This window comes from Urocitellus parryii, chromosome 6, assembly GCF_045843805.1.
Source record: "Urocitellus parryii isolate mUroPar1 chromosome 6, mUroPar1.hap1, whole genome shotgun sequence".
Classification (NCBI taxonomy): Eukaryota; Metazoa; Chordata; class Mammalia; order Rodentia; family Sciuridae; genus Urocitellus; species Urocitellus parryii.
In genome coordinates, this window is record NC_135536.1 from 123,967,232 (window position 1) to 124,111,410 (window position 144,179).

The 144,179-nt window shown below is 38.5% G+C and overlaps 1 protein-coding gene across 1 annotated transcript; it reads right to left on the minus strand.

The window, feature by feature from the left end:
• Nucleotides 1-16,887: 16,887 nt before the first annotated feature.
• Nucleotides 16,888-88,551, minus strand: Gabra5 (gamma-aminobutyric acid type A receptor subunit alpha5). Its single transcript, XM_026402603.2, has 9 exons — nucleotides 88,466-88,551; nucleotides 73,634-73,755; nucleotides 70,961-71,028; nucleotides 70,630-70,850; nucleotides 39,687-39,769; nucleotides 28,114-28,257; nucleotides 25,249-25,401; nucleotides 21,587-21,798; nucleotides 16,888-17,190 (listed from the first exon to the last, which is right to left on the minus strand). Exons 1-9 carry the CDS (start codon nucleotides 88,549-88,551, stop codon nucleotides 16,888-16,890), a joined length of 1,392 nt encoding a protein of 463 aa, XP_026258388.2.
• Between the last annotated feature and the right edge of the window lie 55,628 nt (nucleotides 88,552-144,179).

The following is a 144,179-nucleotide window of genomic DNA, read 5'->3' on the forward strand; positions in this document are numbered from 1 at the left end:
GGGAATTCAGGTGTTTTGGTTATTTTTGCATTTTTCATTATATCAATACATGTTTATATGGATATGCTTCTAGTATGCTCCAACTCTAAATCTTAAGCCGAGACAGTCTAAAGTCAAGGGGATGATAAGCATGATTTTACCAGGTATATTCCCCTAGCTCGTACCACAAGTGAGATTTCAAAGGTCATTCTACCATCCTATCAAGCCAGCTGTTCTAGGGAAATGAGGAACATAGCAAATAAATACAGTAAAGTAAATATATAGTAAGTAAGTACAGCAAATTCCATAAAGAAGGGACCCACTGCCATACCTCATCTGTTGTCAAGAGAGCTGCTTGATCAGAGGCAATACTATGTGGAATACTGTGGCATTGGATGAGTTATTCCCTGGTGCAGAGAAAAGTGGCTATGGCAGAAGCATTATGGACAGGGAAGGCAACTTTATAACCAGAGGTTCTACCACAGGAAGAACTGAGTGCTGCCCCTTCCAAGATAGAAAGAGTTCATTGTAATCAACTGGCCACCAAGTAGTTGGCTGATCATCCTGAAATGCCATATCTAGGCCTCAGTGTTGGTCTATGCTACTGGCATGTTGAGAAGTCCGCAGTGTCTATAGTCAGGCTGATGTTAGTAAATGAAAGTTCTTATTGCTGAGCCCCTGTATGACTTCCATGCCTACGACTATGGACACTTTGTTCATGAGCCATGACAGTGGTAGTTGGAGAAACAGGCTGAGTGGTAGCCATAGAATGGGTAGTCTATCTGCCTAATAGTTAATATTCTCCCCTGTTAGACCATCTGCTGGTGAACACCCACAAGGGACGTGTGTGTGTGTGTGTGTGTGTGTGTGTGTGATGTATCTTCACATTCTGTGCACACAGTGAGAGATCCATCTACCACCTTTCCCCCAGATCACCTTTTCAATAATATTCCAATTGTGTTCCCTTGAAGTAACTGACTGTCCAGTCATTTAGGGATCCTCATGCTCTGAGTCAATAGGCAAAAGATGGCAATTGATATAATGACTGAAGTGTTTAATTTTGACTATCAAGGGAAATCTGGGCTATTACACAGTGGAAGTGAGTGAGGGAAAATATATCTGGCAGACATGAGATGCCTTGGGCCTCTCTTAGTGTATTGTGTCCTCCGATTAAAGCCAATGGAAGACTCTAGCAATCCAATTCAGGCTGGATAGCTCATAACCAGTGTCTTTCAGGAACAGGTCTTTGGGTCATCCCATTAGGCAAAGAACCATAAGCAGTTGAAATTCTTGATGAGTCAATACGAAATGATTAGTGGACGAAGGTCCTTAAACATGTCAGCTGCAACCACATGGCCAGAACTGAATAATTATAAATGTTTGCTCTTTATTTTAGTATAAGCATGTTTGTGTATATATACAAGTATTTTTGTTTTCTTCCCTCTACTATCCTCTGATATAAAATGTGCTGATGATAGTCATTTTACATCTCACTCTTTAAGTTACAAGACAGCAAGGTATAAGAACGCATATCACCCCAAATCTGCATTCCCAGAATGGGGGAAATGTTGGCATATTTTTTGTTGTATTTAGGTTAGTTGCATCATGTTAAGTAGAAATATGATTTTGTTATGGTCTTTATTTGGAGACAAAGTATAGTTTAAGGAGATATGTATGGTGTCACATTGACAAGGGGTGAACTATAGTGCCATTTTTATATGTCAATTTGGCTAGGCTACAGTCCGCAATTATTCCATCAAACACTGATCTACATGGTGTCATGAAGGGATTTTTGCAGACATAATTAAGGTCTCTGATCTGGTGACTTTAAATTGGAAAGATTATCCTCAGTAGACCTAATTTAATCAATTGGAACGACTTAAAAGCAAGAATGAGGCGAGAGAGAATGTGTGTTCCAGCCAGCTGCTGATCATCTCTTCCTGATGGCTTCCCTGATGACAGACTTTGGACTTGCTTAGCCAGCCCTCACATTAGGGATGCAATTACATATCTGTATCCATCGTCTATATCCATATGTCTCCTACTGATTCTGCTTCTCTAGTTTTGCTCCCGGTGAATATAAAAGCATGAATTACCACACATATGGAGTGTGATAATTCTAGCAGCAAGTTAGGAGGGTCACAAAACAGACTGTGCTTCCTCGCAGAGACAATACCCAGGAATCAGGAAGAAGAATGGGTTCACGTGAGGAGAGAGCCTACAGATTGGGAGGAAAATCTTGATCACATGCACCTCTGATAAAGCATTAAACTCTAGGATATCTAAAGACCTCAAAAAAACTTAACACCAAAAAAATAAAAAGAGGGGGACCCAACATGGCGGCCGGCGAGGAGGCAGAACTTTCAATACCTCCACAGTAACGGGATCAGAGAGACCCATTAATACACCTACATGCTACCTGCTGAGAAACTTCTAGCAAAATTCCGCTGAAAGGAGACCTGCCGGGAATTAGAAAGTTTATTGGAGGTGTCAGTTTGTCCCAGACGAGTGAATCTTGGCCACACGGCACAGGGGCCCAGTCCTGCCAGCCGCTGCCGAAAGGCCGCTGCTCACCCGGCGGTGAACGTTCGAACGGCCACTGCCTGCCCAGGCCCCTGCTGGCCCGGCTCTGTGAACCGTCCCCAGTGGTTCAGAGCTGCAAATGACTCCCCCCTCCAGGTTCAGCGCTGCAAACAACCTGCCCCCCTCGGGTGAACAGCTCCCGCCCACCAGGATCTGCAAACAGCCCTGCCCGCACGGCGAACGGGCCCCCGCCCGCCTGGCTCTGTGAACGACCCCGCCCAACTGGCGAAAGGTCCTGCCCGCCCGGCTCAGGAGGCGACGTGAAGGGACTCTAACCAAGCCTTTATGAAATAGCGAACTAGGAGCTAAAACCAGAGATTGAGTCAGACCAGAGACAAGCCAGTCAAACCCCTCCCTTCAGAGACTCCAGCAAGGAGCCAGGGGCCCACCATAGCAGAGAGGGGAAGTCACCAGAGTTCGGCCAACGAGATTGCTTCCCAGCAGAATCTACTTTAGCAGGTGTGTGACTCCCACCAACACCAGATACAAACAACCAGGAAACTTCAAAAATCTCTCCGTGGGCGTGACCGTAAGGGCCAAGGGACTCCAGACCCCCAACTCCCCCTACCGCCAGTGACATGGGCGTGACTGTAGGGGCGGAGGGAAGCAGAGAAGACTCCCCACCCCCAACTCCCCCAACCGCCAACAGAGAGGGCGTGACGGTAGGGGCAGAGGGAAACAGAGAGCACTCCTGACCCCCAACTCCTCCTACCGCCAGCGGAGTGGTCGTGATTGTAGGGGCTGAGGGAAGCAGAGGGGATTCTCGACCCCCAACTCACATTACCACCAGTGGCGACACCCAAGGTCTTAGCCGCCAACTTCCCAGGGCGTGCCCACCAAAGGGGTCCGGAAAAATTGAACTATTGACTCCCAGATCACAGCTCCACAGCACTGTGGCTTAGATGAATGATAGAGAGAGTGCTCAGTCTTTTGGGAAATAGGGCAAGCAGTGGGGCTAAAAGCATAACCAGATCCTTGGGGAACCGCCTCTGGTGACCAGGACCTGGCTGACTGGCAGGAGGAAGGGGAGGAGGGGCCAGAGAAATGAAACGGCTCTGGACTAACAGGATTGAGAGACTCCCAGGAGCCACCTTACAGGGATTGCTGTCGACACTCGACACATTGAGGGCAAAACTCAGCTTGGAGGGCACAGCTCTGCCTACGGGAAGAGAAGAAAATGGATCTCTAAGACCTAATTTAATTTCTTATTTTATTTTATTCTATTTTTTCTCTCCCCTTTTCCTTCTTTCTTTCCCCTTTCAAGTTTTATTGTTCTTTCCATTCTCCTCTATTCTATCCATCTCCCTCTCCTTCTTTCTTTTTAAGAGCACCTTCCTTCCCCTTCCCCCAAACTTTCATCCCAAGCATTACGTCCTCCATTAAGTGTAATTGTCTAAATGCAAATAGGTGAATGTTTCGAGGCTGTCTATAGGGCTCCTAAATACCGAGCTACTACCAACACCCTGATCCAATCGACGGTTAGTATCCCCCTTCAGTAGAGCAACCTTCTAAAGTAGCCAAGACATACTAACCCTTATACCTTCATAGCACCTAACCTAAACATAAAGTCCTAAGAACAAACAACAAATCACTACATGCATACAGAACCTGGAAGCCCTTTATAAATTGAATGAATCAGCTTTAAAGTACAATAAAGCCCAACATCTCTAGGCATAATCTCCCACCACAAAGGAGAGACAACAGAGATATACAAAGCCAAAACGAATTTATAGGAGAAAGCAAAAACACAGCAGTCAAACAGAGCTGGAAAGTAACATGAACATCATGAAAAAAAACAAGGGAAAAAAGGAGTACAGACAATGCAGGACAACTTAAGTCTACAGGAGGACCTAGAAGCATCAGAAGCATGGATAGGGAAAGAACTCAAGGCATACCTAACTCAGATGGAAAGGAATATTAGAGAAGACATGAGACAGCAAGTCCAAGCAATAAAAGTATATTTTGAAAATGAATTAAACAAACAAATTCAAATGGCAAAGAACGAGCTTTACCAGGAGATACAGATCTTAAAAACAAATCAAACAGTAATCCTAGAAATGCAGGAAACTATAAACCAAATTAAAAATTCAAATGAGAATATTACAAATAGATTAGATCAAGTAGAAGTCAGAACATCAGATAATGAAGACAAAGTTTATCAACTTGAAAAGAATATACTCAACACAGAAAAGATGCTCAAATCCCAGGAGCAATCTATTCAAGAGATATGGGATGTCATAAAAAAACCAAATTTGAGAGTCATTGGGATAAAAGAAGGCATTGAGATTCAAACCAAAGGAATGGACAACGTATTACATGAAATAATTCTAGAAAACTTCTAGAAAAGATGGAATGGATTGCCAAATCCTGGAAGCCTACAGGACCCCAAACATTCAAAACCATAATAGACCAACTCCAAGACATATAATTATGAAGATGGCCAACATACAGAACAAGGAGAGAATATTAAAAGCTACGAAAGAAAGGAGGCAGATTACATTCAGGGGTAAACCAATTAGGTTAATGACTGATTTTTCACCACAGACTTTGAAAGCCAGAAGATCCTGGAACAACGTATTTCAAACGCTGAAAAATAATGGATTTCATCAACAATACTGTATCCAGCAAAATTAATCTTCAGATTTGACAATGAAATTAAAATCTTTCACGATAAACAAAAACTAAAAGAATTCGCAGCCAGAAAACCAGCACTACAAAGCATTTTGAGCAAAATACTACAAGAAGAGGAATTGAAAAATAGTGCCCAAAACTAACAGCGGGAGGTATCTCAGTAAAGGGGGAGGAAAATAACCAAAAAGTAAAAACCAGCCAAACTAAAATAAATAAATAAATAAACATGACTGGAAGTACAAATCATATTTCAATTGTAACATTAAATGTTAAAGGCCTAAACTCACCAATCAAGAGACATAAGCTAGTAACCTGGATCAAAAAAACGAATACAACAATATGCTGCCTTCAGGAGACTCATATAATAGGAAAAGACATACACAGGCTGAAGGTGAAAGGTTGGGAAAAATCATACCACTCACATGGCCCTCGGAAGCAAGCAGGAGTGGCCATACTCATATCGAATAAAATCAACTTTAAACCTAAGTTAATCAAAAGGGATAAAGAAGGACACTATATACTGTTAAAAGGAACCATCCACCAACAAGACATAACAATTATCAATTTGTATGCACCAAACAATGGTGCTGCAACGTTCATAAAACAAACTCTCCTCAAGTTCAAGAGTCAAATAGACCACAACACAATAATTATGGGTGACTTTAACACACTGCTCTCGCCATTAGACAGATCCTCCAGACAAAAGCAGAATAAAGAAATTAGAGAACTCAATAACACAATCAATAACCTAGACTTAACTGACATATCTAGAATATATCAACCATCATCAAGTGGATACACGTTCTTCTCAGCAGCACATGGATCTTACTCAAAGATAGATCATATATTATGCCATAGGGCAACTCTTAGTAAATATAAAGGTGTGGAGATAATACCATGCACCATATCTGATCATAATGGAATGAAACTGGAAATCAATGATAAAAGAAGGAAGGAAAATCCTGCATCACATGGAAAATAAACAATATGTTACTGAATGATCAATGGGTTACAGAAGACATAAAGGAGGAAATCAAAAAATTCTTAGAGATAAACGATAATACAGACACAACATACTGGAATCTATGGGACACAATGAAAGCAGTTTTAAGAGGGAAATTCATTTCCTGGAATTCATTCCTCAAAAAAAGAAAAAACCAACAAATAAATGAACTCACACTACATCTCAAAACCCTAGAAAAGGAAGAGCAAAACAATAGCAAATATAACAGAAGACAAGAAAAAATTAAAATCAGAGCGGAAATCAAAGAAATTGAAACAAAAAAACCATTGAAAAAATTGTTAAAACTAAAAGTTGGTTCTTTGAAAAAATAAATAAGATCGACAAACCCTTAGCCATGCTAACGAAGAGAAGAAGAGAGAAAACTCAAATTACTAACATACGGGATGAAAAAGGCAATATCACAACAGACACTACAGAAATACAGAAGATAATTAGAAAATATTTTGAAACCCTATATTCTAATAAAATAGAAGACAGTGAAGATATTGATAAATTTCTTAAGTCATATGATCTGCCCAGATTGAGTCAGGAAGACACACACAATTTAAACAGACCAATAACAAAGGAAGAAATTGAAGAAGCCATCAAAAGACTACCAACCAAGAAAAGCCATGGACTGGATGGGTATACAGCAGAGTTTTACAAAACCTTCAAAGAAGAATTAATACCAATACTTTTCAAGCTATTTCAAGAAATAGAAAAAGAAGGAGCTCTTCCAAACTCATTCTATGAGGCCAACATCACCCTGATCCTGAAACCAGACAAAGACAGTGCAAAGAAAGAAAACTACAGACCAATATCTCTAATGAACATAGATGCAAAAATTCTCAATAAAATCCTGGCTAATTGAATACAAAAGCATATCAAAAAAATTGTGCACCATGATCAAGTAGGATTCATCCCTGGGATGCAAGGCTGGTTCAATATACGGAAATCAATAAATGTTATTCACCATATCAAAACACTTAAAGATAAGAACCATATAATCATCTCGATAGATGCAGAAAAAGCATTCAACTAAGTACAGCATCCCTTTATGTTCAAAACACTAGAAAAACTAGGGATAATAGGAACTTACCTCAACATTGTAAAAGCTATATATGCTAAGCCTCAGGCTAGCATCATTCTAAATGGAGAAAAACTGAAGGCATTCCCTCTAAAATCTGGAACAAGACAGGGATGCCCTCTCTCACCACTTCTATTCAATTTAGTCCTTGAAATACTAGCCAGAGCAATTAGACAGACAAATGAAATTAAAGGCATAAAAATAGGAAAAGAAGAACTTAAATTATCACTATTTGCGGACAACATGATCCTATACCTAGAAGACCCAAAAGGGTCTACAAAGAAACTACTAGAACTAATAAATGAATTCAGCAAAGTGGCAGGATATAAAATCAACATGCATAAATCAAAGGCATTCCTGTATATCAGCGACAAAACTTCTGAAATGGAAATGAGGAAAACCACCCCATTCACAATATCCTCAAAAAAAATAAAATATTTGGGAATTAACCTAACAAAAGAGGTGAAAGATTTATACAATGAAAACTACAGAACCCTAAAGAGAGAGATAGAATAAGATCTTAGAAGATGGAAAAATGTACCCTGTTCATGGATAGGCAGAACCAACATAATCAAAATGGCGATATTACCCAAAGTTCTCTACAGGTTCAACGCAATGCCAATCAAAATCCCAACAGCATTTCTTGTAGAAATAGATAAAGCAATCATGAAATTCATATGGAAAAGCAAAAGACTCAGAATAGCAAAAGTAATTCTAAGCAGGAAGTGTGAATCTGGAGGTATAGCAATACCAGAGTTCAAACTGTACTACAGAGCAATAGTAACAAAAACAGCGTGGTACTGGTACCAAAATAGGTGGGTGGACCAATGGTACAGAATAGAGGACACAGAGACCAATCCACAAAATTACAACTTTCTTATATTTGATAAAGGGGCTAAAAGCATGCAATGGAGGAAGGATAGCATCTTCAACAAATGGTGCTGGGAAAACTGGAAATCCATATGCAACAAAATGAAGCTGAACCCCTTTCTCTCGCCATGCACAAAAGTTAACTCAAAATGGATCAAAGAGCTTGATATCAAATCAGAGACTCTGCACCTGATAGAAGAAAAAGTTGGCTCCGATCTACATATTGTGGGGTCGGGTTCCAAATTCCTTAATAGGACGACCATAGCCCAAGAGTTAAATACAAGAATAAACAAATGTGACTTACTTAAACTAAAAAGTTTTTTTCTCAGCAAGAGAAACAATAAGAGAGGTAAATAGGGAACCTATATCCTGGGAACAAATTTTTACTCCTCACACTTCAGATAGAGCCCTAATAGCCAGAATATACAAAGAACTCAAAAAATTAAACAAGAAGATAACAAATAACCCAATCAACAAATGGGCCAAGGACCTGAACAGACACTTCTCAGAGGAGGACACACAACCAATCAATAAGTACATGAAAAAATGCTTACCATCTCTAGCAGTAAGAGAAATGCAAATCAAAACCACCCTAAGATACCATCTCACTCCAGTAAGATTGGCAGCCATTATGAAGTCAAACAACAACAAGTGCTGGTGAGGATGTGGGGAAAAGGGTACACTTGCACATTGCTGGTGGGACTGCAAATTGGTGCAACCAATATGGAAAGCAGTATGGAGATTCATGGGAAAGCTGGGAATGGAACCACCATTTGACCCAGCTATCGCCCTTCTCAGACTATTCCCTGAGGACCTTTAAAAGAGCATAGTATAGGGATACTGCCACATCAATGATCATAGCAGCACAATTCACAACAGCTAGTCTCTAGAATCAACCTAGATACCCTTCAATAGTTGAATGGATATAAAAATGTGGCATTTATACACAATGGAGTATTACGCAGCACTAAAAAACGACAAAATCATGGAATTTGCACGGAAATGGATGGCATTAGAGCAGATTATGCTAAGTGAAGCTAGCCAATCCTTAAAAAACAAATGCCAAATGTCTTCTTTGATATAAGGAGAGCAACTAAGAACATAGCAGGGAGGAAGAGCATGAGGAAAAAACTAACATTAAACAGATATGAGTGGTGGGAGGGAAAGGGAGAGAGAAGGGAAACTGTATGGAAATGGAAGGAGACCCTCATTGTTACACAGAATTACATATAAGAGATGGTGAGGGGAAAGGGGAAAAAAACAAGGGAGAGAATTGAACAACAGCTGATGGGGTAGAGAGGGAAGATGGGAGGGAAGGGGAGGGGGCATAGTAGGGGATAGGAAAGGTAGCAGAATACAATAGTCACTAATATTATGGAAAAATGTGGATGTGTAACCGATGTGATTCTGCAACTTGTATTTGGGGTAAAAATGGGAGTTTATAACCCACTTGAATCAAATGTATGAAAGATGATATGTCATGAGTTATGTAATGTTTTGAACAACCAATAAAAATATTCTCACATTTAAAAAAAATTTGAAAAATAAAAAGAAGAAAACAAATAACCCAATCAATAAATGGGCTAAGGAGTTGAACAGACACTTCACAGAAGAAATACAACTGATCAACAAATATATGAAAAAAGTGTTCAACATCTCTAGCAATTAGAAAAATGCAAATCAAAACTACTCTGATTTCATCTCACTCCTGTTTGAATGGCAATCATCAAGAATTAAGACAAGGATAAATGTTGGCGAGCATGTGGTGAAAAAGGTACACTCATACATTGCTGGTGGGACTGCAAATTGTGCAATCACTATGGAAAGCAGTATGGAGATTCCTCAGAAAATTGGGAATGGAACCACCCTTTGACCCAGCTATCCCACACCTTGGTTTATACCCAAAGGACTTAAAAATCAGCATATTATAGTGATGCAGCCACATTAATGTTTATAGCAGCTCAATTCACAATAGCTAGACTATGGAATCAACTTAGGTGTCCCTCAATAGATGAATGGTAAAGAAAATGTGGTATATATACTTGATGGAATATTACTCAGCTTTAAAGAAGAATGAAATATGGCATTTGTCGGTAAATGGTCAGAGTTGGAGAATATCATGAGAAGTGAAATAAGCCAATCCCACAAAACCAAAAGCTGAATGTTTTCTCTAATATGTGGATGCTAATTCACAATAAGGTCGGGGGGGGGCACTAGAGAAGAATAGCATTACCTTAGATTAGGTATAGGGAAGTGATGGGAGGGGAGGTATGGGGATGTGGGGATAGGAAAGATAGTAAATATATGTAATCTCTGACCTAAATCTTTGATCCACTTTGAGTTGATTTTTAAACAGGGTGAGAGAGATTTAATTTTATTTCGCTACCTGTGTATTTCCAGTTTTGCCATCACCATTTGTTGAATAGGCTATCTTTTCTCCAGTGAATGGTTTTTGGCACCTTTGTCTTCATGAGCATATTCCTGGTGATCTCTCTGCAAGTAGGAGCAGCATTGAGATCTTGGGACTGCATATCTGTTTTTAATTGTTATGTTTTCAGATATAGGAATCATTTAATCATTTTAAAATGTCCCTCTTTGTATCTAGTAGTATTTTTGTGTACTAAAGTTATTTTTTTCTTATATTGGTGTAACCATTCTAGAACTCTTGGGGTTACTGTCTTCATGGTATATCTTTTTAGTCTTTCACTCTAAACCTATTCGTGTCTTTGAAGTTAAAAATGTGTCTCTTATTGACAGCAAGCAGATAGTTAATTCCCCCCTTTTTAATTCAGTGTAACAACCTCTGTCATTTACATGGTTGAGTTTATAACAGCCATTTTGCTATTCATTTTCTAAAGGTCTTTTATTTTCTTTATCTATGATTTTCTACTTTTTGGCCTTATTTTTATTTAAAGTTTTATTTCCCTTTATCTCTTTTCTTGTCTTCTAGGACTCTAACTATATACTGCTGGTTTATGTGATAGTGTTACATCAGTCTTTTATGCTGTTGATTTATTTTTCCATTCTTCTTTAATTTCTGTTCCTCAGACTGAGTAATACCTATCAACTTATTTTCAAGTTTGCTACCTCTTTATTCTCCCTGCTCAAATCTGAGACTCTCTAGTCAATTTTTCATTTCAGTTATTATACTTTCTAATCTCAGAATTTCTATTGGGTTCTTTTTAAAAACTGATTTTGATCTCTTCTCTCCATTTGCTAATACATTGTCATTGTAATTTTCTTTACTACTTTAAACATAGTTTCTTTTACTTCTTTGAATGTATCTATGATAACTGATTAAATATATATATTTAATATATATATATATATATATATATATATATATATATATATATATGTTAAATCCAACATATCAACACCAAAAGGGCCAGTTTCCTTTGATTGTTTTATTTTTCGTACAGGCCACATCTATTTCTTTGCCTGTTTCCTAATATTTTCTGTAAACTGGACACACCACACATACATCTTAAGAGATTCAAAATCGAATCATTCTCCCCCTGAAAATTTATTGCTGATCCCCTCTCCTTTTTCTCCTTCCTTCCTTCCTTTTTTTTCTGTATTTTCATAGGGTTTTTCTTATTTTTTCCAATAACTTTCCTGGACTCATCCTATAGTATTTTCATTCACTGTATTGAGGTATTTTTAAATTTTAACTCTCATTTTTATTTTCAGTTCTGGCTTTGTACAGATTACCTTCACTTCATGTCAGCTTAATATAAAAATTAAGGTTTGGCAAATGATTAGACACAGTATTTTCTTGAGTGCTTTATGTTAGCAAGTTTCTCATACTTCGTTATGAGAATCAGTATGTGGTTTGTAGCATATCTTCAAAGTTCAGATAATTAGCACTTTTTTGGACACTTTCTTAACTGTACAAATATCAGTGTACATGAACACAGGCTTGCAGATTCTCAGGAGCATGTCAGAGGTTTTGATAGCTCCTATGGACTAGATCTGATTCCCTAGATATTTCTTTTACCATTATGTTGACTTCTTTTTTGCCCCAACTTGTATCACTGCCTTGGGAAGCTGCATCATCGACCTCCTCTAATTGATGCTGATTGTTGTTGAACTCAACAATGCCTTGGGAATAAGATAATTCCATAGAGCTCCAAGTCATGTCAAATAGTGGCAAGCCTCTGGGAACGAAACTTTTTATAGAATTCCAAATTAAATCAGCTCCCTCTGGTGGCAACAAGATTGCTGGTCTTCATGGTACCCTATCAAGGTCAGGAGATGGGAGTAAAATAGTTTGGTAGTTATTTTCACCAAACACTTAAAATTCAGAATTATAATTTCACATTTATAATTTTATAATTTGTCATATGTTATCTGTTATACTTTAAGAGTTCTGAAATGACTGCTTTGGATTATTTTTCCTTCCGGTTTTTAAAACTTTTGACAGGGAGAGGACTACTAAGAACCTCAGTTCACAATTACAAAAGTCTCACATCTAGATGATAAATTTACATGGCCACCCCACATAAAGGATCACACCATTACTCAAATCCAGACAGTTGTCACCACATGGTATTGTATTGCCAGAATTGTTAGGTCAACGACAGTTAAGTTTATAAAAAATTTATGAAATTTTCATTTTGTAACACGTAAGAAAAAATTTTCCTGGGATAGGATATGACCACTATTGAAATCCCTACCTGAAGGGGTTTCATCAACTCAAGTCTACCCACTTTCCAGTATTCATTCCTTCAGTCAGTCCATCTTCACTGAACCTTAACACTGAGCTGCTAGAGAGATGGTGGGAACAACATGAAGAATGTAGAATTAGGATATTCTATATGAGGTCAGTTAGAACTGATTACAAATTTTCCTTTCTAGAATATCACTTTGTAATATATACTGTTTGATACTTGGTTTTGCCTTTCAATTTGAATGCAGAAGAGCTATGAAATCCTATTTCTTCAGAGGTTTTTTTCTGAGTATGTCTTCAGAATTTTATTTCAGAAATTTTGAAGAGAATATTTTTTTGTGTGTGTGTGGTTCTGGGGATCATAACCAGTGCCTTGAACATGCTAGGCAAGCATTCTACCACTAAGCTACCTCCCCAGCCCAGAAAATTTTTTTTGAAGCCCAAATTTCCATAAAGATCCCATGCTTATTTCAAAATAGAAAGGCTATATAGAGCCTTTGAGTTGAGGGTTGATAAGACTATTGAAAATGACAATGACAAACAGATAATCATGCAAATCTTTGATGAAATGAACCTTTTTGCACACTTCAAAAGCTCTCCCTTTCATCCCTGCAAACCTGTTAAGTAATTGCTATGATCAGAGTAATTCATATTCAAATACTCACCATGTTTGCTCAGGGCATTGATTGTCCCAGATGTGCTACTATTGTAAAAAAAAAGACATTAAGACTAATTTTTAAATATTTAAAACACTGTTTTCACAGAGTAAACTGTGCCATTTCCAATTTTCCAAGGAAATGGTTCTTTTTAACGTGAAGCTAATTCTTACAATGAAAGCTAATGTTGATTAAAGACTCAGTGTCATAGTTAGTTATGGTTTCTACTTGAGGTAGATCATTCCTGACTTAACCACCATAATCATTCATATCAGTTCTCTGGAAGGAGCAATCTCATCAAAATACTTGGCTTCAGTCAGTGCATTTCCCCCACACCCCCTCTCTGATGGGTAGGGGAATGTTACCCAAACTTATGACCATTCCATCAAGACCTGTTTCTAAGATCACAGAAACACAAATTTTACCGAAGAAAGGACAGATTTAAACATCATGTTTTTAGTATTAAAAGAAATTCTTTGGGGCATTTTTTTTTAATGTAGTACCGGGGATTGAATTCAGGTTCTTGTATACTTAGCTCCAGCCCATTTTAATTTTTGAGACAAGGATCTCATTAAGGTATTTATTCTGGCCTCAAACTTATGTTCTTTCTACCTCAGCCTCCCAGGAATCTGGGATTTATAGGAGTATGCCTCCAAGATGGTACCACTCTCTTAATAGAGTTTTCAAACAGGTCTTGAAGCAAGATTTTTCATTTTAGGTTACAATTTTGCTCAACACCAGCAACATTGTAGAAGCAATTGCATGGTGTTATGAACCGAGACTTAGGAACTCAGAAGTGGAATTGAGACCTCCATTTTTTTTCCTAATTTCTGATATGATTTTGAGCCCATTCATTTTCCTCCTTGGGTTACAGTATCCCAATTTATAAAGCAGAGATTTCCCATTTAATGAACCTACTTCACATAACATGTCCCATGAGAGACATACAGCACTCAGCACTATATCTAAGGCATTAACATGACAAATAGATGAGAAGATTTATAATATCCCTACCAATCTTTGACAGAGAGCATTTGCAGTACTATTTTAGTTTCTCCAAAGCATTTAAACCCAATTATTGAATGCAAACAAGAACAAGTTTATCCAAGGTTTTCCTGAGATGGACTTGTCGATTTCTAAGAAAGTACAGAATTAATTCTGATTATGGACTTGATATCTTCTATTTGAGGCGATATCAAAAGGGATGTTTGAATACTCTCATTCTAAAAGTAGGACACTATAATTTATAATTACTTTCTGAAAATTTTATTTCTTTCCCTGTTATCATTTTCCCCAAGCTTATTCTTTATTATGTTCTAATTAAAAATAACAAACCTTGAAATATCTGCAATACAAAATCAGAGATCTGAAAAGGAATATGCTCTTTTTTCACTAAATATTTAACAGCTTAAATTTTCAGCAGCATGTAATACAGTAAGCGTATTTCTAAACTGAAGCTCAGCAAGGGTTTTCTGTAATAAAAGTTAGAACATGTAAAAAAAATCACTACAACTTGATAAGGAAGACATCCCATCCCATCAGGACTGAAATAGTCAAGATGTATATTTGGTTGTAACTTACAGTATCTTTTTCTCCAAACTGCAGTACAAAACTGCAGTTAAAGAACATGTGAGAGAAATATAACAATGACAAATGAAAACAGGAACTTCATATTGAGCTTCAGGTTTGCTGTTTTTGTGACTTTTATGTTGTAATGTAATAGAAAGCACACACACTATCCTAAAAAAATCATCACTTGTAATAGGGAAATGCTTTTTATGGGAGCCCTGAAAAGCATCCTTCCTGTTACCATATTATTTGTGAAATCCTAAAACCAGTTATCCATGAGGTGATGGAATATTTGCATATTTAAAGAACCAGGGCATGTGATCCATTTAGACAGGCCTGCTTTTATATTATTGGTTAGTAGTCATAACTCCATTTTTATGAATCTGGAATTCCAAGTAAGCCATGGAAGGGGCATGCCTGTTGATACTTATTCACACAGTAAGGAGAAGGTCCAATTGTAGTACTCTGCTGAGTGTTCACAGACTGCTAAAGGAAAGTGCAGAGCTAAGACCAGCAGTCACTAGACCCACAGAAAACACAATGGAAACACGCTGCAGGAAGACTCCATCAAGTAGAGGCCTAAGGGGCATTACATAACTGAGATGTAACAGGACAGACTATCTGGCTGTACCTGTGTGCCCTCACTATGGTCTAATCAAGTTTTCTCTCCAAGTCCTACTCCACAGAATTAGTTTGGAGCAGGGGGTAGTGGTAAGTTTTAGTTTCTTTTATTTTTTCCCTAAGTAATTTCATGATAGGTTTCTTGTACATTGTTTTAAGGAAATGAGTTCACTTAAATGTGAGGTTCTTTTTTTAAAAAAAAAAAAAGGATGTATGCCCAAAAGATCAGTTCATTTATTGTTTTTTAATGAACATTGAAGATTCATATACAAAAGCTAACAGCAGTAAGTCAATCATGAAATACATACAAGGAAGTATAATGGAAAATAACTCAAGTTACAATTTCTCACCACTGAAGCACTACACGCTGATGGCAGCGGGAGGTGGTCAATGTTCTGGAGACTATGAACATGTGGGTCAAGGCCAAGAATGTCATCAAACCTCTTTTTGTTTTAATATCTCCTTTTCTTTCTTGGTCATTGTTCAGTTAGTGGAGGGGTTAAAGTGGGGTGGGAAATAAATTTCTTCCCTCCCCACACATGAAAAAAAGAATTTTTAAGCCTAACTGCTTAGAAATTTTCCTTGGGGAAATATTTGGTAGGCTAATCTAGTATACTATATATTTCTGTTATTAAATTTCTCTGCATAAATGTTTGCCTATTCTATTTGGTAATGTCAGATCATGCAGTACTTTTTCAAATTTCAGAATAGTAAGAATTATCAAAGGCAATTGATTTTTGGACATAAATGTCCACTGTTTCCCTTTTAATGAAAAATGTGCTCTCTGTGATCTTTGTCTCTTGCAATAGTTGGTCAAGTAATAATCATGGAGCATTTCCTAAAATATTTATCTGTTGGGAAAACTTGTATGAAATGACATTCGAAGTATAAAAAACATTGTTAGGTAACACTTGGAACAGTTAAAAATATACTTATCTTGTTGTAAACTATCGATGTTGAGATACTGAGCATCTGAGTGTCAGAGTCATTGCCTTCTGTTTTTCTAGAAAGTTGTTTGCTTTATTTACCAATGAGACATCTTCAAAACATCTGAAGTTACATATAGAAACATCAAGGCAATATTATTTGTACATATTATTAAACATGCAAAAGTTTCCTGAAAGTGCCCAAATATGGAGAGTCCTCTTAGCTCATCCTCTCCCTTGTACCATTTTGCTGGAAGTATGGCTTCCTTGGCGTCTGGGAGTGTGGTGGCTTACTTTGGGGAGGCAGCTCCTTTAATCACAGGCTCCCTATTCAAATATGTCGCCCAGTAAACCAGGTTGAAAGTGCCAAACAAGACTGGGAATACAATTCGGGACATTTTATCAATCTTGCTGATGCTGTTGTAAGTCTTTTTGCTTTCAGAAGTCTTCTCTTCAGAAGGTTTTACAGAGACTGAAGATGCATTTGAGGTCCCAGCTGGAGTCTGTTCTTTTGGGATGTTTGGCGGGTGGGTCATCTTCCCAGTAGTAAAAGCATTTGTTGACTTATTTAGTATGAGGTCACGTTCCTTTTTCTGCAAAATATAATAAAAATGTAAGGACATGCCATCAGCAGGCAATTGACCCCTCACTTTGAAGGTCTAAAGATATACCTTTCAAAAGATGAAGAAATATCAATTCATCCCTGATAGATGGCAGGCCTCCTTGGAGTTCTAAGTCTAAATAACCCAAAGAACCACCACCCAGGGAACATGTCATGAGCAAGAGTCAGTACTGATTTTAATGTTGGACATTTCTTGGAAATCTAGCATAAACTGAAGACTTCTCTTACACCAGAAATTAATCATCATTTCTTTACCTTTATGTGCATCGGTCAGATGAATGTGTGTGGTTACAAAGGAATCAATAGGAGAGCTCTAGAGAATGGGTGCTTAAGAATCATTATGAAATCTTTACCCTTTAGGGTAAGATGTCTTTCACTCAATACAGTGCTTCTGAGAATCATTCATGTTGTGGCTTAGTTCAGTAATTTACTCCTTTGATGGTTGAAGGGCATTTCTTTGTATGAATATACCACTGTTTGTTTCTTATGGATGGATACCTAGAAAGTTTCTGATCTTTACTAATATAGATTCAGCAGCTGTGAACATTCTGTGACATATTTTTTGCTAGCATGTTTCATTTTTCTTGGGTATAAAATTCTAGAGGCAAGTAAGATCATTAATGGAGGAAAAAATCAGGATAGTGATTACTTTTGGAGAGGTGGGAACAGGGACTTCCTGCTAAGAGGCATAGTGAACTTTCTGGAAGCTGATGATGTTCTGTACCTTGATTTAGATCTGGAGCACATGGGTGTACGAGTTTGCCAAAATTCAGCAAAGGTAATCTTAATAATATAGTCTTTAATGCCATATGACTTTTACTTCAAAAACAATAATACAACAAACCAACACTGAACTCTAGTTAATGATCTACATAATGATGTATTTATTTAGAAGTGTACTGTCATCTGAAATTCATTTTGAAATGAATCAACATATAAGATGGATTGACAGATGGACTAAGGATGGACAGAGAGATAAAAGACAGATGGTGATGACATAAACATAGTAAAATATTAATAGTGGACAGGTGTTCTTTGTAAATATTTTTAAACATCTGTATGTTTTAAACTATGCATAATAAAATGTTGGAGAATAGGTATTTTAATTACCAAAATAATGTAATCTCATTAAATAAAATCTGGAAAACAGGATAGAAAGTGAATTGAAATATATAATCCATTAAAAATAGGGGAAAGATACAGGCTAAGAGGATAAGAAAGGAGGGAGTAAGTGTAAGCAGGAAGAGCAAATGCTGAGCCAGGTGCAGCTGTAAGGAGGGAGTGGGAGGGGGGGACCACACATCAGAAACTGGCTGTGTACAAACACGCACCATCATCTGAGCACCATACCAGTCTGCCAGAAGGAATCAATAACCTTGCCTTACTGCTTTGGATGGTCCACCTCTGGGTGTAACCAGGGAAAGAGGCACTTGAGGCGATACAGTGGTCCCTCAGTATTATGAAGGGATTGGTTCCAAGATCCGTCTCATCATCCCACAGAAATCAAAATCCAACGATACTCAAGTCCCTTACATAAAATGGCTTAGTATCTGTCTTTAACCTAAGAACAACCTCCCATATACTTCAAAACATCTCTAGTTAACTTATAATACCTAAAGCAATGTAAATGCTATGTGAATAGTTTCTTTACAGTAGTTTAGGGAATAATGACAAGAAAATAGTCCACACATGTTCAATGCAAACATTTTTTTTCCTCAAACATTTTAAATCTATAATGTTTGAGTCCAAGGATGCCATACAAAACCCATGGATTCAGAAAGTTAAAGGCACATCAGTCATGATAATGTGTGTTTTTAATTATGAAGCATTAGCATCAGGATGGAGCAAGTACTCAAGGACTCAAGAGAGTCTAGATTGTTAGGGTGGACATAGAGGTGTACCGGAATCCCCTTCCAGAAAGAGGTTGCTGGCCAGCTGTGGGCAGTGTTATTTCTTTCAGGAAACACCTTAGCTGCAGAAGCTGCCTGTCTGAGTCACATCGTTCTTGAGGAATCAGACACCTGTGATGGCTAAGTCCTGGCCATGGCCCCAGAATGCTTGCTCCAGAGCTTCCCAGTTATCCTAGGCTTTGCTGGGCCTGCATCACCCAGGGGAATGTCTTCTGCTGAATCTCACTTCCTCCTTTGTGCTTTCTCAGGCCCTCAACCCTGAAAACTACTTTGCACCTAAACCCTGATCTGGTGTTTGCTCCTGTAGATCCCAGCATGGGACAGAAGTGAACACAGTCTATTTTCACATCCCTTATATGTCTAAGGGCAGTTTACACAAGTAGATAAGCACTACTCTGACTCAGTCATGGGCCTCCCCAAAAGTCTAATGATTTCACTGCACAAAGCCCTGCTGTAAGGAAGGCTGGAATCCCAGTCCTGTGGTCTTCTGGGGAAAAACACCTCATCTCAACATTCTACAAGACTGATGGAGACTAGTTGGTTATTCTAGAACCCCCCTCCTTCTTCCAGGTCTCCATTCAGATCTAGATCTAGAACAATAGGCTGGCTGAGTGTGAATGTGTCAAATGATAGTAATGGTGACACTGCTGACAATATTCCACAACATTTCAGGTCTCTCCATTCACCCTGGGCTTTACTTTCCTACTAGACTCACAATCATGGATCAGACAACTTCAAGTAATGCACTGGTTTCTTGATAGCTCTTCTACTTCTGACTTAGCCATCTTCACTCTGTTACAGTGCAGCATGGAAGACCTAGTAAGTTGGTAAGCATTTACCTTCCAGCAACCCAGACCTAGGTGCAGGAAGCATCTTTTCCTCAAACTCCTTTCTTGTTCCTTCCCCCATTAAATATCCTCTTTGGTTCCCCTTCATCTGTAGGATCAAGTTCAAATGGTTTGGTCAAGAACCTTCACAGTCTGAGAACACCCCATCTCTACAAATGTTTTCCTAGCTCCCTACCCATTGTCCACTGCAGTCAGATCAACCCTGTTCCTCATAACCCTCTGACACACCCACCAAACAGGTTCTATATGGTAGAAACATCCCACGCTGGGGCAGGCACACACACAGGCAGCAAGCAGGGAGAAGGAAGCCCACCATTTGCCTACTTACATAAAATACTACTTAAAAGCACAGAGACTGTTAAAATAGACCTTGTGCATACACAACAGATTTATTTGTTCTGTGCATGATATAATTAGCAGTTTATCATGTGCTGTTTAATTTTCTATCCATGTACCATACTCTCCTACTCAGGCCTTTCCTTCCCCTCTTCCGTGACAAGGCAAGTTCTGCCTAGCCTTCTCCCAACAGAGTGAGCTGGACTTGGAAGTGGCACTTCCATGAGTGACAATGGAGCATAGGAGTGCACACTTGGCCTCGAAAATGAGAGAGTCAGATGGGTAAAGTCAAGTCAGACCTTTTGAGTTTTCTCAGGAAAGGAAATGCGTCAACTCTCAGAGCATGCCGGGCTGTGGATGGGACAGAAATGAGTGCCCTCAATGGAACCAGTGTCCTGGGCTGGCAGTTACTAATTTGTGGTGCATGGTAGGGAAGTCAGGACATATAACTCAAGTCTTCTATAATGCCTTCTGGGACTCCTTTCAAGCAGATTTTCCAAAAGAGAGATCGAAGCTTATTTCTAAGTCTTCCCCAACGACTCTGACCTCTTCTCTTGGTGCAAAGGATTTATTTGTTCTGTGCATGATATAATTAGCAGTTTATCATGTGCTGTTTAATTTTCTATCCATGTCCCATACTCTCATCTCCCAAAGGATATGATTCAGCTTAGATTCTTGTGTAACTCTTTTTCCTTCAAATGTTCCTTAAATTTGGGCACAAGTCACCTGTTAAATACTTGACGATTAGTTGTTTTGAACAGAGGAATACTTTTCACAAAGCATGTGCATGTTTTAAGTTAGCCAAATCATTTAGTCAGTGGTACTAGGCATGATTGGCTGATGGATGCTCCCATTAGGCTGTGTGCCCTCTCTCTGGTTTGAATGCCACCCCGAAGAAGACACATTGCATGGGGAAGTGGCAAAAGATCAAGCAGGAGAATGAATCAATTAAAATCTGGACAAGTCATACCTGAAGAGGTAGGAGTTATTGTTGCAAAATTAGGCATGAATATAAACAAGTCCAAACCATTTAGCTAACAACAATTTTGACTGAATAAAATTGGTGATTTGAAATATATTAGAAAAGTGATCTGCTGTTTAAAAAAAAAAAGAATTTGTAAGGGACTTGAATATAAGGGAAGGAATCATTCTGAGGTTGAAGAAGAAGCAAGAAGGAGAAATTTCTCATCTCTTATTTAGACACAGATTCAAGTATGCTTTCTTGGTCAAGGGAACCTGAAAGAAAGGAAAAGCAAGAAATTAAAGCCAGTACCTTGATCTTGGCTGCTTCCAAGGCTTTTTTGCCATCCCAGGCCCAGCCTCTCTTTGTAAAGTAGTTGACTGTGGCAAACTCAATCAGCGCAGAGAAGACAAATGCGTAGCACACAGCAATGAACCAGTCCATGGCGGTGGCATAGGCCACTTTGGGCAGGGAGTTCCGAGCACTGATGCTGAGTGTTGTCATGGTGAGCACAGTAGTTACCCCTGCAGGTAGAGTGGAGAATGGAAACAGATCAGCAGGGCCCTCGTCCCCTGCTACAACACTGCCAAACATGACAGACAATGACACAATTGTAACCCCGGCCTGTACCTGCCTCTGTCTAGATGTGTTCATAATGTTTCAGGCATTCATTGCATTTTAAATATCACTTACTCAATATGTTTCTTTCCTCTAGAAAACAAACTGAGGAGGCCAGGGATTTTGATCTGATATCTACATAGTTGTTTCTGCTTTTGCTTGGACCAAGCCAAGCAAATCATTGGTGCTTAATGAGGACATTTTAAGTGAATGGTGTGTCTTTGTGGCATTAGAGCAATTTCCATTGGAAAAATGGCAATTATGTTCACACAGCATTTAGCAAAGTGTGTCACAAAGAATTGCTATGTGTTTTATAAGTAGTTGGTACAAGGCAAATTGATAAATTGGACTTTTCTTTCCTTTGGATTAACCCAACCTGCAAAGTGCAACTGGAACAATGTATCAGTCTGAGCATGTCACTCCCTCAAAGAAGGAAAAACATCCCCTCAAGCTATTGTGCAAGGCACCTGCAGCCTCTAGGGAAATGTTATAGTGACCATACAACAAGGCCAAATTCCTTAGGGGGAAGCATTCCTTTAGAACTGCAAAATTATGGGTCACCCTTTGGAATGGAGTCGTGATCGCCATTTTGCAGGAGAAATCCTGAAGATATAAAGGCACTTAGCAATGTGCCCCCATTCCCCAGCTGGTAAAGGAGACATCCCATCTTTGGATCTAGGCCTAAAGCTTCAGTTTGTGTGCTTTCTACATGCTAACCCTGCCTCCCTTTCCAAAAAAGTTTTTTTTCTGAATGGGTGTGTAACAGTGTTTGGGATGTGGGTATAAACATACTTGCTGTGGGTCAAACAGTGAATCCCCTAAACTTCATATAATTAAGCCCTAACCTCTAGGAACTCAAAATTTGATCCTATTTGGTAATATGGTCTCTATAGAATTAATCAAGTTAAAATAAGGCCATTAGTTTGGGCCTAGGTCCAATATGACTGGTGTTCAATACAAGAGGGGAAATTGGGGGCTGGGGTTGTAGCTCCATGGTAGAGCACTTGCCTACCATGCTCAAAGCCCTGGTTCCATCTCCAGTACCCTCCCTCACTATAAAAGAGGAAATCTGGAGACAAATTAGCACATGCTATAAACACTAGAGTTGTGCTAACCACAAGCCACAGAGCCACCAGAAGCCAAGGACAGAGGCTGGAAACAGATTCTCCCTCACAGCCTTCAGGAGGAACCAACCCTACCAACATCTTTATCTTGGACATCAAGCCTTAAGAACTGCGAGACGAGAAAGCTCCGTTGCTTAAAACACCCAGTCTGTGGAACTTTGTTATGGAAGCCACAGGAAACCAATATAGTACCAAGGGAACATAATATTGCTGGTGGTCAGAGCAGTTATCTGTTTTCAGACCAAGTCATTCCTTAAAGATATTTATGTATATTCTTTGAACATAATCTCTGCATGGAATTAATGCTTAATGAGACATCATTAGACATCTTTGATTTTTCTTAGGAATCAAATAATCACTGTGCTTGGAGGAGGAATTCTGTGCCAGCCCCTTAAATCTTCTCAGGTTGCTTAACATCTTAACATGCATTGGGAATCTCCAAGAGGAAACAGACTCTACCAGGCTTGTTCCCAGCCCATAGTGCTATTGGGAAGTGGTGGAAATTTTAGGATGTAGACACTGGTGGGAGGTCTTCCAGCATTAGAGGCATCTGGGACGCAGATACTGAGATCCCAGCACATTTCCCTCTCTCTTTCATTCTCTATCTCATATTCTGATCATGAGGTGAATGTTACACACTTCTGCTATGATGAGCTGCCTCATGGAAGGCCCCCAAAGCAACAGGGTCAACTTGCCATGGACTCCAAAACTCAGAGTCAAAGTGAACCTTCCCTTCTTTTAAGTTAATTTTTATCTCAGGTATTTTGTTACCATAGTAAAAATCTGACTTACAGTGAATTTTAAGGTGAGAGTCAGAGATGTTCAACTATGTCCACTGTGCCAAGATACCTACTGAGCTACATCTTTCTGTACTGAAATTCTTAGGAATATAAAATTATGTTGTTCTAGAATCTTATTATATACAAGCATCCCTCAGGACCTGCTCAGATTCTAAAACCTAAGGATGCTTAAGTTTCTTATATAAAATGTCAGAGTATTTGCATAGAATCTATATGCATCTTCCTATGTACTATAAACCATCTCTATATAATTTATAATACCTTACACAATGTAAATGCCATGTAATAGCTGTTATGCTACATTTTGGGGAATAATGACAAGAAAATTTTATGTTCAGTAAAGTCGCAACTATTTTTCAAATATTTTCCATCTGTAGTTGGTTGAATCAAGGAGATGGAATTTTTGAATAAAGAGGGTTGATTGTAAGAGTGTGTGTGTGTGTGTGTGTGTGTGTTTAATTTGTCACTATCATATTGAATATATAAACTGCCACATGGTGGTTAATTTTAAAGTAGTATTTACACTTCAAAGGAAATGCCTGATAACTTACAAAGTAGTACTTTATGAGCACTGTAAAAATACTGCAGCAAAATCTCACCTAAGAGAGATATATGCAGGCAATTTTAAACCTTAAAAAGTACTATCAATGAAAGGCTTTCCAAAATGGGAATAATTATCAAAAAAACTATGTATTTTTCTCTAAACTATCATTCATAGAGAAATCCTAAATCCCAATGCTTAACCTTAAATTCTGAATTAATTGGTCAATTTGTTTCCCAGATCACAGAATGGACAGGCAGCACTCGATGTCTGATGGATGTGTTAGCCAGCTTTCCCTTATTGGAACAAAATACCTTAGGTAATCAACTTTAAGAAAGGAAAGGTTTTGGGCTGGGATTGTGGCGCAGAGGTACAGTGCTCGCCTAACACATGCGAGGCCCTGGGTTCGATTCTCAGCACCACATAAAAATAAAATAAACGTATTGTGACCAACCACAATGAAAAAAATAAATATTAAAAAAAAATAGGAAAGGTTTATCCTGGATCACAATTTTGAAAGTTTCAGTCCAGAGTTGCTTTTGAGCCTGTGGTGAGGCAGCGCATCATGGAAGAAGTATATGGTGGAGCAAAGTTGCTCACCTATGGTGGCCAGGAAGCAAAAGAGAGAACAGGAAGAGACCACTGTCCCACAATTTCCTTTGTGGACACAGCTCCCTCCCATTACCTAACTTACCCTGTCTCACAGGCCCCACCTCCTAAAGGTTCTACTACTACCCAATAGTGTCACAGGCTAGAGACCAAGTCCTTAACATGGGCCTCTGAGGAACAATTGAGTTCCAAATTATAGCAGTGGCAGTGCTTTTGTTACATTGAAGGTGGTTATATCAGTCACAGAACACTGATGTCCAAGCCTGGTTTAGGGACACTCACCAAAAACTGTCCTGGCTGGGACGGATTCTCTGTTTAGCCAAAAGGATACCTGGGATAAGATCACTGTCATTATGCAGGGAAGGTAGGTCTGGATGACAAAGTACCCAATCTTCCTTTTCAGGTGGAAATGGGCCGTCATAATTGTGTATTCACCTGCAAACAAGCAAATTAATGCACATCAGGCCTAGCTGGTTCCAGCTCTAGTCAGGACAGTCCAGGCCCCTCCCTCTATCCCTCCTTCATCTTGGACAAGGGTTTATTTGTATTATTTTGGTTAATGAGAGGACAGAGGAGGATGTATAAATTTCTTGACAGTCCTTTTATAAGTCCTTATAAAGTCCTTACTTATAAAGCAAGTCCTTTATAAGTAAGTCTTTTGACCCTCAGCCTTTGAATAGCCTTTGCTGATGGATGCTTTTCCTAAGGAAAATCAGATTTGTGTGTTTTACTAATCCCTGGTCACAATCTGTGCCATGTTCTGACCCGCCCCCTCGCCTGCCACTGCAATCAGGATTTCAGGATTTAACCTTTGTCGAAATAGCTCGGGGTATCTCAGAGCCCTGTTGTGGGTGTACAGAGTCTTCCTATTCTGCAGCTGAGGAAACTCCAGGAAGGTGGACAACCACCATCCCCCAAGGGCTCTGTGCTTTCCCAGGCTGGTTAGGGGGTAACCAGCAGGGTCACTTCTTGACAGCTCCTCTCTTGGACTGTCCACCAGAGCGTCCTCTGTTCTTTGACATTTCCTTGGGGATGTCCCAGAGCCTTCTCTGGATTTGCCTGGCTGTGTGGGAGGCAAGAGGGGACCTCCCACTCTTTGCAGAGAACGATGCTGTCCTGATGGTTAACTGGTAAGGAGCTGAGGTGGGTGGGCTGCCGGTCGGAGGGAAAGTGAAGCCTGCTGGGCCAGAGTCTTGTTGCCACTTGAATGTGCATCTCCCTGGAGAGATGGGAAGGATGCTTTGACAAGTGTATGCTGAGCTAACCTGATCTCAGGATGACACTTCTTTGGTTGAATTGCAAGGAGTCTACAGTATGACTTGGGAGCTGGGCTACCCTGTGGACAGGGAGAGGGCAGGCTTGGAGGCTCCACTAACCCAGACCCTGGGTAGGGTATCTCCTAGGAGGGGAGTGGTCTGCTGGTGGCATGTGTAGTGGGCAGTGTGTTGGGAGGTTGGAGGCTGATGCCAGGGCCAGTACTTACTGTGGGCTGAGTTATGTGGATGCTCCCGATTGCTTTTACTTACAATATGTCAAGAGATGAAGGAGTCATAAGGCAACGTGTGGTAAAAATCTGCCCTCTGATAGACAGGGAGTCAAGTTCTCAGCAATGTCTGAGACATACTGCAGTGATGGGACATACTTTCCCCATAATCCCAGGACAGGCGAGAGCAGACGAGAGGGGCTGAGTGGGCTCCAACATGGAAGAAGGAAACAGGGATAAACTGAAGGGTTAAGGGATAGGTTTAGTGGAAGGACTGGATCATTAACATTGATCCAGATTTTCCTTTCCTTAATACTTGAAGAACACGTGAAGTGCAATTCTACTTCTGTACACTAAGGTTTTGAATCACTCTCGTACTTTTGATTATTTTTGTTGTTTTCAATTTATTTTTGAGTTGGAGGTAGTAAAATCAGGTGACACTTAAACAGATGCTCTTTGGAGAATGCAAAAGAGGGCAAAAGCCTCAATTATCAATTTTTAAAGAGCTACATGAAGCAAACCCAAATGGCATCATCCTGCGTTGACACCACAGTTCCAAACTTCTGCCATACCACCTTTTCACTCATTTTCATAAAATCAGACCATTTCTGTTTCCTTTCCCTTTTTCGTGGTAAAAATTGGTGAAGCTATCCTGCCAGGCTCTCCTCCATCCCTCAACAATGCTGTGCACAGGGTCCATCAGTTGGCCATGACCTGACCCTATGCAAGTGCACGTAGAGGAGGCAGACACAGACCTAAATGCCCTGTGTACTGTCTGCTAGTTACAAAGGCGAGTGTTGCAGACACACAGACACATGGTGATGCTGACAGGGCTCCCCTGAGGACATACTCTGAGACTTAGAACTCATTTGTACTTAGGACTTATTCCATCCTTTGGGCTTTTTTCATTCTGCTATCTGGGGACTCTCTGTACCCCCTAAGCCCTCTGTCCCACCCACAGCAGCCTTGCGACTGCTAGAGTCTAACCTGCTCTCAGGAGATGTTAGACCACACAACTCCAAGGCCCCAGAGATCAACTGCATGATGTGCCTTTGCCCTCTCCACCACTTTAAATCAGGTGAATTCAGGTTTGGACTTCCCCTGCAGGTTCAGGCCAGCCCCCACAGCTGGGATTGACAGCATCTGCTTCCTTCTCAGTACCAACTCAGCTATTCCTTTTATGCTGCTTGGTTATTTTTTCCCCAGATTCAACCCTAGGGAGATCTTCTCTGAAATGTTCAGAGCAGAGACAGGAAAGCAGGTAACAAGAGTATTTGTAAGAAGTCGTTTCCCTTTTCTGAAGAGACTGCACCTCACTGTTCAGGCAGCGGGTGTTATATAAGCCGGTCCACTCACCCCCCAGGCAGGGCTTGCTTACACCGTGGCAAATGTACTACAGATTAATGCCTCACATGCTCCTTAATTCCCCGGATGCTGCAGCTGGTGCCTCTGTGTGTGTGTGTGTGTAGCTGCAGGGAGGGGTCCGTCCAGGAGCCCTTCTTTCAGCCAGCACTCATGACAGCTATGCTGCCAAAGATAGTGCTGCTGGCCAGGGCATGATGTGCCCCTTGTGGGGCCCCTGCAGAATGGGACACAGAACCCTGTGCTTCCAGAGGGTGTGGTGTTCTGCAGGTCCTGGCTGCACAGCCCTCAAAGGCTCTCACCTGTGCTGGTGCTGATGTTCTCAGTGCCCACTGTCTGCCCCATCAGGTGGTACTGGTTCAGTCTAGAGCCATCTTCTGCCACCACCACAGACTTGGTGGAGCCATTGGTCCAGACATACACGACCTCAGAATTAGGATATGCATCTATGGGGTGGAGGACAGAAAGTGTTATGAACATGAAATCACTCCCAGCCTGGAAAATATAAAGAGGTTGAGAAGCAAGAGAGAGAAATGATGGGGGACGTTTGGAAAGTTAATGCTGAATGACCTAAAAAGTGCAGGGTGGTCAGAATAGGGCCACTGAAGCTCAGGTCCTTCCCACTTTTGAAATGCAAAAGGCCTGGGTGTTCAGAAGCCAGTGCCCTCTGCTTCTTAGTATGTATTTTCTCTTTTAAAGAAGCAGTGAGAATATCAGCTCTGAGATCAGATTACCTGTATCTTCTCCAGCTCTGTGACCTTGACAACTCACTCATCCTGTGCCTCAGTCTTTTCATTGACAGAATGAGCTAATAAGAGCACCTACTTCTTAGAGTTCCAGTATGATTGTGTGATCTACATCTATGATTGTGTGGCACACTGACGACTTTTGCTACTCTAAACCTTTCTCTCTGCAACAGGCATGTGCTATCAACACTGTCCTCAGGAGAAGGGTAGATGGATAGACAAGACCAGGTGCCCCCATGAATGTTACCTTACATGGCATGGGCACTGTGCAGATGGAAAGATGGTGCTGTATCTTAAAATCAGGAGATTATCCTGGATTATCCCAGTGAGCCCAATCTTATCACAAAACAGAGAACTTTCTCCAGCTGGAGCCAGATGAGGAGATTTAAAGCATGAAAAATGTACTCAACTGGCCATTACTGACTTTGAAGATGGAGGAACGGAGTCCCAGGGAAAGAGAACTCAAGGTGCAAAGGTCCAGGGGCAGTAGCATGCCTGAGATGCCTGAGGCAAAACAGAGCATACCTAGAAGAGGGCAGACTGAAGGCCAGATAAAACAGAGCTTTGAGGCATTTGACTTTTCCTCTGAGCCAGGAAGACACTGAAGAGGAGAGTTAAGCCAATTAAGTGACCTATTCAAATTTATGCAATAAAAGGACCCTCATATGAGTGAGTCAGGAGAGCAGAATGCAGGTGGAAAAGGGACAGAAATGGGAGAGTAAAATTAAAACAATCCAGGTGAGAGGCAATGATGGTAATAAATGAAGAGGAAAATAGAATACATTTTTCTAAAACATGCTCATGTAAGAAACATGACGGGAGCTTTGAGAGGAAGTGTGTAGTTATTTGCACTGAGTAGAATGGCGAGAACCTGGAGGGCACTGACCTCTAGTGAAAGAGCAGTATAATGTGTTGGAAGAAAGAGACCTGTAATATGTGGAGCTGAGGGATGCTGATGTGTGTTGGGGTGGGAGCACACAAGCCCCGAGTTCATAGCAATGGTCTCATTGTGATGTCACCTGAGGCACTGGGCTGGGAGGTCACCCAGGGAATGCTGATGAATAAAAGAAGAGGATGAGGCACAGCTTCCCAGTGTGTTGTAGGGTCTAGAGTTTAAGGAGATGAGGAAAGCGGAGTTGCAAGTGGCCACCACAGCTGCGGGGCACAACAAATATGTCGTCACACGGGCTGCACGTGATAGCCAAGGGGTGGCCAGAGAATCCAGCAGGCTAGAGACACTGGCTACAAGGACAGTGTCCCTCAGTAGGACACATGTTCTGGGATCCCCCAGCAGCTGTGGCAGCTGAAAGTACCTACAACAGCCATTCTTAGTTCTTACATGCCAAACCATGTCCTGTCAGAGATTTCAAAAGAGAGAAGCCAGAGGAATGATGGAGATTATGCTCAAAGTGTGGAAGCTTCTTTGCTAATACACATAACTATCCAAATTCTTATTCTGTGTGCAAACAAGTATTCATAATAGTCAAAAATTATAAAACAAGCATGTATACAGCAAACCCAGGGCCATTTCATGGGCAGCTCACCAATATAGCTCACCATCCTGCTCTCCCAAGGAAGTATTCCAAATTTTATGTTTCTAGAGGCATTTACCTTCTGGGCAGGGATTTACCCATATCTTTTCTACAAAATCTGTGTTTTTATGCCCATTTGATTAGTATCTTTTCACTATAGAGTTTGATACAACATACTTTTGGATATATGCATCCCAAATATCTGCTCTAAATATGTAGCTCTTTCACCTTGTTCATGGCATTATTTGGGGGGCAGATAAATATTAATTTTAATGTAATCAAATCCATCATATTTTAAGTTAAAGTTTGCTTTCAGCATCTCTTTCCAAAAGCCCTCCCCATTGCTCTCTCATATACAACACTTGAATTATACAAGGTTTACTATGTTGCCTTTTACACATGGCCTTAAGTATCTGTATTTAAGTATCAGATACCATTTCCCCATGTGCATTTCAGTGTGACCACACAATCATCAGCTTGTCTTCCCCCTTCCCTCACTTGAAGTATCTGCTCTGGCAGGTAAGACTGCATATATCAGGAGCCTGCTTTCTCCTCCCTTGATTCTCTTTCCACTCCCTTTCCTTTCCCTGTTTCAAAATATTGCAATCATTCAGATGTCAGGAGAACATCCACAGGTAGGACGGTGAGGCCCACCCTTCCTTCCTCAGGGGATCCTGGATATTCTTGGCCCTTGTCCATCCACATACATGATAGAATCAGCTTATTAGGATTTATTTGAAAACAAAATCCTCAGGAGATCTGTTCTGGAAACTAGTGGATCTAGAATATAGGTGAAACAAGTTTGGGGAAACAAGATGCCCCACCTGGAGTCTTTTCCATCATGGCATGATGTGTCCACTCATGAGTTTACATCATCTATATTGAAATATCTTTCAGTAAATTCATATCATGTCCTACACAATCACCTTGCACATCTTTTGATAGATTCCCCCCACCTTGTGATATGCAACACTCTTTTTTCATAACCAACATATCCTGTCTGAAAATGATGGCCATGTGTGGGGGGGCAACTTACAAGTTTGCTGGGCTGGGAGCATGAGAACTAATGATAGGATCCTAATGTTGATATGCACATTAGTAAGATCTATACAGAAGTAAATAGAATAGCCATTTATTTATTTATTTAACAATTGATGAGACACCCTGGAAGGCATGCTTAGCTCTTTTTTTAAGTGCATGTTGGGTAGTGTTCTTGTCAACCTTTTTCTAAAATTAGCATGACCTTCTCTTTTCAAGTTTTAAGGTAATATAGAAAGGTGTTTTCACATGGACAACATTGGATTTCTCCTAATGAAAATTTTTCCATTGTAATTTTCTTGTCTCCTGGGAAGATGTGCATTTCAGGGTGATGAATGTGTGTGAGGGGTAATGCTGCTCTCCCCCTTGGCAAATGGCTTTCTAAATGTCCAGTCACAGGCACCGTTGGGCATTTTCTGCAACTCCAATGGCCCCTTGGGTTCCACATAAATGACAGTGAGATTTCTTTTGCCTATTATGTAAATGTTGCAGAACCTTGAATAATGCAGGCCTGTGGATACTCAGACATGGATTTGAGCAAAGCAGTCTGGCTGGATTCTGTCCAGGCTGTAAGTGTGGATTGGATAGAAGAGGCTAATGAAGCAGTGTCCTCTGGGTAGGGAAAAAGCCCCGCTTCCTGCTGTCTCCAGGCTAGCTCAGGCTGGTCCTGCACCTGTTATCCTGTGCACCTGTTCTGTATATTCTCCTCAGCTCATCTGCCTCATACCAGAGAAATCTCCTGCCCTGCAGCTGGCCTTCTACGGTGGCCTCAGTCATAAATGTAGGCTTCATTAACCACCCCTTCTTTCCATTTCCGTACCCACAGGAGACTGGGAGTTTGTTCCCTGGAGAGAAGTATGGTAGATCCCCACATCTCTTCGAAGATGTAAATGGGTTGGGAAACATGAATCCCAAAGCTCATGAAAGGAGCTCAAAGCTTGGGGAAGTAAGTTTTGATACAAAACAGTTCTGAGACTTAGCTAAGATTATAGAAATTCATCTAAAGAGAGCCCAGAACACAGAAAATATTGTTTTTCTCTTAGGTGACTACTTGATGCCAAGACTGCTAAGAAAGACAAAGAAAAGGAGTGAGGACTAGCATGAGATGCTAGGGAGACAGGCAATGCCTGGGACACGGGGTGCTCTGGAGAAAGGTGAGATCCAGGGGCATAGATGGCTCCTAATGAGGAAGCAAGGGTGCTGATGGGAATCATTGCATCTCAGAGGTACAGAGGTGGAAGTGGTGGCTGGGACAGTCTTGGCCTGGTAGGGCCACTGACTCCCTATCCCATCTACCCTCCTGAATGTAGAGCTGCTCATCATTTCCACTGTAGAACTGGGGTGGCACATAGCTTCGGATGGCTCCTCCTCAGGCTCTGAGGCTAAGCAGCATGTTGGCCAGGGAGTGCACTGCCAGCAGGGAGGACTGAGGGATCACTGGCCCACGTGGAGACCCCTGTATGTTACTTGGACCTTGCTAGGCATGAGTCTCTCCATTGTTGTGGGGTGGACAGGAGATTAAATTAACAATATGTACCTTCCAGTCAAGATCCAATAAAATAGCAATTGTAAGTAGATAAAAGTCATTTGAAAGCACAGCAGACACTATCTACAACACATTATAATAATTCACATGTTTTTGCTTTCTAAACTCTTAAATATTAAAAGCTCTTTTGATGTGGATGATGCTAATAGCATTAATAATACCAACAGCAAGAGGCACTGTAGCCTCCGGCATGTCTGGCAATGTCAGCACAGAATCCTGAGTTTCACTCTCATCAAATTAAGGGTGGAAATAAATGACCACTCATGTCCATTTCAGCTCAGATGTTTAGCAACCAACACTAAACTCTTCTCTTTGGGTCAGCGATGTGGCATTCAATCTTTCAGCTGGGACAACAGTAAAGGAGGCAATCAGGTTTACTGTGCTATCATTTTTCATGATTTAGAGTCCTGGAAAACAACACTCACCCTCCTCTGACCATACATCAGCAGGGCTCTGCAAGAAGGCTTGAAACATGTTCACTCACAACTGACTGGGGAATTCATCATCACTGCCCTTAAGGACTTTCCCCTCTGGTTGACACTTTCTGACCTCTTCTAGCATTGCAAATCTCTAGTAGAAGGTAGTGATGGCATAATCGACTGCTTACATAGAAGGCCTTTCAGAAGTCATGTGTTTTTGTTTAACTATTAATGAAATAAGAAATTATGATTCTGACATTCACTATCAGAATGAACTTGGACAAACCTGTTTGAGCTCTAAGCCTCTTATTTTCCCACCTGTAGTTTTTGCAAAAATAACACCCATCTCCTAAGGGTTGTAGTGAGAACAAAGTGTATGCATGAATATTAAGTATTTAGAATATGCCCATCACACTGTAGATGCTTAACAAATAATAGCCACAGTGAGTATAACCATATGTCAAGAAGGATTTTTGCTTGGTGTCTAACCCAGTCTAAAGAAAAGAGATTTCTATTTGAATTTTCTCCTCCCTTATTCCCTCCCTCCGTTCCTTCCTTATTTGTATTGTGGATTGAATCCATAGGCCTCATACATGGTAAGCACTCACTCCACCTCTAAGCCTCCAGCCCTAAACTGAATTCTGATTGTCAGCAGATCTAATTTTTGAGGAAAATAGTCAGTCTTATTTGACAGACTGTGCAGGGACATCCAGGAACTACTAACAGCCATGAAAAAGGTCTGTGTTGCTCTGCATTAATTACATATGATGTTAGAGAAATGCAGGTTAGAATGCCACAGGTAACTAATATCTTTGTGATCTGAAAATGTATAGCATTTGATTTCTCTGAAGCCTATGTCTCTAGCTTCCCTCTCTCTTCTAAAACCAGGGTGGGAATAAGCATAGCAACTACCTAACAAGACCCTGTCACACATTACCTGTATGACTGTAGTCTCCTGGGTTGGAAACTAAATCCATAACTGACATTGTGGCTTGCATAACATAGAGAAGAAAAGTTTGCAAAATATGAATGTATTTAGATGTGGCATCTCGAAGGGTCTACCAGAAGCCCAATAACCTTGCTTTAAATTTAAGAGATAAAATCAATCAAGAGGGTATTGCACAGCCTTTGCCTTACCCAGAACCAGTTAAGAGGTAAGTGAGCAATCAGCAGATGGGATGAACAGATAACACATCTGCCTTATTACCAACTATGCCACCACTGTAGATCATGAAGCACTTCACCAGCTCATAGTTAAGTCCTTGCAAAATTACACAGGGTCTGAGAGAACAGGATAAAGAAACTATGCTCTCTGTGTTTGTGGACTTTTAGTAGAAATAGATCAGGAAAGAAGGACTGTCACCTTCCCAACAGAAAGATGCTCTGCCTCAATGACAGGAGTAAGAAGCACCGAAGGAGGATGGGAGTCCTCAGAGAAAATCTCTTACATAATTTCCTCACTTTCATGAACCACTTCACTTTTTTACCTTCAAACCAGCAGCTTCTCCCAGTTACGACCAGCTTTCACGTCACCTTGTCTTAAAATCACAGTGCTATCTTTGAATCGTGCCCCTCTTTCATCCTACATATTCTCTTTTCATATCTGGCCAACAACTCCTCTCAGGTCTTATCTCTTCTACCTGCCTCTTGGGAATTTCTAGCTCTTGATGTCACCTCCAGGAACAGTCAAATCAGCATGTGGTTCCTTTGTTCGATACGCATCACCCACTCTGCCTGCTACTTTTAGAAATACTTTTGTATTTATGGTCTTTCCTGTTTAGCTTGTAATGCCATTCTGCCAGTTCCCCAAAGGAGGCTTCCCTTCTTGTTAAAATGTATTTTTAATTGACAAAAAAATTGTGCAAATTTATGGGGTACAAAGTGATGACTTGAGCTATGTATATAGTGCAGAAAGATTCTGTCAACATAGTTAATATATATCTATTATCTCACTAACTCATCATTTTTTTCTGTGTGTGGTAAGAACATTAGCAGTCAATTTTATCAGCTTTGAAATACACATTATTATCAACTGTGGTCAGCATTCTGTGTAATAGACCACAAATTCTATTCCTGTGGTCTACTGAAATTTTGCACTCTGAAACCAACATCTTCCTTGTGCCCATCCTTCTCTACCCACACCCAACCTCTTGGAACAATCCAGTCTCTTTGTTTCTATGAGAATCCAAAAACAAGCAAGATCATACAGAATTCATCCTTCTGTGACTTGCTGATTTCAGAGGAGGTTTCTCATTTCATTCTAGACCTGGACTAACAGACGAGGGGTTTTGTGTGTTTTGCCCTTATTTCCATTATATCTCTTTCTATTCAACTCCTACCAGGTTCATTTCAGATCCCCATGGTGAGCTATCTTTTCTGTGAATCTCAAATGGCTTTAAGTTGCAAAAAGATATTTAATCCAATGATCTACATGTGTCCATCAGCTCCTCAGGAGAAGCTCATGGTTGATACTTGTGTGTTCTTCCTTGCACCAAGCAGAAAGCCGAATGCTTTCCATGCCTGCTACAGATCGAATGTTTGTGTCCCCCAGAAATTATATTGAAATGGAATCCTAAATATGATAGTATTAGGAGGTGGGCCTTCACAAGGTCATCAGGACATGTGGGTGGAGCCCTCCAAATGGGATTAGTGACCTTATAAAACAGATTCTCTTGCTCCTTCTACCATCTCCTCTATGAAGAGGAAGCAGGCCCTTAACAGCCACCAAATCTGTCATCAACTTGACCTTGGACTTTCCAGACTCCAGAATTGTGAAGAATAAATTTACATTGCTTATAAGCAGCCTAATTTATGATATTCTATTTTAGCATCCCAAACAGACTAAGACAGTCCCTTTAAAACAGCAGTTCTTTTAAATAGCAATTTTCTTAGTCCATTTGAGTGCCTTCTTATTGTGTCTTCACATGGAAGAAGGGCAATCAAGGCTCTCTGAGACTCTCATCACCCCATCATCTCCTGAAGGCCTCATCTTCTAATGCCATCACATTGGGGATTAGGTTTCAATACATAAATTTGGATGGGACACAAACATTCAGACCATGGCAATAATCAAGTTTAACTAATTAACCAACACAGTTGCTAAAACAATCTAAACTCAGGCACAACACAGAAAAAAAACTTCACTGTGTTTCCAAGACCTCAGGCACTGTGACATATTCACATCAGACTTGGAGAAACCTGGGTTCTAGATTGTGCATACTCATGCTGAGTTGCTACATACTGGAGATGATGAATGCAACAGCAGGGTCATGATTCCACACATGTAAATATATTTACAGCTCACAACAGGGAGACTGATCCCTGATTTCCTAGATGCCCACCGAGGAAGCCTTCAGTTCTAATTTAGCATATATTTTCAGAAATCCAGATAAATTTAAAATTCAATGTTCATAAATCCAGATATTATCTCATAATTTAATATTTAATTCATTGTTCTACAAACAAAATGAGCAAAAGAATCAAGACATTTTCTTTTTTTGAACAATTTTGATGTATTTGAGCATTTAATTTCAAATGGAAACCATGCCATTATCTTTAAGGATTTCTGTATAGACTAGGAAACATCCTCTATAAGCGAGGACTAATTTCAACATTTGTGTGAATTCTTGAAGCTGGAGGCAGCAATAACAGAAATGCCTGCTAATTCACTTCTGCATTAGAGAAACCAGAGCATGTGGCTCATTAGAATAACGACACATATTTGCATTCCTTTGTCTCCTAATAGCAGAGAACTGTTGGATTGGGTAATTTGAAACTCATTATACTATCACATTTAGCCTATGCATACTCAGATGCCTGTGGTATAAGTGAGCAACTTGGCCAAGCATCTATTTTTAGAAGATCCAAAGGATGAAAGGCAAATAAGAAAAACATTTAGTAGAGTGGCATTTCTTCTCCTAAAATAATTATGTCTTGAACTGAAATCATATAAGCTGACAAAAAAGCTATATTTATACAGTTTTCTATCTCTTGGTCATTGTATAAAACATGATATCAATAAAATCCTTTGAACTTTTTGCAAATTGTGGTCATTAACAGTAAATATACACTATTGATCGATATCTGAATCAACTCAAATCCATCTTCAAAATACTGGGCAGATAAAAAGAAATCTGGCAGGACAGTTCAAAACATCTACTGAGTTCGAGAAGTGCCTCTGCTGGTTTTATTCTATATATTTTGTATGATAGTGATCTTATTTAGTTTCATTGAATGTAGAAAGGGAAAAGATCCCACCAGCTGATTACTTCAGTTTTGAATGTGATAAATGATTTAACTGCAGTGGGCTGGCGGTCGAGTATGGGATAATTTAGTGAAGAAAAATTAGGTTGTCACATATTTTTCATCACCAAAAATTGCTCTCGAGTTGCTTGCCCTGAACACAATTACCATTAAATCTAGGCATCACAGTGACTTGAACTTATTTAACCAAAGGACATAGTACCACCACAGTATGAAAAAAAACAAAACAAATAAACAAACAAAAAAACCTTCAACTTTTCAGTGTTCTGTTTCTGATCAAATCAAAGCATAATTTTCCTATACTGAGAGTGGTATAATTTTTAAATTATACAACTAATTTTCCTTGGGAGATGTGGACCACTGATCTTCCTCCAGAGATGTGAATAAGTAATTTCCTACAAAAATGCCTTTGGAATCTTTAGTAGGTTTTTTTTTTTTTTTTGTCACAAGCTATGATGTCCATAAGTTACCCCGTGTAAGCAAGTGATTTAAATATATCCTGGTGACAATGCCCTTCTATTACATCATTCCCCCAAATAAATGTATATGCTAATCTCTCTTTAGCATTTGAAGACCATAGTTTGAAAAAAGACCAATTATTTCCATCTCACTTTACTTTTGGTTCATCACTCATACTTATCTCTCTTAAATTCAAAAGTCCCTTTGAAATGACAGAGTAATAAAACTCTTGGAGTCAAAAAAAAAGGCTCCACTTCCAGGAATGGCAAAGTGGCTGCTATGAGGTAACAACCATTAAGTCTGGACATTACTCCCTGAAGGATCTGGAGAGAGAACAAGTACAGGCAGAAACTAAAGGGTGACACATGGAAGAAGCAATGGCTTTTCCCTTAAAAGGCTGTGTGTCAGTACTGTGAGGTGGCTAAGCTTCAGACAGGATTCCTCAGTCTTGACGGTGTGAAGAATCAGAGGAAGAGTCTGTAGTCGCCAAGGCAATGCAGCTGGAAGGTGAGACATCAAATCCTTGAAATTAAAAGAGCCGTGCGGAGGAAGCCCCAAGTGTGATATATACTGATGTACAAAATCTGCACCCAAATTTCTGTCTTACCCCCACACTAGGTATTTGCATGCATGGAGCATGGTCCCACCAGCCCAACAAAGGTCAAAGAAATACCTGACATGTCAGCTGCTGCCTGCCAGGGAAAGGCAGTCTGGAGTTTGAACTCAGCCAAGTTAATTGATTTTATATATAGAAGTATGATTATAAATAGAAGTGCAAGTGTAAATAGAAGTGGAATATATAATGAAAACTCTATAGATTTAACAGAATCCAGAGTCCTTATAAAATAACCAAGTAGAGCATGCATCTAACATCCAGGCTTTGAATCCTTCCCTAGGAACAGAAACCTCACTTCACCTCATACAGTTGATCAGGGAATTGGCAGAGTTAGCAAATCTAGACACCAACAACTGGGAACAAGGAAAAGGAGTAGGACGAGGGCCTACTTGGACTTTCAGTCAACACAGTCCCATACCCTTCCCAAGCTCAGCTCAGTGTAAGTGGATGCAAAACACCAGCTCCCAGATTCTTCCTAGGGAGGGAGAGGCAGATCATGGATCCAGCATCCCAACTTTTCTAGGTGCTACACACATGTCTGGCTTCCCATGGAGCCTGCCTTTGAGCACTGAGGGGACTCAGCACTACCCAGTCACCTAAGAGCCAGTGAGAACAGAGATGGCAACTGGTCTCACAGCCCATGCCACTGGTTCAGCACACAGCAAACAGGGAGAAAACCCTAGATCTCAGCTGCTCTCTGGAAAAGAAAATAGTTGGATGAAGCATCCAATAATACAGCTTTTCTGAGATGCCTGAGGAAAAGGTTTCAGTCTTGTTAGTTTCTGAGTGCTAATGGGACCCAGCATACTCGACACCTTGCGGCTGTTTAAAACAACAGCATCTTGCCAGAAGGACTGGTGAAGGTCTTCTCCTGAATGTAGTCAGCTCAGGAAGACTGGGAAACCTCCTCCCCCTTAGCCCATGTGTTAAAGGCTTGTCTTAAGGGTGGGATATTGGGAGGTGGTCGAGCCTTTGGGAGATGGAAGCTTGTAGGAGGTCTTTATATCTCTGGAATACAAACTCAAAGGGGACTATGGAGCCCAAAGACTTCCTTTTTTTCTTGCTCTCTGACTTATGATACAGGTGGCCATATTTTCACTTTAAAGACAAGGAAACTAATGTGGCAAGGACAAAGCACTCTCTAGTCTTCTCTGATTGCACCATACTGTGCTCATACACAACCGACATTCTTCTCAATGAATGTGGAATTGATCTCAAAAGTATATCCACGGTTCTTACTTGTGAAAATAACTTACAGCTGCCAAATTTCAGAGGGCAAGCATGGGCATCCATCGGGAAGTCTTCAAGTTGCATGGGGCACTCAGCAGAGATGGTCAAGCTGAAAAAAAAAAAAAGAGATCAGACCTTTAAATGACTCACTGTCTACTGAGCAGCTACTTTGTCCCAGAAAGCCATATCAAATACTAATTTTAACAAATACCTTTTGTGTTATTGTTTAAAATGTCTTCACTAAAGTACCTAAATTTTGCGTAGTAGATGAGTATCATTCAGAAATAAGGCTTAGAATCAAATCCACTCAGCTTGGTGTGTGGTTTCTCCCCTCCCATCTATATACATAACTGCTTGTAAAACAACTAAAGATGCACTTAAAAGTATTTACTCTTTGTTTCCCATCCCTTATTCATCATTATCTAAAAAAGGTTACCTTGATGAGGCTGAAAATATACACATTATCTAAAATAGCTCATGAGCTCAAAAAATGTAAATCAATGTAGATAAATGCACAAAGTTTTATCAGAACCTGGCTATGCTCATTGTTTAATAGATTGATATGAAACCGTACAGTAAGTAAATGTAGGTTGCAATAGGAATGCTCTGGTAAAACTGAATTTGGTTTTTAATTCAAGCCTAGTTTTCCTAATAATAACACCAACAACCACAACCGCCATCACCAATAACTACAATAGGGATAATAGTGACAGCGGATCTGTTTGTGCCAGGAACTGTTTTGAATGCTTTACCTACGTTCACTCATGAAATCACAGCAGCATGATTAGATCCCTTACTATTATGACCTCAGTTCACAGAGGAGGAAATTTAGTGTGTAGAATAAGGAATCAGACCCTAAATACAAGGCTCTCATGGCAGGATCCCCTGCTGCCAGCTTTTGAGTGCAGAGGCTCCCTAAAGGCATCTGCTGCTTGCCACACAGCCACAGGCTCTGCTCTGGAAGAAGCGAGTGCACCTGCAGAGCTACCACGTGTGGGAATTCCATGGTCTGCACAGGGCTTCAGGGTGCTCCCCAAAAGTTCATATGCCTGAAGCTTGGGCCCCAGTGTGGGGTTTTTGAGGTGGTAGAAGCTATAAGAGGTGGGGGCCTAATGGGAGATGATTAGGTCACTGGTGCCACCGCCTTTGTAAGGCCTTAATGTAGTTCCTACAGGACCCCAGTTAAAAAGTGACAGACTGGCCCCTGAATCTGGAGTCCTGTCTTACCACAAGGACACTTCTGCTCATGCCTCCACCATTGTGATGCCATCTCCATGAAGCCCTCACAAAAGGATGAACAGATGAAATCACCTGACCTTGAACTTTCACTTCTCAAAACAAATCTCTACTTTATTCATTACCCAGCATCAAGTATTTTGTCATAGTCACAGAAAATGGACAAGAATTTTTATTTATCTTACAGACCTTTTTCTAATTAAAATTCCAAATTGTATTGAGCTTATCTTCTGTTTCTTGATTTTCTTTCCATTAAAATAAAATGAATTATATAAAATGAAATCATAAGACAAAACATTTGACTTCAAATGCATGTTATCAGTCTACTTCTAAAGCAAATAATAATTCCATTTTAAATAGCACTATGGTCAATGCCTCATTGTATTATATTTGAACACTGCTTAAGCACCCAGGAGGAGAATCAAAATGCAAAAACATTCATTTTTACCTTTAGTACTTCCTCCTATTAATATAGATTAAACTATAATTATTAGATTGGGCACATAATTCGCACTTGCTGATTGTAGACTGAGTAGTCAATGCATGCATTGTCTGACTGAAACTAAAATGTGATCAGTGGAAAGAGGTCTGTGCCCATCAGGAGTGAGAATTCTCCATTCACAATACTATGAAGGACAGTCCCTCAAATACATAGTGAGTCCCAGAGAGCTATAAGTACAAATGGACAGAAGTCTCATGTTGAGGCAAGGAGATGATTTTTAAAATGGTATTCCATGTATATTCATAAATTATGAGAAAATGCAGAAAAAATATAAAAAGATAATTACAAATGCCTACAATTTTATTATGAATTTACTTGGTACAGGTAGCCCAGAGTTCTTCTATATGTATGTGTATTTTCTTTTCATTCCTGGTATTTAAAATGCATTCTTTTTTTTAAACCCAACATTAGAGCTGAAGTATTTCCCACATTACTAAAATCTACATAATTGTGACTCTGAGGGACTGAATTTTTAATTCTAGCATGCGTGTGTATGTGTAATAACAAATAAATTGTTGTTAGATTTTTACATTATTTTGCATGACTGATAATCTGCAATGGATCTCTTCAATCATAAACTATGAAAAAAAGGTACATTCTAAGAGACTATGAAATGGGTGAGGTAAATAGAGATTCACTTATTACAATTATGAAAATTAGGAATGAAAAAACATGGTCTGTGAGAGTGGTATTCAGACAACACAAAGGAAATAATGTCGGTTTTTTTTTTAACGTGGTTGTTAGCAAACTTAAGCAATTTGTTGAGTAAAACAATAACAAACAGAGAATTTAAATGACTCAGATATAATCTAGAGAATGAAATCACAAGTGATCTCAGAATATCTAGAATTTCCTTAAGAAGCAAAATTTTAATAGAGAACCAGGACAGACAGACAGATATATATATATATATATATATATATATATATATATATATATATGTATGTATATCTGTAAGAGCAGGTTCAAAACAATAAATGTGAGAGCACATGGAAAGACAGTGTTGTTAGTGGCTCTTTGGGTGGGTTTATGGCCTCCATTCTGACAATTCATGGACCAGGGAGACAGGAACACCCAGGGCCCACCACTGGAGCAGTGCGGGGAGTTCAGGGGCAGAGGGTGGTTCAGGTGATTCTGCCTCCACCCAGCTTCAGTACTGAGCCTGCAACCAGCAGACCCAGCTCTGAGTCGCCCCCTACTAACGACATCACGGGTCCACTCCCATCCCCAGGGCAGATGTGGAGATGATGCCTCAATGGCAGAGTCTTCTTTTCAGTCACAGCCATGTCCCTAAGACACCTTAACTGGGGTTCTGGTTCCAGCAAACACTCAGTTTCCACTGAATCTGTAGACTGCCTGGAAACCAGGTCTATTGGCTGAGTTCTTGACAACTTGATGACTTGTGATTAGCTCCTCCTTTCCTTGCTCTGTGCTGGTCTGCTTCAGTCCACCTTCCCACTCCAGGTACCACAGTTCAGAACCTCTGTTGTCCATCCCTATTTGTCAGAGCAAGCCACCCCCTACCATACACACACGTACCCAGGAAACTTGATACCCCCCCTTGGGCACTCTACCCATTCCTGGATTACAACTGGTCTCCTGGCCAAGACCATGTGCTTACAAGGGGAACCAGAGCCCTGTGTCTGTCATGGTGGGATTCACTCTGGCTGGTTGATTCCCAGAGCTACCCATCTCTGGAAAATCACTGCACTGACAACATTTAAAGGTGGCATTCTGCAAGGAAGGCACACCAAGGTCTACTTTTAGCATACTGTAGGAGTGAATGTGTATGCATGTGCGCGCATGTGTGTGTGTGTATGTGTGTGTGTTATAAGGAGGACAGGGCATAGTAAGAACGTGCAAAGACAGGTCAATAGAAATTAGCTGGATATGATGGTTTAGATATGAAGTATCCCTCATCAGCTCATGTGTGAGACAACACAAGAAGCTGAGAGGGAAAATGATTCATCAATGTACTAATCCCCCGATAGGAATTACCTGATAACTGTAGGCAGACAGGGTGTGGTTGGAGGAGTGGGGCAGTGCTTTTGGGGTAGATATAGTTTGTCCCTGGTGAGAGGAATCTCCCTCCCTCCCTGCCTCTCTCTCTCTCTGCTTTCTGGTGCCATGTTCCCAGCTGCTTTCCTCTACCACACCCCTCCACCATAATATTCTGCCTTACCTTGAGCTCTGAGGGATAGAGCCCACCTTCTATAGACTGATACCTCTGAAACGACGAGCCCCCGAATAAACTTCTCCTTCTCTAATCATTATTATCAAGTCTTTGGGTCACAGCAGCAAAATAGTTGACTGAAATATATATAAAATATATGGATCTATATTTAAAAAGATTCTTTAAAATGCTTCCAGTAAAAACATTAAAAAAGAGTGCTTTCTATAATTACCACCTCAATAAATGATTAAATTTCAATGATTAGTCCTCAGTTTTATAGAGCTCCTTGGAATTAGAATCTAAAACCTCAGAAAAGTATACTTCATCTATGAAAGTGTCTAACAAATGAATGAATTATTCAGATAAGTCCTCCAACAGCAAATGTTTCAGCATGAGTGAGAGAATAAATTTAAAATTCTTGATGCCTTTAAATGTCTCACAACAATGGTCTGTGCTTATGTCTCTAGAGGGAAACTTCTATTCATGGGGTCTTTGAAATGTAAGGGCCTTGATGTATGTCCAACCTCCTTCACAGAGAACTGAGATCAAAGCCCTCTAGGAATGGTTGACTGTCATAGCTCAAAAGTGCCAGTCAGGTTACTGAGTCAAAATCTTCACTTTTTAGATAAAGAAAATGAAGCCCAGAAGGCTAAGAAACCTGCTTCTGGCAAAAGTTCACTAATTTACGAGTAGATCCAGGAATTCAGTATTTTTTTTTCCAAAAGTCCAATTTATGTTTTACTTCTAATTTCTGTTAAGACAGTTTAAGCACTGACTTGTTGGAGCATAAGGTCCCATTTGTGAACAACCTCTTAATTGTAGGGTAAAGAAAGACTATTTTGTCCATTAAGATCATTGTTCCATCTGGGATTTTTATCATCCTAATTGAGATCTGACCAAAAGCAGCAGCTCACAGGTGAGCACTTTAAGACAGATAAAACAACCAAATTCTAGAGTAGCTTTAGCATTAAATCAACTAACTCTTCCTAAGTCCTCTGGTCAAGTTTTCTCATTTGAAAAAGAATGATAACAGCAATTGCTTTTATAACCAGAAAGAAATAATTAATAGTTATGAAAAACTGGTTAAAAGTGTTGGTCCAAGACCAGAAATTTAATAACAATAAGAAATTGAAGAAAGTGTCCAGATTCCTAGCCATATTCTCTTCAGATTTGAGACCTTCTCACCCATGTAGAAATACAGCACTAATGCAGTGGAAGGTAGTGCCATGCTGGGCAAAATAAGAACAATGCTCACCTGCTTATGTTCTCATGCACAGAAACCCCAAGCCTCTGAATGCAATCTCACATGGAAAAATGTTCTGCAGATGTGATTAGTTTAAGGCTCTTCTGAAGGAGAGGTTTTCCTGGATTATCCATGTGGGAACAATATAATCACAAGGGTCTTTATAAAGCGGAGGCAAGAGCATCAGTTTCAGAGATGCAATGAGGGAAGCAGAGGTGGGAATGATGTGGTTGAGAGCCCAGGAATGCAGGTGTCCTCTAGAAACTGGAAGAAGCAAGGTAAGGATTCTCCCCTAGAGCTTCCAGAAGGGATGCAAACCTGTCAACACCTTAATTTTAGCCTTATAAGATTCTTTTGGGGTTCTTGACCACCAGAACTATAATTTAATAAAATGTGCTATTTTAAGCAAATAAGCTCTTGACAATTTGTTACTGTGCCAACAGGTAACTGATACAAATTTTGATATCTGGAAGAGGGAAACTATTGTAATAAATTTCTGAAAATGTGGAAATGGCTTTGGAATTTGGCAGTGGGTAGAGGCTGGAAGGAAACTGAGATAAATAACAGAAATCCTACATTACCCTAAATAGACTGTTCCTAGACACATGGGTGTTAAGGACTCTGTACTGAGGATTTGCAAGAAAGTGATGAGCATGTATAGAAAACTTATGCTGTCATTGAGAATAGCTAAATGGCCAAAAACATACTGTTGTTAGAAATACAGAGATCAAAGGATCTGCTGGTGAGAGTCTGAAGGAAATGCAGAGCAGGCTGTTGGAAACTGTAAGAGAGAATATGACTGTTGTATAGTGAGAGAAAGCTTGGCTGAACTGTATCTACACTTATGCAGACAGCAGGACTTACAAACAATCATAGTAACATAAATAATGGCTCCTGACAACATAAGGTCTTCATTCCTGGAGCATGTAAACATTACCTTTCATGGAAAAAAGGTCTTTGCAGATGAGAATAAGTTAAGGGTCTTATACAATCAATCAATAAGTACATGAAAAAATGCTCACCATCGCTAGCTGTCAGAGAAATGCAAATCAAAACCACCCTAAGATACCATCTCACTCCAGTAAGTTTGGCAGCCATTAGGAAGTCCAACAACAACAAGTGCTGGAGAGGATGTGGGGAAAAGGGTACACTTGTTCATTGTTGGTGGGACTGCAAATTGGTGCAGCCAATTTGGAAAGCAGTATGGAGATTTCTTGGAAAGTTGGGAATGGAACCACAATTTGACCCAGCTATTCCCCTTCTCGGTCTATTCCCTAAAGACCTAATAAGAGCATGCTACAGGGACACTGCTACATCGATGTTCATAGCAGCACAATTCACGATAGCAAGATTGTGGAACCAGCCTAGATGCCCTTCAACAGATGAATGGATAAAAAAAATGTGGCATTTATACACAATGGAGTATTACTCTGCATTAAGAAAAGACAAAATCATAGAATTTGGAGGGAAATGGATGGCATTAGAGCAGATTATGCTAAGTGAAGCTAGCCAATCCTTAAAAAACAAATGCCAAATGACTTCATTGTTATAAGGGGAGTAACTAAGGACAGGGTAGGGACGAAGAGCTAGAGAAGAAGATTAACATTAAACAGGGATGAGAGGTGGGAGGGAAAGGGAGAGAGAAGGGAAATTGCATGAAAATGGAAGGTGATCCTCAGGGTTATACAAAATTACATATAAGAGGAAAGGAGGGGTAAGAGAAGAATAATACAAATGGAAGAAATGATTTACAGTAGAAGGGGTAGAGAGAGAAAAGGGGAGGGGAGGGGAGGGGGGATAGTAGAGAATAGGACAGACAGCAGAATACATCAGACACTAGAAAAGCAATATGTAAATCAATGGAAGGGAAACTGATGTGATACAGCAATCTGTATACGGGGTAAAAATGGGAGTTCATAACCCACTTGAATCAAACTGTGAAATATGATATATTAAGAACTATGTAATGTTTTGAACTACCAAAAATAAAAAAGAAAAGAAAAATTAAAATCTCAAAAAAAAAAAAAAAGTTAAGGGTCTTGAGATGAGGAAGTCATCCAGGTGTGCCCTAAATTCAATCATCTCTTGAGACAGGCAAGAGATGAAACACAGAAGAGGGAAGGAGATGAAAACAGAGATGACAGATGTGAGGTGCTGAGTTGCTGGCTTGAAGAGGTAGGCAGGAGCCTTGGGCCAAGGAATGCAAGACAAGGACTCTAAAAAAGGTGATGAATTTTTCCCAAGAGCCTCCAGAGAGAGTGTGTAGCTCTGCCAACATCTTGATTTTTGCTCCAGTGAAACTGATTTCAGATTCATGTGCTCCAGAAGCTTAAGAGAATGAATTTGTGTTGTTTAATGCCACCAAATTTGTGGCAATTTGTCATAGAAGTCATAGGAAGCTAACACAATGATGAAACTTCGTACCTACATGAGGATATTTCCAAGCCAAGTGTTGAAGTTGTGGCCTGCTTTCTTTCTGCTTCTCATAGTAAAAAGTGAGGGGCAGAGGAGAGAGATGGAATGGAAAGTTGCTAATAAAAGAAAAGAGCCCGAATCAATGATTTGAATAACTCTTAATTTATTTAGGTTGCAAAAAAAAGGAAATATACTACAATTATGACATTCAGTGTCAGAATGGCCTGGTCTTGAGATAAAAACAAGGGAGTCATAGGACAACATTATGCTCATGCATCTGAACAACACAGAAAACTTTTTGAGATTATTAGATGTGTGACTCAGGGGTCTCCTCTGTCATGTAAGTGGAAGCCAGATATGAAGAGGGGATTATCCATGAACAAGCATAGAAGAGCTGCTTGTCAAATGGCAGGAACATTTGAGACATCTATGGGAGACCCATGAGATTCTCAAAAATTTAACAGAAACACTGCTGCATTGGACTGAATGGGACAGAGGACACAATGAAAGAAGGTACCAGACTCCCAACATCCTAGAGGCAGGAAACAGTTTGACAACACTCAGCTTCAAATATGTGCTACCCTATGGAAAAGGAAGGAGGCTCCAAGGCCACAACCTCAGACACACAGGGCAGGACCTCACATCACAGAGCTTTAGTGCCAGGCCTTGAAACCTAATGTCGTTTGTAGGGCTGGATTTAGAAATTGCTCGGAAATGGTGCTCCCTTTTTCCCTACCATTTTCTCTCATTTCAAATGGGAAGGTCTATTACTGCTCCCTTGTTCCTGTTTCAGTATTCCATTTTTGGAGCAAAGAGCCTCCTGCTTCCTAGGTTCTACAAATTCACAGATGTAGAGGAAATGTGCCTCAATATAAATCACAGCAGATCCTCACCCAAAGCTGATTTAGACGATTCAGATGATGAGATTTGAAACTTTTGAGCTGATAAATTTTAGTTGAGATTTTGTAGATTAATTTGATGCTGTAATATGTTGAGTCTTTTGAGGATATGCAGATGGAGTTAATGTAGTTTGATTGTGGGATGGACATAAATTTGGGGGTCCAGACTGTACATGTGGCAGGAAAACTAATGCCCCTAATCCTAACGCTCCCTTACCTATGAATATATCCTTATGTAGAAAAGGGGCCATTTCAGATATGATTCAGTTAAGGCTCTTGAATACTTGCAAATGCATGTTTATTACGGCTCTATTCACAATAACCAAGACATGGAATCATTCTATGTGTCCCTAAAGCTGCATAAAGAAAATAGGAGATATATATATATATATATATATATATATATATATATATATATATACACACACACACACAATAAAGCATTATTCATCCATGAAGAAGAATGAAAATCATGCCATTTGGAGGACTATGGATGGACATCATGTTAAGTGAAACAAGTCAGACTCATGAAAACAAATATTCCATGCTTTCCCTCATACTTGGAAGCTAAGAAAAGATAACCTACAAGTAAAAGAGGAACTTTTAGGGAAAGGGAAGAGTAACTGGGAGTAGAGAAGCAAGAGGGAAAGAAAGGAAGGGCATGCTCAAAGCATGATATATGCTTGTGCAGAAATGTCACAGTGAAACACATTAATATGCTTTAATAATTATAAGACTCTTAAAAATGGGGACACTCTCTTGGATCCTCCTGGTGGGCCCAATGTCATCAATTGCAAGCTACTGGAAAGGGAGAGGCTCATACTGGAGGTAGGAAGTGAGGTGAGATGATGGAAACACAGGAGAGTGAGCAGCATCATGACCCATGGAAACAAGTATCCTCCAGAAGCTGAGAAAGAGAATAAAGTGGGATCCTTCCCAGTGAAAAGCAACTATGTGGCAATGTGTCATGGCAACAGTAGGAAATTCATACAGCAGTTTCCATACAATAAGACAGAAGTAATATTTATTAATTGTATAACCAGTTGCAACTATGCTGAATGTTCCCTAAGTTTTATTGTTGTTCTGGAGTTTTAGGAGTTGAATCCATGGACTCTCATGTGCTTAGTCAAGTGCTCTACTACTGAGCTGCACCCTCATCCCCACCACGGAAGTTTTTCACAAAGCTGACAAGGAAATTTGGAAATATTAGCCAATTTATAAATACCCACAAAGTGTTCATGTCAATGAAAATACAGACTCGGTTAATGAAATCAGTACTTCACACAGTGTCCTGACCTGGTGAGTATTGGCCAGCAGACCACACCTCTCTGGAACCACACAGGCAAGGCACTGCCTTTCATAAAGATGCTACCAGTGACTCTCAGGCAATATTTGAAATCCTTGCGGGGGCGGGGGTTCTGAAAGTCAATATTAACATGTATAAAAATGACTGATGCTATGGAAAAGAAACAATGTTTATTTGGTCATGATGTTTTTCGAGCCTTACAAGTCCTAAAGAACACACCAATGCCTCATTCAGGTGCCTTTCTAGTCCCCAGAATTGTATCCATCTGAAAGACTGCAGGGCTCAGAGGTGCAGTGGCACTGGTACTGCCCACCTGGCCTCAGAGGAGGAGCAGGCTTATCGCAGTATGGCCTTGTATGATGCCTCTGGTTTACCCACACATGTATAAGGCTGAACAAGGCTTTTCAATACTCTAGCACTCCTTACACTCCTTCACTAAGGGGAAAAACAAAACAAACAAACAACCCTCAAATTGTCTTCTAAAGAAAAGAATGTATGAACATATTTGTTTTCTTATAAACAATCACTAACATGATGTTCCACTTGTATTATTTTGTGTACCTGCTAGGAATTGCCAATGTTCATGGGAACCTAACTACAATTTAGAATACTATTTTGAAGAAAAATGCATTCTAAAGCTTAATTAAATACATAAAAATTGAACATTTTAAAATATAAATATTGATTAGCCAAGAACAGTGTCTGCCTCATCAGGAAGATCACTGCCAGGCTGACCGATGCCTGTCTTATTACTGACTGGTGTGGTACTGGTTGTGTTCTGTGCATTCACTCTAACAGATTGTCTTGGATCCAGGCTGACTGCAGGACTAGTTTCTTTCAGGAGCTGGGCACTGTACTTGTCCTGGTTTGCCAAGCTCCTTGGGGATTTGTGCCTTAGCACTAACCCTGAACCTACCCAACTCCAAGGCCAGGAGTAGAGTCAGGGAGTATTGCCTGAAATGAAACAGAGGCAAGTCCAGCAGGGGCTGTTGAGGTGGGAGAGTAGGAATAAGCAATAGAGAGCTGGAATAAAGTTCACAGTGACCTATTTAAAACAATAGAATTTAAATTTGGTGAGCACTATCTTTTAAAAAAAATAGAACTTAGTGTATTATTTGAAATGTTAAAGTCTTTCAAGAAAGATTATGTTCAAATGATACATGTTTTCATTTACACAACTGTAGCATTCCATGCTTTAAAAAAATTGACTACTGAGATGACACAAACGTCTTTTTGGAAATGGATCTAAATTCTACAACTCACTTCAAGCTTGAGTTACAGAATTCATAAGTTGTTTTATGGCTAATTAATTTCATATGCTTGAATATAATAGGATGTATGAGACACCAACCAGCAGAATTATACTGGACTAAAAGTGAGGTCTGCACTATTTATTAGAATTTTCATTCCCCTTCAACTGTTGGAAAGATGTCATCAACTGTTATTGATGTTGGGAAATTAGCATAAGTTTGATAATTTTGAAAAGCTAACATATTTCTTATCCTACAGGGACATAAGCTTTATTGATCTGTTTTGATTAATATCACTATTTTTTTTTCATTACTCATGTCCTGAAGAAGGCATCATAGTGATGGGTGTGAGAGTGGGAATGTTTTGTTTAATTTTTTATGTGTATTTATATACTCAGCAATAAATATACCTTAACAGGTCAAATGTGGAAAAATATACATAAGCCTGAACAATAAAATTTGCTGCAAAAGAGGAATATCACAAATATGCAAAGGAGTTACTTTCTCAAAATGAAATTCAAAGTTTAACTTTGAGAAATTCTTTGAGATATTTCTTTAAGCATAAAGCATAAGACAAAGAATAGCATGACATAGAAGAAAGCAGATGGACAAGTCTGTGGAATCAAACAGAGCCAGCTTCTATGATTCAAAATTCTGAAGCAGATTCCATTATATAGGAGCTATCTTACAGTATTATTTAAGGTATTGACATACCAACGTAAAATATGCAGCACAATGCATGACACACAGTAGATGTTTTTAAAACTCTACGGAAGAAACAAAGGAGATATCAGAAACATCGGCAGATTGGGGGACTCCAAAAGTCTGTCCATCCAGAATGACCTGGCAAAAATTATAAACATCAACCTTTGTTTTAATTCTGGAACCTACAAAAAAAATCTTACAACAACTAGAGGGATACTCAGTGAAGACAAAAGCACCTGGACTTCAGTAAGCAAGTTCTGAGGCATTTTAAATTACCAGGTACCATCCCCTGCTCTCCAAGTCTACCATAATCCTTGGCAATAGCAGCCCCATTCCTGGTGCAGGTGGCTGGTAACAGAAGCAATTCGAACCTTATTATCAAATGATATCTGTTACTTGTTTTGATCTATCTGAGGTTCCCTGCTTTTGTTTTGCCTGTGTCAGAGATTTCCCAGCTGATGTCCTTTCCCAGACAGCATTTGTCTAAAATCTATCCAAAGACTCAGGGAGGTTTTTTGATGCTTTTTCCCCCAAGGGGGAGGAGATGGTTTTCATTTTGGTTCAAGGCATTTAAAAATCTGTAGGATAACTATGTAACCACTAAACTAAAGAAACAATAGCCCCATATGACAAACAATATAGAATTTACCAAATTAATGGGAAAAAATTAAACCTCAGCAAGCATTCAATACCTATAACAAGCACAAACAACAAATACTATGAAGGTGATGAGGATAGAATTTTCAGAGTTACCACATTATAATTTTTTAAAAATGCCTATTTTTAATTAAAAAACAAAGCCCATGAAGAAACAAAGATAGTCTATTTAAAGTGAAAATAAAAATTAACAGAAACTCCCTGAGAATACAAAGACATTAAACTTCTAGGAAACAAATTAAACCAATTGTCTTAAATACCAAAGAACTAAAGAACACCATGCACAAAGTAATAATAACGGAAGCACAGTACACAATATCTCAACATACAGAGTACAAGTGAAGAGAGAGAAGTTAGGAAAGAACCAAACAGAAACTCTGGAAGATAAAGACAAGCAAACGAAGCAAAAACACAACTGAAGCAAACAATGTGTGGAGAGTTTCAACAGTAGAATGAAAAATATTCATCAAACTTGGAGGTAAAGTAAAATGAAATTATCCAGTCTGAGGAGGAGGAGGAGAAACAGAAAAGAATGAATAAAAATGAACAGAGTCTCAGAGAGGTCTAAGACACCACCAACATTACCAAATCAAGGACACAGGAAGTCCCAGAACAAGAGAAAGGGAGAAAAGAGAAGGAATAATTGAAGAAATAATGGCTCAAAAAGTTCTAAATTTTATAAAGAATATAAATTTAACATCTAAGAATCCCAGTGAGCTCCTGGTAGGATAAAGTCAAAATAGATATAGATTAAAATACATTATACTAAAATTGTCAAAAGCCAATGATGAAGAAAGAATCATGAAAGAAGCAAAGAAGAAGCAATATATAATGCACAAAGGTTCCTAAATAAGATTAAACTGATGATTCCCACCAGAAATGATGAAGAGCCAGTGCGATGGATTACTGAATGTGTTTAAAGAGAAAAAGCTATCAACCAAGAATTCTATTTCCAGCCAAACTATGCTTCAACATTAAGGAGAATTTAATATATTCTAGATTAAAGGTCACTGAAGAAACATTAAAAAATCAATTAATATAATCCATCAGATCAACAAGCTAAAGAAAAGTTGTACAATCTTACATTAGATGCAGAAAAGGCATTTGACAAAATCCAACAACCATTTGTGACGAAAACTTACAGTAAACTAAAACTACTGGGGAACTTCCTTCACATGATAAGAATTATCTCCAAAACCCTACAGCTAGCATAATTAATAGAGAGAAATTCAAAGTTTGCTTCTCAGTTCAGAACTGAGCAAAGATATCTCCTCTCAACACCTTTTCAACATCATTCTAGAAACCCTAGCTAATAAAATAGGATAAGAAATGCAATTTAAAGATATCCACAGATTGAAAAGAAAATTATAAAATTGTCCATAAGCACAGATGATATGACTTTCTTTGTAGAAAATATAAAAGAATCAACAACAATAATAATAAATTCCTGGAACTAATATACAAATTAAGTGAGGTTAGTGGATCCAAGATTAATATGCAAAATTCAATCATTTTCTCACATATCAGCAATGAGCAAATAAAATTTAAATGAAAGACATATTGCCATCCAAAATTGAAATATTTATGCAAAAATCCAACAAAGATGTACATGATATATGTGAGAAAAACAAGAAGACTGATGAAAGAAATCAAAGAACTAAATAAATGGAGGGAATTTCCATCATCATTTATAGGAAAATTCAATATCACTAAGATGTCAACTCTTTACAACTTGATCTGCACACTCAATGCAATTTCAACTAAAACCCCACAAAGTCATTTTGTGGATTTTAACAAACTGATTCTAAAATTTATCTAGATAGACAAAACGCCGTGATTAGTCAGCACAAGATTAAAGAACAAAGTAGGAATAATGACAGTATCAAACTTCAAGGTTTATTACAAAGCAGCAGTGGGTAGAGGATGGGGCTCAGTATTAGAGCACTTGTCTGGCATGCATGAGGTCTTGGGTTTGATCCTGAGCATAGAGAGACAGATAGACAGATAAAGTGACAGTAAGCAAGTCAGTGCAGAATTTGTGAAACAATGGACAAAGAGATTAATAGAAGAGAAAAGAGTAAAGAAATGGACTCACAAAATATTGTCAACTAATATTTGACCAAAAAGCAAAGGCGATGCCCTGGAAAACCATAATCTTTCAATAACTGATGCTGGGACAAATGGACATTCACAAAAACCCATTCAAAATAGATCATAGGACCAAATGCTAAATGCAAAACTATAAATCTTTTATAAGAATAAATGAATAAATTTATTATCCTATGAGAATAAATGACCTTGAGTTTGCTAAGGACACCTCAAATATGATAACAAAGGCACACTCCATGAAAGAAAGAATTGATAAGTTAAAATTCATTAAAATTAAAATTTCCTAATCAGAGAAAAAATTAAAACACAAGTCACAGATGGGGAGAAAGTGCAAAGACATATCTGACAAAGGACTGTTAAATGAAATATTCAAGGAATTCTTAAAACTAGACCACAAAAAGGAAACAACCCAATTAACATATAGTTTAACAAACCAACCTTAGAAGTACCTCACCAAAGAAGACATAGAGATGACAAACAAGCATAGAATACTCACATCATATGTCATCAAGGAAATGCAAATTAGAACAATGAGATGTCACCACATATTTACTACAATGACCAACTCCAGTACACTGATGATAGCAAATGCTGGAAAGCATGTGGAGAAAGAAATTCTCAGTTTTTGCTATTGTAAATGCAAAAATCATACAGCCAGTCACTTTGGAAGTTATTTTGGCAATTTGCTACAAAACTTAAAAAAAAAAATCTTACCATAAGATCTAGCATTGTGATCCTCAGTGTTTACTCACAAGAGTCAAAAAGTTGTATCTACACACAATCCTTCACAAGAATGTTTACAGTAGCATTTTCACAATCACCAACACCAAGCAACCAAATATGTGCTTTCATAGGTGAATGGATGAAGCTTACTATATCCAGACATAGCAATGGAATATTATTTGCTACTAAAAAGAAATGAGCTTTCAAGCCATGAAAAAATACGGAGGAAACCTAAGTGCACATTAGTAAATGAAAACAGCCAGATAGAAAGGTTACATATTGTCTGATTCAAACTACATGATATTCTAGGGAAAGGCAAAACTATGGAGAACATGACTGCTGGGGTTTGTGGAGAGAGAGGGATAAATAAGTGGGGCACAGAGGATTTTTAGAGCAGCAAAAATATCACATGTGATACCATAATCTAGGTACATATCATTCTAATTTTGTCCAAATCCATAAAAAGTATAACATGAAGAGTAGACCCTAATGTAAACTATGGACCTAGGGGAATGATGGCATGTCAACATAGGCTTGTCTATTAAAACACATGTACCACTGTAATGGGGAGAGGGAGGCAATCCCTGTGTGGAGGCATGCAGAATAAGGGAAATCTCTGCACCTTACTTTTGACTTTTCTGTAAACCAGAAACTGGTCTGAAAAATCAATTATTTTATAGGACTTAATAAGTTGGAAGGGAGTGTATAAAGGAGGTTGCATTTGATTGTGGTATGCTCAATACACATATGAATATATTATATTAAATCCCATTATTATGCACAATGAATACATGTTAACAAAAAGGAAAATGAAATAAATTATAAAATTTTAAAATATGTAAAAAAATTAAATTTTTTTAAAAACAAGGAAGTTCATTACTTAGAAACTTCCATAAACTAGACTTGACGTATAATAAATGATAAAGGCAGTCTTGTATGAATAATTTAAAAAATACTAGACAATAATTCAAAGCTACTGAGGAAAATAAATGACAGAAATTACATACGTAAATACAAAAGATGGTACTATACTATTATATTTTTAGTTTTTAACCCGTTTTATCCCACTTTTTAAAAATTTTTTTTTAGTTGCTGTTAGACCTTTATTTTATTTTATTTATTTGTATGTGGTGCTGAGAATCGAACCCAGTGCCTCACATGTGCCAAGTGAGTGTGCTACCGCTGAGCCAGAGCCCCAGCTCTATCCCACATGTTTTAAAAGACAAATGCATAAAATGATCATTATAAATCTGTAATAATGAACATACTCTATACAAGGATGTAATCTGTGACAACGAATAACATAACAGGGGACACGGCATAGCAGCAAAGTTTCTTATACTATAGAAAATAAGTTGTTGTTAATTCAAACTAAGCCATTATAAATTTTGATGTTAAACATAATCCCCAGACAAAACATTAAGAAAATAATTTTAAAATATACAAATAATTGAATGGGAATCAAAATTATATACTGGGAAAAATTTAACCTCAAAAGAAGGCAGTAACAGAAGAAACAGAAGAACAAAAAATGAACAAGACATATAGAAACAAGTAGAAAAAAATGAAGAAGTCCTTCCTTATCAGTGATTATATTAAATGTAAATGGATTAAGCACTTCAATTGAAAGGCAAAGATTGGCAGAACTGCTGGGCACAGTGGTGCATGTCTGTAATACCAGAGGTTTGGGAGGCTGAGGCAGGAGTATCATGAGTTCAAAGCCAATCTCAGCAAAAAGTGAGGTGCTAAGCAACTCAGTGAGACCCTGTCTCTAAATAAAATACAAAATAGAACTGAGGATGTGGCTCAATGCTCAAGTTCCCCTGAGCATTGATTGGCAGAATTGATAAAGAAATATAAATTAACTATATACTGCCAATAAGAGACACATTTTAGTTCCAAAATATAAAGTTGAAAGTGAAATTTAGGAAATGCATTCCATGCAAACCATAATCAAAGAGAGCTTTAGGACAAAATTTGTTAAAAAGAAACAAAGAAAGATATTGTATAATTTTGATAAGAAGTTCAATTCATCTAGAATACACAGAAACTACAAACATAAATGAAGGTCACAATACAATCCGCAAAATATCTGATGGAAAAAAACTTGATAAAATTCAGAGAAAATGGACTATCCTATAATAATAGTGAGACATCAAAAACCCATCTTAAATAATGGGTAGAGCATCAAGACAGAATATTGAAAAGAAAACAGAGACTTCAGCTGCACTATAAACCACCTGGACTCACAGATACATAAAGGACACTGGATCTAACAAGGGCACAATACGCATTGTTCTCAAGTGTGCATGAAGCATTGCCCAGGATAGACCAGCTGGCAACAAAACAAGACTCAAATTTAAAAACTGTGAAATTATACAAAGTATCGCTTCTGACTGATACATGGATTGAAACCAGAAATCAATACCAGAAGGAAAACTGAAAAATTTATGAATATGTGGAAATTAAAGAACATACTTCTAAAGAAGAAATGGGTCAAAAATATAAGAGAAATCAGGGAAAAGAACAACTTTGAGATGAATGAAAACAAAAATATAACCTATCAAAATTTATGGGATATGGAAATAGTAGTTCTCAGTAAAATTTATACCTAGATATACTGACATTTAATAAGGAAGATCTCAATTCCATAACCTAACTTCACATACAAAGGAACTAAAACAAAAAGAATGAGCTAAATAAATAAAGCAGAGAATAGAAAGAGAACAGCTTGCTGGGCTCACAGAAGGGTCAGAGGAAATGCTGACTGGTGATGGGGAAGCCAATCTTCTGTACTATAGATGCTGCTGCTTTCAATCTTTAAATCCCTTCTTCCAGATTTCTGAGCACCTCAGATAACACACGAGCACTTCTGAGTTGCTATTGATGCCACTTTATGTGTTATGCTTTAGCAACCCAGAATCTTTCAAATGATGACCTCAGGTTCTTCCTTGGTAGAGCTGGTAGGAAGGGTGTGTTGATGTATGTGGGTGTGAAGATGAAACTTTATACATACACTAAGATTCTCAGAAAGTGGCCTAAGAGAACCTCCCCAGAGTGGCAGTGCAGCAGTGCAAGGACTGGGGGGACTTCGTCCATTGCCTTTACTCCCTGGGCAGCCAGACTTAGTTTTCTGTATTCAGAGGCTGGATGGTCTGAACTTTCTATCTGCCTTTTCAGAGACAGTAATAAAATTCATGGTTATTCAGAAGCATCATTAACCCATGTACACAAAAACACCTCAGAGCCTTTACAAAGAAGGAAAATACTTTCCAAATTATCCTTAGGTTTCTGCGTAATGTAGGGCAGAGAAGTGATCAAAAGGCACAAGGCTCCAGAGCAGTGTGAGGTTGGAGAATAACCCAAGGGACAGAATGATGTCCATTTGATAGCCCAGGAGGGAGAACTGGGAGGTGGGGAGCATCACCCCTTGGATGGAAGGAAGGAAGAGGTCTGCTGGGCTCTCATGGAGACCCTGGACCCAGCCTGGCTCACAGGACTAAATGGACATCTCCTCTGGGCTGAGCACTGTGAATAGGCTCTTTTAGCTTATATTTACAACCCTAGGGGACAAGTACTTTAACTGTCATAAGGAGAAATTTATTAGTAGCAGAGCTAGGATTTCAATCCAGGCAGAATAGCTCCAAAGCCTACACCAAAGTTAAGAGTAGAATCCAAAATTTACAAGTTATTTCACAGGCTATAAATCCTGAACATCCTAGAGATTCCTGCAAGGAATGAGAAAGACTTTTACAGTTGTCTTTGCACCTGTATTTAGAGGGAATAATAAGAGAAACCAAGAGCCAGGCATCAGCTGAATGACAGTAGCAGCCCTCTGGGGAAGGGTGAAGAGTCCCAGTGGATGGAGGGGAAGCTTTGGTAGCTTTGGACTACAAAGAAAGGCCGGTGTTTTGTGGCAGAAAGAATGGAAGGGGGTCAGCAATAGACAGAACCAGCTGGTTAACAAAGAACTAAGCAAGCAGCTACAATGTAAGAACAACTCTGGGCTGCTGCAGACCTCAGCAGAGGGCACAAGAGAGAAGCCTGCCGTCCACAGAGAAGAAAATCAGGGCTTGAGGGTACTTATTTGAAGGCATATAAGTAAACAGAAGTAAAACCCACGGAAACAACTTATTTTCCAGAAGAGCAACTCTGAGATTGGAGGACAAAGCCTTGGAGGAACCCTATGTTTGTTCATCCAGCTGTGTCTCTAGGTCCATGCAGCTGGGCAAGGTCCCATGTCTCTGTTCAATCCTTTACTAAGCAGGGCAAAAACGTGTGCCCAGGCTCCTCATGGGGGAGCACAGCACCCACCTCCGGTGCCTCAAAATGGCACCCTCTTTGTAGAATGGGGAAAGCAGTGGTTCTGATGACCAGAGAGTACAAGAAAACAGGTCCACGCAACCAAGAATGGTGAAGGCAACAGATTCAGGGGAGAGAAAATGGGAGAACAGACTCTAACCCGGAGAAGATCCTGGGCAATGTGGAACTAGCTTTTATAAGTGGGCAACAAGGGAAGAACCACAGTCTGAGAAAACTGCCTATTGTGTCTTTTAGGGAGGCAGACAGGAGCCTCTCTGTTATGGTTTGGATGTGAGGTGGCCCCCAAAAGCTCAGGGAAGTTCAGAGTTTCAATGATTGGGTTAAGAGAGCCTTAGCCTAGTCAGAGCATTAACCCCCGGATAGGGATTAACAGGGAAGTGTGGCTGGAGAAGATGGATCACTAAGGGCGTCTTTTGGGTTTACAGTTTGTCCCTCATGAGTGGGGCACTCTCTCTGCTTCCTGGTTACCATGAGCTGAGCTGCTTTCCTCCTCCGCACCCTTCCACCATGATTTTCTGCCTCACTCTGGCCCAAAGTAATGAAGTCTGCTGTCTAAGGACTAAGACCTCTGAAATAGTGAAAGTCACAGATACTTTTCCTCCTCTGAAACTGTTTGGGCAGTATTTTAGGTCCTAGAGGCAAAACAAAAAGCTGACTAAGACACCTTCACGCAGGAGGATCACAACATGGCCCTCACCTGTATCACCTCGCTGATGCCTCTTCCAATTCAAGGAGATGCCTAGAGGGACCATTCTAACTTTCAGATGAGGGTGGGGACTCCATGATGACGTTGGGTGTGCCATGGTGGAACCACCCACAGACCCTCAAGGGGTCTGGAGGGATCCGTGTTCCAGACCTCTGCCAGCCTCTCTTAAAGGAGTCAAAGAAGAGGATGGGAATGTGGCTCAGCTGGGGAGCATCTGAGCCCCAGAACCAACCAATCAATCAATCTCTCTCTCCCTCTCTCTCTCACACACACACACACTCTCACACATATACACACTCACTCACTCACTGAGAGTGATACCATTGAGAGACAAGTGTAATAGATGGAAACATGGAAACATGAACCCCTTCCATGTGGGGTTTGTTCGACTTCCTTCCTCATGTGAACGCTGGGGCTTGCTCACACAGAAATCCAGGTGCATGACTTCCTCCTGGGGTGGCCTGGCTTTACCCTCCAACCTCAGGATCTCCTCACCTGCAGTGAGGAACTACTGTAGCTACTCCACCACTTCCGAGGGGTAAGGGGACATGCGTGGGGAATTGTGTGGCCTGTAAAGGTGGTCAGGAAAGCCTACAGAGGTGGTGCTGGCCTACACTTTCCCCAAGGCCAAACCAAAAGGAATCAGCCTTGCCCTGATCCTTGTCCATAAGAAGGTCTTAACTCCTGCCGTCCCCTGGCCTTCTTCCCGACAGCCTCCAGCACACATTCACATAACTGCATACTGACTCCTGAAGCCATGGTTTTGCACACGCTGGTCTCTGTGTCCAGAAACCCCGGCAGCCCCAGCTCAGGCAGGGCCACATGACTTCCTCCACCCAGTCTCGCCCCCTGAGGTCGCCCTGTGGACTGGCCCTGCTCCCCAGCCCCTAAGGCTGAGCAGGTGGTTCCATGGATGGTGCTGGTTCAACTTTTTCCACCCGACTTTAAATGGGTGAAAGGAGGGAGCAAGTGGAGAGGAAATGATGGCTACAGGATGGGCCAAGCAGTGTGAGAGGCAGGGCAGGGCCGCAGTGCAACCAGCCCAGGTCCCACAGCAGGAGACTGGCCAGACTGCCTTCCCCTCCTTATCCAGTAAGAGTCGGGAGATGGGAGCCCTTCTTCTCATCACACACCACACACAGCACACAAGCCCTCTCACACAAGCTACACAGTCACAAACACACCCCCATGATCACCTTCTTACACCATACACACATGCACACAACTGTACACACCACACTCGCATACACACCCACTCACACACCAACACTCATCACAACCGCACCCCACACACACCCCACATACATACTTTAACTATACACTATACCCACACACACCATACACTCCCACACACACACACACACACACTCAGATACCACACTACATACCAACACTCACACAGCCATTCATGCTCACTCACACATATACCACAAAGACACACTCACACAGACAACCACTCCCACAAAACACACTCACATTCTCCGACACTATACATACTCTCTCACACACATGTACCCACACTCCCTCAAACACGACACACCCCCAAACCACACAATCTCTCTCTCTCTCTCTCTCACACACACACACTCAAAAAACATACACACACTCATATACCACAATCATACACAACACTCACACACCTACATACAGATACATATGCACGCTCACACACACCACTCCAACTCTAGCACTACTATCCTCAGTGATCCTTCCTCCCTGCAGAGGGCAGGCAGGGAGGTGTCCCCCAGCATTACTGGAAATCCTGGGTCACCCAGGCAGGAAGGAACAAGACCCTGCGCCTTCAGGGCTGATGGAGCACACTGCATGCAGGCTCAGGTCTGCCGCTGGGCACCCGGGGAAAAGCTGAGCCACACACCCTCTGGCTAACAGTCACAGAGAACGTCGTCTCTTTGGATTGTTTTTACCTGTGCCGGATATCTTCATTTAGCCACATCAGAGACTGCACCAGTGTAACATATTGAAAATAGAATTCAACGTTTCTCTGACACTTTCAGGAAAGCCCTGGTGCCTTTCAAATGTTCGCATTCATTCACTCATTCCTTTGTGTCATTATCTTGGGGAATGGTATCACTTGGCAAGACAGACCTGGGAATCATTTCTGACACCTCCCCTTTGTCACCAGTTTTAAATCTATAAAGTCCTGTCCATTCACCTCCAAAATGTCACAGACAGGGTCCATTTCTTCCATTTCCCTGGGGTCACCTTTCATCCCTTGCATGGATCATAATCCCCTAAATTCCTGTTCCCTCGGATAATCCTAATGCCTCCAATCATTTTTCCCCACACACAAAGTTGCCTCAGGTTTGATTCCTCAGCCTCATGCCCAGTCCACAAGGATGAGCCCCACTCGCTCACTGGTCTTCACCCACCTCCTTAAACATGTGCTCTCTGGACGGCCACGCACCCCTCTCCTCTACCTACCCAATGCCACATCATTCCCGAAGTGACTCCCAAAGAAAAGCTTCAGGAGAGCCAGTACTTCAGCCAACCCCAAGGGCCCCTCCTATTAGTCCAGCCCATGTTCTTTTTCTTCTCTGTGTTTTAATTCCAACAGACTAACAATTCCATGCTAACAATTAATAGTGTGTCTTCACTGACCTTATTAATATTGTGTGAAGCACTGTAGAAAAAAATTACCTTCAAGGGCTACGGGTGTAGTTCAGTGGTAAAGAACCTGCCTCGTATGTATGAGGCCATGGGTTCAATCCCCAGGATTGCCAAAAGTAGAAAAATAAAAATGAATTTTAATTAGGGAAAAAAGTTCAATAACAAAAATTAAATTGGCAACGTACTATTTTCTTGTTAGATGTCTAGGAAAATATTTATGGGTTTGACCATTCATACTTCTAGAATGCTTTAGAAAAATCAGCCTATTAAGAATGTAGCTTCAATACTTTTAAGTTTCCTTGAAATATTTTGAAACTTTGCTTAAGTACAAAGATTCCCTGTGTCTTTGTTAACTGTACATGTGACACGGCTGAGAGCAGCTGGCTACTGCTGGTCTAGGTAGGGTGGACACACATATGATCAGGGCTCAGAGTGGAAAAAACAGGATCCCTAAAAATGCTTCTGATTCTGAGATTGGGCTGAATTTCCAAAGGAACTCTGTGGCAACACCACGGGTCCTATACATGTGCTGTCCATTGTGGAAGCCACCATTCACATCTGGCTATTGACTGAGGTGTTGCTAATATGCTGAATTGTTAATTTTATATAAGGTTCATTTTTAAATGTCATAGGTTTCTAGTGGTTACCAGATCAGACAGCACAAATTATAAAAGGCAAAAGCAAGACTCTTGAGATTCCAACCTCCTTGGGAAGCACTTTGGGCATGGAGAACTCTTTTGCAACTTCTTCCACTTCACATCAGGCAAATACCTAATTATTTTCCAGGTAAATATAGAAATCCTCACTGCATTAGTTGCATTACTATGAGACAATGACTAGAATTTTCCAATGCCTATTGTTGTTGGCTGATCTGAGAATCAACTCAGACTCAAGAACCACACGGATGACAGCATGCATGAGATGAGACCATTAATATCTGCCAATTAAAAGAACCACACTCTTAGTTGAGATTAGGAGGGCTGGTCCTTCAACCCTTCCCCATGAGAAAAAGAGGATTTTTTTTCTTTTCTTCTTTTTAACCAGCTTTTGACATTGACTCAGAACCCCTGTTCCAGTGCCTGGGGTGCAGGTGCAGGCTGGCTGCATGACAGGAAGGGCTCTAGGCTAAGGACAGGCTTCCTGTGTCCTTCAGAGGAATGTGCTACAGAACCACAACACGTTTCATTTCCCTGGAAGTGCTTCAGTAAGAGCCAGTACTTCAGCAGGGCCCTCTGGAGCAGTCTGGCCTGTTTTTTCCTCCATGTAAATGGGCATGGCGCCACCTAGTGGATATTATTTTCAGTCTGTTAGCTGAACAGAGAGTGTGCAGGTTGCTTAGGTTTTGTTTTGTTTTGTTTTGTTTTTAAAGAGAGAGAAGAGAGAAGAGAGAAGAGAGGAGAGAGAGAGAGAGAGAGAGAGAGAGAGAGAGAGAGAGAGAGAGAGAGAGAGGGAGAGAGGGAGAGAGAGGGAGATAATTTTTTTTAATATTTATTTTTCAGTTTTCAGCGGACACAACATCTTCATTTTACTTTATGTGGTACTGAGGATCAAACCCAGCGCCCCGCACATGCCAGGCGAGCGGGTTACCGCTTGAGCCACATCCCCAGCCCTTGCTTAGGTATATGTTACAATAGGGACAGGCAAGCAGGTTTGGGCATTTGGGCTTTATTGATGGGTGGATTCCTGTGTATTCACTTTTACCTGCTTCATGGGATTTATTTATTAATTGGGATAATGATGGCACCAAATTCTTATGGTGTTGTGCAGATTCAATGAATTTGTTTTTCTGAAGCACCTGGCTTATAACAAAAGACACAGACATTTTTTGCAAATTAATGAGCTCATCAAATCAAGTGATCCTTTTGATTCAGACATAACTGAATGCCTGGACTTTTGTGTGTGTGTGCATGGCAGGAGGGTATTCTGGATCAAAGCCCAGAGCTGAGACTCTAGTCAACTTGGCTTTCAACCAAGAATGTTGGAACTTGTGTCCCTATGCATGTATGTGGCTCTCTCTAAGAAGGTCCGTGCTCAGGCAAGGGAGACTGACATGTCAGCCGTACAGAAGCTACAGCAGAAACCTGGCTTCTCTATTACTAAGACTGGATGTGTCCACAGCCTTTGAGATACTGTAAAATACTTTGAAAGAAAGCAAAAATGTGTTGGAGATGGTCCATTTGCCAAGTATGGGGAGGTCCTTTGTGAGATGTGTGCTCAACAGTCCAAAACTAAGGACTGACTGTAGCAATTGTGAAATAAGACCCTCTATAATAGACCAAGAATAATTCTAGTCATGTTTTTGAACCAAATATGCAAGAAATATATGTTTAAATGACTTCATTTGTATTCTGCAAGTACAATGTTTTAGCCAAATATAAGCTTGAATCTTTATGAAACTGGCACAAACCAAAGCACTGAGCTTGTTTGCAAAAGAGGAATTTCTCTGGGTCTCCCTTCTAAATCCCTCAAACTGAGGTTGAGCAGAGAGACAATCTCACTTAAGAAAAAGTGGTCCCATTCAGTCCATTACTGTTCATTCCTTCACAAACATGCATTTAGTTCCTCTTTATTGCCAGGTGCTGAGATTATATGGAGTACAGCTGTCTGTCAGTAGCTACAGGGAATTGGTTGCAGGACACTTCATTTTCACATTCAAAGTATCAGAAAGGAATTAAGAGAGACAATCTCTACTCCCACTGTTGGTGAAAGTCAAATTTGTGCAAATTTTACAGAGAATAATTTGAAGATGGATATGGCTCAAGCAGTAGCACACTCACCTGGCCTGGCATGTGTGTGGTCCGGGTTCGATCCTCAGCACCACATACAAACAAAGATGTTGTGTCCACCGAAAACTAAAAAATAAATATTAAAAAAATTCTCTCTCTCTCTCTCTCAAAAAAAAATTAAAAAATTCTAGCTATATGTATTCAATTTTCTTCAAATACATTATCCATAAACCAAACAAGTGTAACACAATTTCTTCCAAGTTAGTTTCTTGGGTTACCTTGCGTGTTGTGAATCACCAAACATAAATGTGACTATGCTGCCCTCGAGTGGCCATTCGAAGAATATGCTTATTTGCTAGGTGTTCTCAAAAGAGTCTTAGACCCTATAGCTCTTCCGCATTGTCAGAAAAATAATTAATAATAAGGCAACACAAAGGAAAAAAAAAGTGATTCTAAGAGATTAATATGAAATGATCAAGGATTCCTGGCCACTAAATTCAAGAACTTGAAGTTTAGTCAGCATAACCCCAAGGTACATGATCTTCTCGATACCTCCTATTTCTTCAATGTGTGGCAAATATTTGCCCATTTAATGATGAAAGTCTAAACAGAATATAAACAGATATAAGAACTTGTCTTCCTCAAAATAAAAACATCACAGAAGAAAACACTGTGCACAGAAGACGACGCAGCGTGGCATTCAATACCTGACTCTGGTGTTAGGCTACTCAGTGCTGTGTGCTCTGTTACAATGGGGAAATGGTTAACATTCTAGAACATTTACCCAGATCTTTCCCTCAGTTGGACAGAGTGAGGGTGGGCAGAAGAGCTCTTATGAGTCAGACAGAATCATGTGATTCTAAGAAAGCCCGCCTCCTAAGTAAGTCCTTGCTCTTCTGACACTGAAGACTAAGAGAGGCCCCTCATGGTGCATCCTCACAAGAGTTTGCACTTCTGGAGAGTGCAAAAGAAACGGAGAGGAAAGACAGCCATGTCTACCAGCCTTGTCTACCAGAGGTAATTACCCTGCAACAAAGGGCTTGTCTAGCAGGGAATCGGAACCCATCTATAATGACCAAAAGTTCTATCCGGAATCAAAAGCAACTATGAAAGCCAGCCATGGTGACAATCATCCATCAATATCCTGGATGGACTAAAGCTAGTCTCTTACTCCTCCATCCCTGCAAAGGAGGCCAGGATGGAGTGACTGGGCCACCATGCCTAATGTTTGAAACTCCGCTTTGGGGATGGCTTTGTAAAATAGATCTATTTGCTGAAAGACTCTCCAGGAGTAATTGTTCAATCAGATGACTTTACGATGGTGTGAAAGTGATACGCACTTAATAGACAATATATTTAAATTTTGTATTTAGCCTTTTCCTGGGCTAGCAACATGCCATAGCACACCAAATCACAGCCTCCTGTCAGCAACAGGGATCATGAGGGAATCTGACATTCCACTGTGTGCTGCGTTGCTAAGCTATGACATTTGGGGTAAGTGCACGAAATGCATTTTCAGCTTATGATATTTTCAGTTTACAACAAGTTTATGTAAATGTAGCCCTACTGTAAGTTTGGGAGCATCTGTACTGTAAAATGTCCTTTTGAACAAATTCATCCATAGCTGGGCACAGTGGCAGATGCCTGTAATCCCACTGACTTCCGAGGCTGAGGCAGAAGATCGCAAGTGTCAGATCAGCCTCAGTGACTTAGTGAGGCCCTGAGCGACTTAGAGAGATCCTATCTCAAAATAAAAAATAAAAATGGATAGGGGTGTGACTCAGTGGTTCAGTGCCCCTGGGTTCAATCCCCAGTATTCAAAGAAAGAAATAAAGACATTAGTTCATATTAATTATACAGAATAGTGGGTTTCACTGTGGCATATTCATATGTGGTGGGGGGGAGCATGGGAAGAATAGACAACTTTAGATAGGGCAGAGGGGACAGAGGGGACGAGAGGGGAAGAGAGGGGGCTTGGGGGTAGAAAAGACTGTACTTTGTGTATAACCAGAGATATGAAAAATTGTGCTCTGTTTGTGTAATATGAACTATAATGCATTCTGCTGTCATATGTAACAAATAAGAATAAATAAAATAAAAAATAATTTTATCAATATGATTGAACCCAGAGCCTCAGGTATACTAAGCACTTGCTCTACAACTGAACTACACCCCCAGCACCGAATGTTCTCTTTTGGAGGATCCAGTGGGAAATGTTTGTGTCTCTTTTTGGGCTTACACTGAGTAGTTGGTGAACTGTACCTTTCAACCCTGTAAAGAACATAAAAAATTCTTCATAACCAATGTTGTCAACTAACTCTAGGCAAATGCCTAAGGCTGTCTGACAGGTATATTAGGATCAAATGGCATCTGCAGCTGACTTTCTCTTGGCTTCTTTTAAATCCCCCATGAAAATAATTCCATCCTGCTAAACTGTGTATATCTTTGAATACTCATTTAAACGACTTCTGGGGTGTGATAGGAATTTTACAACACAAATCTTCTCCAGATACAATTACTCTGAAGCTACATTTTTAAAGATGGTAACTGCACTATTTTTAAACATTTCTAGATGTTTGTCTTAGACTAAAAGGGCATCACACAAATCCTAGTTTGTTTTACACTTTCATGTTTCACTAATTACAAAGTTTAAAGACACAAGATGTAGCTCCGTGGTTAAAGCCCTTCTCTAGCATGTGTGAGATCATGGGTTCAATCCCCTGTAGCAGACACATACATACACACACACACACACACACACACACACAAACTAAAAACACAATGTTATTTAAAAAATTTACCAGCTTTTATATTTCTTCCAATGTTTGACATCACAAGTAATGTCACAGCAGATACCTTTGTACATGAAGCGTAGTTCATGTTTCTAATAATTTCCTTAAGATGGAGACTAACTGGGAATCACTGGATCAGGGTACCATTGGTTTTACAAGGTGTTTTTGACAGCTTTCTGTTATTAGAACAAATACTTGAGATAAATAAACTTATATAGAGAAAAAAGGGTTTTTGGCTCATAGTTATGGAGGTTCCAGTCCATGACTGATTGTCCCCTTTGCTTCGGTCCTGTAGTAAGGCAGTACATCATGTGGAAAGTGTGTGGTGGAGTCACACCACTCACCTTATGCCAGGGAGTGAAAGAGAGAAAAGGAAGGATGTGGAGTCCTGCAATCCCATTCAGGGGCACACCCCCATTAACCAGAATACCTGGGCTGGACTCCACCTCTTAAACTTTTCACTACTTCTCAGCAGGGTCACCCTAGGCATCCAGCTTTTATCACTTGCACCTTTAGAAGACATTCAAGATCCAAATTAGAGCACAAGTCCTGACAGGTGTGGCCAGGTGCTGAAGCCAGAGGCCGTGCCCGAAGTGCCCCGTGATGGGGTGGGGCACTGGGACACCACTTCACGTGATTTCTATTTTTAACAGGTTCGTGTTGCCCTCTCATCATTTTGGCTAAGTCAGTAACATGCAGTATCACCCCCTAGCTCTAGCTTCACCACATTAAAATTCATAGCACCTTGAAGAGGAACTATTTCCAATTCCCAAATGTTGTATATGACTGAAAAAGAAAACTCATTATCAACTTTGCAGCTCATTAGCAGAATCCTCTGCATCAACAACCCCTCATTACTGCCGACAAGTGGCTCCCATTCTCACCTCTCACTGACTCCCTTCTAGTTCTAGGCATGACACTCTGAAGAGGGTACTAAGAAATCTACCCTACATCTAATAGTGCCACATCCTTCCAATTGTCAAATATGAGCTCAGACCTGAGCTCAAATTCTCATCCCGTCACTAGCTGTGTGACCCTAGGATAATTACCAATCACTTCTGAGCCTCGCTTTCTCTGAGTGTTAAAGGTCATGGTGTCATCTGGCTGGCAGGGTTCCTGCAGGGTCGGCACACGGTGCTCAGTAAGAAGCCCTTCTCCCACCTCTTCCCCTTCCAATCGGTGACCCTACCTCCCACCACCAGATTCAGGCAGTGATACCGATGGTAGCCTCCCAGTGTATTCCAGAAATACAATCGCTCATCTCATGCTGCATTGTTGAGGCTTTGCACCTGACCCCCGTGACTGGGTGATGAGAATTAAGGACAACAATCCAATGGGGACTGTTGTATCCTACAAAAAACACACAGGCACCCCCACAATGATCACACTGAGTCAATCCCTCAACCCAGCACCCTGTGTAGACCCAGCAGACTCCTCTGCCACCACACCGGGTTCTGCTCACAGGCTGAGATTGCACTCTCCATACCCTCTCTTTTCCATGGGAAGGTGACCAAGCCCTTGTTCTCGATTCTGGCAACATTTCTTAGTTTTTCAATACACTTTGCTTCATGGAGAAGGAACTGTCCAAGGGCAATGATGCTGCCCACAACCCACACATCCATCAATGGGAAGAACATGCACAAGATCATTATAAGGAAAAGCAAGGTACAAGAAAAAAGAATGAAATGCACGGGTTGTGTCTCAAGACTGCTCATCGGAGCTCCTTATGGAGTGATGACGAGAAGGAGAAAGTTCTGTTGTCCATCAGATTTGCATGCCAAAGTGTTACTCAGAAAATACATGAGAAAATACAGCCTCCAAAGATGACAAGAGCAATATGAGTTTTCACTATGATTACTTATTTTACATATGAAGTTTAAGAGATTGTAGCAAGAGACAGGGAATTCCATAAACCCACATCTATCCGTGTGCTTTATTTATTTCTTTATTTTTCACTTGGCTTTGGTGGCTTTTTTTACATTAAAAAAAAAAAAATTCTGAAGCTGACTTAAGCCCACCATGAAAGCTTTGAGAAACTATAAAGGAGCCTCTCTTGATGGTCAATTTATTGATTTACTGAAGGAGAATGAATAATGCAGGGGAAAAGATGACTAATGAACATTTGAAACCAGAAATACTGAAATTTAACCTCAGCCGTGCAATGTTATCAAAGTTTATGAGAAATGGACTTTTAAAACTTGAAAAGGTTGCATGACTACAACATAAAAAAAAAGGATTCTTTAAAGGTTTCAATGACATTTTTATAAAATAAATTTTCCCTATCTTACATTATCTGGGTCACTAATTCCAAAGATGCTCTTGAATTAGAATAATTAAAAAAAAAAAAGTACAAATAACTAATGGCTCTGAACCCACAGGCGCTAAAGCAAAGAACTGTCATGAGCTGTGGCCTGGGAAGGGCAAGAGTATGAAACACTGAGACGCACCACGCAGGCTGCAGTCCTGAAACCCATCCTCAGACGGATTGGACCCCAGGACCTTGGGACTGGCCGGGACCACGTCCCTGCACTGAACCCTGGCTCGGCCAGCTTCCCCCATCCCATGCCCTCGCTCACCGCATGGTGTAGAGCAGAGTGCCATCGTCCTCCAGCCGCAGCAGCTTGTTGGGCGTGGTCATGTTGTGCGCGATGGACTTCTTCCCGTTGTGGAAGAACGTGTCTGGGGTCCAGATTTTGCTGGCCAGGAGGTTGTTGAGAGGGAGGCGCTGCATGGGGCCCTTGAACCGAAGCCTTTCGTCTTTCCAGCTTTGCCGAAAAAACACATCTATAGTGTATTCCTAATGCAAAGGAAGGCAACGAGCGGACATCTGAGTCCAAGAGGGCAGCGGCGGAGTTCTTGAGGGGTCTATTTAGAATGATCTCGGAGGGGCCAGGCCCCGTGACCTACCATTTCCGTGTCGGACACAGGACCGAAGCTGGTGACGTAGATGTCAGTCCGCACCTGAGTGATTCTCTCTGAAACAGAGACACGGGTTGCTCCGCGCACGGACTCACCCTGCACCTCCGTCACACTGTGTTTGGGCACTTATGATGTGTTTGGTAAATCTAGAGGACTGGTCAGAATACCCAGTGGAACTAAGCTGCTCCCAACTACAATGCAAATAAAATGTCCATCACATAAAGAAAGCCCAGCTGGGCTGTCACTGTACTTCTGCCCTCCTGGGCTGTCTTTCTGCATAAGAGACCTGCTGAGTCTCCCAGTGGGAGCTGGGTAGTAGCATAAACACCTGAGCTTCAGCTTCTTCCCCCATAGACCTGGAGTAAGAATGCTAACCTGCAGTGCATAACCTTGCCCCTTCCCATAAACAGTGCTTTTGAAAGAGTTGGACAATTCAGGATGGGGGAAGCCGATTCAGGGGTAGCTCCAGTAAAAAAAAAATTAAAAATTAAAAAAAAAAAAAAATGGAGCCACCATGTAGTCTCCAGGGAAAAGAGGAATGAGAAAATGCTCTGGGTGTGCTCTCAGACAAGGACAGCTCTCAGAAGGGAAGATCCACTTCTCCATGGATGGCATTTCAATGGTTAGAAATTTCTATCATGGGAGACTACTGTATCAGCTAAAATTATTGGAAAATGCATAAAGTGATACAAGTGGTTAATAATATTGGGGAAATTTTTGTGTGTTCTCTGGGCACCACTGAGGCCCAGTAACCCCTGTAGTACAGACCACATTCAGAATGTGCTACATCCGGTGTTGGTGTTAAAGGACCCCAGACTTCCTGATGATATCCCCACGGGCTCAGATCTTTTCTCTCCCAGCATCTCCTTGCAGTGGACATCTACTTTTATGATGTGTATTTGTACATACACAGGTGTTTGGTGCTTTGTGGTTCTGGTGCCCGTCTCCCCACTGAAACATAAGCCCCACTGCACCCTGAGATTCAGGGTAGCCCATTAAGCCCTCCTGTGTATCCTCAGGGCCCCCAACCTGCAGAGTTGTAAGGCAGGCTGCAAGAACAGAGGACAACTCAGCAGGTCTCTCTATGCCTTGACCTCACTGAATATGTCCAAAAGGGACAGGAGTGCTGAACACTGAGGCCTGGGAATGCCATTCAGAGGGCAGACCAGACATTGTCAAGGAGTCTTTTCCTTCCTGAAAAGGCGGAGAATGGCAATTCGTGCTTTAAGGGAATCTCCCTTTAAAAATGCAAATATCAGAGAATTAAACCTTTTCCTCTAGAATGTGTTTGCCAGAGGGTGTCTACTTCACCTAATGAAGCAAGTTCAAATGCACTACATCTAAATTGGTTATAGCCAAATGCATTAAACGTGCCTGGAAACTGCACACAATCTTCACCATAAAATTAGCTGTGCCAGTTGTGCCCTGGAAGAACAATCCATTATCAAGTTTTGTTTTGTTTTTTATCAGTTTCTCTCAAAGCACAGTCGTCCTTCCCTTATCTGTGCTTTAACTTTCTGAAGTTTCAGCTACCCAGTGTGAGCTGAGATTCAAAAATAAATCTGAATCTCAGCTGGGGTTGTGGCTCAGTGGTAGAGCACTTGCCTAGCACATGTGAGGCACTGGGTTCCATTCCACATATAAATAAATGAATACAATAAAGGTCCATCAACAAATAAAAAAATATTAAATGGGAAATTCTAGAAATAAGTAATTTGCTCTAAAATAACTTTTACTGCAATCTATTGTTATAATACTCATATATTGTTATAATAGTCTTGTTATAATACATTATTGTTGTTAATCTCTTACAATGCCTAACTTATAAATTAAACTTTATAATGGGTATGTATATACAGAAAAAAATCATAGTATATATAGGGTTTTGTAGAACCTACAATTGCAGGCGACTACTGGGAGTCTTGGAACATACTCCCATGAATAAGTGGAGACTATTATAAATATTATAATTATGGCCAAAGTCAAAATTAAATTTACACCCCGTAAAGATGCAAAGAACAATACTGGACAGTGGATTCAACACTTAAGAACTGCTTCTCGAGATAAGCCAATCCCAAAATGTTTTCTCTAATATTCGGATGCTAATTCCCAATAAGGTGGAGGCACTAAAGAAGAACAGTGTTACCTTAGATTAGGTAGAGGGAGGTGATGGGAGGGGAGAGAAGGGGATGTGAGGATAGGAAAGATAGTAGAATGAAACAGACATTATTACTTTATGTATATACGTGACTACATGACCAATGTGATTGTGCAACATGTACACTGAGAAAAATGAGAAATTATATCCCATCTATTTATATCAAAGTGCATAAATGCATTCTACTGTCATGTATAACTAATTAAAACAAATTTAATTTAAACAAATTTAAAAAAAATAACTGCTTCCTCACTAAGTGAATAGGACTTCTGGGAAGAAGAGTTTGCAGGGACATTTTAGGGAGACCCCTTCCCCAGCTCTTTGCATCTGGGAAACAATAATAAAGGATACAGGGTCCTTGGCAAGGAGGGAGCCACCATCTCAGGACATCCAGATGTGATGGTTCTTTCAGGGGTTGTTTGACTCACGGTAACCCAAGCTGTAGACTGTGGTCAGGTTTTTCCTGGGGCCTGGCCGGCCTCCTCCAAGAACAGCATACTTACCTCCGAGCCCAGGCCGCAGTCTGTTGTCATAGCCATCCAAGAGCCCATCCAGGATCCTTGTAAATATTGTGATGTTGTCATTGGTCTCATCTTTTCCAGAACTGGTTGGCATTTGTGAAAAGCTTTATGAAAGAGAAACAAAAGAAAAGGTTAGAACTTGTATTGTTTCTTACAAATTCTTCATAAGATAGAGAAATCCAGGTATCCTATGGCAACTTTTCTTAAAGGGGGACATTGGGGAAAGGGAGCTTCCATACCACCTCGTTACTATTTTGCTGTCATAAGCCTTAGTTCCTGAGTATCCTAAGTTCTGTTTTGGTCTGAAGGTGCATCACCTAGCATGACAATCAAAATCGACCATTCTTGATTCTGAGGAGCTATTTATTACCAATGTTTTAGCTATTTAAAAAACAAGTTAGGCACTGCACATGGACTAGCAGAATTTACTCCACTGATAGGGAATTTCAAAAATTTGGTTTAAACACAGAAAATCAGGGTTCAATATCACTAGTAAGCCTTCTGCAATGAGCACTGGGGTGAGGAGGGGGATGGTGAAAAACTTTTACCCAGGTTGAAAGATAAGGCTGGTCTTACTGAGTCTTTAGTTGAATTGGGAGCATTTTGTGCTGTGAATAATACACGAGAATTCAAGTATTTAGTGACACAAGTGATTGAGTCTGTGATACATCTTTGGGCTTCTGCAGCCTTCAGTGCTGCCAGCTCATGGCACATTCTGTGTGTGCCCACACATCAAGAGCCAAAAAAAAAAAAAAAAAAAAAAACCTAGAAGAGCAGACTGAACCTTCAAGGATGATACAAGAGGATCATTCTGAGTTTGTTCAATGGAGTGAAGTTATCCAGGCTCAAAAAGCTTATGTAGATGGAACAGATGGAAACCAGAATGATCTGCTTAGATGCAATCAATGAAAATGAACCGGATGGGACAGACACATATAGCTTCTGACCTCAGTGTCTGCCCTTGAGCAGATCTGGACAAGCTAAGGAGGTTATTTTGGGGGAAAAAAGGTCTACCATCCCAAAAGACAGTAACATGACTAAAGAGCATGGCTTCCATCTCTGGTTCCTGTAGATGCTTTGAGATGTGCCAACAGCACTTGACTTACACATTGGGCTTGGCTGCAAGAGCTCAGAGGACTCTCTGAGCTGAAAGCCAGATGTGACTCCCAGAAGTAAGCCCTCTTGGCAACTGGGAAAAGAATGCCCTATTCCTGGTACTTCCCTTAAATGCTCAGCTGTGGGGTCTCGGCTGTACTTCATAATCATTGAAATTAGAGCCAAGAGCCACCATCCCTCTGTGGAGGGACACTGAAGTCAAAATCAATGTTTGCCTGCCCCACCCTGTTCTTGAAAATTGGTCATTTTCATTGATTGCATTCATACAGATCAATTCTTTACTGACCCTTAAGCTTTTCCTTTTTGAATGACACAGTAGAAAGATCCCTTGATTTAATTTTTACATTGCCATTAAAACACATATAGAAGTTCTAGCAAGCTAAAATTTAGTCCTGTTAGTAAAGAGCCCACAGATATTTGACTCAATGATTCAGTATTTAAAGATATTAAATTCCCCTTTTTTTCTAGCATCCATGGTAATTTCACACTTTAGAGAGACAAAAAACTAAGCCACACAAAGCTAATGCCAGAATGAAAAGTCTTGACATCATCTTGGGCTGTGTATGAATGAATGTTATATTTGGTACTGGCTCAGTTAGTTGTGTAATGATTGGTCAAACAGATCTGGTCTCAGGGTCCACTTCTCATGGCGTTCAAATTCTTAACAGTCCAATTATTCAATTTTAGGCTATATCCAAGTGCCTAGTATTTAGAAGGTACTTGCTGCCTCTTTAACATACAAATATACACCAGTAAAAAGAAAAGCAAATTCTTTCTGTATTCATGGATTCATTTTCTGCTGTTTCAGTTATCTGAGGTCAACCGCTGGCAAAAATAGTAAATGGAAAATTCCAGAAATAGACAAATCATAAGTTTTCAATTATGTGCCATTCTGAGTAGCTTGATGCAATGTCATGTCAACCCACCCAGTATCTGAACCATCACTTTGTCCAATGTATCCTGCTGTATATAATATCTGCCCATTAATCGTAATAATGGCCCCAAAGTCCTAGAGAAGAGATGTTGGCAATTTAATTGCTGTATAGTATTATAATTGTCCTATTTTTTATTAGTTATTATTTTTATCTCATATTGTGCCTAATTCATAAATTAAACTTTTAAGTATGTAGATATAGGGAAAAAACATCATACATATAGGATTTGATACTATCCTCAGTTTCAGGCATCTGCTGGAGTTTTGTCATGTATTTCCTGCATTTAGGGGAGAAGTACTACATCTTAATGTTTAAAGGAAATTTTTCTAAGCTATTCCATTATCCGTTGTGAAATGTTCTTAAATTACATTAGATCTGAATAGCCCTGGCTGTTAAGAGACAAAGACTTGCCTACATTATTGACCATTCTGAGGCTAGATCTGTAGAGATGTCTTTTGAGTGCCACTCTCCTTGGCTTTGTCCAAGAGGAAAGACAAACGTTTACTGGTCCACTAGTTTCAGGGAATCACCGTTCCACCCTGAATTTCACTTCACAAATACCCAAATCATGTCTGATAGCAACAGGATAGGATTAAGAATTCCAAAGCTCAGCTTTCACTTACTGGTCAAAACAAGAACAAAACAAAAAAACAGAGTTTAAATATGCACATAATTATACTTTTTCTTGGAGAAAGAGCTATCCTTAACCCTGTCTTGCCATAATCACTCCTTGTATTTATCTGTGGGCCTGCATATGTTAGAAGCCATGGCTGAGGACCTGCAGGGTTTTTCCTTCACTGTATTAATGAAAGATAGGTACTGAAGTAAGGAACAGATTATTCCAAAACTCCATGAAAATGCCTCCTAGGATAGGAGCAATATCATTTTATTGTTTGTTTGCTTTTTGTTTTTTCCATGAACAACTGGGAAGCTCTCCACATCCACAGATTAACCTCAAAACTGATTCAGCCACAGAATATGGTGAAGAAATACACCTCGTTGACAGCCCTGAGGAGAAAGACTCTTGCTTGATCACTGAACACAAATGCTGTGTTTTCTTAGCCCCCTGCACTGTGGTCCCTTCAGGAAAAGCTCACAGATGTCCGGGGAACTTGCTGGTGCTTCTACCAAGCTGCACAACCTTTAAGAGCTTCCTCTACGATTAAGAGTAACCTCAGCTTGCTTTGTTCCATTTGGGCTCAGGGAAAGTACTTGAAAAACAAAATAACACAGACATCCTGGGCTCTGCCATCAGTGAGTAACACCGAACACAGCAGCGTGTAAAGAGTGAGTCCTCCCACATCCCCCTTCCCACTGAACACTCACTCCAGTTACGGTCCAAGGGCAGGCTTGGTCCACTGGCATTCCCATTCAGCTTTTGTTAGCCATACTGAATACAACCCAGGAGCTCTGCTCACCTTTGGGCCCACCCTGAGTGTGTTCCTGCCTCAAGGAGAAGCTAAAGGCTCTGCTCTTTGGGGAGAGGATTTTTGTAAGATGTTATTTATTTAATGGTCTTCAACATGAAAGGAATATTTGAAAATTTGGGTGACTCACACTTGATTTTAATGAGAGTTAATTAGTTAGGTTCTCTTGAAATATGAACTATTTCCTTATATTTGCATATACTGTCTTCCAAACTGTCATATTTACTCCATGTTTTCAGTTCTAATATTTTCAGATTATTGATCTTTCAGAAAAGAATAGTGTCATATCTTGGTACCCATGGGGGACTGGTTCCTGGACTCCTTTTATGGAAACCCAAATCCATAGATGTTCAAGACCTTTATATAAAATGGTGCTATATTTGCATATGACCTGTGCATCTCATCCTATGCACTTTAAATCATTTCTAATTTAATTATAACACCTAATATAATGAAAATGCTATCTAAATAGTTATGTTGTATTATTTAGGAAGTAAAGATGAAAGAAAAGTCTGGATATGATCAGTACAGGTGCAAGTTTTTCACCAGTATTTTCAATCTGAGATTAGTTGAATTCACAGATGCAGAATCCATGGATATGAAGGGTCCACCATGAAAAACCCATCCATCCTGTTAAAAAAAAAAAATTCCCATTTTTTTTTTTTTTTTTACATTTCTTTGTGTAAGTATTACTAGTCTATACAAAAGATCTAAGGAATGGGTTCCTAAACTTTCTGGTGATTTGAAATGAGGACTAGAGATGGAGCTCAGTGGTAGATTACTTTCCAAGCCTGCCTTAGATCCTGGCTCAATCCCCAAAACTACCGGAGAAAAAGAAAAATGGAACAGCAGGAGGAGGTGAATGAGTTGATGGTGGTGGAGGAGGAGGAAGAGGAGGAAAAAGAGGAGAAGAAGATGGAGAAGATATAGAAATGAGGTCAAGGGCCTCATACTGTAGCCTGAGAAAGGTTCTGGTTGCAGGATCAGCAGGGACAGGAGTAAGGTGCTGAAGAGCCATGGAAATCCCCGGGGTTTCTTAAAAGGCTATGCCATGGCACCCAGCCTAATGTGAACTTCTGGGTCATTTACAGACTTTTGATGAAGTGGAGTGGGGAGCTGGTATCCATGAAATCTGATCCACTAATGGGTTTATTTCACCAGCAAAGTGCTTAAGAAAAATAAATTGTTCAGGAAGGGTAAACCTTTGCCAACTTCTCACCTCTCCCTGTTGTCCCATACCTGGCCTTTTTGAAATTTTGATTTTGAGACTCTTGCATTAGCTTCTTCCTGACTTCTTGGCTCTGGAAACTTAGTTTTAATTGATCCAGGAGAAAACAGGCATCGATAACTTTTAATCCCTCTCCCTGCCACCACCCTTGTGACCCTCCCGTGCAGCCAAGGTGGAAAGTGAGTGCTCTGGGGCTAAGCTAGAAACAAAAAACTGCCTTGTGAACCAACTGACAATACGACTCCCATGGCCTCCCAGATTCTCTCTCCTCCATTACATCTTCAGAGAGGCCCTGATTGGGCTTGGTACTTATTCCAGCTCTATGACTACTGAATCCACCCCGTGCCAGGTGTTGTGGAGAGAACTAGGGACCCGAAAATGACCTACAGGACATGAGTGTTTTCTGCAAGGACCTTTTGTGTTCCTGGAGGTTTTTCAGTAGAATATGGTAGGAATCCAGTGTCACTATGCAAGACGTTACAGGAACACAAGGGAGAGAAGACTCAACCTTTGCCTAGGTTCAGGGGAGAGGAAAATGAACCCGAGGCTTTAAGAATGAAGACTGTGTCTCCTGTCAAGGAAAGGGGTACAGAAGGGAATTGTCAACAGTGACCCTGAAAAAAGAAACTGTCAAAAAAGAAACATACCTTCTTTGCAGAGGGTATGTGAGAACTCTGCTGAAAAGGGCAATATGAGGATTAGCTCGGTATAAGATTATCCAGGCCCTCGGTTCAACCACCAGCACCACAAAAGCCAGCAATCGGTGGGCAGGTAGGCACACACTAAACCATGACTGTATGCCATGCTACACATCTAGGTTCTTCCTGGGGGTGATAGGGCCCCTAAGCACTTTCCTGGAGCACTTGGGCAGCTTACAAATGACAGATGTGGACAAGGCAAGACTGGAGGCACAGAGATCAGTTACTCAAGCCATGGAATGGAGATAAGAGGTGGGATGAATGAGTATCATCAGCTGGATTTTTCCCTTCCATCCCTCCTTTTTTCCTTCCTTCTTCTCTTTCTTCTCTCCCTCCCTCATTACTTCCTCCCACCACCACTACCTTGTTTTCTTTTTTAGATAAGGTTTTATATGTTTCCCAGACTGGCCTGAAATTCCTGAGCTCAAGAGATTCTCCCACCTCGCTGTTCACATGGCTGGGACTGTAGGTACATGCCTACCAAGCCCAGCTCATCAGCTGAATTTCTGACTGGGGAGTGAGGGAGAAGGAGGGGTCTAAATAATAGGACTGGAAGTGCAGAGGAAGCTTACTCCCAAATAAGCCAACTACCAACACAGGGTGAACTCTGCTGCAGAATTCACTCATTACAGTCAGCCTCCATATCTGCAGGCTCCACATACTCAGATTCAACCAACCACTGATGGAAAATGTTCAGGAAAAAAAAAATGGCAACTATACAGAACATATAAAGACTTGTCCTCCTTTTCATTATTTCCTGAACTACACAGTATAACAATTATTCAAAAAGAATTTACTTTGTATAAGTAACCTACAGATGGTTTAAAGTATATAGGAAGATATGCATATTATGCCATTTTATGTAAGGGCCTTAGCATGGTGGATTGGGGTATTAAGAGGGGATCCTGGAGCCAGTCCTCCACAGACACTGAGAGACAACTGTACCCTGGAGAGGGGAGTAAGCAAGGAGATTGACTGATTCATTGATTGTACCAGGGATTGAACCCAGGGGTGCTTAACCACTGAGTCCTATTCCCAGCCCTTTTTAGTATTTTATTTAGAGACAGGGTCTCATTGCATTACTTAGGGCCTACCTTGCTGAGGCTGGCTTTGAACTTCAAATCCTCCTACCTTAGCCTCCAGGGCTGCTAGGGTTATAGGTGCGCACCACTCTAGGTGTGCTGGTTGGGTTTTGTTTTTTACGAAGATATAAAAGGATCTTTCTTTTTGAGAAACTTTCAAGGATTCTCTGTCAATGTGACTGATTCATTTATCCATTAAGGTTATAATCTCTGATAAGAGGAGTAATGTGTTGTAGATTCCATCTTTAAAGGTGCTTTATTCTACCAAGATATTTCCTTACTATAATATTTTAAAGGGTAGACTTTACCTCATAATTTCTGGTGAAGAATATTCTTCTGAGTGTTGTCAGACCACAAATTGCACGTGTAAAGACAGGGCATGTTGTATTTCTTGATGGTACAATCTCTGCTTATTTTGACAGCCATGTTTTATTTACATAAAATGGGATTGATACCAGCTACTGCAGACAGTTTTAATGTGAAATTACTTTGGGGGTTGAGCAGATTGGTTTTATGCTTCAGCTTATCTGTCTTCTGAAATTGCATTCTTCCCCCCAGTATTTGATTGCTTCTGGGAAATATATCTTCACTTGTTTGTTACTTGAAGGTCGTTACATAAGCACCTCTAAATGGCACCATTTTGTGATGTGTTTCCTCAACTGTGCATTAGGCACTACTTTAGCTAACCATATTTAAAACAAAATGCTATGTAAAAGGAGAGCGGGCAGCCATGGTGGACACTAGCTGGATGATGAGATTAATTCCAAGTTTCTAGATAAGAATCTTTCCCATTTCAAACTGGAAAACTCAAAACTTGAAACACATATTTTATGTGGTTAAATTCCTATATCATGGATTATGCCAGAACTCTTAGGTTCCTCCCACTCCATCTGAAAGAACCAGTCCTGCCCTTCAGTTTCCCAGATCAAGCACAAGTCCATCCCAGCTCACTACCTCCCTATGAACTCTCTTGTCCTTGACTCTTCTGCCTGGCTCAGAATTCTGTAGCCTACAACACAGAACCTAAATCATACAACCCTACAGGCCACACTGCACCCCACCCCACCCCACACCACCCATGTTCCCCGGCTCAGCACCTTCCTTTCCCCAACCCACATATGTGTTGGTGCCACATGCACCATCCCACAGCTATCCCTTGCTCCTCATCATTCCCATCAGCAAGCACATCTGATATAGTACCATGGGTCTTTAAGTCATTCACCCATGTTCCCTTTCAGCTGTTCTCTGTGATTTGCTCCGCTTCTCATCAAAACTCATTGGAAGAGTTATTTGCATTAGAAATCCCTGCTGCCTCTCCTTCCTTCTCTTGCAGCAGCTCCTCTCTAATCTCCACCACCTGCATCCCAAGAAAATCTCTTTCCTGAAGGCCAGGAATGAACTCATGGCCAAACCCAAAGGTCAAATCTTGATCTTCATCTCAGTGGACCTGTGAGCCACAGGTCTGAGGTTCCCCTCCCTCCAACACTTTCTCCACTTGGCCTCAGGACACTATTCTCTTCACTCTTCTTCTTCACTTGCCTCTTCCTTTTGGTCTTGCTGTTATCTTCTCTCCTCTTACCTTCCTGTCTCCAAATACTGTAATATTCCAGGATGTAACCCAGGGAAATCTTTTTCTTTCTGTCTACACTCAAACTTTACTCAATCTCCTCCAACCCACAGAAGTGTATCAAGTCTAGGCATGCAGTCCAGTCTCTCTTTGACCTCCAGACCTCTATTTCCAATGGCCTGCCTGGCTTCCCTGCCTCGGTATCTAACCCATACCTCAAAGGGCTTAACGTGTTCATAACCACGCTTAGGAATATCTCTACCCAAACCTCCTCTCCACTGCCTTCTCTACTCCACGACAAGCAATTGAACCCATCAGGTTTTCAGGTCAAATACTTGATGTGGAGAGGTCACCATCCTTGGTCCCCTCTTTTCTCATGCCCACACCAACCCATCAAGAAATCCTACTGGACAAAATAGTTCCTCCCCAGGGTCATTATGACCTTGTTGCTTCTTCCTTTTCTCCCCTCTAGCCCCACCCCAGATTCTATTCCATTTTATTTACTCAGCATACTGAGTGAGCTTTAAAATATAAATGGCATCATTGCCACATTTAAATTAGATCACATTTTTCTCCCACTCCAAAACACTCCATGAACTGGGCCAGGCATCCTGTCACCTAATCTGTAGTCCCAGCTACTCAGGAAGCTAAGGCAAGAGGATTACTTGAGGCCAGAATTTCAAAGACCAGACTGAGCAAGACACTGAGACTATCTCTAAAACAACAAAACACCACTCAACCACTCTCTCTGATCCTCAAGATAAAAATCAACTGATGCTATAGTCATCATCTGCAAGGTCCTCTGACCCAACTCCATCCCTTCTTCTGATTCTGCTTTCTACCAATCTCCCACTTCCCCATATCAGTCCCCTTGTTGTTCCTAATATGCCCAGCAAGCCCCTGCTACAACACCCTTGCCTTTGCCACCACCCCTCCCACCTCATCTCACTCCTGATCAGTCTTCCCTACAAATAGCACTGCTCATGACCTCGCTTCCCTGGGACCACTGCAATAGCCTTTCTTCCCTGCACATTCATTACCTCTACTCTGAATTGTTCTTTGTAGCCATCATTGTAACTCAGCTGATACTTACTTCTCTATTACCTGTCTTGAACCAGAATATACCCTCCATGAAGGCAGGCTCCACTTTGCCCCCTGTGAGACCTCAGCATCTCGCATAGTGCCTAGCACGTGGTGAGGACCCCATACATGTTATAGTCGAAGCAGGGAAATAGTCCCCAAGAAGCCCATGTAAGGGAGGCTTTGCATATGTGGTTCCATGTATAGCCCTTACTGAATTCAGGCAGAGCTTGGACACCACATTCACCCTCTGGGTCTAGTAAAGGTCAGGAGTGGCCTGGTCAAATACCCAGAAGGAGGGATGGTATGTGTTTTAACACAAACACACACACACGCACACCATCCCCATGCCCACCTCTGTTTAAGCACTTGTTTAAGCATTTGGCATAAGTTAAACAGTTGTCCCTCGCACCAGTCCTGAAATATAGGATCCATTACTATCCCTACTTTGAGATTCAGAACTGAGATGTAGACAGGTTACATAACTTCTGATGTCACAAATGTAATGTGTAGAAACAGAGATCACAGTCAGGCATCAAGACTGCCCAAAACAATACTTTATGTTCCCTAAATATTTGGCAAGGATTTTGAAAGAGGAAGCAAACTGATAGTGATGACCCATTTTGTTGTTGTCACTAAAACTAAAATGAACTGGCCCTGGATTTCATTAACTTCTAGATTCTGTCTTTTTGATTTTGAAATGGCTTTTAAAGAAATACACATAAAATGGATTTCTCAGGGAATTGCTAACGCCTGTTTCATAGCATGTCTTACTTTTCTGGGACCTTCTGTACACCATTAAATTTCATAATCCGTATCCTGTACTGGGTTTTATTCAGGCTGTGTGGTAGACCCACTGTTTTTATATTGGTGTTATTTGAATTCTAAATTAAAATATTCTTCTGTTACCAATATAGAGATTTCCCTCCCATTCATTCCCTTTTCATGGCACTATAAATATTAGGACATTCTGGAGAAGGCTTTAGCATCCTTGAGATGGACCCTAATACTTCCACTTTCCAATGGCAAAAATCAGACGCATCTCTCTAAGCTCTTGAGCCTGAGCTCTTTATATCCACAACGAGAGGATTTTGTGAAAATTAAATGGCATACTTCTTAAAATGCATTGTGAAGATTAAGGAGACACACCTATAGACACACCTATAACTCACTGCTGAGGGTTTTACGATGTCTTGTTGCTTTCAATTCTAATACTTTCCTCTGAAATTCCACATCAACTGGAATATACATCTTATGCCACTGAATCTTTAAAAAAATCAAAAAAACCCACGTTCTCCTTCTCCCCTTGAACTGAGCCAGTGACTCATTCTGGAGCTGATTGCCAGCTGGTGTCGGCAGAGAGCTGTATCCTTCTGAGCTCTGCTCGCTGCCTATTGGCATGATGAACATGTAAAAAGTTACCTTTATAAAGTATATAATTCAGAAGTATTTCCTATCGGTGCCTTAAGAAAAAAAAAAAGAAAGAAAAAAAGTTGGGCATGACTGTGCAGCCAGGCTGCGGTCACCTACTTGTCTTGCTGGAGCTACCTACTTTTCTGATCTCTAACTCTCCCTGAGCCATTGATTCTGTTCCTGCTGACTGCTTCAGTGCTGCTTTCTGAGTGTTTTCATAATTGTTATAATGACTGTTTGTCCTGGGCCTTATGAACCTGAAGCCGTAGGGCAGGAAGAATTTGTCATCGGGGATAGAGAAGAGAGAACTTTCCATTGAAGAAGACATTGTGAGTGTCTGCATGATTCAGAGAAAATGTACTTTCTGCTCTAGTTAAGAGAAGGGAACTGTCCTTGAGTATGTGTCTGCAAAGGCCCTGTACATGAGACCTAAGGTCCAGGCTGGCACACTTGTATAAATAAACAATAGCCCTCTCTGTTTATGTAGGTAAGGGACTTCTGCAAGGACCTGCTTTTAATTCCCAATTATAAAATACTGTTTTCTGAAGTCTGTCTGAATTACACTGCCCACATAATAAAAATCCCAACACATTCTTTTTCAATGGATAAATCCATGAAATATACTTAATGCAATTAAATGAATGGAATTGGACTTAACCTTATGATTGACTGAATAATCCTCCAAAGTATCTTGCAATTATCATGGGTCTTCCAAGTTGGACAATGTATGATTTTTTCAAATGATGATAAATTAATTCCAGTTCAAACTTAATAGTATATATTTTGGCATGACATTGATTGCAATATTGTTTCAGTGCTATTTTTCTTCTCCCATGTACTTGAGGATACTGGTTTCATTAAAATAATTATAATGGCTTAAATAATCCCACATCTTCAAACGGGCCATTGCATAAGGCTGACTCTCAAATAAGATCTCTGCTCTGTTGTATGCTGATACATGCTCTGTTCTATAATTTAACACTAATAGCAGAATTATAACGGCTATTAAAAATGAGCTGCTGGTGACCAAATAAATTCAAGGATTATGAGGAAAAAAAAGAAATAATACTCATATTATTTTCAAAGCAATTTCACATTAATTATCTTATATAATTTCAAATATATTTCCCCTCTCACAAATACATTTCCTGGTTGCCAGATACACATGCTTTTCAAAAACCCTGTACATCAACTCTGTACAAGCACAAAACCTTACACATTGCCTCTTTCCTTCCTCTCCCCTCTCTGATTCACTCCTTACCCCCTGCCAGTTCTCTGACCTCTTTTGTGTATTTACAGGTATCAGCATTTCTCAGGGCCTTTGTTACTTCCCTCTCGCTTTTGTTTTGAGCCTGATCACATAAACTCTTTCTTTGGGGGGGGGGGAAACAAGAGTTTACTTTAAACTCATTCCCACCCCTAATCTCAGAGTACAAAGTCCTCTCTCTGCTCCGAAGCAAGAGAATACCTTTCAGAATTACACCCCCCCCCACACCCCATCTATATTAGTTTGCAAACCAACAGTAGTCAAATAAGGCAGCACAGGAAGTAACCAGACACAATCACAGAAAGCCTGCTGAGTAAGGAATCCCAGCAGTTACTAGCTTTATGAACTCCCCAAGTTAGCTATTTCTCCATCCCATCTTCCACAGCTGTCAGAAGAGGCTAAGGATGCTCATCTCATAAGACTGCTCCTAAGATTCACCTAAAACATAGTCATAAAAATAGGGGCTGTACATTGTAATAGCTGCTATTCTACGAAGATTTAAAGTCAAGAAAATGTTATGAAACTTTGGGATTTGACAAAATTATTCTTACATATGTTTGGGTAAAGGGCAAGTGAGAGGAGCCTCATAGAAGAAGAGAAATAAGTAGATATTTGATATCCTTTTATGATATCTTTTGTGGCTGTTGAAAAGTACATCCTGCTGGACAGAATGTGTGCAACTTGGCTTCCTACTTCACTAAAAACCCCACTTTATCAAAAGCAGCTGAACACCCAGGGTTAAGCATTAAAAGCACTCGAAGAACCTGTAATGATGTAATGATGTAAAATTCCACTTACAGAGATATTCTCTAAATGAAATGATCTCAAATAATTTAAAATATTGTAAGCCGAATATGTTCACTACAAGAAAATCTATAACAGCAAAATCAGAAACAATGTAAACATCCCAAATTAGGGAAGTAGTAAACAACAGAGCATTCACGCACAGTAATAAATCCATCCCTTTTAAAATCACACATCTTAGATTTTGCAAAAATAAAGTAACAGGTCTGAAAAAAACTACACAAAAGTTAATGTGCAGTATGATCCCAACTATATAAACGTATGCACAGAAACAAGCATATTAAAATGTGAAGGGTGATTGTCTCTGGTGGTGGAATTATGGGCACTTTCCATTTTATTAGGTATGGTTTTATCAAAACAATCAAAATTAAAATCTTCTCCAACAGCTAACTTTTTAGAAAGATTGAGGAGTACCTTACCACTTTCTTAGTGTTTCCTTCCAGCACATAATAATTACCTCTCTTATTTTGAACATGATCTTGGAAATCTATAGGGTTAATTAAGGAATAAAGTATAACTGCTTCTTATGACTACACTTCACTTATATGTTACTTCCTATTCCAGACTTGAACCTTCCAGGAAGTGTAAAAACTTCTTACCTATTCAATGAAAAGTCACAATAATATGTTGGCTAAAATATTGTAAAGAAACTATACGTTGTCAATCCTAGCATACTCTTCACTTCCAAAATATCACTAAGAATATGTAATATATCAGTAAGCAAACTGACCACACAATGCATTAACTTGCAAAGTTGAATACTTGGTAGGATTTCATTTTACACGCCTTCCATTCAAAACTTTGTGAGCACCACAGTTTATAGAATTTAACACTTGAAGAGAACTTGGAAAGAAAATCTGCATTTAGCAGTTAACAAAAACAAGGCTTGGGAGGGGTGGTGTCCAAACAAGCAAGGAAAAAATAACATACAACACTTCTCCCCAGAGAATACTCGATTGGCTGCAACTTATACCTGTTTCCATTAGCAAACATGGGCTGTTGGGCTCGTGCTGGTGAGGGATGGGCATGTCCTTAGATAAGCTATGCTGGAGAAAGTCCTCCTTGAAGACTCAGGCCTGTGCCCACGTCCCAGTGCACCTGGGCTGCAGTCACAGCACTTGGAAGTCTTAAGTTTCTACCTGTCTGTCTCTTTCCCTCTCCCCTCTCTCTTTGTCTGCTCACATCTGGAAGGGTCAGAAGAGCAGAAAATGCCCAGAGCACAAACAAAATGTCACAGCCCCCAAAAGGATCATCTCTGTTTGCCAGACAACAGGAGTTTCTCCGGCTGTTGGAGAGCCACTTAATAGTCTCCATCCTTTTAAGATTTACACATGTGAACCGTATAATGTGAAACCTCTGGAGCCTGTTTTTACATAACTAATGTTTTGGTGACTTTAGTCCTGAAATTTAATTTCTTAATCATATTCCATAAGCTTCAAGCTGCAATCCTTTTGATTAGCCAGAACAGTTCTGGAGTGGTGGGAGAGAAGAGGGAGAGGAGGAACATCGACCTCCTAAGAGCATGCACATGTCATGTTAGTTAACAATAATTTGATGAAAGAGAAAATCAATACACAGAGACTAATGGCCAAAATGAAAGGTTAATGTAAATGATAATACTAGAACTTCAGGGGTATCTTTCAGATTTTCAGACTTGTAGTTTAAGATGTCTGCCCCTGCACTTGAATGGGCTGTTCCAGGCCGTTGGCTCAGGCCATGACTACTTTGAGTCCTTTTTCAATGCCACATACATACACAGCAAAGACTGGGCTTGAAAGGCAAATTCAATTGCATAATGGAACCAAGGAGAGTGATCAGAATGTTGCACACCGACCGCCCTGTCTAATAAGCAGTGAATGTCCTTTACGCAAGCGAACTTCTGAATCTTGTTTTAGCCCAAGTAGGAGGAAACACAGCTTTTACTCTGAAACCATATTTGGTTTTCATTTCTGAAAACATTATCTGCCTCTTTTCTTGGACATACTGCTGGAGATCCCACACCAGGGGCAGCCTTGCTCAGGAAGAAATCATAGGTCAGGAGCAAGGACCCTTCATATATTTACAACAAACTGAAGGGCAGCAGACTGCAAAGGTAAAAAGCAAGGGCTTGCTGAATTGATGTTCTGCTCTACAAGGTTCCAGAAAGGTACCACTGGCCCCAAAATTATAAAAATTAAAACTGGAAGGGATAACTTACCCAAAGTGACTGGCTAAGTTCATGGAAATACAAAAAAGAAGGAGGTTTTTAATCATGATAAAGCTAGAGAACATTCCATTGTCCATTCCCAATAAGATTATAGTTGAAGCAGATAAATTTGGAAGAATAACTGTTCTTTTCTCCCAACTTGATCTTGAAGCTGAAAAATACACAAAAAGGAAAAACATGAACATGAAATTTTTGCGTCACTACACTGGAATCAATCATAACAGCTCCCACACAACCATCGACAAAGCAAGGAAACCTGGCTGTCAATCCCAGGACAGGCATACACCAGGTGTTTTCTACTTCACTAGGCAGTTAGGTTGGGTGTAAAGAAAAGTTACAATAGGAATCAATTTTCATTTTTAATTCAGAGTGCAGAATCATTTTAATTCATTTTCCCATACCTCAAATCCTATTTTACTTTTCAGTATGTAATTAAATGACCCATTAGTCCTATTATTAAAATAAATCTGAGCAACTACATTTTGTATGCACCAAATCCACAAGTGGAATAAATTTACCTTTCTGAAATGTGTGCCACGCGTTCAAAGCCAGCCAGCTACTCCTTGTTCTGCAAGGTGCTGAGAGAAAGTATGTGGAAAGAGGGGGAAAAAAGCACGTTTAGGAAACAAGTCTTCTACAGGATTACGATAATGTAATAACTTTCCATAAGACAGCGTTGCCACTTTCTCAGTATCCTGCCTCCATCACTAATTTAATAATCACTGCATTTGGGAAAGTCTCTCAGTTCTGTTCTGAGCCCTAATCAATGCATTGAAATCCAGGCAGACACCATCCTTAGGCTCAGCAACTAACATTAGAGAAAGCATATATTTCTTAACATGCGCATAACGCAAATAGGTGTTCATGATGCCTGAGCAGCCCAGAGTTCAAAAGGAACGTTTTTCCTAGGAGACCCCCCAAAACTCCAGAATTGGGAAGTACACAACAGGTACTTCCATCTCAGAAGCGAAGGCCTTCTGTGACTCTGGTAAAGAAGGACAGTGTGCCATGCGGTGGTCGCCTGACCCGGGGCAACTCGGAACAGCGAGCACGAGGCGCTGCATGCGGGAAACCCGGGCGGCTCCTCTTGCAGCCCCTCAGCTCTGCTCAATATACCCCAAAGAAAGGCTGTACTCCACGGTCCCCAGGTTGCCGTGCAGGCTCTCCAGGGCTGGCGCACCGGGGCAGGTGGGCGCGGGGGAGGCACTGCAGAGCCGCAGCCTCCGCTACTCCGGTACCCGCCGCCCGACAGGGTCAGCCACCCGCCGGGTCCGCAACGGCGAGCCTAGCGTTTCCCTCTACCCAGCCCTTCCCAGCTCGCTCCCGCTCTCCTAGACCTCCCTTGTTCTTGCCCCGAGTCCAAGCCCCGTGCCCCGCCAAGCAGCACCTTCCTCCTGGGCTGGGACCGCTCGGTGCAGTGGAGGCTCCGAGTACCCTGGCCTCGAGCAGCCCTCGCGACACGCGCGCGACACCCCTGCGGGGCCCGCGCCCACCCCGCAAGTAACACCAGGACACCTAGCGCCTCGGAGCCCCGGGGCTGGTAGAGGCCTTCCAGGTGGGCGATTCCGTCCCTCCGATTCCCGCGACAGCGGCTGCGGGGGTATCCTATCCCCCAGTTCCTACCAGGGACCCGTAGGTGCTGCGCCCTGAAGCCCCGTCTGGCGGAGCTGCGCCGCCCAGGATGCCCATGCCCTCCGGCGCCCGGGTTGTACCCGCAGTCGCCGGGGGAAAGTTTGCGCTGCGGCTGCCCCTGGCGCCCCGCCTGCTCTCCACTTGTGCTCCCTAGCCTTGCAACACAAGGCTCAGGCGCCGCGAGGAGAGTAGTGCAGGCGGAGCCTGAGCTGCCTGTCCTTTCCCCCCAGTCCGCATTTTCTTACCCCACTGCCCCGGCCCGGCGCGCCCGGGGCTTACCCTGCGCGCCGGCCCCGAGAGGCGAGCCGTCGGCGAGGGTGCATCCTCCTTCTCCACCGCCTGCTCTCGCCCCGTGGCAGGAGCGGAAGGCCGGTGCGGCGTCACCGCCCCATGCTGCCAGCGCGAACTTCCCCAGCGATCCCGGGTGGAGTGGATCCGGCGCCCCGCGTTCCCGCCGCCGCCCTGCGGCTGGGCTCTGCGCCGCGCCTGAGGCCGCGCGCTGCCCCGCTGCAGATCCCCCCAGCGCCCCCAGCGCACTCGCGCGCTCGCTCTCACCTCTCCTGAGCGCCACATGTCGTCTCCGGGTTTGGAGGAACGTCCCTCTGCAGAGACGCTCCGGCAGAGGCCGCCAGAATCTCACCAAACGCACTCTGGGCCAAACTCACGAAGGGGGAGGGCTCAGGGCCCCGTGGTTTGGCCTGGTTTGGGATAGGCCATATTTCTAATGAAGTTTCTTGAGGCCCCTAGGAACATATTCTGTACTTCCCTGGAATAACCACTGGTCCCCTTTTTAGAACAGAAATAGAAAGATCGTGTCAAAATCAGCATCCTATTCTATGATAACGGAGGCCTTTGCTTTGAGAGCTTTCCTCTTTTGGGGCCCTGCATAGCACCTCCCTAACATGACCTCAGTCCTCAGTGCCCCCCCTGTATATCCTCATCTCTTATTCTCTTCAAAAAGACACTGGCTTGGGAGAATCCTTTTTATTCAATTCATAGATAATAATTAATTCATTGCTTCGGAAGGAAAAGCCAGAGTAAAACTGGGGATTAGGAGGAAACCCTTGCTCCATTCCAGTATACAGTTGAGGTTTTCTGAAAGACATTTCCTGCGGAGAAGCCGTGGTATGACTAGGATGGGGCTCAGGGCCATGGCCTCTCCAGATTTGAAAGTGGGTCTGGGTCAAAGAAAGGGATCTCCCCAGTAAATCCTCTGGGGACACAACATCAGGCACTGACTTCAGGTGACAGAACATACATGGGCTTTATTGTAATTATGTTGGTCTCCTGTGTCAGTGGTATAGTTTCTGAGATGTGAAGGAAGCACTAAGGACACCTGGGCAGACAGAGGCCTCCCTACAAACAACACCAGCACTAAAGCCACACATTCCCCAACTGCAAGACCATAGTGTGCTGTTTCCACAGGAAGTAGGTGCTTCTTGTTGATGAAAACATCAGGGAATAATATTTAAGATTTAAAGTAAAAAACCAAGACCATGGGAAATTTGTATTATTGCTCCATATCTTTTGAGAAAATGCATTAACAGTTTCTTACAGGACAATAATTATGAGAAAAGGCAAATTTCTAAATTTACTCTAGAAAAGATCTTTAATTTTCCAGAATATGAAGCCCCTCAGTTTTCCAGTTATGTTTAACCCAGGGTATGATAAATCTTAGCTACCTGTTGTTATTTTTGAACACATTCCAGAAATTACAAATTTTACCCCAAATGAGAAATTGCGAATAAATTCCAGGAACACGATGTGAACACATAAAAATGTGGGAAAAAATATATATGAATTGTTATTCTTATGACATCTTTAGTCACAGTTATTAAATAATTATGGGTTCTTAAAGATAAATAAGATGCTCATTTGAAAGGGTTTTCTAACTCTAAGATGGATGAATTGAACACAGACATTTCTTCATTTTCTGAGTCCTCAAAAGATTTATCCTAAGATAAAATTCCTTGAAATTTGCTGTAGTTTGTCTTATGTGTCCCTCAAAGGCTTGTTGGTTACAAAGGCGTGGTCCCCAACCTGTACTGCTATTGGGAAGTGTGGAACCTTTAGAGGTGCAGTGTAGTGGGAGGAAGTTTAGTCAGTGGAGGTGAGCCCTCAAACGGGATATTGGGATCCCGTCCTTGCCTCTTCCTCTCTTTTTCACTTCCTAGCCTTGAGGTGAATAGTTTGGTCCACTACATGATGTGCTGCCTCATTGCACACCCAAGAACAGTGGGGTTAAGCAACCATGGACCAAAACCTCCAAAACTGTGAGAAAAAAATAGACCTTTCATCCTTACAAGTTGGTTAATCTCAGGTATTTTGTCACAATCATGTAAAACTAACAATAGTCAAAATTATTAAATTAAAAAGAATAAATATGTTTTTCTAATAAGAATAATGTACTTTTCACCTATTAGGTGTTGGAATTACAGGTTTAAGTATTACAAAAACAGATTTTCTTCTCATAGAATTAAATAACATAATGCAAATAAATAGGTTCAATTGATTAGAGAATTTAAATCTTTATAGATTGTCACACAAAGCCATCCAGCTTATTTTTGCAAAACAAAAAGTAAATAGGGATTGCTTTCATATTTGTAAGTCACAGATGTTAATTCTTACTGAATGAAATATCAATTGTAACTGAATGTGTTCTTTTAATTGAGGGCATTTAATATTTCATTGGTTATTTTTAAAAATTTTCTATCAGTTTCAAATCAACACATATTCTACATATGAAAATTACATTAAGTAATATTTGCTATTTAAAACTGTATTTAAACATGTTTCTTAAATGCTTCCCTCCTTCCTGTGATGAAGTGGTATCTCAATCTTTCCTCATTATGTTCACGTAACATATAAGAGGGCCTCATGTTAGATTGGCTGATTACCTAAGGGGATGGTGAAATGATAAGACAAACCACAGTATCGTGGAAACTCACATTAATAATACTTACTAGCAATAAGTTTAATGGTTTAATGTGGAATTCAATGATTGTCCTGAGAAACAATGGCCTATCAGTTGAATTTTCATTTGTTCCATTCAAATTTTACCTTTTATTGAATTGAATTAAGTCATGTAGTTATACTTCTGGAGAACAGTAGAGGGCACCCCAGTTTCATACAACCTCAGTATTGGTGGTCTGTCATTTTGGGTTTGGAGTAGGAAACCTTAAAATAGCTGAACTTGGGGAAGATGGGCAGTGGCTTGACATTTACCCTAAAAACAGAAACAGTAACTCTGCACCTCACAAGACACCAAGCACATACTGCATCTAGAACAGAGGCTAAGAAGAGTGTTTCTTTATGTGAGTGGGTGTGGCAGAGGTGCTGAATACAAGAAAACCAAATCATATTACTGAGATCATGAAGAATCTGCCTTTCCTCCAGCCTCATCCACATTATGGAAAATGGTAGAATTTCCTTCTTTGTTAACACTGAATAATATTCCATTGCCATCCATTCTACGCAGCACATTTTCTTTATCCTTTCACCCATCAACAGACATTTGAGTTGCTTTCATAATTTAGCTATTGTAAAAAATGCTGAAATGAACATGGTCATGCAGATATCTCTTTCAGATAATGCATTAATTCCCAGAAGTGAGGGATGAGGTGTAGTTCAGTGATAGAGCCCTTGCTAAGGATGCATGAGGCCCAGGATTTGAAACCCAGCAAGGTATATATATATATATATATTGTGAATGTGTGTGTGTGTGTATTATATATATTCATTCCATTTATTGCTAGATCATATGATAGGGCCAGAAGTTAAGGATAGGGGAAAATGGGGAGACGTTGGTCAAAGCATACAAATTTTCAATTATTCAGGATGAGTAAATTCTGGAGACCTAATTTGAAATTTGATAAGTGGATAGATTTAAGAGTTCTCATGACAAAAGAAGAAGGGGAAGAAGACGAAGAAGGATGAAGGGGAGGAGGAGGAGGCAAAATGAAATGGTAACTATATGGGAGGATATATAGGTTAATGAGCTTCATTGAGGTGATTATTGTACCCATGTATATGTATATTAAATTGTCACGTTGACCACCATTAAGACACACCAGTTATACTTCAATAAAGAAAAAATAATGTCCTCTGAGGAAGAAGAGCTTGGTTAAGGTGAGAAGATGAATGTTCTAAGCTGAGAGTCCACACTGTAGAACAAGACACACATATGGAACTGTGTGCAATGTTGTATTACTGAAGAAGTGAAAGCAAGGTAAACACAGAGATGAGTCAGGTGTACAGAAGCCAGGCTTGGGAAGACAGGACTTTTGGGACTAAGAGGTGGACTTCCTCCTATGAGCCTTAGGGAGCCATGGAATGTAGTTTTGGTGTCATGAGAAAAACAAGATGCTAGAAAAGAATCACCCCAGCAACTATGTACAGAGAAAGCTTTAAGAGGAGGCAAATCTAGGCTAAAAGCCAATATGGACATCCCAGGCACAACACAGGGACAGCCTGTTGGAGGAATTTAATGATTGAGTCACTTCATCAATGGAATGAAAAACTCATCGATTGACCTGTATTCAGAGCAGACTGACTTAGGGGCTCTTCGCCCAAACAGAAGCAAGTGGACCTTGCTTGTTAAGGAAAAAGAAAGGTGGAGTCTGACTGGGAGAAGCAGGACAATTCCTAGGAAAGATGGCAGCTGATTTGGAACCTAAAAAAAAAAAAAGAATGGGGACCAAAAATAACAGAAAAAGCAAAAGGAAGAGTAGGAGCAGAGGCATAAATGTACAGGACTCCAGGTGATAAATGCTGTGTTTATAGGAAGCACAGTCTGGGTATTTTCAATCCATATTTTATTTCTTTATTTTTCTCATTATTTAAATTAGAACTCTCAAATTAGTTATTTCAAGGGTACATGTAGATGACAGACATGTTTTAATTAGCTGACAATATTTTAAAATACAGTATTTGAAAACCAGATTTTCCATAAATGAATGCATCCATTCATGAATATCTCTAGATCTCTGGATTTAAAAAGGGAAGAAAAACCCACAGATTCAGCAACATTAAGCACAACTTCACATCTTTTTGCCTCACCTCCACCTACTTATATTGGGCATGGGCTCCTCAGAGTAACATAGAGTATTCTTTTTTATATTGAGCTTCATTTATATAACTTGGAAAACAGAGGCAAATGAGGTTTTAAAAATATTTAAGAATTTTTTAAATTCTAATTTTATCTCCATTAGTAGTTATATCTTTTTAATTTTATATTATTTTTATTTTAGTGGTGATGCTGGGGTTATACATATCTTTAACATATCACAGTCTACCTTTAAGTAATATCGTACCATTTTATGCATAGTGTGATGGAACTAGCAAAAATGATAATTAAAATAGCCATTACAACAATGTGTTTAGATTTAATTTATTTGGTACATGAAGAGTATATATTATAGCATATGAATCTTACAACACAACTCTATCACGAAGTATAGTATATCAATCTTGTAACAATTATACTTCTATTTTTCTTTCCTGTCTTATTTGGTACATTGCACTGTAATTATCGATTATTTCTTAAATGGATTTTCAAATGAATAAAAATGTTCATATTGAGGATCATTTTAATTCTACTTATAGAAATTCCTTTTTTGTTCTTTTTTGCTGTTGTTCTTTTTAGTTATACATGACAGTAGAGTAGACTTTGACATATTATTCAAACATGTAGTACATCTTATTCTAATTAGGATCCCAGTCTTGTGGCTGTACATGATGGGGAGATTCTCTGTGGTGTATTCATATATGATTACAGGAAAGTTACGTCAGATTCATTCCACTGTCTTTCCTTTTCCTGTCCCCCATCCATTCCCTTCATTCCACTTTGTCTAACCCACTGAAATTCTGTCCTTCCCTCTCACCTCCCTTATTGTATATTAGCTTATGTATATCAGGGAGAACATTCAACCTTTAGTTTTCTGAGGTTGGCCTATTTTGTTTAGCATAACAGTCTCTTGATCCATCCATTTACCAGCAAAAGTCATAAAGTCATTCTTTTTCTGACCAAGTAATATCCCATTCTGTAATATACCATATTTTCTTCTAATATTCCATTTTGGTAGATATACCTGAAGTATTTAAATTGGTTCCATAGCTTAGCTATTGTGAATTGAGCTGCTATAAACATTGATGTGGCTGTATCCTGAAATATGCTGATTTTTAAGTCCTTTGGATATGTATATGCTAAGGAGTGGGATAACTGGGTCAAATGGTGGTTCCATTCCATGTTTTCTGAGGAATCGCCATACTGCTTTCCAGAGTGGTTGCACCGATTAGCAGTCCCATCAGCAATGAATGTATGAGCATGCCGTTTTCCCCATATCCTCACCAACATTTATTGTTACTTGTGTTCTTGATAATTGCCATTCTGACTGGAGTGAGAAGAAATTTCAGTGTAGTTTTAATTTGCCTTTCTCTAATTGCTGGAGATGTTGAGCAATTTTTCAAATATTTGTTGACCATTCATATCTCTTCTTCTGTGAAGTGTCTGTCTGTTTGGTTCCTTTGCCCATTTATTGATTGATTTTTTTTAAAAAAAATTTGGTATTAAGTTTTTTGAGTTCTTATATATCCTGGAGATTAACACTCTATCTGAGGTGCATGTGGCAAAGATTTTCTTCATTCTAAAGGGTCTCTCTTCACACTTGATTATTACTTTTGCTGTGAAAAAGCTTTCTAGTTTGATACCATCCAATATATTGATTCTTGATTTTAGTTATTATGCAATCTTGTTAAGGAAGTCAGTTCCAAAGCCCGCATGATGAACATTTTCTTCTAGAGGTTTCAACATCTCTGGTCTAATGCCTAGGTCTTTGATCCACTTTAAGTTGAGTTTTGTGCAGGGTGAGAGAGAGGGATTAAATTTCATTCTGCTACATACTGATTTCAATACTATCCAAAGCCCTGTACACATTTAATGTGATTCCTATTAAAATTCCAATGATGTTCTTCAAACAAATAGAAAAAGGCATCATGAAATTCATTTGGAAAAATAAGAGACCCAGAATAGCCAAAGCAATCTTAGAAAAGTGAAGCAGAAAGCATCACAATACTGGACCTTCAATTATACTACAGACCCATAGTAACAAAAACAGCATGATATTGGCACCAAAACAGACATGGAGACCAATGGAACAGAATAGAAGACACAGAGACAAACAGTTATCATTCTTGTATCACCAACCATCTGTAATGAATTCTGTAACTTTTTCTTTCTTTGAAAAATTTTTTTCGTCTTCAGTTTTGACATATACTATTTTCTCAGGTAGAATTATGGACTGATAAGTGTTTTTGTATATAGTTCTTGTATGTTGTTGTAGACAGATACCTTTATTCTATTTATTCATTGTTATGTGGTGCTTAGGGTTGAATCCAGTGCCTCACATGTGCGATGCAAGCGCTCTACCAATGAGCCACAAGAAAAACAAAAAAAAAAACTTATATCCTAGCCTTTGGATATAGTTTTAAATTCTCTCTGTTTGTTTTCTGCCTTGTGATGATTTTGGCCAGATGTCTGCTATTGTTTTTCTTTTTATTTCTCTGTACATAATGTGTTATTTGCCTCCATGTCTGATTTTATCATTTTCTTTTTTTAAAATTTGTTATATATGACAGAAAAATGCATTATATTTCATATTACACATATAGAGCACAATTTTCATCTCTCTGGTTGTACACAAATAGAGTTACATCCTTCGTGTCTTCATACATGTACTTAGGGTAATGATGACCATCGCATTCCACCGTCTTTCCTACCCCCATTCCCCCTTCTTTCCCTTCCCACCCTTTTTCCCCTTTGCCCCTACCTGGAGTTCATTTAATCCCTCCATCTCATCCCACCCCTCTGCAGCATATTATGGATCACCATCCTTAAATCAGAGAAATCATTCCACATTTTTTTTGGGGGGGGGATTGGCTAATTCCACTAAGCATTATCTTCTCCAACTCCATCCATTTACCTGCAAATGCTACGGTTTTATTCACTTTTAATGCTGACAAATATCCCATTGTTTATATATGCCACATTTTCTTTATCCATTCATCTACTGAAGGGCATCTAGGTTGGTTCCACAGTTTAGCTATTGTGAATTGTGCTGCTATAAACACTGATGTGGTTGTGTCCCTGTAGTAATCTGTTCTTAAGTCCTTTGGGTATATACTGAGGAGTGGGATAGCTGAGTCAAATGGTGGTTCTATTCCCAGTTTTCCAAGGATTCTCCATACTACTTTCCATATTGGCTGCACCAATTTGCAGTCCCACCAGCAATGTATGAGTGTGCCTTTCCCCCCACATTCTCGCCAACACTTATTGTTGTTTGTCTTCATAATAGCTGCCATTCTGAATGGAGTGAAATGATATCTTAGAGTGGTTTTGATTTGCATTTCTCTAATTGCTAGAGATGTTGAACATTTTTTCATATATTTGTTGATTGATTGTATATCCTCTTCTGAGAAGTATCTGTTCAGTTCCTTGGCCCATTTATTGATTGGGTTATTTGTTTTATTGGTGCTAAGATTTTTGAGTTCTTCATATATTCTAGAGATTAGTGCTCTATCTGACATGAGTGTGGTAATGATTTGTTCCAAACTAGTAGGATCTCTGTTTACCTCACTGATTGTTTCTTTTGCTGAGAAGAAGCTTTTTAGTTTGAATCCATCCCATTTATTGATTCTTGATGTTAATTCTTGTTCTATAGGAGTATTATTAAGGAAGTCAAGCCTAATTGACATAATGAAGATTTGGGCCTACTTTTTCTTCTAATAGACACAATGTCTCTGGTTTAATTCCTATGTCCTTGATCCACTTTAAGTTTAGTTTTGTGTGTAGTGAGAGATAGGGGTTTAATTTCATTTTGTTGTATATGATATGGATTTCCAATTATCCCAACACCATTTGTTAAAGAGGCTATCTTTTCTCCAATGTGTGTTTTTGGTGCCTTTGTCAAATATAAGATAACTGTAATTATGTGGGTTTGTTTCTGTGTCCTCTATTCTGTACCATTGGTCTACAAGTCTATTTTGTTGCCAATACCATGATGTTTTTGTTACTATTGCTTTGTAGTATAGTTTAAGGTCTGGTATAGTGATACCACCTGCTTCACTCTTCTTGCTAAGGATTGCTTTAGCTATTCTGGGTCTCTTATTTTTCCAGATGAATTTCAAGACTGCTTTTTCTATTTCTATGAGAAATGTCATTGGGATTTTTATGGGAATTACATTAAGTCTGTATAGTGCTTTTGGTAGTATGGTCATTTTGATAATATTAATTCTGCCCATCCAAAACCAAGTTGGATATTTCCATCTTCTAAGGTCTTCTTTAGTTTCTTTCTTTAGCATTCTGTAGTTTTTGTTGTAGAGAACTTTCACCTCTTTCATTAAGTTGATTCCCAAGTATTTTATTTTATTGATGCTATTGTAAATGGGGTAGTTTTCCTCATTTCCCTTTCAGAGGATTTGTCACTAATATATAGAAATGCCTTTGATTTATGGGTGTAGATTTTGTATTATGCTACTTTGCTTAATTCATTTACTAGCTCTAGAAGTTTTCTGGTGGAATTTTTTGGATCTTCTAAATATATAATTATATCATTGGCAAATAGTGCTAATTAGTGTTCTTCTTCACCTATCTGTATCCCTTTAATTTCTGTCGTCTAATTTCTCTGGCCAGTATTTCAAGAACTATGTTAAATAGAAGTGGTAAGAGAGGGAATTCCTGTCTTGTTACAGTTTTTACAGAGAATGCTTTCAATTTTTCTCCATTTAGAATGATATTGGCGTGGGCTTAGCATAGATAGCTTTTATGATGTTGAGATATGTTTCTTTTATCCCAAGTTTTTCTAGTGTTTTAAACATGAAGCGTTGCTATATTTTTTGAATGCTTTTTCTGCATCTATTGAGATGATCATATGGTTCTTATCTTTGAGTCTATTTATGTGATGAATTACATTTATTGATTTCCGTATGTTGAACCAAACTTGCATCCCTGGGATGAATCCCACTTGATTGTTGTGCACTACTTTTTGACGTTTTCTTTATTTAATTTGCCAGGCTTTTACTGAGAATTTTTGCATCTATATTCATTAGAGATAATGGTCTGCAGTTTTCTTTTTTTTCATGTGTCTGCCAGGTTTTGGTATCAGGGTGATAATTGGCCTCAAAGAATGAGTTCGGAAGTCCTCCCTCTTTTTCTATTTCCTGAAATAAATTGAAGATGGTATTAGTTCTTCTTTCAAGGTGTTGTAGAACTCAGATATGTTTCCATCTGGTCCTGGGCTTTTCTTGGTTGGTAGGCTTTTGATGGTATCTTCTATTTCATCACTTGAAATTGATCTGTTTAAATTTGTATATCATCCTGATTCAATTTGGGCAAATCATGTAACTCTAGAAGTTTGTCAGTGTCTTCAATATTTTCTATTTTCTTGGAGTATAAGTTTTCAAAATAATTTCTAATTATCTTCTGTATTTCTGTAGTGTCTGTTGTGATAGTTCCTTTTTCATCATAGATGTTAGTAATTTGGGTTTTCTCTCTCCTTCTCTTCGTTAGCATGGCGTGGGTCTGTCAATTTTATTTATTTTTTCAAAGAACTAGCTTTTTGTTTTGTCATTGTTTTTAATTGTTTCTTTTGTTGCAATTTCATTGATTCCAGCTCTAATTTTAATTATTTCCTGTCTTCTGCTGCTTTGGGTGTAGATTTGTTCTTAGTTTTCTAGGGCTTTGAGATGTAATGCTAAGTCATTTATTTGTTGACTTTTTCTTCTTTTAAGGAAAGAAATCCATGCAATGAACTTTCCCCTTAGAACTGCTTTCATAGTGTCCCAGAGACTTCAATATGTTGTATCAGTGTTCTCATTCACCTCTAAGAATTTTTTTAATCTCCTCCCTAATGTCTTCTGCAACCCAGTGTTCATTCAGTAGCATATTATTTAGTCTCCAGGTGTTGAAGTAGCTTCTACTTCTTATTTTATCATTGATTTCTAATTTCATTCCATTATAATCTTATAGAATTCAGGGTAGTATCTCTACTTTTTTATATTTGCTAAGAGTTGCTTTGTGGCATAATATATGATCTATCTTAGAGAAGGATCCATGTGCTGCTGAGAAGAAAGTGTATTCACTTGTTGAAGGATGAACTATTCTCTATGTGTCAGTTAAGTCTATGTTATTGATTCTATTATTGAGTTCTATAGTTTCTCTGTTCAGCTTTTGTTTAGAAGATCTATCCAGTGGTGAAAAAGATGAGTTTAAATCATCCAAAATTATTGTGTTGTGGTATATTTGACTCTTGAACTTAGAGGAGTTTTTTTTTTTTATGAATGAATGTAGGTGCTCCATTGTTTGGGGCATATATATCTGTAATTGTTAAGTCTTCTTGGTGTACAGTTCCCTTGAGCAGTATGTAGTGTCCTTCATCCCTTTTGATTAACTTTAGCTTGAAGTCTACTTTATTTGATATGAGGATGGAAACCCCTGCTTGCTTCTGCAGTCCATGTGAGTGGTCTGATTTTTCCTAACTTTTCACCTTCAGTCTGTGGATGCCTTTTCCTGAGATAAGTCTCTTGGAAGCAGCATGTTTTTAGGTCTTTTTAAAATCTAATCTACTAATCTATGTCTTTTGATTGGTGAATTTAGGCCATTAACATTCAGGGTTATTATTGAGACATGATTTGTATTCCAGCCATTTTTGTTTAGTTTTTATATTTAACTTCACTTGGTTTCTCCTCTGATTAGTTTTTCCTTTAGTGTAATACCTCTCTCCGCTGATCTTCATCATTGTATTTCATTTCCTCTTTTGTAATATTTTGCCTAAGATGTTGTAGTGCAAGTTTTCTAGTTGTAAATTCTTCTAACTTTTGTTTATCAGGGATGGTTTTTATTTCATCATCAAATCTAAAGTTCAATTTTGCTGGATATAAGATTCTTGGTTGGCATCTTTTAGAGCTTGGTATATGTTGTTCCACAATCTCCTGGCTTTGAGGGAGAAAAATTTGCTGAGATATGAATTGGTCTCCCCCTATATGTGGTTTGATTCCTCTCTCTTGTGGCCTTTAAGATTCTAACCTTATTCTATATGCTAGGCATTCTCATTATAATGTGCCTTGGTGTAAATCTGTTGTAATTTTGTACATTTGGTGTCCTGTAAACCTCTTGTATTAGGTTGTCCAATTCATTCTTCATGCGTGGGAAATTTTCTGATATTATCTCATTGAAGAGATTATGCATTCCTTTGGTTTGAAACTCTGTGCCTTCTTCTATTCCAATAACTCTTAGATTTGGTCTTTTGATGCTGTCCCATAATTCTTGGGTGTCTTGTTCATGGATTATAACTATCTTCACTGTGTGACCCACTTTATTTTCCAGATTGTACATTCTGTCTTCATTATCTGATGTTTTGTCTTCCAAGTGATCTAGTCTGTTGGTGATGCTTTCTATCGAGTTTTTTATTTGGTTTATTGTTTTCTTCATTTCAAAGATTTCTGACTTTTTTTTCAGTCTCTCTTTCTTGAAGTAATCTTTTGCTACCTGTATTTGCTCTCTTATCTCTTTGTCATATTTGCTCATTTAGGTCATTCTTTAATTCACAGATCATTTTAATTATGAAACTTCTGAACTCCTTCTCTGACATTTCATCAACTGTGCTGTCCATGGGTTCTGTTATTGTAGTATCCTGGTTTGTTTGGGGCACTTTCCTCCCTTGTTTTTTCATGTTGTCTGTGTGTCTTCCTTTCTTGCAGTGTAGATCTGAGATATTACAGTTTCTACCCTATATTCTTGTAGTATCCATGCAGGTTGTCTGTACCTTACCTTGATGTTGGGCTGACAGACCCTGCTGGTGTCCTTCAATGTATGCTACTGCAACTAAAGGTGGTGGCAGCAATAGCCAAGGTAACACGAGATAATAGTGGAGGTGCCCCAAGATGGACGCAATGTCATACAGAGATGGGGCTGAAAGGCTTGGCCTTACATTGTCTTTAGAATGCCTGCTCTGAGATGCAGCTTCTTCTAGGCGTGTCTGATGTCAAGTTAGGGGCTACTGTATGGGGAAGGCTACGGCGATGTCTGCAATGTCCCCAGATGGAAGTGGGTTAGACTTGGGCTCCATGGTGAACTTGGACCTACCCTGGGCCTGGGTCCCACGCATATCGGTGCTGGTGGATGTGGGCCAGGCCTGAGGTCCTGCAGTGGTCTGCTAGTCAGAAAGAGGTGGTCAATATCTGCTTTTTTCTTGTATTGTAAGTTATACCATGTGATTTCTTTTTTCTGAGTTTCTAGGTTTGGTTGTTTCCCATCACAATGTGAACTCTGGAAACTATTCAGGTTACAGTTCCCCAATTATTCTTCACTGAGCCTATGGGGTTTCCCTTCTATGAATGCATAACTTTCTACTCATGAATAAACTCAAGGCATTTCTATTACATTTCTGCAATTATAACTTCACACTGCCCCCTTCTGTTCTGCATTTTACCTCAAAAGTTTCAGTTTTCTTATCTTCCTGATGCTAATATTTGTATCTTCATCTGAGGGATTCTGTGTGTGTGTGTGTGTGTTCTTTATTTAAGGACTACTTCCATGCTGGGTGCTGTGATGTAGTAATCCCAGTGGTTCAGGAGGCTGAGGCAGGAGGATCACAAAAATCAAAGCCAACCCAGGCAATTTAGCAAGCCCCTAAGCAACTTAGACCCCATCTCTAAATAAAAAAGTGAAAAAAAAAAAAAGCCAGAAATGTGACTTTGTGGCTGAGTGTCCCTGGGTTCAATCTCTGGTTAGAAAAAAAAATCTACTTCCTTTCAGAAATTAGGAATAAATATTGCATTTACCTTTTTTGTCTTTCTTTTCTCAGGGGCCATCCTTCTACAAACTCTTGCTTAGTGTTGAAAATAATTGTTTTATGTATCTTGAATAGTGTTCCATGTGTTTATAGAGGGAGAATTGAGTTGAGTCCTAATTATTTAATCATAACTCCATATCTTCAATTTTTCAAGTGTGTGTGTGTGTGTGTGTGTGTGTGTGTGTTGGGGGAATACTGGAGATTGAACTCAGTGTACTCAACCATGAGCCACATCCCCAGCTCTATTTTGTATTTTTTTTAGAGACAGGGCCTCACTGAGTTGCTTAGTGCCTCAATTTTGCCAAGGCTGTCTTTGAACTTACAATCCTCCTGCCTCAGCCTCCAGAGCAGTTGGGATTACAGGGGAACTGTGTTTTAATACTCTTCCCCAATGAACCTTTTACAACAGAAAAACATGCAAAATATTCTTCTGTCATAGATAACTATCCATTATTTTATTTACAGAAAATTCAACATTCATTTCAAAGTTGGCCGGTGATATTTTATGAACGAATAATTTTCCCTGCTTAGAAACAATTCATTTCATGAACTGAACTATTGCCATTTATTTATACCTTCCTCTGTTGGTGGTCACTTGAGTTGTTTCCAATAGTTTGCTATGACATTCTGGGAACATTTGTAAGGGTTTGTTTTGTTTTCCACATTTTTTATTGGTGTATTATAATTGTACATAATGATGGGATTTGTTGTTACATATTCATATACATATTGTATATGTATATGTATGTATATGTGTGTATATATATAATATATATTGTCATATTTTATATGTGTGTGTGTATATATATATATATTTATATATGTATATATATGATTTGGTCAATATCACTCCCTAACTCTTCCTCCCTCCTTCCTCACCTCCTACTCATTGGTCCCTTTCCTCTACTGATTTCCCTTTGATTGTCATTGATCCACTTCCACCTTTCTTTTCGTTTCTCCTGTCTAGTTTTTGCATGTGAGAGAAAACATACAACCCTTGATCTTCTGAGTTTGACTTATTTTGCTTTACATAATGGTCCATAGTTTCATCTATTTTCCTACAAATGACATAATTTCATTCCTTTCTATGGCTGAATAAAACTCCATTGTGTATTCACACCACTTTTCTTTATTCATTCATTCCTTGGTGGAAAAACAGGCTGGTCCCACAATTGTGAATTGTGCTGCTATAAACATGGCATGTATTGCTGTACTATGATGACTTTAGTTCTTCAGGATGAATAGTGTGGAGTGGTATAATTGGGTCATATGGTGGTTCCATGAGTAGACTGTGAGGAACCTCCATAGTGATTTCAGTAGTGGTTGTACTAATTTAGAATCCCACCAACAGTGTTAAAGTGTTCTTTTTTCTCCACATCCTCTCCAGCACTTATTATTTGTGTTCTTTATGACTGCCATTATGACTGGCGTGAAATAAAATCTCAGTGCTGTTTTGTTTTGCATTTCTCTAATTATTAGTGATGTTAAACAATTTTTCATATATTTGTTGGCCATTTGTATTACTTCACTTGAGAAATGTCTATTTAATTAATTTGACCATTTATTATATGGATTATTTGATTTTAGTTGTGAAGTTTTTTTTTTTGAGTTCTTTACATATTCTAGATATTAATCCTCTCTCAGAAAAGTAACTAGCAAAGATTTTCTTCCATTCTCTAAGTTCTCTCTTCACATTCCTAATTATTTCCTTTGCTGGGCAGAAGCTTTTTAATTTGCTGCCATCAAATAAGGGTGCTTATAAGGTAGGATTTCTCAAACATTTTGGCCTTAAAACCTCATTATATTCTTATTTATGACCCCATTATTCTTTTATTTATGTGTATTATAACTGTCACTTTGTTTGGAAGAATTTTTATTTTATTATACTTTGTTATGTATGACAGCCGGATGCATTACAACTCATATTACACCTATAGAGCACAATTTTTCATATCTCTGGTTGTACACAAAGTAGAGTCACACCATTTATAGCTATCACTTTTAAGCACTAAAAATAAATTGAGGTTAAAAAATCTTATTTATTTACTTAAAAATAACATTATGAGCTGGGCACAGTGGCACAGGCCTGTAATTCCAGTGGCTCAGGAAGATAAGGCAGGAAGATCATGAGTTCAAAGCCAGCCTCAGCAACTTAGGAACTCAGTGAGACCCTGTCTCTAAATGAAATATAAAAAATATATAATTCCCTGACCAAAAAGAAGTGGAGATTTGGCTTAGTGGTTAAGCGCCCCTGGGTTCAAACCCAGCACCAAAACAAACATACAAACAAACAAACAAATAAATGAAAATAGCATTATGTATAAAGATGAATAACATTTTTATTAAAAATAACTACACATTTCAAAACTTTAGGACAAGTGACATTGCTTTACATTTTGAAAAATCTTTTTCAGAAAAAAAAGTCTAATTGAAAGGAATTGGATTCTCATATCTACTTCTATATTCAATGCTCTCTTTTGGTTGAAGTACTAAAAATTAATCTGGCTTCAAACTAATAATATGTAGTTGTAAGAGGAAGGAAACTTTAAAAAGGTTTTCAGTAAGCTAGTATTCTTGAGTATTGTACCAAAATTCCACAGTTGGTAGTTTCTCTGGCTTTATTAATGAGTAATTGACAAACAAAAAATGTATATATTTAAGGTATATAATGCAATGCATTGCTATAAATATGCATTGTAAAATCATTACCAAAACCAAGCTACTTAATGTATCTGCCACCTCACATAGTTACCTTTTGTTTGTGTTTGTGTGTCTGATGAGACACACAATACTTAAGACCTATTCTCTTAGCAAATAACATATTTTCTAAAATGCTAGTTACAATGTAGACATTTATAATATAAAATAAACTTTTCATACCTTGTTTTAATAAAATTCACTGGCCAATTCAACATTGATTCAAGAATTCTCAGGAAGCAAGAATAGAGGCAAATTTCCAAAATTTCATAAAGACCACCACCAAAAACAACAAAATCTTACTTATAATATCATACTTAATGTTGAAAGACAGAGTGCCTATTCCCTTAAAATTAGGAAAAAGGCAATGGATATCTTGTCTCATCATTCTGTTCAACTTAAACATAGCACTAGGAATTATAGTAAAAGCAATAAGGAAAGGAAAAAAAGATATATAAATTGGAAAGGAAGAAATAAAAACATCATTTTGTGCATATTACATTATCATCAACATAGAAAATTACAGGGAATTCCAAAAAATATACAAGAGAAATGAATAGTGATATATTGATTGACTTACTACTATTTAAATGAATGAAATGTATCTATTTATAAATAGTAATAAATGGATTCATTTCTGTGTATTAGCAATTAATATGTGGGAAGCAAAACTGAACACTTATTACCAGTCGTGAAAAATAAAATGTATACGTAAAACTCTAAAAGTCATATACAGGACATTTTGAAAACTGAATCATTAATTAAATAAATTTTAAAAGCTAAATACACAGAGATGTAACATTCCCACCAGCAATGCAAAAGCCATCAAGTTGCTCAATATTGGAAAGATATCTTATTCTCAGATTGACATAATGTAATTTCTATCAGAATACCAGCAAGATATTTTGTACACATAAACTTTTTCTAAAATCTATGGTATAAAAAAATCAGAAATATTTCAAATAGGTAAAACCATTTTGAGAGGGAAAAATAAATTGGGAAGAATTGCACCATAATTTGAAGACTTACCGGGTAAGCCTTAATTAGAACAATATTGTTTTGATGGAAGAGTTACATAGAACAGAGTAGAGAATGCAGAAGTATACCCATGCATGTATGACCAATTTATTTTCCCTAAAGGAACAAAAGCAATCCAATGGAGAAAGGACTGATTTGTCAAAAAATGAAACTGGAGCAAGTGGAAATTCAAAGGCAAAAATAATGAATCACATACTAAACCTCATGCTGTATACGTAAGTTACTCAAAATGGATCGTAGACTTCAGTGTATAACCCGAACTATAAAACTTTTCAAAAAAAAGATAGGATGAAATTTTGAGGACCTAGGACTATGCAAAGGACTCATAGAAATGAAATGAAAAGCACACAAGAAAAGCATCATTAATTAGATTCACCAAAATTAAAAACTTCCATTGCATGAAAGTTCCTGTAAAGAGCATAAAAAGGAAACACTGCAACAAAATAGGAGAACATATTTGCAGAGCACATGTTTGAAAATGGAGTCCAATCTAGAATATATAAAGGATTCTCAAAACCCAACAGCAACAAAACAAGTAAAAAAAAAAGTCAAATTAAAAAATGACAAAATTATATGAAGAGATTATTTCAATAAAGGTGATAGGTAGATGGCAAAAAAACATTCAACATATTAATTCTTAGGGAAATTAAAATCATAATGAAATATCACTGTACACCTATAGAATGGGTGAAATAAATAAAAATAATATTATCAAAGACTGATGTGAGCTAGGGCTGGGGCTCAGTGGTAGAGTGCTCGCCTGACACACATAAGGCCCTGGGTTCGATCCTCAGTATCACATAAAAATAAAGGTACTTTTTTAACAAAAGAATTCAGAATCTATAAAAAAAAGACTGATGTGGATTCAGAGCAACTTGATGGCTTTTGCATTGCTGGTAGGAATGTTAAATGGTACAGCCTCTTAGACATGAGTTTGGTAATTAAAATAAATTAACATTTATTTTTCCATATGGCCCATGAATTGAATTCTTGGGTCTTTATCCCAAAGAAACAGAAATATAGTTATATGAAGAAATTTGCAGAGAAATGTTCATAGCAGTTTTATTTATAACAGCCCAAACAGGAAACAACCTAAATTTTCTTCAACAGGTGAATGGCCAAACAACTGGTATATCCATACATAGAATATAGGTTGAGTATGTCTTATGTGGGGCCAGAAATATTTCAGCTCTTTATGATTTGTTTTTCAAATACAGATATATTGGGGATGTGTGCCACGTCTATGTATGAAATACATTTATGTTTCATACACACCTTATTTATCTGGACTGAATTTTGTACAACGCTTTTATGCATGAAGCAAAATTTCATGGTGTAGAATTTTCCACTTGTAGTGTCATGTCTGTGCTCAAAATGTTTCATATTTTGGAACATTCTGGATTTCATTTTTTTTTCTCTTAGGAATGCTAAATCTGTACTGCTGAAAAACAAAAAGGAATACATCATATCAATAAAAACAACTTAATTCCTTTCTTCAAAATCTATATGCCTTTTGTTATGGACTGATTTGAGAATTAAGTCAGATTGACCCCATTCTGCTCAAGATATCTCACCCTGAGTGAGCAGTTGGCTCCCCTTCCTGTAAAAGCCCACTCTAATAGAAGCTGACATCTCTACCCACTTGCACCCCGACACAATCTTTAAACTATGGAGCTTGTGCTGACTTACTTCCTGAGTGGGTACAAGAGGTGCAGATTTCTGAGAATGTACTTATGACTCTTCTTGCTTCTCCCATCTGCCCTACTTTGTAGTTTTTCTGTTTAAATGACCCCCCACCCCCACCTGCATTCATTGTCTTGGACTACAGAACTGTCTGCCTTCTGCTCCCTTGGCACTTGCCAGAATAAATCTTTTGTCTTTTTTTCAAAAAGACATGGAGTTTTATTTGGAATGTTAGAATCGTACCTTAACACTTTTATTTCCTTTTCTTGTCTTACTGCACCAGCTGGGACGTTTCGTAGGACATTTAGTGTAAGGGGTAAAAGAGAATACTCTTTCCTTTTTCCCACTCTTAACTACTTTATTTTTCAATTGTAAGTTTAGGCCAAAAATCAGTAAATATTGCCATACTGTGCAAATCTAGACTATTGCTTATTTTTGTAAACAAAGTCTTATTGGAAGACAGCCATTCATTTACATATTGTGTATAGATGTTTTCGTGCTGAACAGCACAGTTGAGTGACTGGATAGAAATCAATAGCCTACAGAACTACTTATTCTCCAGTTCTTTACAAAAAGGTTTTTCTGATTTGTTTATACTGTTTGCAGTGGTAAAGATTAATTATATGTTTGCACTCACTTCTTCATCTATCAGTGTGTACACTGATTCTATCCTGTTATACTGTTTTTCTTCTTCCTTTCTTCTCTTCTTCCTTATTTGTCAATGTTTCCTGTAATGATTTGAACAATTTCTACTTTAAAAATGTTTTTCCATTAAAATTTTAAGTCCAACATTAATCAGAATCCAACTTTCAGATTAAGGGCATTATGGAATGTAAACACCTATCATTCTGCACATACATGCCATTTATGTTCATTATTTTTAAATTTCTCATTTTAATAACACCATGAGTTAGACCCATACATTATTGTATATTTTGTGCAAAAAAATTTAATTTTTGTTTTTACCATTTTCTCAGTATTTTTGCCTGTTGAAACTTTTTTTCTTTTATATTTCTTCTTTATTTCTGTTTTGATTTCCTTGGCATTATGTCAGCTGAAGTGAATACCCTCTGTTTTTGTTTTGTCTGGGGCCTTGTTTTCCAATCTGAAAATCCTCTTGAGTTCTTATTGTTGAAAATCAGTTTTCCAGGACTGTGATTCTACATTGGCATTTATTATCTCTCAGCAATTTAAACAGTTTTTCGTGAACTTCTGACTTGCATTGTTGCTATTTCAAGAAATTTTCTATTTTTTTCTCTTTTTTAAGGTAATATAACTTTCTTTTTGTTGTCTTTTAGGAGTCTGTCTGTCTCTTTCTTTCTCCCCTTCTATACTCCCCCTGTCCTTCTCTCTTCTAATATTTTCAGGTATACTCAATGTGTCTAAGTATATTTTTAGACATTTTTCTCCTTTATAGGATGTTGTTGTATGCTTTTGTTTTTAATCTATGGCTTTTGTGAATTTTAATAAGTTTAGAAAAATTTGTGCCTCTCCCTAGTTCTATTTATTTTCTCATTTTGGAATATTTTTGAACTATCATTATGACTTCTCACTCTGTCCTCAGTATGTCTTAAAACTTGCATATTTTCTACTACTAGCTTTCCTGTGCTACATTTATTTTCGTCAGTTTGCCCATTTTCCCTCCTGCTGTCTCATTTATTTAAGACATGTATAAGAATTTATTCTTAATGAAGACATTTATTTTCTAAAAATTGTATTTGGTTTGTTTGTTAAATCTGGCTTATAATTTTAATAGTTTTGTATTTCTTATAGACTTTTTATTTTATCATTTTATACATATATTCAGCATAATTTTGTTTTTGTAATGTATAATAAAGCCTGTATGCTTATTTTATATAGATATCTGCAGAGTTTGACATCTAAAGTCCTGATGTGTCCAAATTATTTTCCCAATGACTATCTCTCTCTTAGTGTCTTATTTACTTAGGTTGTATAATTGTGTATTTATCTATCTAACTGATCCTACAGGCTATATTTGGGAGTGTTCTTCTCCAGTGGGCACTTGATTTTTATTTTCTATTTGTGTTTGGTTTTTCAGCCTGGGTTTACATTAATCTAATTTTTGTTGTTGTTGTTGTTGTTGCTATTTTGAATTTGTTTTTCTGACCAAGCGGGAATGTAAGGTTGATTTGTAAACTTAAAGGCAGTCCCATGGTCTCATATTTCCACAATAAGCACGTGTTGTTCCCTACACTCTTCCTTCTATTTTTTCTTGTTGGTTTTATTGCTGTTATTATTTTTTCTCCCATAAGCCAGAACAAAATACTTTTCATACCTTTCCTTTGCTGGGAAGCAACTTCCTCACTAAGATTGCAGAGGTTTACATGCTTGATTTCATGTAGGAATATCAGGTTGAGTCCCAACTTCCCCCTGGTCCAGTGTTTGGCTATTTGAGCTATTTGGCTATTTGAGCTCACTGGTTCCTGCAGTGTTATTGTTTGGATATGTCCACCCAGAAAGTTCATGTATCAATTGACGAATGTTTACAGCTGAAACGATCAGACTATGAGAGCTGTAACCTAGACAATGAATTAATCCATTTGATGGATTAGTAATTTGAAAGGAGAACTGTATTGAAGATAACTGAAGGCAGGTAGGGTGTAGGTCATTGGGAGAATTCCCTTTGGGTATTGTGTATCTACTACCAATCTGCTTACTCTCTATCTGCTTCCTGGCTGCCATGAACTGAGAAACTTTGCCCCGCCATGCCCTTCCTTTCTGCTATGCTATCTTGGGCTCAGAGCAATGGAGTTGTCCACCCATGTACTGAACCTCAGAAATCTTGAGTCCAACATGAATTTTTTTCTCTCCTAAGTTGTTCTTGCCAGTTATTTTTGTCACAGTGATGGAAATCTGACTAATACATGTAGTATATGATCTTGGAATTTCACTTGCTTTCTAATAAGTACATCGCTCCTGGTTTGTCATAAATTATCCTTTATTTTTGTTGTGTAGAGAACCAATTAGAGCAACAGTTATGTTTCTAAAATAGATGTCTATCTTCTATTTAATGCCTTTTCTGATGTGGTTTGCATTTTAAAATGTTTGGATTCTTTTTTGTTTATGCAATTATAAATTTAACAAAGGCAAAAACACTGGGCTTTAATAAATGTATCAGCATTTTGATGATAAATTTGGAGTTTGCACCATATAAGCTGTGTTTTGTGAGCTCCAGTTAGCCAATACAATGTAAAGCTTGTGAGCATTCATGTTTAGCTATGAATAAAAACACAAGAAGCTCAGATAGTTCAGCAAAAAGCTCAATAAAATCAGAGTCAAGATCACTATATTAATGCAAATTTTATGGCTATGACATCAAATAGCTACATTTCTCCAAATTGAAAGGGAGGAATATGGACTAAAACTACATTTCAATATCAGTTAATTTTAAGGGGAAAAGTGAGACCCAAGTCTGTTTTTCAACATTTGTATGAGAAGTAGAAAATTAATTATTTATCTTGGACCTTATATAGCAAGATACATGGAATTCTGATGTAACCACTCACAGACACTAAAGATAACTTCCATATGTGCTGCTAAAAGAAATACTCTTCAAAAACAAGGATCTGGAAAGTCTGAAAGTGAAGGATAGAAAAGAAAAACTATATAAACACTGACCAAAAGAAAGCCAGTATAACTGTATCATATCAATGTCAGATAAAGTAGACTCTAAGACAAGGATTATTTCTAGAAATAAAGAGAGGTATCTTGTAATTTACTAGGAAGATGTAATCATTCTAAATTTGTAACATTTTAAAAAATAGGCTCAAGTGTATTTAATGTGTCAAAATTGTCAGAACTAAAAAGAGAAACAAGAATCTCTAATCATCATATAAGGTTTGTATTTACTTTCCTCAGCTACTGATATTAAAAAGAGGGCTGAATAACAGAACATTTAAATAATTTAATTTTTAAAACTGATTAAATTTAAACAACCACACAGAAAGAACCACACCATAAAATACTTCGATTTGGCCACAAAGCAATGAAAAATATGATTTCAGAGTTCAGTGGAAGGAAGCTGAAGATCAAAGCCAAAAAATACACAAATCCCAAGGAATATTTAAAAAGAACACAGAAGTACCTCAAAATATTCGACTATTAACTAAAAATATATTTGTAAGTAACTCACTAATCAAAAAAGAATCTACAAAAATAATATAATTGAATGATTTTTTAAAAAAAGATTCTACATCCATACTTTTGAAGACAAATATACAGAGAAAAAAAGCCCTAAAAATCAAGAGGGTATGGATAGAAAAACAAATTAAATACAAACAAAATAAAAAAGAATATGTATATTAAAAGGAGCATGAACAACTTAAGAACAATATCTAATAGAAAAAGTCAATAAAGTGAGAAATTGGTATAAGGAAAAAAATCAAAATGATTCACCCTCAACAAGGCTGATCATGAATACAGCAGAAAAGATACAAAGAATTGCTCTTCTGAATGATAAAGTATAAACATTACAAATCTCACAAATGACAAAACTTACTAAAAGGACAAATTAAAAAGATAAGTATGAATGCATTAGAAATAATAAAATCAAATCCTTGATAAAAATGTACAAAGGCAACTCTAGGCCTGGATTCTACCAAATATTTTTTTTAATATTTATTTTTTAGTTGTACATAATTTGTTTATTTATATTTATGTGGTGCTGAGGATTGAGCCCAGGGCCTTGCACATGCTAGGTGAGTGCTCTACTGCTGAGCCACAACCCCAGCCCCTCTACCAAATATTTTATGAAGACAGAAAACAAATATTTCACAGTTTCTACCAAAGAATAAAGGAACACTTTCTAACATTTTTATGAGGCCAATCTGTAATACAATACCTAAATGAAAATTTTAAAAAGGAACAGTTCTGGATAATATCCTTCATAAACATAAGGATACAAAAATGTAAATGTTATTGTTCAACAATATTCAGCAGTTTATAAGACCAACTGGGGCTTATTTCAGGAATCTTAAGTTAGTCTAACAGCTGCAAATCAATTCTTTAACTTGCCAGTAAAAGTAGAAATGAATAAATCTTACTTTCACTTCTGTAAATAGACATGAAGTTTAAGAATCTTTCATAATTAAACCCTTAACATGGCATATTTAAAGTATAAATCTAAATAGCAATCGAGAGAGGTTTTCCAAAGGTTCATGATATTGGAAACAGTGGAGCACTGCATTGTGATGGGAATACCCACGTCATAGTTAACTACAGGCATATTCAAGGAGGTTAAAGCAAGGGGAAGGTTTTAAGGGCAAAAAAAGGGAGAAATTTCCACAAGTTATTTTGATACTCTTATGGTTTAGATATGAGGGGTCCCCAAAAGCTCATGTGTAGGATGATTCAAGAAAGTTGAGAAGTGAAATGATGAGATTCTGAGAACTGTTATCAGTAGGTTAATCCACTGATAGGGATTAACTGGGTGGTAACTACAGGCCGGTAGGGCGTGGCTAGAGGAGATAGCTCACTGGGGGCGTACCTTTGTGGTTTATATTCTGTCCCTGGGAGCTGAGCTCTCTTTTTTGCTTCCTTGTTGCCATAGCCTAAGCTACTTTCCTCCTCTGCACCCTTCTGCCATAGTGTTTTGCTTCACTGTGGTCCAAGCAATGAAGTCACTCATCCGCAGACTTAGACTTCTGAAACCATGAGCCCCATATAAATTTTTCCTTCTTTACATTGTTATTTCTGAGTTCTTTTGGCCATAGCAGGGAAAAAGCTGACTTCAGATACAAAATCCATTAGCCTTGCAGACTGAAGGGAATAGTTGGCATGAGCTTACTGGTGGAGGTGTCCTTGTTGGCAAATATTCTGCCCAGAGCATCTAGTCTGAATTGTTGCTGCCTTAGAGAATATTAAATATCGTTATAGAAATCTGTGCAGACCTGAAAGACAAAGCATCAAGTGCTTTTACAACTTGAAGAAGTCTCTTTTGGGCTTTTCTGGAGTCCTTGTGAAAAGTCTTATGAAGAGCTCTCCTCTGCATAACTACCTGGCTCTTATTTTGTCTGACAATAACAATTTTGTTTAGGTATCATCAACTTTCACAAAGGGATTTTTTTTTTTAATTTGACAAAAGATTTGCTACAAACAAATCTATTAAATGAAATTAAGTTAATTTAATAAGGGCATTGTAGAGAAGGCCAGTATAAAAATGTAATTTTAAAAAATGATATAATTATGTTAGAACTTACATTCACCAAATAAGCTAGGAAAAAAATCAAATGTTTTAAAACTTCCTCACAGAAAACCATGTAACATTATTAAGTGAAATTAATGAAGACCTACCTAAATGAAGGACTGTGTCATATTCCATGTTTGAAAGACTGACAATGAGTTCTTCATTCAGATGATCAATGAAATCTCAGCAACTCCATAGACATCCCAAGAGGATTTCTAAAAGTAATATTTTTGAAAAGCTGATTTTAAAATTTATATATGATCAAAAGGGGCAAAGCTGATCAAGGTAATCTTAAAGAAGGACTCTACCAACAATCAAGACTGATTATAAAGCTACAGCACTTTAAGTAATAAGGTACAGACAGACAAATGGGAACAGAAATACGTAACTAATTGTTACAATAGAAAGAGAACACTGTGGTGGTATGGAGAAAGGATGGTCTTTCCTAATAAATGGTATTTCAGTTTGATATTCATACTGAAAGAATTAAATTTGCTCCCAACTTCATATCACTCACAGATGTCAGTACATTACTCATAATGTCACAATGAGAGTAAAGACATGGTAGGGTGCTCCGTGTCATTATTCTTCAGAGGAATATGCATTAAACCACAGTGAGAGATCACCCTACATCCATGAGAATGGCTTACAATAAAAAGACTGGCCTTTTCAAGCTCTGGCAAAGATATGAAACAATTGGAATTTTTTTATATTAATGAGAATAAAAATTTATGTAACACTTTGGAAAGTTGCTTGATGTTATTCATTAAGGTTGAACATTCATATACACTATGAAGTCATACTTTCAATAGTCATATTTTTGCAATAAAAATGCACATGTGTGTGCCCCATAGGATAGGTCCAAGAATATTCTTAATAGGATATTGACAATCACCAAAATCTGGAAAAACTCAAATAGTCATCCATAACAGTGTGGATTAATAAATGATGACCTGTTCATGCATTAAGTTCAATGAAAATCAATGAATGACTATTTGAGGTAAAAATATGCAAAAATCTCCCAAAGAAAAGTCACAAAGAAATCATGCATTTCAATTCATACAAATATATAGAACAGGCAAAGATAATACACAATTTTAGAAATCAATTGTAGATGTTTTCTTTGTAAGGGGGGGACGTTTTAGTGATTGTGAAGAGCGCATGAGGCTAGGGATTTTCAATTACTTTGGTGGTGGTTACCTGGTACTTTTCTTGTGTATTTATGACTTCAGCATGTGCCCATATGACAAAAGTTAGTATCAGAATTCATTTTTGTTTTTTAATTCAGTGGATTTTGCAATTGCATTTTTAAAAAATCAAACCAATAGGAAAGTATAAAAAGAATAAGTAGTGCAGAATAGACTTGCTAAAATTGAAGACTCAGACTGTATGGGCAGAACTCTGCTCTTAAATGTGTGCATGGATCTGATTCACTCACAATCGATATACACCCCAGTGGATTTGTCACTAGTTACCTCTCAGATCTCCATGGCTTTCTCAATGCCTTTATTCTGCCATCTTAATCTAGCACACCTGGGGTTCAGAGCCCGGGTTTGAGATGGGTGTTCCCATAGGAGCCTGAACTGAAGTGCAAAAGAGGAAAGAAGAACTTGGAAGCTGCCAGAGAGAGGGACCTGCCCTGGGACAACTCCTATGACCCTCTTTAATCTTCTGTTTACTCCCTTTGTTAATTGGTTCCATATATTCAGACTGGGATGCTTCTGTAAGGATTAGATGAATTCATATCTGACATAAATAACAGATAAATTCTAGTTTTTCCTTTTAATACTTGAGGTTTAAATTTAACTGTGAAAGAGGGCAGCTTGTTAGGATGCAACATGTATCTGAGATTTCCATGTGTAAGTGTGCTCTGTGTGGAAAGGTAAAAGATGCCATTTATCAGAACTGCTCTAATAAGATGGGATCAGCTGCCTCTGTAAAACCCAGGGATGCAATTTCAAGTGCAGGGATTACATTTATGAAGACTATGACATAGAAAAATAAATAAAGATGAACATTTTCTTTACTGCCCACATTTGGTGGGCATCTAAGTGCTTTTGCTGTATCCTCAAGTCAAAATAACTGGCTGACTAAAGCAATCCATTATAAAATTAAAACTAACAAAATTGGATCTATGTGGCTATAGGATGGGAATGAACTTGTCATTCAGCTGATCAGGTAGATAAAATTTACAAATATTTTCTTGGTGCTTTATTGGATTTGTCTCTGTTATTGCCTAGACATGCTGGAGGATCTTAAACCATCTTCATATGCTTATATAAAATGTTCAACATATATTTTTCTTGGCTTGTTTGAAGTAGCCGACAGTGTGTGTGTGTGTGTGTGTATGTGTGTGTGTGTGTGTGTGTTTGTGTTGTGTAAGTTCAGGAGGTTGGGAAATATATTAATTACGTGGAATTAAGTTAGTCATGGTAGTGCATGCTTGTAACTCTACATACTCAGGAGTCTGAGGTAGGAGGATTTCAAGGCCAGTCTGGATGATGTTGCCAGAACTCATCTCAAAAAAAAAAAAAAATCTACTTATCATTTCTATTATACCTAGTCTGAAGAAATCATTTAAAAGCGGTATTAGAGAGAGCACTCAGTTTGCAAAAAACTCCTAGATTTTAGTGCAGCCCCTCTTCTATCCTATAAGTATCCTTGGAAACTTGACCTCTCTCTCTCTATTCTCTAACTGCTTTGTGAAAACCAAGGGCATAGCTTTTCCTCAGAACTTTCTAGAGGAAAAAATGTAGTGTTGTGTATGAGAGCACTTTTAAAGTTACAAAGCAATATCTAAATGTGAAAACATTTTTACAAAAGTTAGAACCACCATTCACATTCAAAGACCAATATCTTGCATTATGTAAGAATTTTCATAATTGAGAACTTGTTTTAGTATTCAAAGTGACAGAACTATTATGCATCAATAATGTGCTCTGATAATTACTATTTTGTTGTAGTTTGAGTATTGACTCATTGCCAATTGGCTTGTTGACCACACTCAACAAGCCTGGAGTGGCTCTAGCACCGATGGTGAAGGGCACCAGTCACAAGGGTTGGGTGCTGTAACCTTATAGACTTTCTCTACTGTGTGTCATTTTCTTGGGCCTCAACACAGAGAAATTATGTCATTTTACTTTGTCCTAGCAATTATCAGCACACAGGTGTGAACTTGCTTGTTGCTGGCCTCAAACACATGCTAATTTGAACCAGAAAAAAAAAAAAGATGAAAAACAGCTCCAAACTTCCCAAACTTCAATATTTTCATCCTGTACAAAAACTAACATTATATTTGGATTTATTCTTGGATCCACAATGCCAATTCGATCAAAGAATTAACCAGGTGGTAACATAGATTGAATATTTAAAACCCAAAAGTCCAAAATTAAAAATATTCCAAATTTAAAACTGTTTGAGCTCAGATGTAACACTTCAAGTAGAAAATTTCACACTGTGAAATTTTGTTTCATGCACAAAATTGTTAAAAATACTGTGCAAAATTACCCATAGTATATGTGTATAAGGTGTGTATACATAAATGGATATTGTGTAGACTCACGCCCTGTCTCCAAGATCTCTCATTATGTATATGGAAATATTTCAAAATCCAAAACACCTCTGGTCCTGAGCATTTCAGACAAGAAATATTTGACCTATGGTAATATTTTGGTCACTTTCCAGGAATATATAATGTAGCTAAAATTCTAAATTCCTTTAATATAAATACCACCAAAAAACTGAGTAAATGGTACTGGGTACAGTGGTGCATACCTGTAATCCCGGCTATTTGGGAGGCCTCTGAGACAGGAGGATCACAGGTTCGAGGCCAGCTTTGGCAACCTAGTGACTCCTTGTCTCAAAAAAAAAAAAAAAAATAGAAATGGCTGGGGATACATGTCCAGGATAGAGCACCCCTACGTTCAGTATTCTTTCCACATAAACAGTAAACAGGTTAAAATTATTTAATATATGAATGAAAATACATTCTTTACCCAATTGTAAGACTACAAAATTTAGACTACTTTCTATCCTTTGAAAAATATTTAAGTAAAAATATAAACGATCTGTCCAATGATCTTTAGGAAAATTCCTAAAGACCTTATACATACTTGAGAAATATTAAAACTAAAAGCAAATGAAAGAGTTAAAAAAAAGTTTTAAACAGATATAAATCATCTGTTTGGATTCCAAATGTATTTTTACTATAGATTAGGCCATTTTCCCATAGAGGTTTATACCTCTTAAAATGTGAATTTAAGATCCCAGCATGACACATTTATTCATCTATTTAAAAGAGAAATCTCAGTTCTCCTATGCTCATTTGTATGGACATGAAAAACATAGAGAATGATTTCAATTAAGTTCAGTGTACATCGTAAGGAAAGTGACATATGGTATTATAGATGAAATTTTACTTCTGAATTTAAAATGATCAACATTGAATGGGAATTAATCTGAAAATTTATTCGATGGTCTGAAGTGGCCACCTCAAAAATTTTGGTGGGACAAGAAGGTATAAAAATAAACAAAGAAAGAATGGGAAAAAAAGGCATAAAATCAACAATGAAATAAAGCAACAATATATATAGCTCCTGGCTGTAAGAATGCTTAAGTGGTAAGAATGAGGCAGGAGTCTGTAGGTAAATGTCAGAGGTCACCTGCTTTATTAGTATCTCTTTCTTGATGTAAGTTGATAGTGGTTCTCAAGGTCTATAATGCTTCTTGGTGGTTCCCAAGAACTACCAAGTGATAGGTAGCCTTTATAACTTCTAAAATTCTTTATAAGTATATAGATATGCAGCTGTGTTGAAAAAACAATATTATTTTTGATATTTGAAACCCTTAAATTTTTAAACACTTCACATAGTACACATACTGAGCAGACAATCCACGGCAGTCAAGATTCATGTGACAAAAGGTAGTCACATCTTTGTTTAAATTCAGATTTGCTTCCTGGTTTTAGTTTTTTCTTTGATAGTCCTCCAAAAAAAAACATACATTTGCTTGCTTAATATTGTAAATAATTATGCATAGTCATATTCTTTTTTTTTTTTTTTTGGTATCAGGGAATGCACTCAGGGGCACTCAACCACTGAGCCACATTCCCAGCCTATTTGGTATTTTATTTAGAGACAGGGTCTCACTGACTTGCTTAGCACCTCACTTTTGCTGAGGCTGGCTTTGATCTCTCAATCCTACTGTCTCAGCCTCCTAAACTGCTGGGATTACAGGTTTGTCCACCATGCCTGGCTTGCATAACCACATTCTTATTAAAAGTTATATAGTTTACTGATACAAAATATAGTGATTTCCATAAAATTATAAGGGCATAGGTTGTAATAGAAATGGTTTTGGATATGTGTTTGTGACCAATTGCTAACTTGGAGGATATCACTAACCCTATGCTATAAAGGAAACGTAAGTAAAGACAGACAGGTGCTGAACAGTGCACAAGTTTAGGACAAAAAACTGGATTAGGAGTAATGGACAACAATATACCAATCAGTGTTCTTTTGGCATTCTATTAAGCTTCCATTTATAAGTGCATTTCCTCTTGAGGGACTTATATGCATATTCTTCCATGACTGGGAATAGTATTGTCTTTCAATAATAATAAAAAATGCACAAGGAATTATCTGAGATGAATACCTACATTAAGAAGTCAGTAAGCTACTTCTAATTCTCTAAAAAGTAAAATGTTAAAATACACAAGTAAAGATAATACACTTTGAAAGAAAGCAGACTTCCATTTACATTTCCATAGGCTATTCACACCTTGGGGGAGGGGAGGGCAAAACGGTGTTCCAGGGACCTTCACCAAGTCCTTCTTCCTCAACTCTGATTATGATCATTAGCATTAGTGTCTTTAGTCTGGGGACCCATGTACGGGCCCTCACCAATCAAACCATCCACCAGTTTATACTCCCCCTTCATGGCTTCCAGCACCTGCCCTCCACTGATGCCATTTGGTGTCACTACCAATGCCCATTGTGGCCAAATCTCTAAGGGCAACCTTCCCTCTCTCTGTTCAGTTAAAGTTTGTTAGAACCCAGGTCTGTAGATTTGCATACACTGACATACTTTGCATGTGTATATTCTTGGGCTTAGCCTTGTATCTGTACAAAGAGAGAAACTATAGGCCATCCATGTGATAGAGGTAAGACTGACTGGCACCCACTCTCTCCTCTGACATTGGTATTCTGCTCATCCCTCCTTGCATTACATACTTCATGGAATCATTTGTTCCCCTGAAGAAATGGACTTTCAGCAAACCCTTCCTCACCTGGACTTTAAAAGTGCCAGGTATGAATCCTAGAGAGATCAAAGATTATATTTACATTGAAATCCTTGATTCAAGAATTTATTATATAACCAAAGTTGAAAAGTTCTTGATCACATATGACTCTGAGATCATATGTTTCTAAAACTTATTTCCTATAATATTACAAGAAAGAAATAATTTGATAGTCATAACTATTATAGTAAAAGAATAAATCAAATAAATGTTTTCAAGTTAGAAGATGTAAATTTATGACATAGATGAGCAAAGATCCATTGTTTGCTTAGTCTTACTGCACAAGAAAAAAAATTGTACTTCTTTTATGTACTATAAAAAGTGAATGGAAAACAAAAACCTAGAAGACAAAGACCTTGCTTATTTTTGAACAAAATGGTAAGACAATTATTTGCTTTTCATTCTGTACAAAAGTTACATATAAAAATGGTCCTTTTCTGCCCTTCCAAGCATATATTTCTCTGAAAATTCAAGTATTAATGAGTTATGATTCAGCAATGGCCTGGTAGGAATGGGATACTCCTGAAAGAGACCTGATACGGTATAAGGTTGCAAATCTGGAAGAGTGAGAAAGATTTCATTTTCTCTGTTAAAAGTTCCACTGTGGGTTGAGTATCCCTTTTCTGAAAGCTTGGGACAAGAAGTATAACCAATTTTAGACTTAAAAAAAAAAAGTGAACCATAATTGTGGTGTAATCAAGCATCTTGGGGGTGGCGCCGACGTCTAGCCATTTATTCCTATATTGTTTCACATACACCTTATATGCATAGCCTGAAGTTTATTTTATATAAAAATTTTAGTGTAGCTGCATACATGAAGCAGGTGTGGAATTTTCCTCCTGTGGCATTGGCTCACATAAGTTAGTTCACTTTTTGGAGCATTTCAGGTTTTGGATTTTTAGATGAGGAATGCTCAGCTCATACCACCAACCTTTCCAATGTTTTGTTTTCAGGGGAAAGGGAGAGGTAGCAGCCATAAAACCAGGAAAGGCAGAGGTGGAGGTAGACATGAAGGGGCTCCTCACCTCCATGACCTGAGTAAGTGATGCTGTTTCTGAGCACTGTCCAGGGGCTGTTCACCTCTCCAAAACTGATTTGTTCCAAAATACAGCAGATCTTTGTTTCCTGGGAATGTTCTGCACCTAATTTTTAAATGTATTTATTATTTGGGAAGAAATTATTTTGGTCTGATTCACAGCCTTGTTTTTCAGTTGAGATTGTGTTGCTTAAAAATTTGTACAGAGTAGTGCTCTTGTCATTAAAATAAAAATTTCACTGGGCAGGATGGTGTGTAACTGTATTCCTTGCTACTTGGAACCTGAGTTTGGAAGGAGCACTTGCGCTCAGGAGTTCAAAGCCAGCCTCACACAGTCCAATAATCATCATAATAAAAACTTCCACAAAGTTAGATTTGTAAAACCTAATGAGCTTTCACAGTACCAAATTTTTTTCCCCCTCAGTGAAGGAGATAAATTGTCAGTATTATAGGCTCCAAGACATGTGGCACAACTTAGAAAACATTCAACAACTGGCACTTGTCCTTAATATTGTCATTTTTGCTATTAAAATATGTGGTCCTTGTACACACACACACACACACACACACACATACAACACACATATAAACAAGAGGCGACTACGTCCAACAGAATTACATAAATAAAGAGCTGAATCAGGCAACCACAGGATACGATGGCATGCAGAGTGATACTGGTAGTATTCATAGCAAGGCCAAAGGACACAAAGAAAAAAGGGACAGAGGCATTAGAGTGGCCAGCGAGGCTTCTTGAAGGTGTGTAAGTTGCTCTAGGTAACAACATAGAATCAATCATTACAAAGAAGTGAATAAATTCAAATAGCACATGGCCCCTTGAACAAGTTATCAGGGCAATTGTAATGAAGGAGGGTGAGTGCTTTGCCTGATATGGTGATAATAATCAAAGGGAGTACAAAAACATCACATCACTTTAGTCTGTGATGCACATATTTATTTTAATAAACTATATTTGATATTTGTCACTTCATGAGGTTAAATAATCATTTTCATTGAAAATTTAAGGGGAAAAACACAGTAAAAATAGCAAGTATTTTACTATGTTGGTAAGATTTTGAATAATTTAAAAACAAATATCTAATAGCAAAAAAAATTACAATTTTTAAAATAGATAAATGACCTGAATAGATATTTCTAAAAGAGGATATGCAAACAGCAAGCAAGCACATGAAAAACTGTTCATCAGTAATCATCAGGAAATGCCAGTTAAAACCACAATGAGGTATGACCTCACCCCAGTTAGAAAGGCTAAAGTAAAAATGGCAAATGTAATAAGTGCTCATGAGGAGGCAGAGAAAAGAAAGCTGTCCTACGCTATTGAGGTGAACATAAATGTATATGGTTATTAAGGAGAATGACATGGAAGTTCCCCCCCAAAGCAGAAGTAGAACTACCCATATTCGGCAGTGGTCAGGATACATAACCAAAGGAAATGAAATGTTTTTGTCAGAGAGATTTTCATTCCTTTGTTTATTACAGCACAATCCACAATAGCTAAGAAATGGAAAACAAAACAAAACAAAAACCGAAAGTGTCCATCAGTTGATGAGTAGATAAAGAAAACATGCAGATTCACTATGGAATACTATTCAGCCACAAAGCATTCTGTCATTTTCAATAACATAAATGGAACTGGAGAATAATATGTTCGTGAATTAAGTCTAGTACAGAAGGACAACTATTTTCTACTTAAATATGAAAATTAAAATTTGATCTTAAAGAAGTAGAAAAGAGAATACTGGTTACGAGAACCTAAGAAGAATGTGGGGGAGAGAGGTTGGTTAACGGTTATAGGGTGTTATGACTTGGATATGAAGTATCACCTGAATAGCTCATGTTTTGGACACATGATATTTAATAGGAATGTTCAAAGGTGAAATGATCAGGTTATGTGAGCTATAACTTAATCAATGGGTTAGGATAAACTGATAATTTGAAAATAATACTGTACTGGGTAGCAATTATAGGCAGTTGGACTGTGGCTGGAGGAAGTGGAACACTGTGGGCATGTCCTTGGGGATTATATTTTGTTCCTGGCTCCTTGTGGTCTCTCCCTCTATGCTTCTTGGCTGCCCTGGGCTGAGAAGCTTTCCTGTATGATGTTTCCACCATCGTGTTCTGCCTCACCTCAGACCCAGAGCAGTGAAGCTGACTAATTATGGACTGAGACCTATGAAACCATGAGCCTCAAAATAAATGTTTATCCTTTAACTTGTTCTTGTCTGGTATTTTGGTCACAGGGACAAAAAGTTGACTAACACAGAAATTGGTACCAGTAGTGGCATTATGGCTGTAACCAACTTGACAATGTTGTTCAGAAGCCTTTGGAACTAATATGAAGGGAGATTTGGGAAAACGTTTGAAGGTACAGACTAGAGAAGATTTAGAACGTTATACTCAGAGCTCAATGGGTGATTCTGGAGTAAGTTTAGAAGACCAGAATGCAGACTGAAATGTGGACAGTAAAGACCATACTCATGAGGTTTCAAAGGAAAACAAGACTCAATTTGGAATTGGACAAGAGGCCATTCATGTTAGATTCTGGTGAAGAACTTCTCTATATTTTTTTCTATGTCCTGAGACTATGTAAGGCCAAATTTAAAAGTGATGGACTAAGTAATCTGGTGGAAGAAATTTCAAGGCAGTATAGCATTCAGGCAGTGGCATGGATATTGCTAGAAACTTTTAGCCAGGTTTACTGTGAGAATCAGGAGCAGACAGCAGAGACAAAAGATTTTACCAACTTGCGGTTTGGCCAGAGAAGCATATATAAAACTGGGATCAGGAAAGTTGTGTTTGCTAAAGAGATTATCACCTCTAAAGAGAAGCTGAGTATTTTTCAGAGAGAAGATACAGAAAGATGTTGTGAGGGCATCTCAAAAATCAGTAAGACCATATTCATGACAGCTCAGGGGTGTAAAAGTGAAAACTCCTGGAACCCTGGGGCATCCTGCTTGCACAGGGGCATCTAGGAAGTTGTTTCCCTAGGATTTATTTATTTCACTGTGTTCAGCTCTCCAGGCACATAGAGACCAATGCAGCTTGGTCCCAGGAGTCCTCGCTTTTGCTCCAGCTGGCCTGGTCCTGGCTTATGCTCCACCTGGTTCTGCAGGAATCCAGGTTGATAGAGCTAGAGCGTCATGGAGGTTTCTGCTGAGATTCAAAGGAAGGCCTGGGAGATCAGGCAGAGTGGAGGATAATCAGAATCTCTGTGCAGTACCCCTGAGAGGGTAATGTGTGAAGCAGTGAGAATGAAGCCAAAGTTGTAGTAGAGACCCCTGGGATTTAAGAGATGCCAGTAATATGGAACATCGGCCAAAGAAAACCCCTGGTCACTGAGAGATCCAGCCTAATAGATCTTAGGAGCTATAACCAGAAAAGCCATGGGGTGGGGCTATCCAAGCCCATTGGAAATCACATTCCACAGCAGCATGTCCCAGATGCCAGACATGAAGCTACTGAACTTGTTTGTCCAGCTGGATTTCAGTATTGTTCTTTTTCTCATTGTTTTTTTTTATATACCCCTATTCCTCTATCTTGAAATGAAAATGTTTACTGTTTATCGTACACTGGATATATGTAACTTACTTTTGATCTTAATAGTGACTCACAGCCAAGTTTGCCTTGAATCTCAAGTTTGGACTTTTGAGCGATGATATAAGTTTTAAGACTAAAAGAACTCTTCTAGAGAGTAGACTAAATACATTTTGCATTGTGATCTGGCCTGAGTTTTGGGGGGCCATGATAGAATGTTTTAGTCTGGATACAAAGTGTCTCCTAAAAAGTTCATGCATCAAGAACACAACATCCAACATATCAATGTTGAGAGGTGAAATGATTATTTCATGAGAATTGTAACCTAGTCTGTAGATTAGCCCATTTGATAGATTAGTAATTTGAAAGGACTACTGTACTGGGTGTAACTATAGGGAGGTGGGGGGTGGGAGGAAGTAAGGCACTGGATGCCTGGCTTTGAGGGTTATATTTTGTCCCTAGAGACAGCAGAGGCTTCTCCTTCTCCTCCTTCTTCTCTCCTTTTCTTTCTCTCTTTGCTTCTCAGCTGCCATGAGTTGAGTAGCTTTCCTCTACTATGACCTTCTGTCATGTCCTGCCTCACCTCAGGCCCAAAGCAATGAAATCGGCTGACCATATACTAAGTCCTCTGAAACTGTGAACCCCAAATGACCTTTTCCTCCTTTAAAGTTGTTCTTGTCAGATATTTTGGTCACAGAAATGAAAATCTGCCTAATATACAGGGATTCTGTTAGATAGGAGGAATATTTTCTAATGTTCTAGAGCACAGTTGGAAAACTATAGTCAACAACAATTATTTAATGTTTTAAAATAGCTTGTGAAGAAGATTCTGAATGTTATTAATATAAAGAAATGATAAATGTTTGAGGTGGTAGATACACCAACTACGCTGAAATTATCATTACACAGTACATATATATATATGTATATACATATATATATGAACATACATACATATATACACATATACACATGTATATTCATATACACATGTATACATATATAAACACATATATAAACATATATACATATAGATTTACTGAAATGTCACATTGTACTCCATAAATGTGTATAATGTGTATAATAACAATGTGTCAGTTGAAAATAAACTATATTTTAACAATAAATAATATTGGTAATTGGTTCTCCTTTAGAAATAAGTATCATTGTAAATTAATCAAATATAACCTCTCAGAACTTCAGTGATGGTGAAGTTTTTGTCTTTCACTTTGATTTTTCAGTTGAAAAATGACCTCATCAAAGGATCTTCTATGGATCGTTAATATTTGAATGAACTAGGGTCAAGAAATTGAAATGCTGAATGGAATAGGAAAGAAAATAAAGAGTAAATGGAGAGATATTCACTTTCAGCAGGGGCAAACTACATAATTCTAACCAACCCTTTCACGGAAAATAATTAGAAGAGCTGCAGAGATGGTTGAAAATCTGCCTGCAGGCAACTGAGACTTCATAAGTAAGTGAAGACTTAGGTCAATATCCAGAAGATGATTGTGGCCCATGTAGTCAGTCAGGAAAAGAATAAATGTACCAATTGCCAATAGAGTTTGATAACTCAAAAATAACATAGAACTATTAAAATTTATTCTAAAAACTCAAGGCATAACATTTTTGAAAATCAGTAAGCATAATTTACTACATGATGTAGACTATTAGAAAATTATCATTACCTCAAGAAAATATCAAGAGAATTTACTTAATATAAAGGAATATTTTTTTTTCTAAAAGTTGACAGCATATATAGAGATAAAAGGGTAGAAATGTTTCTTTTAAGATTAGAGGCTAAACAAAGATTTACATTATTCTTATTTTTATTCAGCTTTGTACAATAAGGCAAGAATATAAAATATAGAAATAAGAGAACTATAGTTTTAATTAGATTTTATTACTATGTACACAGAAAATCCAAAAGGATACAGAGATAAATTATTAGAAATAGTAAATAGGTTTAATAATTGCTGAATAGAAGATTAATATATAAAACTAATTTTCACTTCAATATGTCAGCAACATGCAAGTTACCAATGCTATAGGCCATCTTGACTTAATTATATTTACATAACATTGCAGCCAAAATCTTCAGAGAGTACCCTCTTTTTTCATTTTTATATTGTACATACTACTTCACCAAAATACAGCGTATGCTGGGCTAAACAAGTCTCAGTAGTTCAAAAGAATTGAATCATACAGAACATGTTCTCTGTCAACATGAAATTAAATTGGAAGTGAAGAGCTAAAAGATTTCTGGTAATGCCTCTAAGTATTTGGAAATTGAAAACACATTTTTTTGTGTTTTGCAGGTCTGAAAAGAAATAAAAAAGACCATTTAAAAAATAACTTAAATTGAGTGATCATAAAAATATATTAAAATCTGTGGGTTAAAGTGGTCCTTACAGGAAAATTTATAACTTTAAGTGGTTCTTATAATTTTAAGTTTCCTAGCCTGTGCTTGTAACTCAGTGGTAGTATACATACTGACCACACATGAAGCACTAGATTCAATCCCCAGGACCTATAATGATAAATCAGATAAATAAATTTTATTTTCCCAAGAATTCACTTTAGAAGCTAGAATTTTTCATTGATGCTTTTAAAAGCAGTAGCTGCATAGTAAATAGGAAAGACAATAATAAATGCAAGAGCAAAAATAAATGAAACAAAAAATTTAATTTAGAAATCATTTGTGAGAAAAGATTAATATAAATTGATGGAAAACAAGAATATACATACCAGTATTTCCTGATAGAGTAGATGTTAAATTAGCTTTATAATAAATTGTTGAAGTAAATATTTTTGTTTTACATGTTTAGTTTTAACGAAAGTGTTCTCAAAAATAGAAGGAAACAACACACATATGCACTGCAGTGGTTTGGATCTGGAATATCTTCCAAAATGCTCATGTGTTGAAATCACAGTGTGCATGGCAGATGTGGGGATTTTAGGAAATGATTGGGCCATGAGAGCTGTAACCTCACCAGTGCATTAAACTATTTGATGGATTAATAATTCAAAAAGAGTAGGGTACTCCATCAAGGTCTTAGCAAGAACCAAGAGAAATTCTGCAGAGGAATTTCAATCACATCAATGTGAAAGGCGCCTTCCTTGGAAAGAAAAACAATCAGCTCTGGATTGACAAATGGTAAGGGAAGAAGGAAATTGACTCCTTTTTGCACTGTATATTGTCCTGGACAAAACATAAGTGAGAGTGTTCCTGGTGCTTCCATAACAATATGAGATTTGCCTATACTCATTTTTCCAACAAAGTTGTTATTCTGGAGAATGGGTGTCTTAGGTGAAAAATGTATCTGCAGAGTTTGGATGAGGTCAGGCCTTGCTTGTTTGAAATTTCAAACACAGAAAAATGAGTTAATTCCTGAATGAAATGACATCAGGTTTACATCAAGCTTCATTGATTTAGCAAGCCATGCAAGTTTTTCTTTTTTTTTTTCCCAAGTATCATAAAATTTGGAATGGTATCTGTTTCTGTAGAAAGCACATTTATGGATGGGTAGAGGAGTTATTCCCTTGTCTTTTTCAAAGGAAAGATACCACCCAATGCAATGTTACCTTTGTAGGCTTTTGGTTTTGTTTTGATTGAATGTTTTCCAGGCTTTGGAATTCTGAATTACTGTCATCTTTTGAAATAATGCTGTGCTAATTCAAACACCAGCAAAAATTAAGGAGCTTCTTAAGTGCTTAGAAGAAATTAACATCAAAGAGCCACACAGTTAAAAAGAAACATAATGGGTTTCCCTAACTAAGCAAGAAGTCTTCCACTACGAAAACAGTGTAAGAAGCTGTTGTACAGTGACTATAATAAAATGACTCTGGAAGTTCCTTAGGCTGTTTCTACCAGAAGAAGAAGAAGAAGGGGTACAGGTTTGGGCATCAGGCAGATTTGGGTCCAAGCACTGATACTGCACCTGGGTAACATTGGCTAAGTGATTGAGGACTTTCGACCCTTCATTTCTAAATGGGGCAACGACGGTGGTCTCCTAGGAAGAAGGTGAGGATATGAAGACAGTGTGCCCACATCACTCATGTCCCCAGTGACTACAAGTGTTCCCCCAGACCACTCTTTTGCATGCTTGTCACTTCATGTTTATGCAGGTATTGGCCCACCTAAGTGGGATGCACTTTAACACTAAAAGGGACAGAGGTTCAAGCCTACAATAAAAACAAACAACCTTCCTTCCTCCCCAAACAGCATGACTTACTGCAACCTTTTTGTAGTGCTACAGAAAACATCATTCCATGCTCTGGATCTATATGAGTTCCATGCAGTTACCCATCTTGTCTCTAAGGCATCTCTTCTTAGTGGAAATCAGGGAGAGACCCTCTCTTTATGCCAGGCATTTCCATTTACTAGTTCTGCCACATTGTTCAAATCATTTCAACTCCCCACGTTGCAGCATTTCCATTTATTGATGCAAAACAATGCTTGCCTCATTGAGTCTACATTCTATTGGAGAAACATTTTTTAAAAAAGAAGGGGGAGGGGAGAGGCTGCCTATATACAGTCAGGCATCACTTAATGATGAAGATTTCACTTTGGCGGACTCAAAGGTTTCATCATTCAAAGAATCTTCCCATGTCTGTGATTATTTGTTAACCCCAAGGCTGCAAAAGTCCCAAGCATACTGTTTACTGATCTCAAAGAGAGAACTTAGAGGACTCAGCAGTCAAGTTTTAGACATTTTATAACTTACTCATTCCTCAATGGTGGCAGGCTGGGATGCAATGGAGGATTGCATGGTGCCTACAAGCAGGGGAATATATATAGAATTGGTTGCATGCCCACTGCACACATGGCTTTCGTCAGATGTTTTATGAGTACATTGTTTTACTTAACAACCAACTTAACTCTTCAGATCCTCTCCCGAGGACTGAAGATAAAGGAAGTGGCCAGGTTCCCCTTCTCCATTTCCCTGGTTCCACATCTTTTAGAGATCTTCTTATCTCAGGAACTGATAAGTGTTGAACCAAACATAATTTTTAAAATATTCAACACGAAGTGACATGACATGGCTTCATAGATGAGATACAGACAGGTTGAACTTGCAAAGATATTTAAGATCTCTGTGCCTTGTCTTCTTCCAATATAAGGAAAATATCTGTTCAGGAACAATAAATAAAAAGCATAGTGAATTGTTTGACAATTTCTAAATATGAGAGAAGTAAATTTATGGTAATGTCATTAGGTCATTGTGCCACCCTTTCCCTGAAACATCAGTACAAGTGCAATTTAAGATAGTAGTGACCATGTCAAAAGAGAAATTAACAGGGTTTGGATTCAACTAAGTTCATCAGTTTCTGGTTTAAAGAGATGCAAGATTGAGACTTCTCAGAGGTCATATGCAAATGAGTGTTGTGACCATTTAAGAGGGGTGGAGGGGAATGGAGTGACTCCCTAAGTAACTTAGCACTAAAATCTCTTTTTCAAAGAGAATTCACAGGAAAAATAGGTTCTTCTTATTTGATGTATGCATAACAGAAACCAGGTGAAAATGATCGTGCTCCTACTAGCAATATAAGTGTACTGACTATGACTCCTGCGTCAGGTATGGTAGTTGTGGCAGCCTGGAAATGAGACCAGGCATCACTTAATGATGAAGATTTCACTTTGGCCACATGCCTCTGAGTGCATCCATTCTCTCTTCTTTACTTTGGAAATAATACCAGTGTCTGGTGTTGAGGCTGTGGTGAGGGGTATAAAGTACTGAGAGCATTTGTACAAGTGCCTTTGCCATGTGAATGCTACGCCACAGACATCCTATTAGCTCTCTACAAACCTCTGTGAGGTGGGTGCTACAATTATTTCATTTTTATATTTGAAGAAAACAGAGCATAGACATTTAAGTAACTGATGTGGAAGACACTCTTGTAAATACAAAGTAGAAGACCAGAATTTATATGTATTCTGTGTGAATACACGCTATCAAAATAAATGGCAGCAAACTCATGTCACATTGGGGATCAAGCTTTGCAGAGGGGTGCTGTGTGACTGCTCTGGGCCTGTGACCCATGAATACTGTGCAACCATTTAATGTACATATTAGGATTATTAACTTGTACATTTCACAGTTTGGCGTGTCAGTGGAATTTAATACTTTTCCACCCACAAGACTGGCCTCACTTCTGGAAATGGTAACAGAATGTGATAGGGATACTATTGGCAGTAGCTTGCAAATAAAAGTACTCTGGGTTTTAACTGGGGCCTTTCACAGTCCCCTGGTGATTCACTTTTCTGTTATATGTTTCTCCCTGTTCCTGTTCTTTCAGTTTTTCTTGATAAGAGAATATTTATCCTGTACATTCTAAACACTTTGTGTTGCAATTTCTCTTGGTATTATACAATATAAAAGTGGGAAAAAAAAGGAAATACTTTCTAATGTCAGAATTTAATGTGTTAGGATGTAAGTGGGGCCAAACACATATTTTAAGTATCAGGTCTTTCTCAGTATCTTCAGAGCATAAGGGGAGTTAGCTGTAATGCTTTTCTATCAACAAGGCTGGCTTCACTGTACACATATCGTGTGGAAGTAACCAACCTCTGAGTGTTTTGAATTGGATTTTAAGACATTTTTTTTGTAAATGATAAATTAATTATAATTTAATAACAATGTTAATAGTTAATAATAAATAATTTTCATATTTTAAATATTAGATATTATTAGGGGCATTTTAATATTACTAAATGATTTTATTAACTAATGCTGCTAATGACTCTGCATTGAACATACTCTGTATGTATGTCATGTGTTCTAGATATGTCAAGTGGTCATTTTGTTAATCATCATATTCAAATATTTATAATCCTAGTAATATTTTGTCTCTTTATTGGCAGATAAGAGAAGTATATTAAAAGTATCCTAGTATTATTGTGGATTAATTTCTTTATATATGTGTATATATATATATATTTTTTTTTGGGGGGGGTATGTATTATTATATGGATACAGATTTCAAAAATTTTCTTCTTTTTTATTTGTATATGACAGCAGAATGCATTACAATTCTTATTACATTTATAGAGCACAATTTTTCATATCTCTGGTTGAATACATAGTATATTCACACCAATTCATGTCTTCATGCCTGTACTTTGGATAATAATGTTCATCACATTCCACCATCATTAATTACCCCATGCCCCCTCCCTCCTTCTCCGACCCCTCTGCCCTATCTAGAGTTTGTCTATTCCTCCCATGCTCCCACTCCCTATCCCACTATGAATCGGCCTCCTTACATCAAAGAAAACACTGGGCATTTGTTTTTTTCATATTGGCTAACTTCACTTAGCATTATCTTCTCCAACACCATCCATTTACCTGCAAATGCCATGATTTTATTCTCTTTTATTGCTGAGTAATATTCCATTGTGTATATATGTCACCTTTTTAAAATTCATTCATCTATTGAAGGGCATCTAGGCTGGTTCCACAGTTTAGCTATTGTGAATTGTGCTGCAATAAACATTGATGTGGCTGTGTCCCTGTAGTATGCTGTTTTTAAGTCCTTTGGGTATAGACCGAGGAGAGGAACAGCTGGGTCAAATGGTGGTTCCATTCCCAATTTTCCAAGGAATCTCAATACTGCTTTCCATATTGGCTGCACCAATTTGCAGTCCCACCAGTAGTATATGAGTGTGCCTTTTCCCCCACATCCTCGCCAACACTTATTGTTGTTTGTCATAATAGCTGTCATTGTGACTGGAGTGAGATGAAATCTTAGAGTGGTTTTGATTTGCATTTCTCTAATTGCTAGTGATGATGAACTTTTTTTCAAGTATTTGTTAATTGATTGTACATCATCTTCTGGGAAGTTTCTCTTTAGGTCCTTGGCCCATTTATTGATTGAGTTATTTGTTTTATTGGTGTTTAGCTTTTTGAGTTCTTTATATACCCTAGTGATTAGTGCTCTATCTGATGTGTGAGGGATAAAGATTTACTCCAAAGATGTAGGCTCTCTATTCACCTCACAGATTGTTTCTTTTGCTGATAAGAAGCTTTTTAGTTTAGTCCTTCCCATTTATTGATTCTCCATTTTAATTCTTTAACTAAATTAGAGACTTTTCCATTCTAAAACATCCATTTGATCTGAAATAAAATTTTTATATTTAATTGTCAGCTATATGAAATTGCCACTTCTATGTTTTCCTAATAAAGACATCTCTATTCTCTTTTAGTATTATTTTGGATGTTGTCTCTGAAGCAATCAGGCAAAAATAGAAAGGGAAGACAAGAGTGTCATTTTCAAGTGGAAATATATTTTCAAGTACTATAATTACATATATACATATTTTCAAGTATTATAATTAGGAAAACTCAAAGAATAAGCTAAAATAAATATTGTAATTTACTTTTAACCATTTACAAGCATGGTTGGATACACTATTAATATATGTTCCAAGGGAAGCTTTATACATCAAAAAGTAGGTAAAAAGACAAAGAGAATAATCTCCTTCATATTATCACACAATTAAGAAAACACCTTAGAATTTAAGTGTAAGTTCTCTGTAAGTGTAAGGATCTTAAGAAAATATAATCACAAAATTTCATTGATGGAAAAAAATAAAAGGAGAAAAAATATATGTATGTATGTATATATGTTTACATATATCTATGGGAAACACATCAATAATATATAAATCAATTCAATTCATTTCAATTTGTTCTCTTTCTCCACCACAACCACTTTTTGGCACTTTTCCTCATAGCTGAGTGATACAGTTCTAATTAACGGGGCACAAGAGAGATGGCCTGGGACTTCCATGAGGTAACAGCAGTATCTGCTGGCGCCGTCCTGTGGCCACTAGGAAAACTGCGTAGAGGTTGGCTTGAACCTTGCAGGGGGTGGATGGAAAGATGGGCGAGCTGCCAATCAACCTATTCTGGAACAGTCCTGGCTTGGGTCTTCTTGGTGTGGAAATGGTAGATGCTTGCTGCACAAGCCAAGAGAGCTTAATAAAGAAACTTGGGCATCAGAAGATATATATATATATATATATATATATATATATATATATATATATGGATAAAATAAAATATATAAAAACTTTTCTGTGAGACACAGAAGAAGCAACTGTATAGATAGACTGGTTGCCACAAAGTGAAGCTGTGAAGAAGCTCGCTGTCTGGCAGATTCCAAGAGAAATTCTGGACTCACAGGAAGCAGAAGTGCTAAGAGACAAGAGGGAGAACTGGGGCTGAAATTGAGAGATTAGCTATACATATGAAAAATCCACACAAAATCACCCAGAGCTGGATGTTCTCATAGAAACAAACAAACAAACAAAAAAATAGGAGGCTCATCCTCTGAGGCAAATGAACAGACATAGGTAGATACCTGATAGGTATTTATTGAAAAACTGAATTAAAAACTTCCTAAAATTGATCATATGCCAGCATAAGACTTGATAGAAGATGTCAAAAAATCAGGAAGAATATATCAGATTTTAAAAATATCCAGATTCTCAAATACAAACACTGCATTTAACAATTATGCACTATACATTCTTTTCAGGTACACATCCAATATTTCCAAAATTTGGTCATATAATGAGAGGGAAAGAAAGTATCAGTAAATGTTAAAGAACTAAAACCACACCTCTTGTGGTTTTTGACCACAATGGAGTTAAAATAAGACATGAGTACTCCACACTTACACCACTATATTTGAGAATTAAGACAATGTTTTTAAGGGTGGGAATATAGCGCAGTGATAAGAGTATTTGCCTAGCATATATGAGACTCTGAGTTAGATCTCCAGTACTATGGGGGGGGAGGGGAGGAAGTCCCCAAACCCAAAGATGTTAAATGATGTAAGAGAAAAATATTTTTTTAAATCAAAGTAATAGAGGAAATATCATGAACCAAATAATAATGTAAATAAAAGATATCAAAAGTTCAAAAGTTATGATATGTATTAAAGTTATGTTTCTATAGAAATTTATAATCTTAAATGCATATAAAAAGCAAGGAAATTTGAAGAACAAATCCTGTAAAAGAACTTTTGCTACCTTTCAAGATGGAGTTTCAGGATCAGACTTTATCTAAAACAAAGGACAGTCAGAGACAAAAGTAGAAAATGTTTTCAAAACATATACGCATGAAAGACATATAAAGAATAAACAAAGACCTTTCAAATTCTGGTAATAAGAGAGCAGATAATGAAGTAAAATAATGGGGAAAATACTTAAACAAGTACTTCACCAAAGGAGACATGCATGTAGTATATAAAATATGAAAAAAATACTCAATATTATGGGTTATAAGAGAAAAATAGAGTATAGCTGCACTGTCATAATAATATCTATTAGAAGAGAGCCAGAAGATTGACTATATCAAGTGTTAGTGATATTGTTGGGGAATTAGAATTGGAATGTAAAATTATACAATCTTTTTTTTTTTTTTTGGTAGTACTGGGGATTGAACCCAGATCCTCTCATTTTCTAGGCAAATGCTCTATCACTAAAATACACTTCCAACACTTTTTAAATTTTATTTTGAGGCAGGGTATCATTAAGTTGCCCAGGAAGGCCTTGAACTTGTGATCCTTCTGCCTCAGCCTCCTCAGAAGCTGGTATTGAAGGCATTCAACACAGTGCTAATAATCATTTTGGAATACAGTGTGCCAGTTACTTAGAGAATTAAACATAGTCTTACCATGTGATCCAGCCTAAAGAAATAGGCAAAAATCGTTACTATCACTACTTCTCTGTAGCTCTCTATTGGAAGTTCCAACTACAGCAATAAACCGAGAGGAAAAGATGTAAGAACTGCAGAGGAAAAAAATGATATAATCATGTACATAGAGAAAACAGAGTAGAGATACAAGGGCTATTGTTTGGATCTGGAGTTTCCCCAAAGTTGAAAACTTGCTCCCCAGTCTGTGGTACTACTGGGAGATGATGGAACCTTTAAGAGGTGGGTTCTCAGCCCTTTACCTTTTCTCTCTTTGCCTCCTGGCCTCCATGAGTCAAACAGTCCATCCCCACCACGTGGTCCCTGTTATATTGCGTTGTCACTCCTCAGGCCTAAAAGGCAAGGGAATCAAGTGATCATGAAGCATAACTTCTGAATCCATGAATCAAAATAAACCTTTTCTCTTTTTAGCTGATTACCTCAGGTATTTCATCACAGTGACAGAAAGTGGACTAACAAAGTTAGTCAGCTTTCTGAAAAGTATATTATAATGAAATATACTTGTGAAATAAATTATGAAAGCTTGATGCTGGCAACCAAGGAAAAAATATCTTTTAGAAAACCTACTTGCAGTCTGATGAAAAACACATTAAATTTTAGTAATAAACAAAGAATAAGATGGAACATTCCAAATAACCAAGAACATCCTCCACTCCTCCAGCACCAGGCAAATAAGCATTCTCTAAGAAGTAATTTGTAAAAGACTAGCCCTGTCTGTGGCATAGCACCCATGATGGAGAAATTGTAGATGGTTGGGTGGTGGACACACCTCTAGCAAACCAACTCCTATCCCAAATATATGATCTCTCTGGAAGGATTTGAAGCCTCCCTTAGTCCATTTTCTGTTACTACATTAGAATATCATAGACTGGATAATTTATAAAGATGAAATAGTTATTTCTCACAGTTCTGGAGGCTGGGAATTTAACATCAAGTTATCAACATCTGAAGAGGACCTTCTTGCTGCATCATAACAAGGCAGAAAACATCATATGGCAGAAGGGGTGAAAGAGAGAGAGAGAGAGAGAGAGAGAAAGAAAGATAGATAGATAGATAGATAGATAGAGAGAGAGAGAGAGAGAGAGAGCATGCAAGGAGGAAAAACCCATTCCTGTGGTAACAAGTCGACCTTCATGATAATGGCATTAGCCCATTCACAAGGACAGAGCCCTCACAACCGAAACACAAACACTTTCACAGTGGCTATTAAATTTTGACACAAATTTTAGAGGGAACAAACATTCAAATGATAACAAGCCTATTTTGGGTACACTGAAGCAAATCATCCTAATAACACACATCAAATCCATATCAGGTCCTACCTAGGTTAAATCAAACCACAACATAAAAGTACTCTTTTCTAGGAATAAAATCTATTTACCTCCTATTCAGTTGTCCCATAAAATGTCCAACTCTCAACAATAGCAACAACAATAAAAAAATTCAGCCAGAAAAAGACAAACTGATTATTAATAGTGGGCTAAACCTTGACACAGACGTTGAAACTATCACAGAGGGAATTCAAAATGACTATGATTAATGTGATGAAGTCCGCAATAGCAAGTGTTTACAAAATGCAAGATCAGACTACAACAAAGCTGAAAACTACAAGAAGCAAACAGAAAATGATGAGACCAAAAACCGGTCACAGGAATAAAGAATGCCTTGAGTAGGTTCATCAATAGATTTAACCAAATGAGGAAAGAACCAGGGAACCAGAAGAGAAAGAAATAGAAATGACTCAAACTGGAACACAAAGAGAAACAAGGGTGAAATAAACATAACAGAAGATCTAATGGATAGTAGGAATATCAAAGTTTCAATATGTTTATCATTGGAATCCAAGAAGGAGAAGTGAAAGAGCATGAACAGAAGAAATAGTTGAAGAAATAATGGCTAAGATATTTACAAAATGAATGAAAGACACCAAGATACAAATCTAAGAAGCCATAGAATATAGGTCAGTGATAAAAGAAAAGCAAACAAATAATTAGGCATGTTTGAACCAAAGTGATAAATTTGAAAGATAAAGAGAAAATCTTCAAGGCAGCTACAGAAACAAAACATTACATTAAAAGGAACAAAGATAGGCTGTACTGCAAACTTTGGACTCTATGCAGCTAAAAGACAGTGGAGTGACACTTTCAAAGTGCAAAAAAAAATAAAAGAATGAAGAGAGGCAGGGATGTGATGAGGGAAGTCCAGTACAATGTCTAATAATTTACAGTATAAATTTTCTATTTTAACAGACAATGTAATTTCCTATTTTAACAGACTAAAATGACAAACATATGATCATCTGAATAGATGCAGAAAAATCACTAGATAAAATTCAAAAGCATTATGATAAAAATTCTTAGCAAAAATCATTTGATTATACAAAGCCCGTGAATAAAGAGGAGGAAAACACGATCATCTTCATTTATATAGAACAGTCTTTCAAAAAGATACAACATTTTTACATAATTTTAAAAAAAGGCCACTCAACATGTTCAGAACAGAAAGGAACTTTCTCATGTTGATTAAGGGCAACTGTTTTTTTTTTTTTTTTTAAAAAAAACCCTCTGATAACTGAGACTGTGATCAGGAATACTTATGAATATATTCAATCAAGAAAATGCAAGTCATGTCCATTGAAAACTATAAAACATTCTTCAAAGAAATAGCAGGGGAACTAAATGATTGGGAAGACATTCCATGTTTACAACTGAAAGATTATTTTCTTTCTTACTTTTCCTTCCATTCTTTTCTTCCATCCTTCCCTCCCTCCCTCCCTTCTCCTCTTTCCCTTATTTCCTTCCTTTGCTCCTTCCTTCCTTCTTTCTTGTGGTATGGGGGGACCAAACCCAGCCTTGCACATACTAGGCAAGTGTTCTACCACTGAGATGATTTAATACTGTTAAGATGGTTAACACTCTCCTAATATGATCTACAGATTCAATTTGATCCTTGTAAAAATACCAACTCTTCTTTTAAATTTTTTTCAAAAATTGATGTGTTCATCCTAAAATCAAGGGACAACAGGAGCCAAAACAACCTTGAGGAAGAAAACAGAGATTGACGACTCACGTTTCCTGATTTCAAAATGTATACAAAGCTACAGTAATCAAGACTAAGGGACATTGGCATAGGCTATATATATAGATCAATGGAGCCAAATTAAGAGTGTAGAAATAAAGCCAGGCATCTATGCTCAATTGATTTTTTTGACAAAGTTATCAAATGCACTCTGAGGAAAAAGTTTTTTAAATGAATGATAATGGGACAAATAGATATCCACATTTAAAAGGATGAATTTGGACCCACAGATCACCCTGTATGTAAAAATTAACTCACAATATATTAAATCTAAGTATAGGAGATAAAAGTATAAAATTCCTAGAAGCAACTGTAGGGATAAACATTCATGACTTTGAATTTGGCAAACATGACATTAAAAGTATAAGTAACCAATGGAAAAAAATATATAAATTAAGCTTCACCCAATTAAAAAACTTTTGATCATCAGTGAATGCTACCTAGAATATTAAAAGACAACCCATAGAATGCCAGAAAATATTTGCAAATCATGTATTTGATAAGTGCCTTGTGTCCAAAACTCAACAATAAAAAAGATGAATATCCCTACCTTCCCCCCCCCCAGTGCTGAGGATTAATCCCATGGCCTCTCACATGCTAAGCAGCTGCTCCACCATGGATTTACATCTCCAGTCCTACCCAATTTTTATAATGCACAAAAGATTTGAATAGATATTTCCCAAAGAAATTATTCAGATGGCCAACAAACATGACAAGATGCTGAACATCACTAGTCACTAGAGAAATAAAACCATAATGAGATACTATTTTGTATCCACAGTGTTGGAGAAGATACATGCAAATTGGAATGCTAACACTTTGCTGCTAAAAAATGTAAAATGGTATAGCCATTGTGAGAAAAAATGGGGCTGAGGGTGTAGCTCAGTGGTAGAGCACTTGCCTAGCATGCACAAGGGCCAGGATTCTTTGCCCAACACAAACACACACACACACACACACACACACACACACACACGAGTTAAGATAGAAGTAAATTATGACCCAGCAACTCTAAGTACATACCAAAAATAATTGAAAACTTACATTTATACAAACATGTGTTTATGAATATTCATTGAAGCATTATTTATAACAGCCAAAACCAAAATAACAGCAACAACAACAACAACAACAATAACAACATAACCAGAAAACCAGCCAAATGCCCATCAATTGATGAGCAGATAAACTAAACATAATATGGTATACCTATAAAGTGGAATATTTATTTCAGCCACAAAAAGCAATGAGGTTCTGATACATAATACAATAAGGATTGATCCCAGAAACATAATGCTAAACAAAATAAGCCAAGTGCAAAAATCACATATTGTATGATTCCATACATATGAAATACCTAGGATATGCAAATCCATAGACCTAGAAAGTCGGTTTAGAAGATAATAAGGGAGGAATTATAAGGTATGGGGTTTTAGTGAGAACATGGACTTGTTCTGAAATTAGATAGTGATAGTTGCACAACACAGTAAAATACTAAAAATTTCTGTTATGTATTATAATAATTAAACTGACGAATTTTCTGTCAAGATATGAATAAAACAAATAAATAGAAAAATCCTAGCAAACTAACTATAGGAAGGCATCTCCTTAATCTGATCAAGGTCATCTGCAAAGAAGCTGTAGTTTATACCAGTCTTAACAGTGAAGAAATGAATGCTTTGGAACAGAAAGACAGCTAAGAAAGCCCCTTCACTTTGCTCCTCAGCAACATTTTCATGGTATTCCTAACCAGTGCACTGAGTCAAGAATAGTTCTACATATTCCAATTGAAAAAAAAAAAAGACCTGTTCACATTTATATAAAGTACTTGTTTAAAAAATTCAAAGTAATCTCCAATAAAGCTTTCAGAATGAGTTTATTGGCCTAACAAGACCAATATAGAAAAGTTCCTATTATTTCTGTACACTAGCAATTATCAAAGAATATCTAAATAAATGCTTATGTTAAAAGGTCAATCCTCCCCAACTTGATTGGTAGACAAAATACAATTCTAATCAAAATCTGAGGGAAGTTTTTGTTTCATACTTACAAAATGACTTGAAAATATAAGGATAACCAAAGGAAAGAGCATAGTCAGCACAATTTTTAAAAAGAACAAATTTGGAAGGTTAAAACTCCTTGACTTCAAGGTTTACAATAAAGCTGTAACAACCAGGAGAGTGTGAAATTAATGACAGTTTCCTCACTTAGATGAATGAAACAGTAGAAAGTCTAGAAATATACCAATATAAGTCAGTTTAACCAACTTCTGGAAAAAGCATGGAAAAAAATTCAATTGAAAAATAATGGTACTTTCTCCAAATGGTGCTGGGAAAATATAACATGTATATATTTTTAAAAACTTTCACATACTTACATCTTATACAAAATTATTCCAAATTAGATCATGAATGTATATGTAAAACATTAGATGGTAAAGTGGCAAGAAGGAGGAAAAGCTGTATGAGTTTGAATTTGGAAAAATATATTTAAGACATGACTTTAAACACATGATTAATAAAAGGAAAAGTTGCTTTGGCAACTTTGGGCAACATTGGCTTTCAGGAAAAACATTTCTCTTTGAAAATAATGTTAAAATAATGTTAAAATAATAAGTCAAGGCACACGTTTAAAGATATTTTGAAATCACATATCCAATAAAGGAATTTACCAGATTCAGTATCTATTTAGAATATAAAAGGAAGTGTTAACACTCAGAATTAAGACAACCCAATTTTCAAAACTGGGCAAGAGATTTTAACAGATATTTACCTAAGAAAATATGTGAGTAGCATATAAGCATATGAAAAGGTATTCCAGGTCATTAGTCATTAGAGATGAACAATGTAACCCACATTGAATCACAGTTCCACATCTATGAGATTGGCCACAATTAAAACAAAAGCAAAAACTGATCACATGTCCAGTGATATGCAAAGAAACTGGATCTATCATACATACAAAACAGAGGTGATTATACAGATTCTATACCTCATTTGCCTATAGGTAGGTGGGGCTTTACAGTGAAATGTTAATTTGAAAAGTAATATTAATGGTACAGTAAAGTATTAATTCGAATTAACTAGTTGTATTTGCACCCCAGAGTTTGTTACCTTAAAACTCAGGGTTACTAATGCTGTAAGAAGCACAAACTAGTTTTGTGATCAGAAAAACAAAGGTCATTGAGAAGAAGGCAGCAGGAAGATACAGAAAGAGGTAGAGATCATTATGGAAATGGAGAGAGAGGATGGCTTTTCACAGAGGAGCATAGTAAGCAAAGGTGCTAAATGTGTTGTGAGAAAGCTTGTACAATTGTGATCAGTCATAATAATTTCCTTGGCAATAATCACTAGTTTGATTTTACAACAAATATTTCCATTCCAAGATTGATTCTGAAGCTTTTTCTCTGATGTGTTACTGGTGATGTTATACTTTCAATGGCATCTACCACTTACATTGCAATTGATTGCATTAAAAAGGCTTTGCTAGGCAGAGAAATTCAATTTGCTAGTCATTTACTCCAAAGATATTTTCCTTAGCAAGAAAAAAAATCAAAAGGTTTCTCATCACCGAGAAGATTAAGAAAGTTTCAGGGCCTGAAGATGGGGGAGGTTTGGGGTAGGAAGATGGGGAGGGGTGGTTGATTATAAAAAGGGGAACAAGAATCAGAATAAAAAATTACATTTTTGAAGAGCAAGTCTGTACTATCATTGACGCCTTTTCTTTTCCTAATCACTGTTGAATGTTCAACATTGTTAAAGATTCCATAATTCCAAGAAAAATAAATAGCAGTGTGACTGCTAATATGCTTATTATGGACTATACTTGGTTTTTGATATGGTCATTATGTAACAGGTACTCTCCTAATTGTTTTAATTTTCTGAATATATGCTTGAAATCACAATTTTAAAAAAA

Coding starts and splice junctions, on each gene's coding strand:
- Gabra5 (XM_026402603.2), bottom strand. CDS start 88,551: ATGGACAATGGAATGTTCTCTAGCTTTATCATGATTAAAAACCTCCTT. Junction 71,029..73,633: donor ACTGCGGCCTGGGCTCGGAG/GTAAGTATGCTG, acceptor TCTCTGTTTCAG/AGAGAATCACTCAGGTGCGG. Junction 39,770..70,629: donor ACTCTGCTCTACACCATGCG/GTGAGCGAGGGC, acceptor TTTTTTTTTCAG/CTTGACCATCTCTGCTGAGT.